Raw genomic sequence first — 113,430 nt, forward strand, 5'->3', positions numbered from 1 at the left:
CCTTTCATGTGGGTGATTGGGGTTTGAATCTGCATGAAAGGTACTACCTCTAATACGGGTCCTTAGGCAAGACCTCCTTACGCTACCTGCCTACATGAGTGTAAGTCGATTTGGATAAAAGCGTCTGCCATAAACATAGGATGCTGCCAACATCTCTTTTCTATCTAAATTATACTTTTTTTTTTTTACATAAAGTCTATTTTTGCTACATTGTCACCGATATTGCATTCGACTCAGATACCTTGGTTTCCAGGGAAGAAGAAGATTAAAAGGTTTGATGACCAAAAATGCTGACAAACTTATTCCAAAACCTATGGAAACCCATTTAGTCAGATGGAAAAAGTTTCTCAAAATAATAACAAAAATAACAAATGGCTAAAACATGCCTCCATACAGCATGTCTGAGTCTGAAAAACATTAGCTAGATTTCAGTTTCTCTAACAATGGCTCCAGAAGTTACTTAAACCTTGTAAAATATTAGTCAGAAGCTCATCTTTATTATTAATGTTAAATATTTTTTTGTGCTGCCAAGGTGGACTGACAAAAATGATATAAATATCAACAAATGCATACACTAGCAAAGTAGGACCACAATAACTGCATCAAAAATACCAGACACATTTTCCTGAGATTGAAAAACAGGCAATAAAGATTAAATGTGTTGTATCAAACTGCCTTGATTTCTGTAGAAACCCTGAAAATACTGACTGAAGAAAGGTTACATCCTTTTGTGTGATTTATTAAAATATTCTCTTTCAACCATACTACATAACACACAAAAATACTAGCCTGATTACAAAAATACACTCACCCCAACTAGAATTTTAACGAGGTAGCAGGTCAAGAAATAAGTCATTTTATCCATTCATAAACGTCCTCGGAGTCTGACCAGTAACAGTGCATCATATTCTTTTTTTTTTTTTTCTTTAGAGAGGCCTTTGGTTTTATGGGTTCAACCCAAGTCTGCGGCAATTGAGTGAATCTAGTTGAGTTTCCTACAAAAATGTAGAGGTTTAAAGTTAACCAAGACGTCGATCTAAATGTCAAAATGTGCTAAATAAATGGAGAGAACCCAGAATCATCATTACTCATCATCGTTTATTAGCATAAATACTTCTGTACATTCTCAACATCTTCATGGAAATTATCGATATTGCAGTGGACAGAGTCTGAAGATCCAACAGTTACAACACAATACTCAACATTTCAGCTTGGACAACTTAATATAAAAAAAAGAAAGAAAGAAAACAGTGGGATTTGCATGGAGGTATGAGGAGAGAGTGACGAGTGTTTATTCCTCTGCTGCCGCCTGGCCTTTGGCAGCTCTCTCCTTCAGCTTGTCTGCATAAAACTTAAAGGACTCCTGGAAAGAGAGGGAAAAGAGAAACGTTTCAGTAACAATAATATTCCAGACAAACTAAACATGCCAGTGAGTCTGAATGGTGTGTGAGTGCGTGTCTATCTTGCATCTTTCCAAAAGTAAGCAGCACGGGGGCCCCTCCTGGGTCGGTCTAAATAGTCTCCAGTCTCCAACCAGGTTGTCTCGTTTCATCTTTAAATCCCCATTAATACAGAAATAAGGGATTTGTAGCACATTCCCAAAACACACACTTCCGTTCTTTGCCTCTGTTCCTGCTTAATTAATCAGTGTTTTGATCCCGACAAAGTGTTGTGTTGGGTGTTTTTGGGGGGGAGAAGGTGAGAGCTTTTCTGCAGATTACGCCAGCTCTTTACATTGTGCGTTTGCTTATTAATGTCGTAATTAATGCCGATAAATGACTGCAGAGCGCCAGAGAGATCCTGGCACAGTTTCATACAGTTTCAAAGGGTCAGCTCACCCTAATTACAAAACCTTGTTTTCTCAGCAGATTTGTTCAGTTGTTTTATTGGTCTGGATTTCTCAACAAAACTCAAAGCAACTGGAAATCACATTTTCTACAAATGACACCATTTCTCTCCAGAAGCAGGAGCTCGCACACTGCTGTGGGAACAGCAACCACATGGAAAGAGCGGAGTACGGCAAAGAGAAGAGGCTTACAACCCATTTGTAGAAACTTGTGAACAACATGACTATCCACCTTTCCCTCTGCTTGCAACTCTTCTTCTCTCCTCTGCCTGTAAAACCCAGCACTCCCTTAGCTACCCTGACACTCAGTGAATAATGCAGGAGCTTCTCTACCTTCATCCCTCTTTCTCCTTCTATCTTCGTCCTGCAGGTGAGTGGTGGGAAGGTAAGAGTTGGGCTGCGGTCTACACCTGCCTCGAGGGGACAGAGCATCAAAGTGCTACTGCTGAGAGGCCCATGTGTGTGTGTTTACGCGTGTGTCCTCCGCCAAAAATAGAGCTACATCAGCATACAAAATGCTCAATGTGCCGAAATGCTCAAAAACACTTTGAAGCCCGAAAAGGAGAAAGGCTATTGCAGTGACACCATCTCGCTTACACAATACACTGTGTGTCCTCTGTGTCCTGGGGGTGTAATTTCTGACACACACACTCAGAGTAACAACCAGAGGATGCTGGCTGCGGGCCTGTGCAGCTCTGCTCCTTCACATTACGGCACAAAGGAACGCATTAGGACACAGGCCGGACAAGTGCCAGCACTCGTTAGGGCCTTTGGGGTCTGTGCACTTGTGCAGTCCTGTTCCCAATATGTTGTTTATGTATGCACAGATGTAACGATATGGACAGGTGCGTGCTTGTTTAATGCAGGTAATTCAGTTAGACGTTCAGTGGAATTATAAAACACAGAGGTATGAATTCCTGCTGTAATTAAAAGCGTCAATGAGGAGCTCCAACGCACATTTCAACATGCTTGTAACCAGTGGATTAGCCAGCAATTCTAATTGTTTATAAGCTTGCCAAACACCACCCCCACCACATTTGGGTTATCAACTATGGGAATTTGAATTGTACAGTTATTATTCTTCTTTTCCTTTTCAACCTTTATCTAAGCAGTAAATAAAACTCTTGACATTTAAAATCTCTTTTCCAAAAGTGTGTTGGCCAAGATAATCTTCACATTTTGATTGAACAAGTGATTTGATTGTTTAAAGCTGTAGGAATAAGTGGCGCATTTCACCATTTTATCAAACAAATGACTTAGTAAGTAAACAATCAGGAAATTACAAGATAACAAAAAAAAGCATATAGTCCTGGAGCTGTGTGAGACGAGTGAAGCCTGGATGAATCCAAAAACAGCCAAAGAAGAAAAGTGTGGCAGTCATCCGCGCAGTTACACAACAAGGCCTCATGTTGCTCAGTTTGATCAGCTTTTTACTGACAGCTTTTAATGCATTTAAATAAACTGAAGAAGCAGATCCAGGGATGTGTTGTTCAATTGACAGCATCTCTCTGGTTTTGCAGCATCGTTACCTACAGTAAATGATTTGAACTTTCCTCCTTGAACTCCAAACCTTCAGATATTCTTTCCAGTTGGAAACTTCAAGTTAGACAACAATATCCAGTAAAGTTTTCCAAAACATTTTTCAAAGGCATTGGCGGACTTGCCCTTTAGGTGCCCGCGGGCACATCAAAAGCGCACGAGTGACAGGAGAGTTTGACTGTTGAGTCGGACTGAGACGATAACGGTCAAATCTTTCTAGAATAACTTGGAGATTGGTCATTTTTGGGGATGTTTTCTTTCATTTGATCAAACATCTTTACATATTCTGCAGAGTTCTGGTGTACATCACCTCCGGTTTGTGTTTGTGTGCGTGTTTATGTGACTCACAGGGGGCTCGGTGAAGGGTACCGTCTCTTGTGCTTCGCGGTAAAGCCCAGCCAACCGTTTGAGTGACAGCTCGTCGACAGCGAGCCCATCCTTCTGCATCTGCTCATACAAAGCCTTCGCTGACGTAAAGTCCTTATCCAGAACTGCCAGATGACAGGGAGAGAGATGAAAAAATGAGACATAAAACATGACAATTACTATTTCAATGTAGATATTTAGAGGAAAAACTGAGTATGAGCAAATGACAGTGAATATGTGTGGATGACAATTGTGCCAATTCACACTGCTTCACACTGAAGTCCAACTACAAACTGGCCAGTCTTTGTATTCATCCTTTCTTTTGCCAGAATAATACTTTATTATCTAATTATTCTAAGAAGACACTGGCTGTGTGCTGTAAAGGGAAAAGTAGAACTTAAGTTAATTTCATCCAAATTGTGGTCGAATGATGATGAAGATTGAAAATAGAGTCATTTGCAAGAGATAAGGGAAACTTAGCTGGATACTAAAATAATCTTTAAACACATTTTAAAAACTTGATCCATACAAAATTATAAAGCTGCAGTCTCACTTTTTCTTGTTTTTCCAAATCTGACATTATGAGTGAATAAATCATTTGTAAACCTGTAACAAATGTGTTGAGTTATATGTATCAAAGAGATAAAATAAGGCACTCTTGTCAAACAGGCTAAAGAAAAAGTCAAAAGCTGGTGCAGAGAATAGAGATGGCTACAACATTACTCATTTCTTCCCCTCTGGTTGCCCTGATTGATCAACTCGCTATTTAAGGAGTCGTGTTTCACATCAGTGGTGCGGCGGGGAACCAGAACGGAGCGGCGGTGAAGTGAAAGCAAAAAAAAAAAGGGGGGAAGCACTGGGAAAGGAAATGTAGGCAGGAGTAAAAAGGTGGAGAGGAAAAGAAGTAATGAAGACAGGAGGGAAAAATGTGTGAGGTAAAATGCTGAGTGGTGGAACGTGTTGAGATTAGCACGCTAGGGTAGCCAGGACAGCCAACTCATTAGAGACCATGTGTTCTTCTAACCCCTGACATCTGCCTCTCACACGCAGCCACGCACTCTCCTTGACCTGATGCATTGTTAATGCATTCGTTAATGTTGACTTAGCTACAGGCCAGTGAACCGCCACAGTTCCAGCCTCGACAGAGCGCACGTCCATGCGGTCTTACCGTGACACTTTATCAGGTACGCGTGCACCACCTCTTTCTCGGCAAAGTCTGGAATCAGGCTCAGCAGACTCTTAATCTTTCCAATCTGTGCACACAAACAATTCACAAATGAGAGAATTATTTGCCAAGGTGGAGATTTGTTGTGATTTCAATCATGCAGGTTCTTCTGCCTTGATAACTTCACTCAAATCAAAATGAGCTTTTCTTGCAAAGTTTGTATCACAGCAGCATGCCCATGTTTCGGATACAGAAACTGAAGGAAGGATGCTTTGAAACAATAATGCCACGAATGGTTTTCCATCATAGAAGCTACAGTTTGCTCAGCTTCAACAGGTTTTAGCAAAAATGGTAATTTTATTGTTTTTTCACTGTGTAAATCCCTAAATATGCAGGTGGGATATTCCGTAGCAATTCAGCCAGTTATTCAGTTCTGTATTCCTAAAATTATTCTTAAACTTTTCCCCCACAGACACCAGGTGAATCTGGTGTGAGGAGCTGTTAGACAGCGTCAATCAGCACGTCTACATGCAGTTGAACCAGAGTTGGGTTAGAGTTGAACTTGGTCATTTAAATGGACAGCTGTTCTTCTGTGTGCGACCCTCCGACCGCGTGCACTGTAAGAGCAAAGCTGCAAAACTTTGAGCCGCTTCTCTCTTTTTCTGTGGGAGATCATCGTACATGTAGTGTAAAGGAACTCACTGCACAGACGTCTTTACGTCACTTGAATGTGGATTTTGTCAGATGCTTCTTCTAAAACCGGAATATTATTAGAACAGAATGACAGTCTGGAAATGCTTTAAATGACCACAAGTGGACGTGTATCCTTAACGGGCTGCTTTTCAGTCACAATTTCTGACTTGTTTAGTCGTCTGACTGAAGAAACAAAATGTGTGAATGAGAGCGGCTTTATTTGGAATTCAGCTGTGTCAACATACACTTACAGTTTACCGTTTTTACTAAAAGATGCAAAAAGTTGAAACTTTAGCTGAACGCATACGAGTGATTTGAACCCCCCACCACATAATTTGGGTGCGTCTCCAGCTTTGAGAAGCTCGATTTAACATGATTTCTGTCAGACAAACAGCTTTTTTTAAAAAGTCTTGAAGTTTGGCAGTCCTTCAAAAAGGAAAAACTCTGGCTTCTATAAAGGTGAGTGTAGATGCTGCATTATCATCAGTTATGGACCTGGTCACTTCTGCACAGTGAGACTTATCAATTCACATCGCACGGAAAGGAAAAGCTGCAATCTGCCTGTTCAAAACAAGCAGATCCTGAGGAAAATAATCCTGTCATGTGACCTTACCTGTCCAGGACTCTGAGCCTTTTGAGACACAAAGGACAGCAACACCTCCTTCTGTTCGGCCACGGCGTTACAGCGCTGCATCGAGACAAACCATAGGACAAAAAAGTGTGAGAAAGAGAGAAAACACTGATTCCTTTTAACTTTTCTTTTTTTTTTTTTGAGGTCAAGAAGACTCTCCAACCTCTGCTCTTCACGCAGGTGCAGTATATAAACTCACATGCACTCCAGCACACCCACGCATTCACACAAATACACGTACACACAGGGTCACACTCAGGTTAAAGGATAATTATGGATCTAATAACTACTCGTTTCTTTGTGAATTTAAATTCACAGCACTTTTCTCATCAGAAAGCATAATTATCATCACTTAGTCACACTAAAGACCATTTCTACAACTCAGTGGGAATGTAAGTATGGGCAAAGCCTGAGCTGTTCGTCTGCCGTACAGTTTTAAGGCTTAAAGATCCACTTCCATCGTTATTTCATTTACAAATATACATATTACTGTGGTCACCACTATGATTGAATGCATTGTGCATCGTTTCTGTCAAAAATATCGTCCTTGTCTCCTTGTTTCAAGCTGTTTTGTGTGAGCTAGAATTGGCCTGTGTGGCAAACGACTGGCTTTTCCGGTTTTCCTCATGAATATCTGCGACGTGACAATAAGGCACCTCTGGTTTCTAAAAAAAAAAAAAAAAAAAAAAAAAAAAAAAGTCACAGGGCACACCCCCTAGACCCCAGTTGAGCTGTGCCACTGCCAGCCCGCAGCGCGCTATGTTTGAACTGTGCCCGGAGTTTCTTGCTGCACTGCAACAATTGGCAATCATTGTTGTGGATTTGTGAAAGTTGGTGGATAAAATCATGTCTTCATGTATTCGCACCGCCTTACTCGCGCGAGTATTGCCGCGAGTGTAAATTGAATTTACTCTCCTTATTCGCGAGAGAAAGAAAGCCATGGCTGATATAAGTACCATCGCGTCCTTGTACCTGCTGTGGCAGTCCGAGATTCGTCTGAAACGCACACGCCGTCGTGTCTGGGTCAGTGACATCATCCGGTGGTGCATTCAGCTCGGATAATTTCACCGCCTTCTCCAGGAGTTGCGTCTGGATGACGGCCGCTTCCAGCAGTATTTCAGGCTCACCAGGACCCAGTTTGATGACCTGCTCGGGAGGATCGGTGCCGTGATCTCTCGGCAGGACACCAACTACAGGCGCTCCGCAGCTGAAATGGAGCTACGGTTCCTTGATCACCTGAAATCGGTGCGGTGATTTCAGGTTTATTTTTTTTATTTTATTTAGTCAGGGACCATGTGCAAAGTACATTAATTACAAAGTAAAGAGATGACCTGCACCAGATTGTAGTTTGGAAGCTAATTTCCATCTGCAGTCCCATCTGCATGTCACAGACACGACTCCATTTCAGCTGCGGAGCGCCTGTCCATCAGATTAGCTGTGGCCATGCCATACAAGGCTATGGGCGAGGCTTACGACCGAGTGACGAATCAAAGTTTCGCCTTCTCTCACGCGCTCATTTGTCTGTGTCTCCAAGTGGGTTGACCCTTCAATGACCAGTGCAGCCCAAGTAGATCGAATTACACTTTGGCGCGGCGCATACTCATATGACTTGTGACCTACCACATTTTAAAATGAGTGACACAAAAGTGGTTTCCAGCAAAAGTTGGCCTTTAAATCAGGAGACAGCAGGATAAAAAGATGAGTATCAAACAGAGAAGTAAAGAAGGAACAACTTCAAGGCTTGAGTGTAATTATCTCACATAAACTGGCACATTTCCCATACAGCAAACACTGTTTTTGTTTATTAAATTTGGAGTTTGAGAAACAGATGAAGCTCTTTGCATCCAACGCTTACGGCACTGAGCACTTAGCTTTGATTCCAGCACGCACTGGACGTAGCACCGTTTCAATAAGTTTAAGCACGGCCGCAAAATTGATCTACACCCAGAGTAGGATTCAGCTTGCACCAGGATTTTGTATTAACTGAAAGAGTTGGACTGTTGCGTAAAGTCTTCTCCAGCACATGGAAAATATTCTCACTGGGGTCAAGGTCTGGACTGTGGTGGAAAAGAAAGAAAAACAATCTATTGATTAACAAACCTGGTCAATTAGTTTATTTCGGTAGTAAACGGACCTCATCTTTAAAGCACATACAGAAACAAAGCTGAATCGAGGCCTGACCGACTGAAGCAGCTTTAGGCCACTTTCTGAGTCAACTCCTTCCAGTGAACAATACAAGCAAATGCTAAAGGAATGTAGACACTTGTGTACAGTCCAATCAGATAGCTGACTGCTTATGATGGAAACACGGACACGCAAAATAATGTGTGCGTGTTTGTGCAGGAGGAGCATTAACTTTGCTGTATTCTGAGAGAGTGGTTGTGTCCTCTTGGCTGAGCAGCAGTGAGGTCCGATTACAAGCCAGTCGTAAACTAACGTGTTTCACTCCTCCGCCGCCTCGTACAGAATTAAAAGCGGGTGGCCTGTAAGGCTTTTAACAGCACCACACGCACACATACACACGGCGAGCAGCAGTCCTGGAGCCACTAAGTGGCAGGATGACTTTAGTACAATCAGGCAATTAGACCAACACTACGCCATTTCACTCTTTGAAGCAACTTTGCTCCATGCTCTCACACTCCCTCTCTCTATTTTTTCCACTCCCTTGCCGCATCAAGCACTCCCAACGGCGACACCACAACCGAGCGGGCCCAGCATCTCCCCTGCTCCTCACACACACTGCTTAAAAGCTCTGCGTACCCAGGGAATGCTTCCTACTTTTCCTCAACGACCCATCCCAGCGCACACACACGCCATAGATGAGTCCGTTAGGCGCTCGCCTCGCCACCGTTTCTCTTCTTAATGACTTGACTTCATCCCTCTCACTCCCCACCGAGGTCACCTCCTTCTCTCTTGATAGCCTTGTCATGATTATAGTCTGCTTGGCTACTTAAAAGCTTTTCAGAGTTTTGGTGCAGCTTCACTTATGGTGGGATGGAGGAGCTGGACCGCTACCCTCCAGTGACCCTGGAGCAGCTCGGAGGAGGGGGGGGGAGTCAGGAAGATGTCAGCAAACCAACAATAAAGTTTAAACTCAAACTTTAACTATAAAAGACAAACGGGAGAACATGTCTGAGAATGGTCTTTACTGCCAGGTGTCTTTGTACTTTTATTTCCTGACAGCCAAACGTCCTGAAGTCTCGTCAAGTGTTTACATTCTCGCACCTTAAGTTTGTCATTTCAAATGTTGCATCAAATGTTTACATTTACAGATGTTCAATTACTTCCTTGTTTACATTATTTCAATAATCTGTACACTACGCAGAGACAAAACTCAGATAACTCCAATTATTACTGTCTTTAATGAGACTTTGAACCTTGTTATATCATGTGTCCATTCACTGCTTTCATTCTAAAAGAAAATTTACAAATTGTTTTCTATTCTTTTAAAAGTTGAAATATTTTTCATTTCAAATTAAATCTTGTAACCAGTTGAGGTGGAGCTCATCCTAATTAGGTTGATTGGTTCTAAAATCAATCATCTCAACTATTCGTTACTCTGCCGGTGTCTTCATGATCAATCCATCTATTGATTCATTGGTAAAATGTCAGAAATGAGCAAGAAAATGGCTTTTATCTACCTCAGATTCCATTAATATTAAATTCAGATTCCTTCTTTCCTACAATCTACAAATCTCAAAGTGAATCAGTTTACTGTAAATTCTGATGAGAGCAGTTAATTGTCACATTTGACTAGTTGAAAGCGTTAAATATCTTAATTCCACATCCTGTTCTAAAGTTTCTCAGTTCAGTTTATCAACTCATTTGCAAACTAAGTAATAGTTACTGGTTTCGATTGAATGAAGTGAAGTGGAATGTTTCCCTCAGTATTAAGTGTTTTGAATTGGAAAACAGTGAAATCCATACGTCTCAGATTTGTAAATTTGACTTGATTAAAGGCATTTTTATTTTATTTTTTTACATTTCATCAGTGATAACAGTGGGCACCAACAAGATATGTCAACTGATGAGGAATGGCATTATTGATGAAGCATTTTTACCTTTATTTGGCCTAAAATGAAACCTGAAAAGGACATTTCTAATATTATTCTTCCCTCATTTTCTTCTTACTATCGAGAGACAGTCTGCATGGTGGGCATATTATAGCTTTAAAATCATGTAAACCGAGTTGATGTTTAAATAATAATAAAGACGGGAGTAGTAAGTAATGTATCTGCTCATTAACATGCATGTTAGTCAGACATCCCTGTTAAAAGATTGAGAGGGACAATCACTCAGGATGTCGGGCAGATATGAGGGACAGACGGATGGCGGCTGTCTTTGTACATTCCAGTTTCACTCTGTCCAGGGGAGTCCAGGCATTATGAAAAAAAACACAAAGTTTTTGTAATTGACCGAACTGTTAAATTTGGCCAAATTAGGCTGTTTTCTGTATTTTACAACAAGTTGGTGTGAAATGCTACAAATGTACTGCTCTTGGGTTGCACATGCAGTGCCAGATTTGGTTAGAGTAGCAGCTCTTTGTACTTTAAAAAAATGATTATTTTTATTTATTTTTTTTATAGCTGATGATTTCAATCTCATTTCAAAATGCTAAGATGGTATGATGAGGAACATGCAATGACCTGTCTAGGGTTCATGTTATAAAAGTTCTTCATCTAATAAAGTCATATTCCTTACCTGTGTAAGTGTGCACTCTGGTGCATCTGAATGACTGAGTGGGGTAATCGCTAAAGTGAAAGAAAGTACACAGAGAGCAACATCCATCGTCCCTCCCATCTCTCACCCATCTAATTGCAACATATTCATGTCCCCAGGCTTAATGCAAAGTCATTGAGCTGTAATGTATGAACTGTGTTCAATAAGTGAAGTAGTAGACGGGCCAATTTCAGACCACCAGACTCAGTGGGTGGAATGTGGGTGAGCGTTTTCTGACAGGAAAATGTGCAGCGGGATAAATAAGTCAACAACTGTGGTGGAAGAGTAGCTCTAGCATCACTGCGGTCTGACAGCTGGACGAAAGCAACTGGGAGATGTGATGGACTAAATTCATCATTAGGTCCCATGTTGATGCCCCATGTTTTTTTTTTTTAACTTTTATTGAAGGATCAGATTTTAAATGCTTTGATACAATTTAAAATGTAGCCACATGCAGGGCAGTCAAATTGAGGAGTGTGCTCTGGATAAAATTGCTCCAGATAATTAAAAAACAAAACAAAAAACAGACTACTAATCAAAACTCCGCACGGCAGGAGGAATCTGCACTTGACCACCTGAGACTGGGAAATACACAAGCTTTTTACACTACAAAATGGAGATTAACCCGTGGCTCTATAATGAGAAGAGAGCCATGTATTCCTCGACTTCCTGTTTAAATCGTGATAAGGGGAGGTGATAAAGTGCTGTGAGAAAAGCATCCGTCTCCATTTACATTGTCGCTAGTTGATATCCCTCTAATATTATGTCTCATCCTGGTTTCTGTGGACTACAAACAAAAAGTATTCTGAAAGTCACACAAATTCACACTGAAGATTAACCAGATCTCACACACAAGAACACAAAGCTATTTAAAAACCACATTTAAATGTTAACATGTAACTTTTAACAACATAACGGCAACAGATATGTCAGGGATACACACAGAAATGTTTTGGCTCTCACACAGATACTCACAGCCAGCATGAATTTGGCGTCCTCGACTTTGTCCATTTCCAGCAGCTGGAGGAAGAGATCCGAGGCTGGTCTGTAGCAGGCGAAGTGGTTGGCTAACCGCTCTGCCATAATACTCACTGCAACAGCACATGCACATACTGGTCAATTTTCAGTTTGTATCACTGATAGACTGGATTTTAAATAAGTCCATTTGGCACCTTTCTTTCTATACACTGAGTCTTTTTGTGTCTTACATTTGTCCAAGACTTTGTCGTTGCCAGATTCCAGGACCTTTCTGAAGACAAAGGACATACTGGGATTTGTGTTGCTTGGACTTGTGTACAGTCCATCAAACAGCTCTACTGCCGAGTCCACGTCACCACTGAAGAGAGAAGGTTTGTTTGTTTAGTCATGACTGCCTGTACAGGTGTGAAAACAGCTATATTAGGACCCCCAATTCCAAAAAACTGTGACGTGTGAAATGTAAATAAAAACAAAAACATAAATCAGAATGTTTAATCCGCAATAGGACACAGAAAACGGATCAAAGACTGAAATTAAGACATTTTACTATCTTATAAGAAATATTCTGAATTTGATGGCAGCAACGTGTCTTAGAAAAGGTTCCATGTTTACCACTGTGCAGAATCCTCTCTTCTTTTAGCAACAGTCTGTAAAAATCGGTCCAGCAACTGGACCTTCTACTTTGAAGTCATGTGGTTATAATAGATGCAGTATGTGGTTTAGCATTGCTGAAATATGCAAAGCCTTCCCTGAAAAATACATCTTGTGGATGAGAGCTCTAAGACCTGTATATACACCTTTCAGAATGGCAGCTCACACATCTGCTGCCAGTTCCACAGGCACTTCTACACCTCCACACAGTCAGAGATGCAGGCTTTTGAACAGTGTTGATGACTTGCCAGATGGTCTCTCTCATGCCAAATGTTGCTACCATCAAATTCAAGAATAGCTAGGATTCTTCATGAAATAGAAAAATATTTTACACAATATTCCAACTTTTTTTTTTCATGGCCAGTTTCCAAGTCCAGTGTGTAAGTGCAGCAAATGTGGTTTGGCTTTGTTTGGTCAAAGACTGCCGATTTTGTCCTTGAAAGCTGAATGAGTTAAAGGCTATACACCACCCAACCCCCTTACCTCCTTACACCTTTCTTACACACACAGCAGAAAGCAAAAGAACTGAGATTTTAGAGAATTCTTTAGAGATAAAGGGCTTTGGGCTGGTAAGGAACACATGCAGAGAATATACTGTACTAAAGAACAACAAAGGAGCTCCCCGGGGCGGTTCTAAGACTTTGAAAACATAACAAAAATCCCACAAAACATGATATTAGTTGAATCTTTTTGTCCTTTACAACCTCCCGCTTGGTGCAGACCAGCTCATTGTCCCACTCATAGTGTGAAATGTTTTTCTGCTGAGGTTCCCACCACCCGACAAAAGCCTGCACACCAATGCGCAACCAAACTAAAACAACTCAATCTGGCAACCCAAGCTCACTACAAACACTTTACGCCCGTTCCCCGCCGTCAGTCATAATGAATATTTAACAAAGAGGGTGGGCGTTCTTCACTGTGTACGTACATGTGTGAGAGTCCAGAGGTAGGGGAACATATCTACGCTGATTGTTGCGACTGGGACCGTCTGAATAATTCAGCAAAGGGCCCCTCTAAATGTGGTGCTCCGCTTTCCGGACCTACTCGCTTTTCCACCGCAGCTCTTAACCAGTCAGCTTGACTCAGATACAAGGCGGAGGCACGTGTCAGAGAGACTCAGCGCGCAGCTCCCAGAGGTCAGGGTTCAAGCTGACAGGCCCGAGCTGCGATGGCCAATCAGGCGTGAGACTGCCTAGCTATTTTTCACTTCCTGCTGTCCCTCCAAGTTGACACGGGGACGCTGCTGTTCGAGCTGGGCGACTGCGCTAATGCAGAAAGTGGCACAATAAAACTTTTATGCACGATATGTTTTATCATTTTGTCCTTCGCTATTAGAGAGGCAACAAAGCAGTGGTGGAGGATGGGTGTTTTCATGACATTAAAAGGACTCCATGAATAATCCTATTATGCCTGTATTTCCTATTTGTTCTTGGCGCCTCACTCACCCTGTAAGCTTTTACTTTAAGAGCGTGTCAGTCTGGATCTCGTCACACTGCTGGTATTGCATTAAATTGTTATGTCTGTCTAAAAGTGTTTACACAATAGAGTAAAACATTCACATTGGACTGCAGTGAAATGCTATTTGTAACCTACGACCGTGCCCATTTGCAATTGTTTATTTCGCTGTTTGGTTTGTGTTTGTACCACATTTGACTCAATATAGCCAATCAAAATCCTGTTGGTTGTTATCATTCTTTGTTCATAGAAAAATCAGACAATCCTAAAGTCACACCAGTCAGAAATCTTTCAAATATCTTTGGCAAAATATCAACCCGACGGCCTTACTTATTGATGTGTGCCAGGGCTGTGTTGTTAATAAACACCATGCTGGACAGGTTGGAGGTTGTGCCGAGGCTCTTAACTAGAGACTCCACTTCTTGGATGCCTGCGACATCGCCACGGTTACCCAGGGCCTGAACCAATCTGGTGATGGCAAGGTTCGAGGGCACGTGATCCACCTGAAGCATAGACTTCAGTTTTGCAAGAGCATCTGTTGAGGAGCACAAGAGGTGAGTGCTTGTTTGTACACAACATGACAACATGTGTGCATTTAGTGCACGTGGCTGATGCTTACCGTTGACCTGCCCTTTCTTGCTGTATGAGATGATGAGCAAACTGCTGGCGATGTCACTCAGCTTGAAGCCTGGCACACGTGTCTCAGCACTGAGGGAGGAATAAAATATGTTCTAGGTTATTACCTTTGAAAAAGATGCTCCTTTCTGTAAACCTGTTGAAAATAAGTTTTAACATGCGAGGACAAACAAAGCAACCATAGAACAGTATTAATAGTGGCTGGAGCTTTCTGTGTATCAGCATTTGTGGGCAGAACTTCAAATCAATGTGTCGAAATCTTTCATGTTAGTACCGACTGTGGAAGATTTTTGCATAAATATCCTGCTGCAGGACAATTTCTCAAGTATCTAATTCACTGAACTGAGTCAAAAACAGACAAACATGTTTTTATCTGAATGCTTTTTGACCGTGTTTCCAGGAAAAACACAATTTCACTGCCAGATAATCTGGAAAACTAATGGAAAATAAGAAAGGCTTGTCTGTTTTTGCACATGTTACCCGTTTGTGGCTGCAGGTTTTTATTTGTGTATCATGTAATCCAGTGTGGCGTGGGCTGTTTCTGTTAAAATGAAAAAAAATGATCTATTTATATTGTGATATCTTGATATTAGATCATGTACATCCTGTCTTAGTGATGCCAGAAAAAGTCCATTATTTCTAACTTTAAAGCTGATACTGTTGTGTTCCATTAAGAGGAAATCTTTATAATCTGCGATGACTGAACTATCTATGTGGCATCTTAAGCTTTGAATTCTGTGACATTATGAGGCATCACATTTAGGAAAGCATTAGACTCTACAGAGACGGAGGGGATAAACACGAGCTGAAACATATAAGACAAAGAAGACAATAGAAACAAATCTGATTGGCAGCAAGTCTGAGCCTCTCGTAAAGCGCCTGCTGTGACCTGAAAATAATACAGACATCAAGCAGTTGATTGATGTCGCCATATATGGGATGTTTCCTCCTGCTGAGTTCCCTTATGTGTTTTGTACATCTGCACGTTGAGGATTGAAGTTGAATGCTTGTGTTTTGAGGCCTGCTCCTGATCACCTCCTCCTTCCCTCGCTTGGTACATATTTGCCATCCCTTTCAGCCCTCCTTCTTTTCATTTCTTTGCCACTAAAACCTCAATCAAACTTGCCTCTTGCCTTTTCTTTATTTTTTTTAATTCATTATTATAGCCCTGCAACCAGATTAATCCCTTCGCTCAATTGAGCATCAGGCAGGCAATCCTTATCACTACAGCGACACCAGGCCAAGCAGCATCCGGCAGCTGCTGTGACAGGGTCATGCCAAAGATTGGAGCAGTAACAGGGTCGGCGAATGATTGCCGTTGAGACCGAGCAGCGGGGGACTGGGGTCAGAATTATTCTTATCAAGTGGGAGAAAATCTCTCGAGGCTGTCTCACTCACCTTTTCCCAATACACCCCACCGCTCTCATCCTTCGAGGCGTTTTAGCCAATGAATTCCTCTTCCACCTCTTCCTCTCTCTCATCATCTTCACTCTCTCCCTCAATCCCTTAATCTCACCATAAGCACCCCACTGCTCAATTCTGTACAGATTACCCAAAAAACAAACACACACCCACATGCACTGGGAATTAATGCCTATAGCGCCTTCATTATCCCCATACGTGATTAAATCTAGCCCTCCTCTTCTCGTTCACTCTTTTTTTTTTCCTCTTTAGCCCTTTTTTATCTCCATCCTTTCCTTTCCTTTCCTTCCCATTTCCATCTTTCTCCTCTCAGCTCATTTCACTTCTCATTAAGAGCGCAGATAAACTAAGCTTTTATCCAGGCGGGGATGCCATAAACCAATTCAAACAGAGACTGGAGATGGGTTATCGCCGGCATTGCCTTGTGTTCGTTGAAACACGGCTCCAAAATTGATATGATTATTCTCATCACAAAAAAAAAGAATGAACCATGTCGAGAGCAGAAAACAGGGAAGAGACTGATAGTGTAATAGATGTTTTTACATGTTTTTTTCTTCTGTTCAATTTAGTCACTGCAGCTCTTCTCTCAGTGCATGTCATTATGTCATTATCTCTTTGCTTTGGTGTTTTTCTCTGCAGTATGAAAGTGATATAAAGAAAGGGACAAAAGGAGATAAAGAAAAAGTAGGAGATTACCTAAAAAGACAAACATCAGAGAAGATCCGCTCTGTACTAAGCTCAAATCTGTAATACCTCTGTCTGTACATCCATTTGTCTCCAGGCTCAAGTCCTGATCTGGCCCCAGTATCACAATAACACATGATACATTCCTAATTGGAAGAAGATTGATGTTTCTACACAAAGTCACCCTCTTCCCAGAAAACCAAAACTAATCTGAACATCAAGTGTGTGTATCTTGTGGCTTAGTATGAACTATTGTTCATATCTAGCAGGGTTGAGTATGTTAACACACAATCAGTTTATAATCCTCATGTCTACTGAGGAGCTGCAGCTTTAGCCTGATGTGACCTCAGTTGAAACCAACTGCAGATCACACGGAAAGTAGCAAAGCATTACTACACTACATGCTGAATTTGGTATTTTTCATGATGAGGATCAAAACACAGTGACATCTGCCTCACCTGACACTTAACATTTCACATATATTAACGGATTGGACAACCTACAAAAGCAGTAAAGTGGATAAGCTGTAGGCATTTAGCTGCTGTTAAATACGAGTAAGATGGACTAATACAGATAGATCCAAGCAATAAGCATGAGGCCTGAGAGAAGTGGCTCATATTTCTGCAGGAAGCCACATCTGATGGTCATATGGCTTGCAAAAACTTCTCCTTCCACGTCTTCTATTATTCGATTAGGAGGGGCTGCCAAACCTGCCAATCTTGAAAAAATTCTTAGAGTATATCTGTAACATTGGGCTAACATTAAGGCCATTTACAATCTTAATATTTGCGAAGAAGTTCAAGAACAGTCCTGACCTTGAGGAACAAACGAGGAGAAATGATGTAACTGAGGTCAAAAGCATTGCTGTGATTTTGCAGATTCCCGCTACTGCCTCGTGAAATCATGTCAAGCATGTGTCAATCCTCCCTATTTGAGAATATTTGGTGGAGCAAATTCAGCACCCAGACAGGGCCAAACACTGTCAGTCTGTTTGTGTTTTTTAGCAGGACAGACGCTCGGTGCTGCTCAAACATACAGGCATCACATGCTTTTTTTGTGACTTTCTCCACCTTTGTTAACCCTCTCCTCTATAACAGCTGGCTTCTACCTCTGCTTTTGAGAGCAGCCTCAAAGACCGTTAACATGCCCTGACATTTGTTACGGAATGATTTGTCGAGACACCTACATTCCCTTGACAACAAATGCGTCCTCGATGGCTCCCTCTGCCAACAGTGCACGGATCAGTTGGTCATAAGGGGAGGGGTTAAAAGCCACACCCTTTTTATCTGCTTCCTTCAGCATCCCAAGTGCTTCTGCAGAAAGAGAGAAGAAGAAAAATTAGATTACAAGATTAAGAATTTCAGATTATCCTCATATTAAAGGATTATAAAAAAAAAATAAAAAAATAAAAAAAAAAAAAAAATCGAAAGGCGCAGCAGTGGAAACAATGCACATGTGTTCTTCTCAGACAGGTGCTACCTTAAGCGTGCTAAATAGAAGCCTTTTTTAAAGCTCCATCACTAATGGTCAAACAGCTAATGAACACCTTTTATTGCACATCTTCCTTACTTTAGAACAAGCGATAAGTCTGAAAATGATGTTGCTTTAACATGCAATGTACAATGCACATGTTGCTTCAACACATACATTGTGCTTTATTACACAAGACCGTAAAGCACTTAAACCCTTCCCATTCTTTGAAAATTTCCCAGTAATTCTAGTTTGATGCAATATGAAGCTGTTTGACGGTTAGAAAAAAAAAAACTGTATTGCTGCTGAAATGTTGGAAACCTATATGATGAACTCCTGAGGTAAAAAAAAAATTCTTCCAGTAGTTTTAAATTCATTATTTCAACCAAATGGAAGTGTAAAATCTACTATTTAAAACCAGCTTCTTTTTAATTCAGCTTTGTGTCATGTAGGACAAAATGACAAAAACATGGGACCTCCTGCTGCTTACCTTTTGCTTTGCCCTTCTTACAGAGGGCCAACAGACGGCCCTGGTAATCAGCACCTTCTGCTGTCGGGGGGGTTGATGGTGACTTGACCTGCTGTGTGGTGGGAGCTTGTTCGTACCACGTCTGTAAATGACACACACAGAAAACAAAGCTAAAACTCGGTGTGATGTTTCCATCAAAACACAGCTAAGTCCAGCCTGAAAACACGTTCGGCTGGCGATGAGCTGGTGTGTGTGCATTTGTGTATATATGATGGTGCAATAACGCTGGGCAGCCAGGGCAGGGTCCTGTAATGCTCGGTCACCCATGAAGCAGCAAGGGGAGGGGGTTAAGCTGTATTGGCTGGGGGCAAATTAGGTCTGGCACCCCAGGGGCAAAGGAACAGTGTGTGTGTTAGAGATTGCGTGTGTTGGAGAGGGGGGGGTGTCAACTGAAGAGCCCCTGGGGTCACCAAGTTCATCGCTTCAGGCTACAGCAATCACTTCCTGTCTCATCATGCTTTGCGCTGTTGGAGCATGCAAACCAAAGACGAGGACAGAAGCAGCGAGGACGAATGGTTTAGCAAAAAGTAAAGCGAAATGAATGCAAGACTCCCCTTTGTCTTTACAGCAATTACACTGGAGAGGAAAAAAACAAACATCCGATTCTCACTTAATTTTGGTCCAGCTGAGCATCAAGCAACAGCCATATGTTGGCATTTAGCTGCTGGCTAAATTAGTCGGGCATTACAGATTTATAGACAGATCAAGCTGTAATTCCTTTCACCAGCCAGCCAGTCTGATTGACTACACTTCAGATCAGAGCCTCAATCCTGTTTGCTCTGCATGTAATGAACAGAGGCTTAAAGTGGAGCGCAGTGGGGGGCTTTGTGGAGAGCAGCTGATAAAGAGTTTGCTGAGGTTTTTTTTTTTTTGGGGGGGGGGGGGTCGCCCTGAGAATCAGAGGCCAGGGTCAACTTGCTCTTTGGTTAATCTATTCAGAGAGCAACAGTTTTTAACTCAGACAAAAAAATAAAATAATTGTAGTATCACAAGAGTAAAAATAAGTGGCGATAAGACCACTATACTATGAGAGGTGGAGAGCAGCTTCAGTTTTTATTTGGTTGTACTCAGTGCTCATTGAAATATTGATGTCAATCATGAATGTGTCCTTGTGATTATAATTTTCCATCGCCAATTCATAAAATACTCTATTTCATCAACCTTTGTTGGAAAAATATTTTTATCCCTAGAGCAAGGGGGGCAGCTTACTTCTTAAAACTGAGGAGTAGGCCCAAGTGAAAGGGCTAAGGGGAGAAACTGGGACTGGACCATAATTTCTCCATAATTTGTCCTGAGTCTATATCCGAAACACCTCCCCTGGTCTGGAAGACATACCGACCAGATGTCCAAACACCCTCAGCTGGCTCCTTTCAATGAAGCAGGGCAGCGACTCTGATCTATGCCAAAGTATACCAAGGTTTCAGGAGCAACAATGCAGTTTTTGTTTGCCAAACCAGTTTTCATGCATTTTGTAGATCTGGAGGCTTACGATCGTTTCTCTAATGTAGGTGGTGTTTTGGCAGTGTGGAGTATCAAGGTCTTTGTTGGTTCCGGTACAGCCCAAGTGCATAGGAAGACTGCATCCAGTTCAATTATCTTAGGACTGCATCTTTGCTTTTTGCAGATTATGTGGTCCTTTGACCATAAAAAGGTGAAATAGCAAACATTAGCAGCCGAAATAAGCTTTTCCGAAAAATGGTTGGGCTCATCTTAGGCGACAGACAGAGGAGCTCAGTGAACAAACTTGCAGTTTACATCACAATCATATATTTTTCTCTTCTTTTTTTCCCCATTATAGAAAATGTAATTTAATGAGAACTGCATGCTTACATGGAGATCGTATTACTATTAATCCATCATTAATGGTGGAGGTGGGCCCATGTTGCAGAATAACTTATATAAATGCTGAGTTCAGTGTATCAGCAACAGCAATAAAGTCCCAGTAGGTAAAAAGCTACGTCGTCTCCGTCTCTGCAGAATTTGCCCACACTGTAAAAGCAAGTCATCAACTACGAGCCAGGCTATAGTGAAGAATCCTTAAAATGGTTGAGAGCAAGGGATTTACAGAAAGATTACAGTGCAGAAATGTATTTACAATCATGCTGTGTTATGATTCATCAGCTTTGCAGCATTGCTGTGCATTATGTTAGACCTTGGACACTTTTTACACTACAGAGCTGCGTCTCCTGGCCTTTACTCTCAAATTTACCAGCTCTGCTTTTTCTCATCCTTAGGAACCTCCTGGCAGTTATTAATCGAAACAAAAAGGTCCATCTCATTAAGAAGGACGCCTTATAAAGCTGGATTTTTACCTCCGGGACCTCAAAGGGCACGTTCTGGCCATTACTCTTCAGAATATCTGCCAGCAAAAACAGGGTCCTCTCCCTGGGAATGACATTCTCTTCCTGCATCTTTGTCCAAATGGCTTCTGCCTTCTTCCAGTCATTTGTCTCCTCTGAAAGCAGAAACAAATCAGTTAGGATGAGAAAAGGTTTGTAGTTTGTTATTAAGCCATGGAACACAGACCTTTGTGCTGAACACTCAGCTCACCACCAAGCCTGCACGAAAGCGCAATTTCTGACAAAGCACTCCATGCTGAGAGAAGGCAATCAAAGCTCTAATCTGATCAACTGACCGACCCTAAAATATGCTGTAATTTATCAAACGCACCAACTAGTGCGTGCGTGTCGGCAGGGAAGTGGAGGTAATGGGCGGACAATCAGCTTTAACACTCCAATCACAATTGTTATCAGTTCGCTCAGCAGCAATCAAAACATGTCTTCTTCTTCTACCTTCTGACTGATCCCACACCGTCACACACAGAAGCGCAGGCAAAGGTAAGAGGTCACAAGAGCAAAGAACACCGAGGGTCAGCAGGACAAACACAAACAAAATAAGAGCAAACAGACAAATGAAGGGAAGATGCTTACTGCATAACCTGAGGATGTAAGTGTACATCTCATCTCTGTCGCACTCAAAAAGCTTGGCTGTCATGTCCACCATCTGCTCCAAGGCCTCCATCTAGACACACAATATACAATTCAATTTAAAAAAAATTACATTTTCTTTGGCCTTAATTCTTTGTTCTTTCTAGTCATGCTTATTTTTGCCTGCTTGTGTGTGTGTGTGTGTGTGTGTGTGTGTGAGAATGTGTGTTACCTGCTTAGTAAAAATGCATTTGTCTGCATACCACTGCAGGCGTCCAGGCTTTGCCCTCAGCCCAGGGGTCTGCAAAAAGGATAACAGACAAAGCTTCATAATAAAGACAGTATTTACAAAAAGAGCTTTTTTTCCCCCTTTAAAGTAGGTGCAGCCACGGGCGGATTATGAAATGACGGTCCCCTTTGACATCAGATGTGTCAAAGAACCGGCCCCATTTGTCCCATCAAGGTCCAAGAGATCTAGACTGAAAGATGAACACAGAACCGCCATAAACCAAGCAAATACAATCTGTGGGGGTTTCCTGTTTCCAATTGTGCTTCTTGCAGATGTTCGGCAGCGTTGCACGTCTCTGTTTTGATTCTCACTTTGTGCCACTGATGATTTAGCATCCAGTTTGGGTCGCTTAATGTCTCAATTAGTCTTAAATACAGGACCAGTTCCCATATTGAGTGTCATTCCAAAGCTTCTGCGTGAATGTCGTGATAATCTGATGTCTCATTCTGCAGCACTCTGAGGTCGTTCTCTTTCTTCTTTTTTTTTTTTTTTTCCTCTCTTGAAAGCGGTTACAGTTGTTAATGCTTCCATAAGATTGTTCTGCAAATGTTTGTTAGAATTTTGAATCTTTTTTTTTATTTCCCACTTTTTTTTCCACATTTTTCTGGTTGTTTTTTGTGATGCGTGTAAAAGCCTGTTGAGACTGTCCTCGACTAGTTATCTGTACAAGAGTGCAGCAGTTTGATAGATTTCCAGTAGTTTTTACTGTAAACCGGAGGGAGAAATCAAAAGATGACGTTTGTTTGGCCTTGAGTGGTTCGGCAGCAAATCCATACAAAAAAAAGCTTTTAAAAAAATCCTTCACATCCCCAGATAACAGAACTGATACAAAGTAAAACATGCTAATGTTTGCATCAGAGCTGGATCAGAGTAGATTATTCCATAACAAAGTACAGCGCTGCTTTTAAAAAAAAAAACAACCTTGTTTAATGAATGTTATGGTAGATGTTAATCTCCATCACCTTAAATTGCTTGTTTTGTTCAATCTAAAACCCACATTTGAAATTAATTATAAAACACGATCCCAAACCTACAGCCGGCATTACAAAACACTCCCTTCAACAAAAAGAACAAGAAATTCTGTTACTGGCAGGATAAGCATCCCTGCATCATGCAGTCAGTTTAAGATTGCAAGAGGAGGCGAACCACGAGACAATCTGAGTCAATCTTTACTAAAATTAATTTAAAAGGTTTAAATGTACTTTAAAGGCTAGAGCCAGCTAAAGTCTCAACTTCTTGCAAAATAAAGCACAATATTCTGCGTTTTTCAACCTTTCAAGCTCGCTGTGAAAACACAAATCACATTTTCAAGACACACACAAACATTTAGATTTTTACAAAAAGAAATACTGATAAACATGAGGGCAAATTCAAGACGTTTATACAACAAAAAGAAAAGAAAAAGAGCCTTAGATCCATCAAGGTTAAAGAATGAACCGAGTATCAACAATCCTGCCAATAATTTGCCTGTCCTGATACTAATCCATTATCCATCTGCTCATTTCAAAACGAGTGCTCCTTCACTGAGTTGTGTGTGAACTGACAGCCTTAGAACGGAGGTCAACTCCAATGTTGAAGAGAAAGACTTGCATCTTTCATTATAAATATGAAAATGTTTGAGTATCCTCTTCAAGTGCTTTGCTACAGTGAAATGAAACCTTTGAGTGTTTTGACAAAGCCCGCGACCGACCTCAGGTAAGCAGAAGACAGTGGACGGATGGATGGAGGGTGAACAAATTCTGTCTACACCAGAACAAAGGTTACTGTAAACTGCATAGGTATTGACAAGTACATACATTATTGCTCAAACAGGAAGATTACCTTGAATATCATTGTTAAACTGAGCTTTCCAAGACATTTGCTGTTGGTCTGACACATCAAAAAATGCTTTTGAGACTACAAGGAGAAAGAATTGAAGCATTTCTTTCAGACTGCATTTTGTTCCACTGACATTGAGAAACAGTACATGGGACCAATGGGACTGCAAAAATAAAGAAAATGACACATGCCAAGACAAAAAAAAAAAAGAAAAAAAAAAGAGCTTTAAAATGCTCTGACCGCAGCTGTAGTCTTCCATTTTCCAGAGATTTGTTTTTACTTTTAGGGCACCAATGATATGCAGATAAGCAGAGTATTTGTGCGGTCAATAAGGGCTGACATAGATTGATCTGCAGGCTCATGTAGCCGTGATTTAGCCTGATATGTGCAGTGCCGAGATGATTATTATCAGGGAAAAGCAGTGATCAGGATTTTATCTCTCTCCCGGGGCTTTAACACAATCTGAATAAGACTAGGGTTGAGAAATTTCACTCTCCTCTTTGTGGTAATCTGGCTAAGAAAAAAAAAAAAGGGACATAAAATGATCTGACTGGAGATTAATCTGAACGAGGATCAACAGCACTCAATCCTCGCTGGCCTCTTTGATGGGTGCCCGTCATACTGTGAGAAGGAGAACATAATAAAAAAGAAAAAAAGAAAAGAAAAGCTTCATCCCTTTCTCTAAGCATCCCTCACTGTCGTCATCCTTTCGTTTTTCAATCCCCACATCTTCCAATCCCTCCCTCTTCCTCCAAATCTCCCCTGCTCCTCCTCGGTCTTTTCCCCTGCCTCTTATCCCTCTAGCTGTCCCAGGCAAAGGCATTATGTTCTTACCCAACCAGCCAAAGGGACAAATTAAAATGTGTAGCACTCGCTCTCTCTCTCTCCCTCTCTCTCTCTCAGTCTGTCTAATCTTCTTAGAGACTAAGGCCCGGTGCAAGTGCTCCATCTTTTTTTGCCTCCGATTTCTTTTTACTTGGAAAAGTCTTGAGGGCTCAAAGCTGCACAACTACTCACAGGCACACACTCGCACAAATGTGTTTGGGTTTTTTGGATCTGTCAAGACAAATCTCCCTAATCTGGGCCAAAAAACCCCAAAATCCTCAAAAATAAGAAGGCACATGACTCACACATGCACACGCAGATCCAAAGAATTCAAAGCAGAAACAAGTAAAGCACAAAAATCTAATTTCAGGGAAAGATAATAAAAAAAAAAAAATGTCAAGCGGGTCAGATAATCAGAACAATCCTCAAAGACACACACGCGCAGCAGGTTATTACAGTCCAGCCCGCTGCCTGTTTAAGAGTCTTGTTTGACCTTTAGGTGCTAAAACATCTTTACACGTTTCTCTCTCATCCTTACATACATGTTCAGAAAAAGAAATAGCTAAAGCTGACCCCGTCTCACCTCCACTTAACAAACCCTCTCCATCTCAATTCCTAATGTTTCAACTCCACTAATCATCTGGCCACTTAGCCCCCCACCCCAACACACACAGCCAAACCCCTCTCCCTAACACAAAAACACATAATGGCTCACCACTCTTTAGCAATACTGCCTAACCTTGACCATCACACACACGCACACACATGCGCCTCAATAATAAGCCTGGCCACCTGACAATCCCCTACCTAACGATGACCATTTAGCTCAAAATTGGCCACCTTTCTCTATCATTACATTTAATTAGCTGTGATTAATCAGCTGCCAATTATACCAAACAGAGCCTAAAGAGAGACACCACTCTGGACCGCCACTTGACGCTCTCGCAGGGAAAAAAGTATTTGTGCGTCTGAGTGAGAGTGTAAGTATGCATATTTATGCAATGAGAGATATGATTCTATTGTAGTCGTCTGCGCACGACTTCCATCAGGTTGTAAGTATGATAACAGACAGTTCAGAAGTGAACTTTCTATTAAGAGACTTTTCAAAAAATCTATGCGGGTTAAGTGAGAAGCAGCTTTTGAATAGTATTTTTTATTTTGTTTTTGGTCTGATGACACTTTAAAAAAAAAAAAAAAAAAAAAAGAGGAAAACTCTCAAAACTGAAAACTAAGTGAAGTTCACATCAATCTTTTGTTTATACATCATAGCTGCATCGCTGAAGAATAGATTTGAAAAGCGTGGTGAACACTGCTGAAAGAGATAAACTGAACTTTTCACTTCCCCTCTGTTAAAAGGAAGCCTTTTTAGCACATTTCACCTCATTATTTTGGTTTCATGGTTCACAAATTTACAAGTTCAGTCGAAAAGCGCTGAAAGCAGTATGTATACGATTTTCTTTAGCAATGAGCTTCCTTCTCTTATTGATATTAAAATTAAGCAGTTGTAGCACAGCCCAATAACTTGGAGGAAGCAATATGGAGTTAAAGAAGCCAATAACCGGTATAAGTTACATAAAATGGATAAAAATGTACAACTGAATAGTTAAGTGCAACGATTTGCATTTCATTTAATTGTAAAGAACAACTTTAGAATAGTTTTACAACATTTCAATGGGATCGAAATCCGAGCTTTTAGTACCTTGACCGGATCAGCAGTACAACAAGTCTATTTACACGGCATCGACAATCTCACACATCACTGGCATGTAGATGACCGTTATAAGTAGGATAACAGCCATACAATCTAGCAGGAAGGGAATGAGAGCCACAATAACAACATGTTGATAATATTTAAGAGGTTTAGAATCCTCGTGAGGGACAAATCCCTCTTTAAGTGCACACCAGGACAGGAGATGGAGTAATGTCAGAGCAAGGGAGTTCAGATATTCTTTCTTGTGTTTTGTTCTCATCCTGATCAGACAACATAGTGGCCTCGTCTTCCCTCCTCCAATGTTGGGCTCATTCCTCTTTTCATCTGTTCATCAGCCTCTCTCAGTGCTGCCGATTCTGGTTTTATCCATGTGAAAATCGCTTCTTAACTGCCCGCTCTACTTCTCCCTTTTTTCTCACACTAATCTACAGAGCTTATAGCAGGACTTATGATGACAAAGATATAAATAAATAAATAAATATTCAGGAAATATTCAGGTCAGATGATATACAATAACAAAAAGAGGATGGCAATTCCATCCGGTGTGTCCTCCACAAGCCTCAGAGAAAGGCTGATGACAGTCGTGCAGATGGCAGAGCTTTTCCCCCCCCATCAGGTGGATTCAAAAAGAACGAGAAACTCGTTTCTATACGACGTTTCAGTCAAACAAACAAAAAACCTTCAAATAAAGAATCATGAAGAGGGACCTGAATGGAAGCTTCTGCAACACACTCTGCTCAAGCCTCGAGGACGGAAAATAAAGAATACTTTTCCGTCATCCTGGGAACATGAATACTTATGATTTAAGTGCATTTACCAGTCATCCTTTTGCTTTGTATCTTATCTTTATTTGTAAAACTGGCTGTCAAACCAAAAAGGGAAAACATATAATGTACTTTCATACGAATGTAGTTTATGATGTGAAACATCTTACCATAGTTAAAATGTGACCGAGCTTTCAGTCACAATAGCAGTCGGTACTTTATATTCTTACATGCAGGCAGTATATCCCCAGCAGACCAGATTTCTGGATCCATCTGCCCAATTCTTTCTTCTACTTTCTTTTCCCCCCCAAGTAGGATATGTTAGTTCAAGAAAGAAGCAGTATGAAACGAGAATCTGGGTGCATGTGCACGTGAGCTTACCTCGATGATCTTTCGAGCTTCACGGTAACGGCCTGTCTGCAGGAACGCGAAGAACAGATCATACAGCATAGTCATCTCTCCCCTCTCCTGACTAACAAAGTCCATAGCTGAGGAGAAACAGAGCAGAGAGAGGTCACGAATAAAATGCCTGCGAAGTAATCAAACACACTTCATCCTTTCCCTCAGATTCCATTATTTGGCATATTGTCCCAGGCACAAAGCAGCCGTATCAAGTCTGCTCCCAAACAAACACACACGAGTCCCGAATGAAAGCCTAAGCTCTCCTGGTAAACTTGCTAAAGCGCTCGGCTCAGCGTTACGGACTATCTCTGTCCAGCAGCTTCAGGACAGGTACCACACACACACACACACACACACACACACACACCAAACTTTCAGTTATCCAAATGGACCTGCATATTCAGCAAAGCCCAGAACAAAAAAAGAAATCCCTCTCCCTTTACCTCCTCTGTCTGAAGACGGAACAATGTGATACTTTTTGGACTTAAATCTCTCAGAAATTAATTCATAGTCTAAATTTAACATGTACAGGTTGGCAGGTGAGTCTCCACAGTTGGACTTGAAACCATGGTTCAATTTAAAGTAGAAGACATTTTCAGATTAAAGTTTTGTTTTTCTTCTGTCCTCCTCTCAAAGTAGCTCAGAGGTTGCGATGGCCTCCCGAGCTTCACAAAACACTTCAAAAACCATCATTTTAGTTTTTGCGTCGATCCTTGAAAACCAAAGTTGGAGCAGTCAGTAGAGATCCTTTGACAATCCATGTCATGCTTTTATGCATTTTTGGATTGCTGAAGGCCAGTTTTCTTGAAGTGTGTGATTTCACTTCTTTTCTCTATTTGAAAAGGTTGGTTATCAGACTGTCCCACAGCATTATGGGCGCACGGGAGCAAGCCAATCTGCAGCAGGCTGTGGCACTCGGCATACCTCAGATTCAGTGTTCATGTCAGAAGTCATTGCTCACTCACTTTAAACAATGACGTGGGAGAAAGAATAAATTGCGTGTTTGGAAAGTTGCTGGTTAATACGCTGGTCTCTGCCTAAAAAAAAATCTGAAACTTACTTTGTTTTTTAAGGGGTGGCAACTAACTGGGGCTTTGTCACCTTTTGGGATGTGTGGGGATGACAGGGGGGGCGAAGGAGGTGAAGAGGTGCTCCACTGCACGGCTTCAGCCTTCACACACTCAGAGCCACTTGACCCGGCGGCGCATTGAACTTAACCTTTTAACAGCACCGCTGTCGAGATGCAGGGAGGCCGCTCTAAATGTGACTGGCTGACGGGCTTCAATGCGACCCTGGTCGTACCGCTTTTGACCCTCGGATACTTTTATGCACTCTTGAAATTGCTGGCACTTGTTACGTGTGCGTTTAATGCAAACAATGAAAGGGCATTTGAGCGCACACACTCAGAAAGGAATGATAAAAGGTTAGAGTCAATCAGGAGAAACAAAGTTGGTTCAGGCTGAATTAGAGAGAAGAACAAAGCTGTTAGAAACAGTGACAGAGGACACTGCCGTTCCAAACTTTAATGAGGCTATTTGGATGTCACAAGCCTGTAACGGAGTGAAATATTTGTCCATTAAAGAAAAACAAACATGAATTTGAGAGTTCTAGTTGCATAAAAGCCATGATCTTGAACCTCAAAGATCTGTTTCTCCATCTCATAAAAAAATACGTATAAATTCCCATAAACAAACATTCCACGGTGCTAGCGGGGGGGTACAAGAATACACAATGTTGAAAAGAAGATTATCTTCAATATATTTAAAACCCTTTTTTACACTGGTCAAAAAAAAACATTAACATCTGGCTTTTGAGTGCAATTCCGAAGCGATCGTTCTGCATTCAGCCCATCATCAATTTTCTGGGTTTCACCTCTGATCACAACACACAGGTGCACAATCTAAATCTCACTGAGGGTGATGCACTAAAGGCCACAAAGTGGATACAGCACACTTCGTCTTTTTCAGAAACACATGTTTACGGACCGCAGAGTCCCACGCGGAAGATCTGGAACAAGAGAGATTGAAGGGATTGATTGAGCAATTTCACCTGACTGCAGGTAAAACTGTGATCACTCTCAGCCGCGCTGTGAGGCTAATGTCCATGGTCCAATCAAAAATAATAAACTAGTCTAACCATCTCTGAATCCAGCTTATCAGAAAATGTCCAATACAGCCTGCAATCACATATGTCCTTCTGCCTGAAACACTCAGTTTGTCGCTACGTGTCCCCCAATTCTCCAGAACCCCCCAATCTGCATGGAATAAGCATGCGTTGCATGGAGATGTTAACTAAAAAGCCTGGATTACAAAAAAGGGGCTCAGACAGTTCAGAAGTAGTGTGAGTGGAGTGGAATGGACTAACTTTTTGTTTTGCAGACCTTTTATGTGCACAGAAGTGATAACAACAGACTGAGGGAAAGGGAGATATCTCAAAAAAGCATAATATGTCCTCTTTAACGGCACTATAAACTGCAAATGTATCAGATATCATTTGCATGATAAGTACATTTAGTCTATGAGAAGTGAGTTATCTCTTTAAACTGGGTAAGTTGTAGATCCAAAGATATCCTATTAACACCGATGTAAATCCAAAGGGAAAATGCATAAAGCTTGGTTTCTGTAAGGCTTGGCTTCTGTAAGGCTGTGTGTGTGTGTTTGTGTGTGTGTGTGTGTGTGTGTGTGTGTGTGTGTGTGTGTGTGTTTAATGAAACGGTTCATTAGTGTTCTGTTGACGTAGTGATTGTTAGACTGATCTGAAACCTGGATAGCGAGACTAAAGTCTAACCTTTTTGCAGTAAGTCGGTGTCTCCCTTCTCCACCAGGGCAACAATGATGTCATGGATGCGCGGCAGTTGGTTGTAGAGCTTCTGACACTCCAGTGCTGCTTCGAGAGCTCCGGACACGTCCTGGCTACAGATATGCCGTCAAACGCACAAATAGAACGAGAAGGAAAGAAATCACAGTTAGATGCCGGTCCGTCAGTCTCGTACAGGATTGTGTCAGTGGAGAATAAAGAGTATCATAGGTTGTTAACCTTGTGGCCTCCAATTCAAGCGCCACGACCCACCTCAACAATACGGGCCTTTGAATTCATGACAGCACATCTGTGGCTGATGATGCCTTTTGGCCCCAATACATCATTCTCATACAACCAGGCACACTCTCACACACCTGGCTGTGAGGGGCTAATGACTCACTGGACAGGCTTTTAGAGGCAAAGCAATACAGCAGATAAATGGACTCACCTGATCTTTACCCTCTCTGCTCTGTCTTTTCATCTCTTTTGTCCACTTCAAACCTCTTTAACCTTCTTTCATTTCCTCGTCTCTCATTTCCCTTTTCTCCAGATCTCCCCACTTCCCTTTCCCACCTCACCATCTTCTTTTTGATTCCATGCTGTCAGCTCTTCCTACCCTCCGATGACCTCGCCACCCAGCTGAGCAATTTCACACAAAGTTGGCAACAACGTTAGAGAGAGACCCCCCCCCACGTCCCCCCGGACACACGCACACAATTGACGCCCTTCTTCTCATGTCAACCTATTAGCACCGTATATCTTCCTATCCTCCCTCGCAACAAACAACAGCATTCTGAAGAAGGATTTTGGGCCTGATGGAGTGATAACAAGTGAAGAGAGATGGATAGAGGAAACAAGTGAGTGAGCATGAGAGACCACTTCAATCCCCTTATTGTGACAGCGCTGTCATCAATCTGTTGATTGGGTAATTACCATGTCAATCACACAGAGGTCAAAGCAGATAGAGCACCCATGGGGGAGGCAGTGGGATGAGTGGGTGAATGAGAACAGTGTTAGAGACTGAGTGAACAGGTATAATCCCTTAAGTGTTTTCTCCTCTAAACAATTAGACAAGCGGATATATATATATATATATATATATATATATAAAAAAGAATAAATAAAAATATTCCCACAATGACCAACTACTTGGAAAATAAAAAACATTTGACCTTGGCTTTGGCGAGGCAGGAGCAGAAGAGAGTGACGGAGGGAGGAGGAACAAAGTGATTAGGGCTGGGAGGCAAAGAGGTCCCCTAATTGAAATGAAGAGGGACAACATTATTCAGCAGCGCCAGTCAAGAGGCTGTTCAACTGCACAACAGTCTGATTGAACAACACATAAGAGACACTAAGAGATTTTTGAAAATGAGAGAAAGAGCGCCGAGACTGAATGAGACCAGGGAAGGTGACGTTGGGATGCAGTTTACTCAAAGTGATGAGAGAAAAAAAAAAGCCCAACGCTGTTTATGGTTGAAGTAATTACTGATATAAGATGCATTAAATTAATTCCTGCAGTGTGTTGCACATGGAGTCATTTCATGTTGCTGGATGTTTCCTCACTCTGCTTTCTGTCCACTATATTCTTCTCTCCATCAAACACAGACTTATAATCCCTTCTTCCTAATGAGACGTCTTTGGAAAAAAAAGAAAAACTCTCTAGGCAAAAAAAAAAAAAAAAAAAAAAAAAGGGCCTGGCGTTGCAATTAGACCCCGTCTCTCCGCCTGCTGATCCACCCCCTAAAAAGAGCTAAAGATGTCGAAAGATGGATAATTTCCCCTAGGTACAATTTAACTGTCACTTTGCGTTGCCATTTACTGCAGCGCACAGCCCTGTTAATGTCCCCAACTTTGCATGTCAGCCACTTTCCAGCCAATTAAGCCCTGAAAAAACATAACGAGCGCTTTGCTCGATGGAAACCTGAAGGATTAGACAAGGAAGCTCATTTTGACTCATGCCCCCCCCCCATTTTTTCCCCTCTCTGTCCCACTCACTTTTGTTCAGGCGAGATGGGCAGGCCTGTTATCAAGCCACTGTCCTCGTGTGGGGGAGAACAAGGTGTCTGTGTCTCGAAACGCAAATGAAACTGTGATCACGACACCACGAGCCCGCTGTTACATGAGTGTAAGAATGGCACTTCGCTGGCATGATTCACACCCCCAACAGGTGACTGTGAGTAAAAAGGTCTTAAAGTTGAATTCATTCTTAACACTTTGGCCAAACATAACTTTTCAGTTTGATATGCAAGTGAAATCATGTCAACTAAAAATACAGAGTTAGCCTTACCACTCGCTCATTTTTCACAGGATTGGGCTAAGATTTGTTGTAGCCAGTCTATTTTTTAAAACAATCCACGTTTCACCTCTGGTGTAGACTTTTCAAGCGTAATAAATTCTAAACTAATAAATTCATACCTATAGGATTCATTTCCAAAAATATCTCCACTCATTTTCACTTCCTTGAACAAACTATCATAACATATTCTGTCGAATTAATATCTTTATTATGTTCCGTAATAATGTATCAAGATCTTATTTGGTCTTTCTGAATACAAGGCGTTACTACTATTCCAATATTTTTTGAGAGCGGATTCTTTTTCACACTTTTCACAGTCTTTAATAATACACTGAGTGACTTCATTTCTAAAGAAGGCATTTGTGCTTTGTGAATTCATAGGGACAGTTTTTAAGATGTCTAGGCTCGGCTGTAAATACTGATGAAACATTCACATTTAGCTGAGATTTCACCAGGAAATCCCAGCAAGTGGGACTTGAACTCGAGACTCTGACTAACGCCTCATATCAACATGGGGAACCAGAGCTGTGTGACTTGACTGATTCAGGCGGACAGCGCTTCTGTAGCTTAGTTGAACTTGTTATTCCTAAATCATAAACATGTCATATGTCACATCAAAAGTCCTTAAAATATGTCTTTGTGTTGATCACATTTCATCTTCCAGTGAAATTTGAGTGAGGAAAATAGCTTCATGTCAACATGGTTTCTCTTACAGCTCACTACTGAGGAAAGTGATTGCATGTTTTTAGCACATATGAAATAACTACATTTTCAGTGACTGAAAAGTGGGTGAAAACAGTTCTTAGATGTTCAAATCATGTTCATTCTCTACCAAGACTCAGCGTTTGGGCTCTCTCTGGTTTTATCACAATTTACAGACTTCAATTTTAGCCGTTTGTGTGATATGTAAATGAGGTAATGATAAGGACTCACCTGCTTGGGCTAAAGTGGTCTAAATCTGGTCTAAATCTAGTCCCAATGTGTGTTTATCATAATTGAGAGTAACATCTTTAACACAATCACTGTTGACACATATTGATAACCGTGGCTTTGAGAGTACAAGCTGGAAACATCAGGAAGAGTTAATTGCGCCTTTCAACATATTTCTCTGCATTGTTCATCCATCTTTTCATCTAACTCTAATCTAATTTATTTCGAATTTTAAAATCACGCCGCTTTATTCATCTCAGCAGGATTTTCATTTAATCTTTCAGGAGTGAATGAGACATTTTCCTTTGAGCCACTCATCTCCTTTGAGTTCTGTGGCCGCCTCCTCATATTCCATCATCGTGCTGCTGCCTTATCACACATGTCCTGCCAGCTCTTCATTTTGTTGGACTCATTAGCATTTACTGTCGCTAATCACTTCCTCAAGGATGGCAATCTGAGCTAGCTGCCAGCTAGCTCGATGGCAGGTTAGCACACACAATACAGAGCGGACGGGCATGAAGGCTAACGGGGCGGCGCATATGATGGGCTGTCAAGGGCTAATCTGGTGGAGAAGTGTTCATTAAGTCATTAGCGCTGACGCAGCGATGAGATGGGTGCAGGCGGGAGTGATGCCTGCTTTGTCCTCTTTTATCGCTTCCCTCCATCTCCCCCCAAACTATCTGTTTGTCCGCTGACTGATGGAATGAGGAGGTGGAGGCGAAGGGATGAAGATAAATAGAGAAAAGAGCAAGGAGACAGATTCAGCTGGAGAGGAAAAAGTCAAGTGTTGTGGCCCTGAAGCTTAGTCTGAACCGCTGCTCGAACTACAAACAGACACTGCTTAACATCCCTGAAGGTTTCACACTTTCAATCTACATTAACAACAAGGATTTTGCAACTAACCTAAGAGCACAACAGGCTTTTATAAAAGAACTAACGATGATGAGGAAAGGCACCGACTGCTGATTAGCTGCAGCATCTTGATCAGGATGAGCTCCGTCTTCTAAAAGGGGGTACAGCGGTTGTAAGAATGTGAGACTTCTTGAAAGATGAGCTTTAATTGATTCTAAGGCTTTTTAGAGCTCCCATCGGTTATCCAAGGTAGATGAAATCTGGTTACAACTTAAAGAGTTGCTGCTGTTCATTGTTTAAAAGAGGTAAACAACAAACAAGTTTTATCTGCACAGTAGGCTTGTTGACCAAGCATTGGCAGGTAAAAAAATACACAATCATAACACTGACAAACATGAGAGAGGATGTCAGAATACCAGCAGCTAACTTGTTCTCATGTGTTCATTAGTATATGCTCACTGCAATGTCAGTTGGAGGAAGTACAATTGGCACTTGATTTGTGAGCAGGGCTGCTGAAAGCTGCTGTGTGCGTTTGTGTTTTGGCTGCTGTGGATGACCCAGGAGTAAATTAGCCTGCTAATCTCACAGAAGCAGTGATTAACGAGTGAACCTGGAAACTCTGTGCCAGAGACCAGACTTAAAGCAACACAAACAACAGCAGGGGAGCGTGTTTGTGCAAGCATCATTTGCAAAGGTCTACCTCTTGAGCAGCACGTACCATTGCGTGTCTATGGTAAATCCAGCAATTAGTGCTCTGTACATAATTAATATGCTAATGAGCTGATCTAGTTAAAAGCTCCTCTGACAAGAGGAAGACACACACGTAAACTGAATAACATACACATGCTGAATAAGAGTTTAAAGGTGGGGCAACACCCGTGACCTCACGGCGTATGTTTGCTAACGTTCATTTGCATAGATGCATTATGGGAAGAAGCATCAGTGGCCGTCTCTCACCACTAATACGCACGCACACACTTTTAAAGGATTGCAGTGGGTGTTTCGGGAGATCAGGGGTGGGGGGCTCATGGAAGAGGTTGCAGCTGGCGCATCCTCAAACAAACAAAACCTGCTTCTAACGCACAAACACGCACACACACCAACATAAATTAGCAATTTCCACATCCTCTCTCTGTCTGAATCGCTGACCCAGAATATAACCTCAGCTATGATCATTGGGAGGGATGAGTGACTCATTGACACACACACACACACACACACACACACACACACACACACACACACACACACACACACACACACACACACACACACACACACACACGCGCACACACACCTGGCAACAAGCTTTGGCAGATGAGGACACAAATCTGAAAACAAAAGTGAGCCGTTTGGCTGCTTCGTGGAGAACTTGAGCCATAAAAATGAAACGTACCGCAACAAAAATACATGTTTTAACATTAGATCCGGCCAACGGAATTGTTTTGGTATTTTTTACGATCCAAGTTTGGCGATCTCTAACGCAGCTGCCAGTTTTGTTTTTGTTTTACCTTTCCAGGTATGCAGTAATCACAGGCGAGCAGAGATTGGCGGTGGGCTTGGCCAGTCCCAGGGTGAAGATGGTGTCCTGCAGCCGTCGGACGGCAGAGACGCCACCGTTGGCAGCTACAGCGTTGAGCATGTGAAAGATGGAGGTGATTTGTACGTCGTTCAGCGCAACGTCCTTCTCCTTCATCTCCTTGAGGATGTCCACTGCCTCTGTTACAGAGGGGAAGAAAGATAAGTGTGTGATGCTTCTGTCAGGAGAGCGGGCGACTTGAAAGCAGTGATTTAAAGGTAAAGAAAAATGACAAATACAATTTACAAAAGAGAGCGAAAGAGAGATAACGATAAGAGACATGAGGGGAGATGGAAAGCAAGAGGAGGGCAGAACTTGGCTGGGAGAAGAGAAGGGTGTGCGAATATGATAAAAAGGCCCCTTTAGCTAATTCCATGTGGGGAAAACAAACCCATATTAAAACAGAATTTTGCACCCAGCGGGGATGCAAATCCAACCCCGTATAATGCCAACTCTGTGCTAATTGCTACTTGCGGTTTTCTAAACGAGACTACAATTACCGGACCCCTACAATGGAGGCCAGCTTTTTGCGGTGGCCACGTGGAAAGCACTTGGGGGGCTAAATTATAGGTATGTGACGACAAGGGCCCGTCGCGCCCCCAACGATACCTCAGTAAGCGGGCTGAGGGGTGGATCGGCTTGGTCAAGTCCAGCCGGTAATGGAGGGCTTTTTACTGGGCCAAGCGCCCATCTGGCCAACACTAAGGGCTAAATGGTGAAAAGGGAGTGTAGTATGTGTGTGTATATGTTCAGTATCAGCATAAAGTAATTAAGATGTGTTTACTGTCTATTTAGACAGCTGCTAATGGGTTGTCAGTGATATATCCGCTATCCACCACAGATACTAATCTATACAGCATGACCAGGAAGAGGGCAGTAGATTGAGAGCTACAGAGACACTTAATACAATTGAATGATTTACATATAATATTTGCATCTTGCTAAACATTCACTCAACAAAAGAATCGTTGCGTGTAAAGTTGAGCAAAACCGATATAAAAATGAAAGAGAAAAACACCTTTAAGCGAAAAGATGTGGGTGTAATTTTGCACCTACATAGCTGTTAACACAACAAAACCCCTCAAACAAGAGTGTCACTCTATGCTGGGAACCCACATTCATAACTACTTGGGGGCTGAGAAACAGGGCCACTGGTGAGTGCTTTGGCATCCTAATTTTAGTCTGTCTCTCCATCAGTCCACCTCCCTGTGCCAGTTGTTATGGCAATGGGAACCAAAGGCTGTCACAGATTTAATGGGACAGGGGAAAACAGAGGGAGAAGGGTGGATAAGGGGCGACTTGTTCAGAAGGAGACCCTGCAAAACAGGAAGGAGGTTAAAAACATGACAATAAGAGAGGGATGAACCTTGTCCGAGGGGTTAAGGTTTATTAGCTGAATGAGGGTTTAACGTCAGCCGTGAAGAATGAAAAAGGACAAATCTTGGTGTTACTGGGTTTTCCACCATTAGCCTGCTGTTGTATTGTACTTTCTTCACAATGAAAACATCACAAAGGGATGCAAGGAGAGACTTCCAGTTCCTTTTCTTCCTCAGCCCCGAGGATGCTAAAGAGTGTTTCCAGTGGCCTGCTCTGTAGCATGTGGGGAGAAATTCTCATGACATTTATGTGCATAGTACAGAGTCAAGAAAAGATTTTATGCCAATATGGGGCTCTCCAAGAAAACGAAATCAAGTAGTCAATCTCATCAGGAAAGCAAGATTTGAGAATTACCACTAAAAGCGTTTTGTTTTTTTTAACGATTATTTTTGCTGACCAGTTGGGCCTTCATTGTACTACTTAATGTTAATGTTTATTTTATTTCGAGCACTTTCAATTCAAACAAGACTAGTGTTCCATAAAGACCAGCTCTTTATGTGCCATCAATAAGAGTATAAACTTATTCGCCTTTTATCACAACCACAATGTTTAACTTGGCACTAAATCAAAGCACAACTTAGGCTTATGGGTATTTGAGCAGTTTTAATATATTTTGTCACTGATGAGACCATTTAAGGGGGAGAAGAGGTTGGCCTTATAAATCTGTCATGGCAGGGTATGTAGGTCACCATTACATTCCTAAAAGTATCATTCTGATATGCCCCAACAGCGAAGAGCAGAGCCACTATAAATAGGCCACGTTTGCCATTTCAGTAAGATTAGACAATAAATCCGGTCAGGTACAACATGTCACAGGAATCTTTGGACAAGCACACGGTGAAAATATTGTTTTGTTGCATTCAGATAAACAGAAAGGAATGCATGTTTGAAAAGTGCTGATGATGGTATTGTATGGGATGAAAAGTCATGAGTAGGACGTAAAAGCACCGCATTTCATAGAAATCCATCTATGCGGGATATTGTGCTCAAAATCACAAATGTCAACCTCATGTTAGCACAAACAAAAACAGTGAAGGGATCATCGCATTCATCGTCTGCGTGCTACAGATGTCTGGAAAATATTTTACGACAAAAAAAAAAATCTAGTTGCTGCAAAGCATGCACTGTGTTGGGCGCAGATAAGATGGGTACAGCAGGTTTGTCCGATAATTCGGTTTATTTACATCAAAAAGCAGCAAAAAGACCAAATAAAGCTAAAGTGGAAATTACAGAGAGCAAAAGTATCACTGGAGAAAAAACAACACCACCGCTTTGTCAGATCAAATTGCGGTCTAAACCCAGAATTTCAGGAGAAGCAAGCTGCTCGCAGATTTGCCATCAGCATAAACAATATATCTATAATAATTTGACCTGCTGTCAAATCTGGACTGCTAATCATTTCAGATGCAACATATTCTCCCTCTCCCACTCCACCTCTCTTCTCTCCTAGCCTCCCTCTGCCCCCCCGTACCTCTCTCCATCACTTCATGACAGACCCGTTAATCACTGAGACCAATGGCTTGGAGCTGATCTGCCCAAATGGAGCTACACTAGCTAACATCCCTTCATCCGCCATCCAAACCTCCCCCATGGCGTTCTCCCTTCATCTTCCCCTTTATCCGTCCGTTGAGCCAGTATGCATATCCATTAGCTCAGCCGAGCATCATGGCCAGCGCAGCGAGCCAGACCCCGCACACATACACACATCGAGAGATGGGGAGGTAGACAGGCCAGGTAAACAAACATCACACAGCCCAATGGTTCATCTAATGTCCATGACTTGACTGCTAGCGATGTCTCTTTCCGGAAACACACGCAGCACTAAAGGAAAGTCCAGATCGACCTAAAGCCAGAGCAAGATGTGTTTACTAAAGTGGGAGGTTGGACAGATTGAGGAAGAGGGGCAAGGGCAGGTCAAAGAGATGTCTGGTGATAGAGAATCGTGAAGTTAATAAAGCAAAAGGAGAAAAGGAAAGGTAGGAGGTGAAAGCTGTGTTTAACATCTTGAACTTATTGCTGATGTGTAGCAGCTTCAGTGAGTCATATGACGGAAAGATTAGCCACTCTGATATGAGATATAGATGAGCAACAATGAGCATGTTTACATGATACACACAAAAAAATAATTTAAGGGGGAGAAAAGAATTATTGTGTTGATCTGACCAAAACCGGACTTTTAAAATGTAAACTTGTTAGTTAGACGAAATCAAAGCTCTCAAAGCCGTATTATCACACCCAGATAATGAGGCTGGGGATCAAACAACTCCTACATGAATACACTCAACTAGGCCTCGTCTCAAAAAGGGCCACGTCGCTCCACACATGCTCCTCAGTTCCCGTCCAGTACACAGAGGAAAAAGAAGCTGTTATTAACAAAGAATAACCCCAATGGACTGTTTCCTTAAAAAGGAAAAAACAGAAAGGCGTAATTATATATCAAAACTGTCCAATTCCCAATAAGGCTGCTCTGATTCACAGATTTTTCCTTGCCCTCTTCTGTCCAATGGCTAAGTCTGACATTTTTGATTGAAATGCAGTATTAAGACTCGTGGTCACTTAAAGTATCTTGTTGGGATGCTCTAATAAAATCCTTCTCATCCACGATCAGACAAAATCCCAATTCATTTGATTTAAAGAGCGTCTGTGCAGTGATCTTGGCTGTACTTATTTAGCTCCCACAGAGAAAGTTAGAAACCTTTTCTCACAGTCCGCAGCGTTGCAGCATCAGACATACTGAGTCACATACTGAGCGAAACAACTTAATCACTAAATTGATTAACTTTGGTATGAATGGCTACAGTGATTGCTCCAAATGATGTCAATTTAAGTAAGGATCATGAAATTAAAGGGCCTGAATGAAGGAAGCTGTATATGCTTCACATAAGGTAATGTGTGTGGGGTGACAAGTTCAAGAGTACAATAAGTAACTCAGTTTAAGTTTCATGTACTGTTTGTGTTAATAAAGTTACATTTACGTTTCGACCAATGTGAAGAATGCAAGTTGAATCAATTTTATGCAAATATAGAGGATAAACGCAATCCTATTGTTGTAATCTTTCAGAGGAAAATAGCACACAAGTAAGGAGATAATGGCTAGAAACATGGGTGCATGGACAAATGTGAAGGTTAAAGGTTCACGATGTAGATGAGGAGAGAGCAGCCGAGGAAAATTAATTGGTGGAGGAGGAGGAATTCATTATGAAGAAGAGTCACAGAGATCGATGGTGAAAAGACCAGAATGAAGTCAAAAGTATGAAGCAAGACAAAAACAAAGTTGCCTGTAGAGGTGGGACAGCAGACTTTGAACAAAAACAATTAAGCTATTATAGCGGGTAAGACCTAAAACAAGATGCCAAGGGACATGATCCTCAGCTGGGCCTGGTGAGTGCTGGGAGCCAGGCGGACCTGTGCCTGAGTGGGGACAGGCTAACATCAAGGTTAGCCATGTGTGCTAATGTGGCTGACAAGCGTTGCCTTCATATGCACACTCTGGCTAATGGGAAATGCGTTTGCACTGCCTATACACACACCAACTCACACGTACACAGATGAAGGCACCAACTGCCGTGCCACCAAATGCCTTTTGCTTGGATTCACATGCAAATTTGTATGTCTGCGTGTGTGTGTGTGTGTGTGTGTGTGTGTGTGTGTGTAATGCTCAAGCACTCCGGTGGACATGATCTGCCATTAGCATCAAGGCGGATTTCAATAATTCTGGAAAAATACACACAGTCCTGTAATTTTCCCCCCTCTCTCATTTCGCACTGACGTGTGTGTATGTGTGTGTGTTGGGCGGGAGAATGGCATGCTTTGCGGCTGACGGGGAGAGAGGGTCAGATAGAGACGGAGACAGAAACGGAGAGCGAGAACGAAGGGGAGGAGAGGAAAGACGAGGACAGACAAGGGAAACATTTTTCCTGTCACTGAATGCAAAAAGCAGAGCAGCAAAACTGATGGGAATTGGGTCTTCGATGGGCTGAAGGAAACCCACCGTAGAATTCTGAAAATGGCCGGCTAATGTGGTTTGAGGGAGGGAGAAAGACTGTGACAGAGTTGATTCACACACGAGCTGAGCCACACACATTCCGACATAATAAACTTGATCTATTGCCAAAGAAAAATGAGAGAAACTAAGTGTGAGTGGGAATAGAATACAAAATACAATTTTGATAAGTGATTCATCATTATAGTTTAAATGCTTCTTTTTGGACAAAACAAGTAGTTTGGAGGTTTTTACATGGGTGCGAAAGTGCGATGTGCAATCTTAGTATTTCTCTAACAAGAAGGGTGAACAGGCTGAAGGGTTAATCCAAGAAATTGCTCTCCTTGTGGTCCATTTCCACTGCATGTGACGAATAACGTTATAACTCCTTTTGCCACCATACAAAAAGTATTATGAAAAATGCACTTGACTATCAGTTTCACAGCACAACAAACAGATCCCGACTTTACACAATGTTTCACGACATAAAATTTATTTGCAGAATGTTGTGTTTTATATTGAAAACTGAAAAGAAAAGAAAAGATAAGATGGGCACAGCCAGCATGATACCGCCCACTGGTTTGTTGACAGCTGTTTTGAACGATAAACACACATTGAAAGGTTGAAAACTGCAGTTCTTTGAACATTTTGCTCCAAATTCAAGACAATTCTCATAGACTCCCGAGTTAAAACTCCCATTTTCACAGCCGAAATAAACATGGTACAAAAACAGATTTTGGTTTGAAATTGAGTTATAAGTTATTATCAGCGGGGCCACTTTGAGCGACAGGCGAGTCATACAGTGCGCATTGTGTCGCAGGGTTCTCACTCAGTTCCAGCCCTTAAGTGTCACTTCTGGCAGCAAAAACCCCACATGACAACAGCAGTCCACAAACCAGTGAGTGACATCACAGTGGCTACATCAGTATTTTGTATACAGTCTCTAATTTGCCATTTGACTGGTGCCATTATAGGCTTTTGGAACCAGAGGTGACATACGTGGTGTCAAGAGGTCACACTCTGAAGTATGCATGTAAGACTGTAACGTGTTTATGTCTGTAAAGTTGCGGAGTTTAACATAGGGTCAGTACAACTGACCTACTTTTCTGGATTGCGAGTTTTAGCACTTCTACTTTGGCTTCATATGTAGTTTATTTTGATTGGCTATTCATCATTTTAGTGATCTCATCTGTTCTGCTTTCACCAATGACAAGTCACTGATGCCGCCTGACATTCTAACCTGAGTGTGTACAATGGCAACAGTCTTATTAGCTGCTGCAGTTCTTCGTCAGTGATTATAGACGATCGATCGCGTGTGCAGTGAGAACGGGCCGTAAACATGCTGAATAGAAGAATAAATGAAGGGAACTTACCCTCCACTCTGTCATTTACAGACAGGAGCTTAACCAGCGCGATGTATTTACTTGCATCAAGCGCTACTGATGAGTCCTTTCGATTCCTGAAAGCAGACACAGTGAGAGTCAGACTTGATTAATGTATTCCATTTACGGTAGTGCAGCTCATCTATTATATGTTCTCAGCGTTCAGTCTGATGCTGGAACCAGGTGGTGAGTGAGGAGGAGGAGGAAACAGGGGAGGAAGAAGGGAGAGTTTCCTGTGTTTCAGTTCCTGAGCAGAGCGGCTGGACCCTGCATTAGCGTCTCCCCTAATACCACTCAAGTTAAACTTTAATGGCCTGCAACTGGCCGCAGTGCAGCCGTACGTGTGTGTGTGTGTGTGTGTGTGTGTGTGTGTACTCCACTCACATCTCCCTCTTCAGGTTGAGCGCCTCCTCCACATTCTTGTGGCGGCAGCACAGGTTGATGAGGGTCGCGTAGCCGCCGGCTGTCATCTCCTCTTCATGCTGCTGCTTCAGCTCAAGGGCACGCGGCAGGTTCTGATCAGACAATAAAGCTCTCAGAAAAATAACGTGCAGACAAAGCAACTAATCTTAAGCAACAGACAAAGTAGGTCTTTTATTTAAAAAAAAAAAAAAAAAAAAAGTCATACCTCCTCGGCAGCCAAGGTTTGGATGACTTGTTTGAGAATGGTGCCTAACGGTTTGTTTTCTGCTATATATTCAGCCAATTTATTCTCAAGTGCCAACACCTTTCCTTCAAGTCCCTGAAGGAGACAAAGATGTTAAGACAGATGTACAGGATCGAGACACAAGACACAAAGGTCATCCGTGTAACCGTGGTGCTTCAATCATTTTTAAACATTGTGAGAGCTTTCTTCACTCCGTCTTACTCACAGTGAACCGAGGAGTAGCTCCTGAAGAGCCATTTGACAATCTTTCTTTGGGGTCCAACAAAGTCATCACATCCTGGCACAAAAGCACGCACAGTTAATATTACACATCTACAAACCCACTATTATGATGTGAAGAAATATCTGCATCATTAGCAAAACTCTAGCAACAGTACAGAAAGCATAGGCATCCTCACTTAAATCATATTGTGCCTTTCGCTGCGGTGATTGTCTACTTAACTAAAGCTTTTTTTCATGTGACTATCAGTTATGTGGAGATTATATGATGAGCAGTCACAATGCTACATTTTGAACTACATTCAACAGTCTAAGACTGAAGGTCAGGCTCTATACCTTGATGAGCTCGGGCACCCCGTGAGACTCCAGAAGATTCTTAATTCCTCTGTAGAGGTTTAGAGAAATTGTAACATTCTGCAGAGAAATAAAAGAAGGAAAATGATCATCAGCAAAAGAACATTCAACCTTACAACAGGAGCAGAAGTGCTGTCCAAAACTGAGTTTAAACTGTAGCTAAACACTTAATGTATCGTTATATTTCACTTAGTCCTAAGAAAATCTTCTAAATGAAATACAAATTTAAGTGCATTTCTGTCCACTAGTGTCATATTATAATGAAAGCTTAATTCATAGAAATATTTAGTATTTAGGGGGGGGGGGGGGTTCAAGCCAGCTGCTTTTAAATTCAAAATGCAAATAAAAATGTAAACAAAGTCAGATGTTCACTTTGGTAAACTGGCTTTAAGAACTCCTTTAAAGCAAGAAGGTGATGAACCAAACAGTGTAAGTGTGCGATTAGTGTGGGTTTGTTTTCATTAATCTCATCAGTGTGTGTGTACCTGAGCGTGTAGCTGATTAAAGAAAGTCCTCAGCTTGCCTTCCTGTGCCTGCAGCTGCCCTTCTGACATGCCGTCGATCAGATTGTACAGGAAGTAGGCTGTATCGTCTGGAAGACACGCATACACACCAACAGTGAGCTGTCGTTTTGGGAGTAAATTTCACTTGCCACCATGTCAGTCACGGCATCCATTTGTGCATTCATACTATTTTTCTGTAACCTCTGCAGAGTGTGAGGCTGTGCATCTTTTCTGCTGACAGAAGCTGCTTTTGGGCTGGAGTTTGAGTGAACGTATGACGGCTGATGGTGACAGCTTACTCTTACTTGTGCGCTCACACAAATACGCACACATGTTTGCAGATGTCATCTAACGGGATGCGACATGGATAACGGTCTCCATCGCTCCCACCAGCACACACATCCGTTTCAACACTTGGGACTCTCTGACACCGAGCGACGTTAACACTCCACAAACACACACAGCAAAAGCAAAGAGGCGACTCAACACTGGAACACACATGTACTCTTTATCTACTCAGCACTGTGTCAGCAACCAGGCTCCATTTCCTCCACTGGAGAGAGCAGGTATTTCACTTAGATGCTGACAAACACACACACACACACACACACACACAGAGAAAGGCTACATGATGAGAAGTGGGCCAGGCAGCAGTCCATTGCTACCGAGAATCAACGTCAACACAAATATGCACATTATTTGTCATCTGGATTATACTTGGATGTTGACAGCCTGCAACTCTGAATACTGATATTCAGTATGACACACAAACAAGCTCTTCATCTTCTTCTCACCAACTCAGACACGCATCTCGCACTCAAGGACATGCAAAAACGATTTTGTACGTATGTCTTTGTATACAAGATATGAATGTGAACCCGTGTGAATAGAAATGTTTTCTTACCAGCAGGCTTACCGCTTCCTTTGGAGAAGCGCTCATCTCTGTATAAGAGCACAGTAATCTGAAAAAAAAAAAAAAAAGATAAGCACACACACACACAAACACACACACACACACACACACACACACACACACACACACACACACACACACACACACACACACACAGTGTGTCACTGTGAAAACTAAAAGAGGATCCCTAAATAGTATGTAGAAGGGAGAAGACGCACATTGAACGGGGTTGTCTTGCAGTTGTACCCTTTCATATTAATCCATGAGTATTAATCTTTCCCTAAATTGTGCAGCTGTTACACTTCACCGCATTTAAAGGAAGTCTGTGTTTGCAGGGCTTTAAAAACACCATCTCATATGACAAATGTTACCTTTAACTCAAAGTATTTTAAGGGCTGACTTTCAGCTCAGAACATTTTGCAAAGTGCAAATGTAAGCGTTTATTTTTTTAGGGATTAAGCTCCATCATATAAGCAGCTGAAGCTTTATCAAATATCTCGAACCTAAAAATACAGACCAGCTTTAATGTTATTTCTCCTGTGTCAATTTTAGTTGCCGACTATGTTAATATATCTAAAATACTCTCAGTCTGGATTCATAGATCATTGTTTGCATCCACATACACAGAATAGGCATGTCTTACCTTCACCATGCTCTCCACATCAGTAGACCTGCAGGGGGCAGTAGAGGACAAGATATGACATCAGATCAACCAGATTTATGTGTTGATAATGCGTAATTTGGTTGCTTTGCTTTTAGGTCAGAAAACACAGCATCTTCATGTCTGTGTTTCACTTTTTTTAAAAATATGATACAATGGTTGTAGTATAAAGTTCTGACAGATTAACTCGTGGATGCCTAAAAATCTTGAAGCTTTAGATAAAAGCAAAAGGTGAAAAATAGGATGTGAATATTGTTTTAAACCTATAAAAATACATTCTACTTGCATATGCTTTCAAGCTCTATAAACACTGCACATTACTCCCCCCGTAATTTAAAAAAAATCCTGTTTTCTATAAAAGTCATCTGAACACTGACAGTGTCATGTTGTCATAGCTACTGAACTGACAGCAACAACACTACACACCAAAAAAAAAAAAAGAGCGACAGATTTTCCGGGTTGACACTCTCCATCCCACAGTACAAGAGGAGAGACAGCGGTACAAAAGTCTGGGAAACCACAAAAGACTCAAAGTCGCGCGCACACACACACACGGAGGCTAAATGATGACAATGTGTGACATTTCTGCCGTTGTCAGCTAGTCGGTAGAAAGGAGGAGAGAGGGGGAGATGAGAGGAGAGAAGAAGAGGTCTTTAATGATTAAATTATCCCCTGACCTTGTCTTTGACAGGAGCAGGTCCCGCAACGCGATGACACAGCGCTCGCAAACACACAGCTACACACTCCCCAAGTGACAAGCCCAATTATGACCCTGTCAGGCAACCTAACCATCAGAAGAGTGTGTGTGTGTGTGTGTGTGTGTGTGTGTGTGTGTGTGTGTGTGTGTGCTATGAGAGCAAAGCAGACGGAGGAAAGGAAGTTGATCCAGACACAAAAAAGGACATAAAAATGAGTGGATATTGTGACTTAGAATATTTTGTCAGAAAAGGACACACAAAGGCGCATCCACATTTCTGCAAGAAAAACTCGCAACTTATAAGGAATAAAAAGATCTTACATCACTCTACTTAAATCATCTTACCCGTTTTCACTAAGAAGTATAAACATATGCTGCAAAGAACAGAAATGTGTGTGTGTGCCTTGCATTAGTGGGAAGAAACTACGCCATCATCGCTTTAAATAGAGAGTTTGTTAAATTAGGAAGCTGGGGATGATTAACAATGAGCCCCAACAAAAAAAATGTACAGGCTGAATTGAGAGCTCAAAGTTAAGTTCAACCAAGCTTGTTGTAGCTCAGCAAAATAAATAACTTTAGTCCCTGCAGGCAAGTCAACACTTTAATCTATGACTCCCCTCCAGTGCCACTCAGGGGCCAGAGTGTTTTTTTGTAAGACTGTGTAGTGCTAAACTGTAAATATTCATAAACACCCCTTTCAAAAAAAGCCCAGGGGTCAGACCCTGTTCCTAAGGCTAACCTTAGGAAGTGTGTGTGTGTGTGTGTGTGTGTGTGTGTGTGTGTGTGTGTGTCTCTCTCAGAGTGTGAGAGAGACTGCAACCAGTACGGGGTTCTAGATATGAAGTCTAGTGGTGGGCATCTGCTTATTTCCATATCTCCCACGGTGCTTTGGGGCGAGAGCAGAGGGATGACGGCCTCCATATGCATGAGGCATCCATGTATATCTGTGTACATGAGATGGAGTGTTTCTCCCTGCAGCTGCCCACACACACAGATGCAGTAGATGGTGTGATAGGCTGCACATGTTATATTCACAGCATATGCCACAGTGACCTCCATAAAGCTACAGGCCTCTCCAACTGCCATCCAAGAGGTTTGAGGCCAAATATGTGGAAATATGGAATGTAAAATGATTCTGAACGTGGAAAGACAGATAAACAGATAAGAGGCTAATTTACTCACTTTCTGAAGCCTGTGATGAGGCTGCTGCGGAAAGCACTGAGGTCCAGCGAGGGGAAAGAGGGATCGGACACTGGAATGTGAAGGAGGCAGAAAGAAAAGCCATTACAAGAAAAAAAAAGAAGAAGAAAAAAGGACATTGTGGTTCTCGGTGGGAAATATTTTGTTAGTGGACAGATATCCAACTTCTTGAAAAAGATTATTAAAGTATTATTTAGCACATTTTCAGTAAAGTCCGAATCGGCTTCACATGTCTAATGCTGGCTACTTAAATTATTATCTCAAGACAAACAGATGGAGCACAATGCTTTCCCTAAAATCACATGAAAAGCTATTTGCTTTTAGTCAGTAGTTGCAGGCAGGTAGTCAGCTGTCAGAGTGCTCTCAGTTTGAAGAAACTTTAAGCAATTATGACAATTATGGGGAGCTTAGCCAGAGCTTCTAAGCTAGAACGGAGCCAAAAAACACAAAATTTTCCAAAATTGAAACGACTCGAATCACAAAAAAGGTTCAAGGGATATATTGGGATTTCTACTTCAAATCAATTTCTCATCCGAAAGTTATTTACTTATTATTCACACAATTTCCTCAACTGAAAGCGTTCCTGCTGCTCTGTTAGGCTGCGTGCGCAGTGGCTGCCCAGCATATCCTGCCGCCGATCAGCTGGGACTTACAGTTCTGCTGGTTTAAGTCCAAAATGCCAATTACAAGATTATTCTCAGCAGTGGGCTATTCAACAAGTCAGACATAACTCCCGATGGACTCTGCTGACGTGGAGCGGCACAGTTCGGTTTGAGGTTTAAGTTGTTTTAGATGAATGGCCCCATGCAGATTAGCTCTTAGCTTAGCTCCCCTTCGACTGTCATCTACTGCAGGTAAGTCTTTACACAACCCCACTAAACAAGAACAACGGAACATTCCTATAAAATTGTTTAGGAATTGACCATAACATGTACAATCATAAAAAACAAGGGGAAAAAAGGTAAGGTCCAGCATTTGTCAGAAAAACACTTTGGTGAGTTTGTGGGGATGCCGCATATTTACAAAATAGAGCACAAAGTATGAAACGCTCGAGAAAACTGAAAACAGTTTCACGAGCCGAAAAGAAAACACTGTCGTGAAATACTCAGAATAAACAGAGTCACGAATACTCCAGTGAGTGGTTTAATGTTTGAGACTAAAAAGAGACGGGAGACGGAAAACAGGAAGAGTTATCCATTATTCAACAGCCCTCTCTATCCCGTCCCTCTGCAAGTTGAGGAGCTTCTCGTTCTCGCTTTTTACATATTCACACAGACTAATCTCTTAAAAGGCCTGATGAGCACCGAGGAGTACGAGGCCGAATGTGTGTGTATGTGGTCGTGTGTGCGAGTGTTAAAGCGGGGCCAATTAGCCCGCAGGCGAAGCAGCGATTTGTTAGGTGATGGATGCTCAGGATGCAGCAGAGGTTTTTTAGACTTTGCTGGAGTGTGTGCGAGTGTGTGTGAGTGTGTGTGAGTGTGTGTGAGTGTGTGCGAGTGTGTGCGAGTGTGTGCTTACACAGGGTGTACAATTTGGCCAGGTTGTTCCCAGCCACTACGCGAACCTCTGAGCACAAGAAGCCCTCTGAATCCATAGAGATGCCAGCATCCTGAAGAAAGACAAGAAAGTATAATTTTTTGGCAACAAAACATTTTGATGAACACCAGCCACACACCCCCCCTTTATAGATTACCATGAGGGCCTTTCGAGCTTCCTCGATGCTGGAGAAGGCTGGAAGGATGTAGTTGGATAAAGTCTCAGTATCAGGGGACACGCCAAGCTTCTGCATGCCTTTTGCCACCTCCACCACACCTATAATACAAACAAAAAAAAGTTACATTTTTGTCCCTGAAAATGCCTTTTATTTGATAAATGAGCTGTCTAGGTATGAAAAAGCCATAAAATAAGTGAAAAATGGCTCTAATGAATGTCAAAATCCAATTTTGTATCTTCAATTAATCATTCGGTCACATACCTAACTTTTGGAGACACACACTCTTTCCTGCACTCACACTCTGCCCTGGTAAATATGTGTGTAAAAACACACACTTGGCCTAAAGTAGACTCTTGCACTCTGCTCTCCAGTAGAACCCTGAGGTCCTGCCTTGGGGAAGGAGGCCAGGAGAGCCACATGCATATGGAACAGCCGCACAAACACACAGAGACTTGCAGGCATCTTGAGCATGCGAGAGGAGGCAGCACTTTGCATATGCCTGGGAGCTTGTCCAGAAAGAGGGAGGCCTAAAAGGCCAGACACATGACCCCATGTGTGTGTCTGCTGTTAAACTGCGGTACAATAGAAGTAACCAATGTATGAACATATCAAGTGTACCAATACACTTTGCTCTTAGGGTAGTGAACTACCCTAAAGTGCTTCCATAAGTTGACAAACCTCAAAATGTTGCATGGATTTACAGTCCACTAAGGTTCTGAAACACACACATATATATATAAATATATCTGTGCTTGTACTTCCTCTTGGGACGTACGTGTTTACCTGGCAGCCTCGCTCTTTAGCTGAATAAAAGATGAGCCCTGAGCTTTTATATGCCATTAAAACCCATGACTGGGCAGCATTATCTCAGGTAGAGCTACCTGAACCACTCCATCCATCGAGCCTTCTCCTCCCTCCACATCTCTCATTCATCTGCCCCTCTCACTATCCATCTACCCAGCTTTCAAGAATGGGTAAACAGGCGATCTTCCCCTTTCTTCTCAATGGAGGATCCATCCACTCTGCCTTCCATCGGTTCATTCTTACCCTCTAATCGCTTTCATCCAACCTTTTTTTATGAAAGAAGAGAGGGGGCACCTGTTTTCCTCCTGAATAATCCATAATCAATTTCACGGTGAGTCAGACAGACAGAAAACAAGTGAATGGAGAGCTGGAGATATAAATGCATAAGGTGGGTGTTTCTCATGTGCTTTTTACCGGCCTCCGGACATGACCTCTCAGGATCGTCAGCACTTTTCAATTGTGCTTTTTACTTGTTGTGTCTGTGACCAAGAAGGTTTTAACCTTTTAAACCAAAGACTGGTTTTGCTCAGTTTTCCATTCTAACAATTACAGACTTAAAGGAAAATTCAGGGGATTTTAAACCATGGGCTCAATTTTCCATGACACTGGAGTGTAAAATGTTCACAGGCGCAAAAATCTTTGCAATGAGAGCCATATTGGAAACAACCACTAAGTGGCGAAACTTTAAAAATAATGGAGTACCATCCGCATACTTACAAGCTTTGATTGTTAGAAGTGTGTTAGAATCTCTTCTGAAACCGCACAGAGTGAAAGTTGCAGGAAGAAGGCGAGTTGTTGGGAAGATGCCTCAGGTTTGCTTAAAATTTCAAGCCACACTTTAAAGCAATCACAGACTACCTTTGGAGGACTCACATGTTTAAGTTGTAACTATCTGAGCAGTAAGGTAAGCTGTGTCAATGGGAAACTAAATCTACTGAACCTATCAGCAGATAGGTTTATATTTAGTTTATATTGTTTGAGAAAACCCAAAGCAGAAACACACATGGTGGTTCTGCATAAGGTCGTTTGCTGAGTGTTAGGCCAGGTACAGCAGCTTGATGGATTTCCTGGTTGTTGTGAAAACAAAAATAAAGGACAAGACTTTATGAAGGACATAAAGAGAAAAACTGAGTGTTACAGGTCTGACAGGTCTCTACCATCTTATTTGCCTTGCCTTTGCTATGATGAGGACGAAAAATGGTAAGATTTATACCAAAGATTGCCTCATTTTGGTCTGACATCCACCTGGATTAAATGATCCGTACAAAAAAAAACTATGGATACTGAATGCAATGCAAGCTAAGATGACATTAAGTGGTCAAACATGAAAAGAAGAGACCTACACAAAAAAGGTTCATTACAAATGAGAAAAAGTGGAGAAACCCAGAAATATTAGGTAATATTCTGAGGGGTCATTTGTACTGCTTTTCCTCACAGTCTTCTACCTTTTCCCTCCATAATCCTCACGTATGAATAACTCTTTCTGCTGTCTCCCTGTCTGAACAGTTTGCAAACAGATTTGGCACAGAGGAGAGCTAAGAAGAGTAGAGACCTCTCCGGGTTGGTCAGCATAAAAGCTGACATACCATCCAGGCACGAAGTATCAAAGTAGTGAGTTAAGCACGGCAGTGGTCACAAGATATCATCATCATATTCATGTCTTCAGGTTAACTGTCACAGACAAGAAGTGAGGACGGAGAAATAAGAGGAAAAGAGGAGTGGAGTGAACCGGTCGCTGTCATCTCCTACTGTCCTTGGACATGAGTACCTGTCACTTCTCCTTTCGCTTCTCCTCTAACACCATCTGTCTCTCCATCTCTGCTCATCTATGACTCTTAAGGTAGACTTTGTTGCTGCAAGGCAACAGAGGAATGAAATACAGAAATAGGTACGTGAAAATGTCCAGACATGGTGCTATTCCATCTTTGTTTCCCATCATTTTTTTTTCTTCTAATCAAGGTAATGACTTTCTGCCAATGGCCGTGGATGAGCTTTATTAATGCCGTTCTCTGTATCGGAGTGGCATTCAGGGGAAAAAAAAGTGAGAGACTTTTTTTTTTTTTTTTTTTAAGGGGCCCTCCTAGAAGAAAAACTGACCAGACAAGGGAGTGTTTACGTTATCCGTCATCACCAACAACAATAAAGGCCGGAAATGCTCTCCCCTTCTCCCGTGCTCCTTTCCTCTCCCTCCCTTTTTTTCTGGCTCCACTATGTCACAAGTGATAAGACCATGTTGCATCGCGAGGAATGACAAGCATTGACTAGCTGGCGGCAGGTGGCAAGTACGACCAAGCATATGCTTTTGCTAAACCCGCCAAATCCACACCTCATCAAAATGTAAAAGCGAACCCCACTCCCCTTCCCTCCCTCCCTCCTTTCCTTATTCCTCCCCATCCCTCCCCCACAGCAGCCCCCAATTCCACAACTCTGGCCTCTCTGCCCGCTAGTGACACCTGTGGACAAAAAGTGACACGGCGCTTAATATTTCATGGGCCGTGCACAGTGGGGCGCGTAATCCAAAGTGAATTCCCTCAGAGCGCTTGCATTTACATGAAATCAAGTCACTCTGCATCAGTCACATCACCTGCACTGGCCGCCGAAAGCCCCCCCCCCCTCCCTCCCTCCTCACACACAAACCTCCTACAGCCAATGAATGCAAGAGAGACCAGAAGGGAGAAAAGGAAAAAAAAAAAAAAAGGGAGGCTGCATCATTCATGAGAGTTAAGGCAAACACCATCAGAGACAAGGAAGTGTAAGGGAAAGAGAAGTTTCTCCACTTTCCTTCCTTTCGACCTGCCTCCTGTTTGCACTGTGATACCTAAATGGATGCTGCCCTATGTGTGGCTTTCAGAATGCGCGGTTAGAGAGTCTGAGAGTGCTCACGTATGCGCGCGTTGTGACGCAGGTTATAGCTCATGTCTAGTCCTTCTCCTTCAGGCTTCCAAGTCAGCTGCTGAGAGATCCCACCATTCAAACTCTGAATCTGTCTCAACCACACGGCAGAGTCAGTCTGCAGCTGCACCGCACTGGTCTGACCACTTATCATCTCCCTGCCAGCTCAAATGCTGTCAATTGGCTGACAGGAGAAAAATACATCATTTATTAATTGCTCTAAAAAACCCCAAAGAGAGAACCAGAGCTCAGCATAAATAAAGCACTTAAAAACCAAGCTGCTGAACACATTTGACAGGGTATATCCACTAATGACTTGTGAATTCTGACAAGTCTCCCAATGTTGCCTATCTGTGACCGAGATGATTTTCCCCACAAGCTCATCTTGAATAACCTTTAAAAAGAAAATAATTTCCTTTACTGGAGGCAGGTTTTGGGGACAGAAGTAGTCATGTGAACTTCATCATCTGAGCTACTAAACTGTCTTAATAACTCACTGGAAAAGAAAAACCTTGAGACGGGAATGTAGATTCAACAGGGAGACAAATTAGAGGTGTCTTTTAAATATCACGTGGACAATAAACATAATAATATCGTGATATGATCTCAGCTGACAAAACGATATTGACTGTTTTTGTAGCAACATCTAAAGTTCAGAAAGTGAGTGTAATTCAATTAGGAAGAAAAGAACCTCTTTAATTTCATGTACTTTTCCAATTTATGACAGCCGCACATTGGGATGCATGCGCTGAATGTTTCAGAGTGAGGGACAATGAAAGGTCTGGATTCTCAAACTAGTTACGTTTGACAAGATTTGAACAAAGTCACTGAAGCAAAATGCCCTCTGACCCCATCAGCCTTAGGGATGTATGTGCATCCGTGTATGTGGGTGTGCATGCGTTTACAGCTGCCAAGCCACCCCTCATCCGCAGTTAGTGTCAACAACTTGATGTGCAGGAGATGCAACATTATAAAGGCAACTTTTAGATTTTTGTACAGTAATGACAAAGAGGGATCAGCAGCAATAACCTTCCTTTGAATCAATTCATCTGCATCATCTGAAAAACCAACGATTGCAAAAGAATAATTGGGCCTTTGATTGATACAGGAAAGCACCACTCATCACTGAGAACACACAACCACGAAGCTAAAAGGGCGAAGTGCTGAGAGATCAGGGAGAAAAATATGACTTTCATGTCTGAGTGCACTTTCTGAAAGTCAAAGTTGTCTTTCTGGTCCGAAGAAAATGGGAAAATTTCTCAGAAATTTGTGATCTATTCCAAGAGCTCTCCAGAGAGGCCCAAGTGTGTATTTGGAAGAGTTTATGTACGTGTTTGTTTCATCTCCACCCACTCTAACCCTCTCACGCAGGGATCAGACCTCTTTGCCCTTCGTTGCCCCAGCCCAGTGAAATCTGTCCCAGCTGGACGACTCTCTGGGTCATTAATATTTGAGGGAAACTCTCCTTTAAAAGCTCTTTCTGGTACAGAGGATGTCATAATCCCCTCTACACCAAACTGAAAAAAAAAGAAAAATGCTAAAAAACTAGTAATATCATGCTCACTAAAGAACCCCGTTCCAGTGCCGGTTATGAACAGCGATAGGTACATTTTTCTCAGTCTTGGGACTCCATTGCACCCATTAGGGTTCTCACATCGGCATGAGACTGTTCACATGGGGCTTAAGTGGTTCTAGGATCCTGCTACAAACTCACTTTTAAGATCTGCTACTGCCTTTCAAGAGATAAGTGAAAAAACAGAGGACACATAGGTTGGATGCTACATTGCAGAGTCATTTTAACAGGATAACCTCTTCCTCGCTGAAGCTATTAGAGAACACCGATATGGATGTTCTCTTTGGAGCGTTCTCTCGCTATCTCACCAGGGGAATATACAGCCTCTTGTATTGCTCTGTAAACACCACCTCGCCTCTATTGGAGTGGCCGTGTAAACAAAGGGAGGTCTGGAGTCCCTTACGAACTTATGGCATTTTAATAAGCTCAGAGCTGCAAGTGGAATATACATGACTTGGATATGGATTGACCTGTAAATGGCCATGCCTGTGAAACAAACAACTGCCCTAACTTCCTTAAGCCCTTAGTCCTGTTCATATAGATGCACAGAGGACAAATGGGACAGAAACAAAGCTGAGTTTAACTCTACGATGACATTATAGATTCATAGGATCTGCCTGATCTAAGCATTCAAAGTGTCAGGGACAATGTATTAGAGAACTTAGAACTTTGCCATGAAAAAAAATATATATACTCAACCCCTGGCCGTATCAATCAGACACCCTTTATAAAATGGAAAACTGAGGGTTGGTTCATTGCTACATAACAGGTGGATAGATTTTGAGTTTGTACAACTGAAGCAGACTGTCTGGTTTTACTGTGGCAGTGCCAGCACTCCAAGGAACACTGTCGGGGTGGAGCGACACATTTCAACAGACTTAAATTGCCTGATATACCTCAAACCCAGTGCTGAAATAATCCTTTAGCTCCTGGGTGCCGTTAGTCCAAACACGCCAAGAAGGAAGAAAAAAAACAAAAAAAAAACACAAAAATTTGATCTGTGGTAGCGTCTTTGTAAGTCATTTTCAGTTGGAGGTACAGGCTAATAAAGAGGTAATGCCAGCATAGCTATTTCAGTCTATTTGCAGATTGATAAGGCAAGCATCAAGGTATGAGGTGACTGTGAGTAAAAGCTTTCTGTATGAAAGAAGAATTCTTCTGCAAACCAGTCTCTACCTTAAATTTATATGTACCTCCTCTGGACATCAGGGTGCCAGGGAAATGTGTCTGGTGTCAAAAAGCTGTGAGTGTTTGTGCGTGCCCGGCTATCTTTGTGAGGACCAGTTCAGCTGGACCCATTTATTTTGATCATGTAAGAGAGTCAAAAACTTTGACTGGTAATGTATGTGTGTTTTTGTACCAGCTACGTTGTTCTCTTTTGCAGGCTGTATGAGAAGAGGCCAGAAGTAATGAGGCCTTATGGGTAAGTTCTGCTCCTTATACAACTTCATCAGCTCTAAGGATGTGCCTAGAAAAAAGAAACAAGAGAAAACAGCAATTATTCAGAGAAGTTGCTCCTTCAGTTTCCCATTACTACAGTAAATGAATAAATATGGCAACATGTGTGTGGGTGTGTCACGAAAATAGAAGCATGTGTGTTACCAATCTTCTTGGCCTCCAGGGCACATGCTAGAGTAAAGGTGAGAGGCGCAGTGTGCAGATTATTCTCCTGAAGCTCTTTGCAGTAATGCACGATCTTCTCCACTGACTGAGTCAAAAATGACAATAGAGGAAACACTAAAATGAAGACTCAACATTCACTGCATCTGTGAGTGCAAAGGTTCATGTCGGTTAACAAATGCATGCTGACGGGTAGCAACTATCTGCTTGAAATACTTAAATCAAATCAAATCATCTTCTCATGTACCGTGTCCACGTTGACGCAGTGCCTGAGGAAGAAGTTGCCGAGGTTGGAGGACTCGCTGCTTTCAGACTGCAGGATGGGGAACGTCTTCAGGATGCTAAAAGCTGTGTCCTCCTGCCCCTGAGTGATGAGGCTCAGACACAAGTTCATGGCATCTAGAAGAGCAACAAATGCAGATTTTGCTCAGCCTCATATCACCAAATATCACCGGTAAATACTTTAATAGGTCACCTAATCTGAGATTTTTTGGCACTCATTTCCAATTTGTGGAAAGTGATGTGACAAAATTTCTAGAACTGCTGATAAAAACTGCAGCTAACAACACGTGCACAAAGCTGTTTTCTCAACAATCTGCTGTACATTGTAATAATCAATTACTGAAGAACACAACCATAGAGCTGCTAATCATAGCAAAGGCACAAATAGTTTCGAGCAGCAGTTCACTTTCTCTCCCAGATCAGAACGTAACAGATTTACGTTGTGATTGGGATTAGCATAACAGCTGACTGTCTTTTACAAGCATCACACTTAATTTCTGTGACTAAGCATCTTATTGACGTGTATCAATCTTGCTGTTACAGACCACAGTAACTGACTACTGTAGGATAACATGATACTGTGCTTGTGTATATGTGTACCTGGTACATAACCCCTTTCATGCCTCAGGCGTTCAACCATCTCTGGTAAGAGGTGCTGATGTCCGGCCTTGGCCAAAGTGAAGATGACCTGCATGATGTCCCTGTCCATCATACTGCAGTCTGCACCCTCTGCTTCTTCCAGAGTCTGGAAAAATTCAAGAGTAAAATAAGGATGAAGGAAAGAAAGGAAATAACGAGTTTGGGAGGTAGAGAAACAGAAAAGAGGGGATATACAAGTGTGGGAAGAAATTAAAGAGAAAACACGTTTTGCACCCATCTGCAAGTGAATTTAGCATCAATTTTTACATTTTAGCTCAGCTCAGCTACATAAACCAACGTGGAGTGAGGTCATTCTTAGAATTTACATATAGAAACAGATAGTGATTGATAGGGATTGACACAACTCTCAGATAAGTATCTCCGTTAGGCTACATGTAAGAAAGCTCCACGTGGAAGCTGTGAAGGATCAAAATAACTCTGCTTCAGTGGATAAACAGAAGCCAACATACTAACAAATTTAGGTTAAATGTAGTTCACAACAAATGCTACTCGTGTCATTTTTAAACTGGATTGTGAGCTGAGCAATGTTTCCGCCACGTTTTTACATGACAGCGATGTGAAGTACTGCTGCACTTTGTCACACAACAATGCCTGACCACGGATCGGAATAAATAAGAACAGAATTCTGGGAAAATCAGCTTCATGCACCTGACTTCTACTGCAGATTAAGAATGGGATGAAAGGCTCCAATATTATGCATCTCAAAGAATACTCTCCAGTGTGACATCCCATGCCCTTTCCCTATACACACCTTTTTCATATTGGCCAGATCCCCCTTCTCAGCATAGGCATTAAGCAGTGACACATAGGTGTCAGGACTCGGTTCAATTCCTGCTCCACGCATCACAGGCAGGATGTTTGCAGCGCTTTCGATGTCGCTGGAAAGTAACAAAGCCAACAGCTGGTTTCCAATCAAACTACTCTCCTACCAACACTTGCTTTGTGCCGTTAAAGGCAGAATATCAAAAGATCGAAAGCTATTACACTCACCCAGCACGGGCGTGGCCTGTGACCAGAGAGCTGAACACAGCTTCAGTGATGGGTAAATCTTTGCTCTTCATGAAACCCAAGATGGTGCTTTATGAGGAGGGAAGTTAAAATAGGCAAACAAGTGTCATCGATAATATCAATGTAAACTTAACTCGTGTGGTATTCTTCAATAACATAAAGCCCTAAAAATGCTAAGTCACACATCTCAGAACATGACAGAAAAACCATATGCAGAGAGTATTACTGGCATAGTTACAGTTAATTAGAAGACAGGTTTGGAGAAATTATATGAAATGTGTTACAAAGTCCGACCAACGAATTAAGTGGGTATCGAAAATGGATGGATGGATGGGTGTTACAAAGTTGGCAAGCCTGATAAACTCCCAGTGACCGACAAAGGGACTGACACACAATATGATGACAGGGCTGACATTTTACTTTTAAGGTGCCAAGAAAGTATCTAGTATCTATTCTAAAACTTAAAGTGAGCCAGAACAAATCTAAATCCAGAGACATTTTAAGTTAGTCTTAAGTATTTGAGTTACAGCTACCAACAGCAAGAGGAAAAAAGAAAACAGGAAAGAAATGTAGATTTGTGAAGATATGAAACCCCTCTCAGGTGAGAGGTCAGAGGTCACAGACCACACTGCAAACATGGACTTTTTGTGACGCACAAAGTAGGTCCTGTGGAAACGACACACTGATTCTGGACAACAATGCCACACCTGAATTCTAGGAAAATGTCTTTTTAACTTTCAACAGTAAGTTTGCTCACCTGGCGCCCTCAATATCTCCATTTTGGCAGTAAGCAGCTATCAGTCTCTGGTAGGTGACCTGTGCACAGCAACATTACAAAATCAAATGGAACTGTTTAAGTAAATATTCAAACACCAGAATGCTGCTGGAAAACCTGGAAGGAAAAGTATGATCATTTCAAAGACCTGAACAATGAAATTGCCTAAACAAATCCCACAATCTGTGCCTATCGAATAGAATATTAATATGTATGTGCGTTTGTCTTCTACTGGCCCCCTGTGCTTGACGGGATCAGCAAATAATAATCTAACTTTTGTGCTTTCCTTGCCATTACATTGTAGCACTTACTCTGTTGGGATGCACATTAGCCGCCTCCATCTTGGCCAGGAAGTCCGTGGGGGAAAACTTAAACTCATTCTGCAGGTAAACCTTCAGCAAGGCGTTGTAGTGACTAACATCATACTGTGCACCTGGAACAGATAATGTTCAGTCAGCATAACCGCATTAAAGAGTTCAATGCAACCATCACAGTTTCAAGGGTTTAAACGAAGGACGCATTATATATTTAATCTTTATCATCATCGAGATATCAACAGGCACAATATCATTATAGCAAAAGATTGTTTGGTATGCAATAAACGGTAGGCTATTTACCTTTTTTATAGTAGATATTCTGACATGAAACAGTAGCGCAAACTTGTTGCTTAAACATGTTTTAATGAGGTCTGCATTCAACTTGCATGTTCTAAAACTAACTGGCAGGCATAGGTTGTTAAGTGGAATGTATCACTCATTAATATACCTGAGCTTAATACCATATCCTAAAATATTTGCTTATAAATCGTGAATCAAAAAGTCATTGTAATATTCAAGAACATGGCCATATTGACTGTTTTCCTCATATGATGCAGCCCTTGTTTAAATCCCTACAAATCCCTGATGTATCCAATTTAAGACCAAATACCCGATGATGTCAAAAAGCATCCTTTTTTAATATAACCCTCCACCAATCAGGCCCAGTCTATTAAGATGTGCCAACAACCCCTCACACACAACTCGGTGGAAAAAGAGTTGTTCATCCTGTTAACCACTTTCTATCAGAGCGCTTTCACAGTTCCCACTGAAACATGGCTTCGTTTCACCATGTACTATGTTAATGGCTGAAATGACAATAAAACCTCCTTGACCTGACTGAATTCAGATGCTTTTTAGTTTGATTGGACCTTTCAGGTGACCAGCCACAGATTTATCTCATTCTGTGTCGGGCAAATTTGAAAAAAAAAAAAAAAAAAAACGCACAGTGGCTCACACAAACACAGTGACATGTCTTCAGCATTTAAGTTCTTCTACAAGATAGAAGACAGAAAAACGCTCACAACTCTTCAACTGTAAGGCCGAAATAAGCATGAAAGAAAATGCCTCGAAAATGTGCTCATTATTGTAGCATGGCAACGCGAGCCTTTGGTTCTTCTCTTTCTGTAACATTTCGAAAGTGTAATAAATAAGCCTAAATGTCGCCACATGACGTCTTCACTTGGCATGTTCAGAAGCACAGTTAGACTTGTTCGAACAACATGAAAGTGAAGTTACTGTCACCGGTGCGACCCTCACCCAGCTCCAGCAGCCTCTCCCACACACGGTGTGCCAGCTCAGTGCGTTCCACCAGAGGCACTTCAGGCAGCAGTGACCCACAACTACGCAGCAGCAACAAGGCCTGGTTACCGCTGGGATAACCTGCAGGCGGGGAGACAGATGGCTCAGATGGATATAGACAAGGATAGAAAGGAAAACTAACTAATAAACACTGTAATAGAGCTTATCCAGTTTCATATACAGGGAAAAGAAATGCAGTTAAAAGCACAAGTTTGAAGTTTTCAACTTGCGGCCAGCGCAAACTGGTTACAGTTCTACCTGCCAGTTTGATTACACCGTCTTGTGACCTGCCCACCTACCTGCCCTGCAGATATCATGGAAGATGCGGAGCAGCAAGGTCTTTGTGATGCGACCGGTCCTCCTCACAGAGTTGTCCAGTTTGGTCAGGGCCCAGTCAAACTGCTGCGCCTGCTTGGTCTGCACCGCAGCGCTGGCTTCATCCTTCTGCTCTGTGGCCACAGCGTAGTGACGCACACACCCCGCTGCGTACGGCCACACACGGCTGCGTTGGGTTACAGACAGAAGGAGTTAACAGGATCATAAAGGAGTGGGATCATTCAAAAGGGGGGGAGGATGATGAAGGAAACAGGACAGACAGGGGAAACAGATAAATATAACACTTGTGTGGGTTTTGGTGAGAAAAAAATAGGTTAGCTAGCATTGTGCATTTTGATTGCATTAGACTCTCTTAGTACAGGATGCGCTGAGAGTAAAATAATAGTGTTGCTGTTCCACTACCTGCTCAGAGGCTGTATGCAGTTCAGTAAAGAGCTGTGACCTTGAGGAAAACAAGTTGAACTAAAGTAACTAACCGCTGCCTCCAATACATCATTCTGGCATCAACTGGGGCCATTTCCTCTTGCATTTCATGATAAAATAAAATATATTAGCTTTTAGATCAATTCAACAGCCCTCATCAAATTGGCTAAAGCGTTACAACACAGATTGATAGGCTGACTGCTAAAAGCTAGCATTCTAAAAATAAAATGACTTGGATTAAGACAATGAAAGGAAAAAAACGATTGCTATAAGTTACGGTATCATAATGATGTCTACAAATGTATCTGGCGTAATTGTGTGTTATCAAACAGTCTGTCAGCACCACAAGTTACACAACGTCTCATCATCACCTTGCATAAAACGGGAGCCATGTTTACGGTAACCGAGCAGCTGACAGCTTACGCTGCATTTTATTCGCACATAATACAACATAAATTAAGATTCCACATTTAGCATTGCAGGCTGCAATCGTCCAAACACACGTGCGTCTTTGGCTGTCATTGAACCCCAATGACATATCTGCTTCACGCATGGATCCCAGCTACATCAGCTAACGTGTTGTTCCATACCTGGACACATTGTCAGAGACAGGGCTGATCTGTCGGGAGCAAACTCCGGTCCTTCTGCCTCCGACTGCCCCGCTGTAGAGCCGACCGAGCGGCGGCCCGTTCCTTTTGGTTCCGGTGATCTGAAGCAGACCCGAAGGCGAAAACTTCAGTAACCGGGCTGATCTCAAGAGCGCAGCCATGTTTTCTGTCAGAGCGTGGAGGAACAACCGCACCACGTGACTGTCGGAGAAAACATCGCGAGATAACGATTCTGGGTTTTTGTTTTTTTGTTGATATAGTTCCTTTCAAATCACACAACTGTAATCAAACGTCAAGAATATTTTTGATATCATGTTTTTAAGGGCCTAATACGTCATGGATGTGCTCTACAGGAAGAAAAATACTAAATGTATGTCAATGCACTGATCATCATCCAGTCCATGTATTTAAGCTCTATTCTCTTATACGCTATGTATGCATTTGGCCAGACATCTCAAATTAAACAGCAATTAAATAAAATATATTTCTACCTATGTGCAGGAGAGGTTTGTATAAGGGAGCCCCTCCTTGCCACCATAGGACGAGACATTTAGCCAGTCTCTTACAGAATAATAGCATCTTAACTAAAAATTTAGTTAGTACTAGAATATTTTTTAAGTTTTATTCTCAATTCATTAATTTTCATTTCATCTAAACCTTTGCTTTTCCTCATTATGTGAAATACTCATCCTACTTTTACTCGCTGAACTTGTAATCTATAATTCTAATAAACAAAACAATATAAATCTAAATTAAACTTTTTTTTAGGCTTTTTTTAAGTGTCAAAAAAAAAAAAAAAAACAACATTTAAGTTTCCATGTATTTTATTACAATGTGAACTGAAACAAACATCAATATCTTACAAACAGTTCCTTAGCTCAATTCCTCAATCAGCTTACTATTCTCTTTCTTCTTCCCTTTCTTTAAATTCTCCTCGACCACAGTCTTTGCTTTCGCCATGCTGTTCCTCACGCTCTCTCTTCTACTATGTTCACTCCACAAATCAATAGCCAGTCGATGAATCTGGTGTGTATTGTCCAACACCCAGGCTTGAAAGAATTCACATTTCTTGCTCGCTCTGAAGTACTTCTGTCTCCTCGCGCCTTCCTCTCCCTCCTTAGAAAGGGCCGTTCTGGCCTTGGAGAGCGCCGAGCGAAGCTGACTCAAAGCTGCCATGCAGTATCCGGTAGCATCCTGTCTGTCTCTTCCAGTCATGATGTGAGCCACTGCTTCCACAGCCCTGGCTGGAGCAAGAGGATCTTCCCTGTCGAGATAGCCCTCACCCAGAATGAGAGTTTCTCCACAGTCCAAGGCCTCCCGGACAGAGCTGAACACCCTGCTTGAGTTCAGCGCCTCAGACAGAGCAAGTGTCATGTCACAGAAGTCAAACATGAGTGAATCAGTGTCACCGTTAAGCAGGCACAAGGCAAAGGCGTAGCCATAAAGTGCATTGACTAAACCATAACAAACCAGAGAAGATGGATTTGCACATATAGAACTCAAGTTTGGAATTTTAGCAGAAATTGGGGGGACTCTTTCCACTGCTAAACTTCCTTTACTCTCACTTGTTTTCTTTTTGGTTTTTCCTTTAACATTTTTCATGTTTGTGGCTGATTTGCCCAGTTTCTGTTCCTCTTCTTGTGATGTATTGACTTGATCATCATTATCCTGCTCATTTATAACTGCTGAAGTTTCTCTCGCCAGTTTGCCCACTTCTTCCTCAAGCACCTCCACAAGTGCTCTCCCTCCCTCCTCATGCTCCTCCCACCAGGGCTTCCACAGGGGAACCAGCCCACCAAGAGCTCCACCCTTCATCAGACCCACAAACGTCTCTTTCTCCTTGCTGTTGAGAAGTTCCCACAGCTCCTCCTCTGAAAGTTTATCAATGTCCAGCCCTGACAGCCGGTCAGCCAAATCCAGCTCCTCTTCTGCACTTTCATGATCCTCACTAGTGTCTCCAGACAGTGGTTCCCCTCTTCCAATATCCTCAAGTTTCCTCAAAATAGCCTCAATTTCTGCTGTGTTCCCATCTTCAGACTGCTGAAGCTCAGCTAACCTGGACAAGAGCTCCACAACCTGCACCTTGTCTGTTACCCCTCCTTCCCCCTCAACTGTGACATCATCCAAAAAACCAACTTCTTTTAAAAAACTCTCCATGCCCCCGTGTGTCCTCTCTGCTTTTCGTCCGAGTCCCAACAGAATCTCTTGCATTTTCTCTCTACCCTCACTTTCTGTTTTTCCCATCTCTTTCAACTCCTGAAGAACTGACTCCTTGTAAAACTCCTCTGAACACACTGAGTGCTCTGGACTCTGGTAGCAACCCAAGCCGCAATAATGGAGATTACACCGGGGACAAGTGTAGCAAGAAGGTTTACGTTTACACAACATGCATAGTGCACTCCTTCTGGTATCACTCCCAGCCTCTGTAGCCTTTTCCTCTTGGGTCTTTGCGGGAGAGAGAAACTCCTCTTGTTCATCTGCAGCTCCTCTGGACGGGAGCACAATCCCATCTCTGCTCACCGTCTCGAGCTCTTCATCGATCCATTCCTCGTTCTTTGGACCGATGTCTGTCAGGAGACTCCTCACTGACGGAGGAAGTCTCCGTCTAATTACCGGATTCATGAGCTGCAGAACTGAAACGAAACACGATGTTGAGGCGAAGCAGGAGAGAGAGTGCTCTCTTAAGTAATGACCTAAAATAGAAAAAACAAAAGCATCTTAGCTAACCGTCTGTAGGGTTAAATTGGTTTGAAAGTTCAGCGTGTTAACACAGTTTTTGTGAAGCGCTACAATCAGAAACCGCTTTTTAAGATTTATTTTAGTGTTGCCAAAAGGCTCTCCGACAACGCTAAATGTAATTTTTAACAAACTCTCTTTACAAATATTAACTTGAAGAACGTGTTTTACTTACTTTACACCATTTCAATTGACACCAACGTTTCACGTATGTTGTCCCAACGAAGCCGACGCGTGTCGCGGCTAGATGACGTAATATTGAGCATTTCCTGGTTTTCTTCTTCTTCTTCTTCTTCTTCTTCTTCTTCTTCTTCTTCTTCTTCTTCTTCTTCTTCTTCTTCTTCTTCTTCTTCTTCTTCTTCTTCTTCTTCTTCTTCTTCTTCTTCTTCTTCTTCTTCTTCTTCTTTTATTCTTCTTATTTTTTTCACCGCAGCGTTTTTGAGGTGGGGGATCTTTGGAATCGCTATTGTACACACTTAGAAAAGATAAACATAACCAAATAACTATCTCGTTCGTACAGTGAACCCATAAGAGGTACCACTAACAATTTGAGAAACACTTTTTTTCCAATTATCATTATTGATTAACAGAAATGTTCAAATTTAGAAAAAAATAAGACCAAAAGGTCTTAATATCAATCCCAGTTTCAGTTTGATGAAACCCATGATTTTAATATTTTTTTTCTTTTCTAATTGATTTATTTTTATGTATTTGTTCGTTTGCTTTAAAATTTGGATTTAAAATGTGTACTTTTTTTCTAGGTTACAATTCTTATTAAATTAGGATATTTATTTGTCCCTCATTTTCCTTTTTTTTTTTTTTTAGTTATTCATATATTTTTCAGACAGCTCCCCTATATCTTGTTTTTTTTTCTGAATAAATATTAGGAAAAAAAAACAACCTGTAGCACCAATTATAATAGTTGTAATAATAAGAATGATAATAATAAGAATATTCCATACATTTTTTTCAACTTCAAATCAATCATTTAACATAATAGTTTGGACAGATAATGAATACAGCTAATAATCTACAGTTTATGATACCAGTCCACATACACAATCCAAGTCAACACAATACAAAAAGGCTTGCTTTCTTTTTTCCCCACTTTGCTGTAAGGAATATCAGGGTTTTTCTGTCCAAAAAATGGAAACAATTGCTTTTTATTTATATTTAGACCTTGACTAATTACGGGCCACCGACTCTGCAAATGTCATTAATTTATTGCCACATCTATTCAATTGTCCAAAAAGGTGAAACCGGTGAAGTGTTAACTGACTGATTTACAAATATTCAATATCTGGAATACTAACTAACTTAAATATCATATTTGTATCACAAGGTGCAAAGCCCACACACCTGAATGGTTTAGTCCAACATTAAGATAAACTATTTTAAATTTAGATATTTCTCATATGCTTTGTGTCCAGTAAATGTCTGAAAACACTGTTTTCATAATAAAAAGCTGTAATGTTGTTTAAGCAATAGTTCCTCTGTTTACGCAAACAACACATACAGATCTAACTGAAACATCACAAGCTTGTATTCATGTAATAATCTGACTAACAGCACCCACATCTGTCTGCCAATTTGTGTGAGTATTGTGCAGGCTTGTGTTTGTGTGTTTATGTGCCCTCCTGTGTGAGCTGTGTGTCTGCATCACCTGTAGGTCTGTTTGCTATGAGGTGATTGTCTCCTGTAGGGGGTCAAGCATGGTAAAGGTCATGCAGGTGGGGAGTTGTCAGATGGCCGTCCACCCCTCACTGGGCCAAGGGGCTCTCGTGCCGCCTGTCAGAGCCTGTGGGGAAAGAGGGAGGAGAAGGAGTGTCTGAGGACGACATGTGCCATGCTGTCTTGGCCCCGCCCCTGGCAGCTGGACCAGCTGTCCTGGGTGGGCAGCTGCCTTCTCTTATCTCCCTTCTCCTTCTCTGGCATGCCCTGTGACATGTTGGTACCCTACACAATATCTTACTGACTGCCACACAGATGATATGCAGCCAAAAAAAAAAAAAACATAGTCTATGTTAGGACCGTTCTCTAAAGGCTTTATTTGGTATTTTGATTTGATCAGTGTAATATTTCCCAAAAGGATAGATTAAAAAAAAAACAAGAACAAAAAGGAGTATTATCTGTAACAACAAGGTGACGTTGGACCTTTGCTTCACTGGGATACAAGAACAATCTGATGAGGCCATTTAAATATTGGCTGCAATATAATAACTGTAATATAATTAAAGTTCAACACCTGAAAACACAAAGTAACTATTGTTTACTTTATAAAGACGTATAGCAAAATTATCAGCTGCAGTTTAAAATGATACCGGATATATAAAAGATAAGATCAACGGGGAATAGCTTAATTGCACCTGACTGATCTTTTTCACAGGAACATCCTGTGATTGCAGCAATGCACACAAAACTGGAGAACTTAGATACATAAACGGAAGAGAATAACAAATCATCTGATCTAGCAGAACAGTGCAAGTAAGGACTTATATATATAAAAAAAAGGTCTAAATCTCAGAACTGTCCTCACAAAGATAGATGCTGCGGTACACACGTGCAAACACATTCGCTTCCTGCTGCCTGCCACCAGCTGATAGGTGACAGTAAACAGGCTCTGCCTTTTGGGCATGTCCAGCCGCAGCATGTCTAGAGCTGTCCACAGTACAACAGCAGGGTGTGTGTGGATGCGTGTTTCACAGTGAGCGCATATGTGTGTGTCTCTGCAGTTAAAGCGAGTAGACCCATGTTGATGTGGACTGTGCTGTCACCTGTCAGCTCAGAAGGATCTGGCATTTCAAGAAAATCTGTGTGTGTCCGTGTGTGTGTGATGGATTGTAGAGTCCCGCCTGCATCAATGTCCAGTTTGGATGTGAGCAACTGTCATGGTCTATGCTTTTTGTAATGTTTCGGTTGTTTTAGTGTTAATCCGTCTTTCTGATTTCTGTTTTTATGTTCTCTGTTTTCTTTGCTTGCCATTGTTATGCTCACATTTTGCTTTCTGTTTGATTTACTTTTGTTTCATGTCCTGTGTTCTTGTTTAGTTTTCCTTGTTTTTCCCAGTTAGTGGGGCCCCACTGAATAGTCTTTTCTGCTTGTGAAGGTTTCTAACTGGATGAAGCGACCCTGAAGCATCTAAGAAGCAGCCACAATAGGAGCTGTTTGAATTCTTTGAATACCAAGGAAAGAACTTCAGTGCTTCCTTCATTATCTTCTTTAACATAGTAAACACTGAACCATAACTTGCAAAAGGAAGGAGATCATTCTGTCCCACAATTCCTTGCCGAAGCAACTTTCAAGGCTACTCCCTATTACATCTGTCCAGTCTAATTGTGATTTTCTTGGAAAAGAAATATAAGGAGGATGAGTGTGAGCAGCCTGTGACAATATCAATCATGTGCCATTTTCTTCCTTTATTAGATACAAACCATGATAGCAAAGTAAAACCTTATATTATATCTTTTTATATTAATATGATATATGTATGATTTTTTTAACCTCACAGTAAAGTGAAAGAAAAGAGCAAACAATAGAACAAACAATAGTAGGTCCTTTTTCTGACTCTTCGACCAAGCTCCAGGTTTTGGAGCACACACTACTTCACCATAATGTGAAAAGAAAAACTTATTTAATTAAAAAAATATTTAAAAAAAATAATATGAATTGCATGTAAAAAAAAACGTCATTTAGACTACCATATGATATATGAAGATAATGTGTTCTTTGAGTGTAGAAACTCAGCCTAGTTTACAATGAGAAATTTCATCAAAATGAAGTTCAGATTAAATGCAAGCAGAAAAACAACGAGAGTGAGATGATCAGTAAACGTGCCTGAAACCAGGCATGGCAACAGCATCATTTTTTCTCCTCACTCTCCTTTCATCATTCCACAATTCCTTTTTTCATGAATGAACCCCAGAATGTCAGCTCAGCTCTCGCAGCATAAAAGCATCAATGTACTCCCTCAATAATTCAACTCAACAATATCTTTTTTACTTTCTCACAAGAAGGCTACACTGAGCTGCACAGAGCCCTCCTCCTCCTCCTCCTTCCTTAGTCCTTTCTCCTTTCCTTTAATTGACCACCTTTGCCGGGTCACTCGCTCCACAAAAACAAATCCCTGTTTCCTGTATGCCTCCTTGATCTTTCTCAACCAATGAACTCTCACTGGCTGAGTGTGTGTAGAAGTGTGTGTGCTGAATGCAGTGCGGCGTGTGATGTGCTAAAACACAGGTAGATGCAGCGGTAGCCTCTCAGTGACCTAAAGTGACTGCTGACAGCAGTAGCAGCAGAAACAAGCAGAGACACTGAAAAAGAAACCTCACACCACTCTAAAAGTCAACTTCCTCTTTTGCTCCTTTTTTCTTTTCTTTTCTTTTTTTTTTTTTACCAAAGTTGGAAATAGACGGTCCTGTGTATCACAGTAGCCTACACCAGCAGTTTCATACTTCTGTCTTCACACTAGCGGCTTTATTTACCATTGTTTAAGAACATCTTCTGATGCTCGTACATGCAGTCAGTCAGCCTCTGGTTATCTCGTGTTTCTTGCTCACATCAATTTTTTTCCTCTTTCCCTTTCTTGATGTGTTTTATCTTAAAAGCTTTTGAAAAGTCTTGTTGTGATTATCTATGAGAGTGCTATTTAGATAGAGCTCTCTGACAGTCAGTCACAGCTGCCGACAATAAACTAACAGCCTCATTCAGCTTAGATGAACCTAATTTAGCTTCACTGTTTTGGTTGTTTGGAGATGAGAAGTTTTATTCTGAAACATTGCAAGAAATGATTTCCGTAGTGTTATTTTCTATCTGATTTGTGGAATATTGTTGGGATCTGGTTTATGCTTTTTTCCTCTGTTATCTGCTGCTGATGATGTTCATTTGTTCAAAACACCCCTCAAGAAGAAACTTGGATTTTTTTTTAAGTATGTTTGCATGACAAGTAAAAGTTGAATTAACAAATATCTCCATGTTGAACACTTACTAAAATATGTTAGAATAAAAAAGTCAAAATTCATTCTTTAGGTGATAGAAATTGACTTGAATCATATTTAAAGACCATATGACCATATATTGCTTTTTATAAGAAATTCTTCATCTATTAAATCTAAAAGTAACAGTAATTATTTAAAATAAAATAAAATATATATATATATATATATATATTATTTTTTATTTCAAATGATTACTGTTACTTTTAGATTTAATAAATTAAGAATTAATTTATAAATCATTATTTATTTATAAACTGGCATATAGCCTAATGATTGCTCCAAAATTAAAAGTCTGATATGATAAACATACAATATATATTGTTTATACCAGATTAGACCACATGTGACCTTGAAACTGAACAAATACTCTTAAAAGTTTATCATAAGGTAGAGGATAAATATTAGCTGGATAACTTTGATACTAAAATAACTGATTTAGATCATTTACAAAGCATCCCCTCTAACTTTATACTCTTGTTTTAACCTGCAGAACAAAAATTCTGATGACATGTGCCAAACTCCTGCTTTAGTAACTGTTGTCTCATAGGTCTAATATTTGTGATTTCTAACCAGATATGAGTAGACCAAAAATTTCAAGTGGGAACTCTTGATTGAGTTGACATGGCTTGACCCTTTGGCTTTGAGGAATAGTTGAAGCAAGCTTTTTTTTTTCCAAGCTGGACCTCTCTGTGTTTTCTCATGACTTGAGGAGAAAAATCCTCAGTGACACTTTCATGTTTTTGCCTTCTCCCTCTCCTTCTCCATCACACCATTCCCACAGGAGCAAACCTGAGACTGACTTTATATCAGTGTACCACCCGCCTCCATCTGCCTAACCTTCAGCCCCGCCTCCCTCCGTCCCCATGAGAGGAAGCAGAGGATCAAGAAAAGGGGAGAGAGCAGAGACAGAAGCGAGGGAGTGAAGAAAAGAAGTGTGTCTGTGTCCCAAAGGATGGGTCTCTGTCTGTCTAAATCAGGAAGTGAAAATGTGACGGCAGGAGAGACACAGGCACAGGCATCCTTTTAGTGTGTGTGTCTGTGTGTTTTTGTGTGCACCTTGTTGAGCCGAGGTGTCATATATGTGAAGATCACAGCTTCACGCTACTGGCGACCGGGGATGACGCTCTAAATCACTGAAATGCCAGAAACATCTGTGCTGTGATATGTGGTGTATCCGTGTGTTTTTGTGTGTGTGAACGTCTTTTGGGACACTTGATGGAGATTAATACCACTTTTAGAGTCTGAAAGTGCAAATGTTATCAAGTATGTCACCTTAGAAAAAAACAGAGTGTCACATAGTCTCATCTGGGCCCTGATTCACTCACACATGTGCACACAGTCAAGATCAAAGCAGGTTCCCAACCAGTTTTTTTTGTCTGGTTTATCCCCACGGCCTTGTGGAACCCAAGCGTTTTTATTTATCAGCAGAAAGCCCCAAAATATTCACACTGATTCAATCCTTAGGTTCAAAGATAGAAATTGGTGCAAGGGTGTCAGCACTAAGAAAAGACAGACAACAAGTGAATGAGAAAAAAACAACAAAAAGCTTATCATTCACAATATTTGGATTAAAAAACACAGACATAAGATGTTGGACACAATCATTGACTCCCTTTCAATGAATAGTAATTAGTCCCTCTAAATAAAGCCTGTCATGCTTAATTTCCAGAGTTTACATGACCTCAGTAGATAAATGAAGTCATTTATCATTCAGACAAAGGAGCTGGATGTTCACAGTTATTTCAACAATACGTAATTCATCAAGTCTCACGTTCATAAATTTGTTAGTATGTGGACATGAAACTAAGATATACCATAATAAAAACTGAGAGAGTCGGTACAGGCAGTGAAAGAAACCAACAGGCCCCTGACCTGGAACAATCTTTGCTAGTGGTTTTACTCTGAACCAGATGCTGCACTCTGAACCAACTGTGCGCAAAGGCCAAGAAGGACACCACAAATAACAGGCCCAAAAAGTCAGGACTCATGCTTGCAAAACCTCTAAAAACCTCTATGATCTGCCTGTGGACAGAGGAAACCAAAGAAGTGCTGTTTGAGAATGTAGTCTGTCTTTAAGAAGCAAAATAAAACTTAGGTACAAAAGGACACCAAACATGGATGCCAGAAGGTCAGTGGTTCAATCCCAGCTTCCTCCGATCACAGTCAAAGTGTCCTTGGGCAAGACGCTGAACCCCACATTGCCTCCGATGCGTCCATTGATGTGTGAATGTGTGTGATGGAGACTGTAGCACTGTATAGACGAAGAAGTGCTGTATGAGTGTGTGAATGTGGCTTGTTGTGTAAAAGTGCTTTGAGTGGTCAACCAGACAAGAAAAGTGTTGTATAAACACGGTCCATTTACCATTTAACTGGCGAGGCGAATATATGTCGGCTGAAGCCTGATCACAGCTATCCTGCTTCGAGTCCCACACTTATCTGCATGTCATGGCCTCTTTCATTACCGAATGAAGGCCACCTGTGCCATGAAGAAAAGACAACTAGGTACAATAAAACATGGTGGAGGTTCTATCATACTGAGGGGATGCTACGTTGCTTCTCAGACCAAAAGATCACCAAGGAATGAAATGTGTTACTTAGTGTCAAAAAAATAGATTTGAGGGAAAATTGTTATGGTTGCACTGGTTGTATGTTTTTGGGGTGTTTTTTTCCTGAACCGTTGGTTGGGTTGGGCAGGATTGCATGTTCCTTCTCCTAGATGCAGTGTGGGCTGCTCTCCTGTTGCCCCACCTGCATCTCGTCAGCCTCATCACTGGACCTGTTCATAAGGACCAGTGGGTGCACCCAGTCTCCAACAGATTGCCTGCCTCCTAAGCGTGGTAATCGGGCCGATCCTTGACACCCTTTTAAGTAATGTTTCTATAATCCTCCTTCTCCTGTGCTCCCCAATTTGGTCCTCAAGTTGCTGGAGAGGTTTTGACCTCAGTGCCAATCTCCTTGGTGTAAACCAGTTCTCCTGAATACTTACCTGTGGATTACTCACTCGAACAACCTACCTGCCAGCCCAGCTTCCTGCGGCTCCAGCACTCAAGGACAGGACAAGAATCAGTGGCTCCCCTAAAGATCTCCCTGAAAACACAAGAGAGTAAGACAAACAATCACTTTCCCTTAACAGTGCTTGAATTAATCTTGAAGAAACCATCAGAATCTATTCCCAGAAATAACCGACCTTTCTTTTTCTCCTGAGACTCATACCGCGTGTCTGGACCAGACCTTGAACCTTCTGTCATCGTCACTCCTCTCACAATTCCTGCCTCCACTGTTGTCTGCTTCAGAGTCCACACTTAATTGGTTTTCCAAACCGTAACAAATAATACTGGATCTTTCAGCAGGACAACAATCCCAACAACAGTGCAAAAGGTTTCAAAGGAAACCAGGAATGTAAACTGGCCAGCGATGAGTTCTGACATTACTGACTTGAAAACTAATAAATAGAATTGGAAGATTGTAGGAAACTATTAGCATACAAGTAAGAGCTTCTATAGCTACAAAAATATGTTGATTCTCTCATTCTTTTTTTGTGTTATTTAATCATTATTACTATTGTCTTTGTTTAATTACCGTGGTGTGGACATTGGTGAACAATGAACTGTCAATGAGCAGTAATGAACAACTTTTGCAACAGTTTCTAAAGATGTTCTGAAATGTCTACTTGAAATTCAGGGGGTGCCCGTAATTGGTAGGTGCCTCTTGAACTTTTGAAGATTATGTGTCAGTTTCCAAAAAACATGCGCTTTCTCTCTGTGGATAAATAATAGGATAGACACGGGGACATCTTCTTGTCTCTACGCCCCCTTACGCATTCAGCTACATGAGAATATAGGCCAACACGCTGTCGGCTTCACGTCCATCCCAACGCAGTCAAAACAACACACTGTCGTTGTCTCCCCTTGTTAATCATACTCCACCTATCTCTTATAACCTCAATCTATCTTTAACTCTCTCTTTCCTGAGGTCTGAGTCACGAGAAATTGTCTCACAGATCAACGACACAACTGTTCTTGAGATCGGGCAACGCACACACTGCCGCACGCTGGCGCTGATGCATTCATGGTCACATCATTATATCTGTATTAACAGTGAAAACCTTCACGCTCCAACACCTATATGCCTTCACTGCACCCCATCTGCACTGCTCTGTCTTGACAGATTACACTCAAAACCTATAAGTAACATAATATGTTTATCAAATGCATTCCTATTTATTATTTATTCTGTGGGTAGCGCAATACTTAAGATTCAGTAGATATTTTTAAGTCGGGGAGAATGATTATTGAATTAAGTGTATTGAGGTAAACAGGTCAATTGTGGGGCACATTCTTTGCCAGATCAAAGCCATGTTTTTCAATTTTAAAGCTGTTTTCAATCCGCACCTAAATTAAATGATTTCTTATCTTTGTCACACTCCACTTCTCAATTAACTTTCAAGGGATTTGACTCAGTATTTTTTTTTTATCTTGCTGACAGACAGAAAACGAGACAAACAAAAGAATAGAAGTTTGCACGAACGATAGTTTGTGCTTTTTCAGCACGGTCTCAGATACCATACATAACCTTTATCTAACCAGAAAAAAAATCATTGAGTTCAAAGATCTAGGCCAAGAAAGCAGCATCACCAAAGTTAGCACCAATTACACATGAAAGCATTCAACAAATTAATTTAATTCTTTCAAAATGAGATTAGGCATAAAATGATAATGCACCAATAAATCTTAAAATCACAAGACAAAGATCCCAAACCAGAGATAGCCAGGGCATCGACATATCAAAGTTTTTGCCTCTAAGTCACATAAAATTTGTTTTGCATGTATTCATGTAGCCAGTTGAGGGGAATAAATCTTGAGAGCTATGGCAATAATTTCCCAAGCTTCATATACTCCTCCACCTTTTTGTCAATCTCTCATTTTTAACATTTGGCTCAAATATGAAAGAAATGGTGGAGTCTTGGATACATTGTGAAGTAAATGTAAATTATCACAAGGTAAACTGCTCTCTGGCTACTTTTTGTGTCCAAAGATTTGATCATTTGTGTTACATTATTTACCCTCTGAGCTTCACTCTAACATCATGCTGCCCACTCACAGCCTGTACTGTAAAACTTAGTCTGCAATCTTAAACCATGGTTTTACATAAGAATGAATGATCACAAACCCCAAAGCGTGAAGCAGCTAAATACAAAGAGAATTAATCCTGCTGCATAATTAACTTGAGACACTTTGGTTGTAAATATGACTGAACAGTGAAGTAGAAAATGGCAAAATTGCATCAACTAAATGTTTAGCTGAAAACCAATTATTGTGAAGATCACATATGGACACACAAGCACACAAACATACTCTTAAGTTGCATGTGCATGTTTACCTCGGGCAAGTTAAGGCAGCACATGTGCAGAAGTACTGAGAAGGGACAAGGGAGCATTTTGAACACGCACATGATCACACACTCTTACTATGTTAGCGTTAGCCCGAAAAGGTTGTGTGTTAGTGTGTTTGACAGTCCTCCGACTCTGGCTGCGATGTTGACATTAGTGGACCAGGACACATCACCTCTGCTTTGGGAAAAGGCCGACGGTGAGCATGCCCTCAAGCACAGCACAGGGTTCTCTATGTGTAGTTTTTGCACCTATTTATGTTCATTGTTAAAGTAAAAAAAGCTCCACGGATATCAACAACGTTTTAAGACCTTTAAGAGATCTTTCATGCAAGTTTTCCTGTTTCTCTGTGGCGTTTCCAGTAAATGCTGGTTTGATGTATTATTGTTACTGTTGGACTCAGGATAAAACGTGAAAACTAAATTCCAGTAATACTCACCAGGACTTCAGCTTGCAGGCTGGAAATAAATTAGTTTTCTTTCCTTCTCAAAGTTATGATTTTCACATTGTAAAAGCCTCTTATCAAGTTTTATATCTCACTAATTCTTATGAGTTTATCTCGGGAAGATTGACTGAATGGAAGAGGACAGCGAGACACAAAACAAACAAGCATGTAGATGAATAACACAATGCTGATGTCAAGAACATGCCTGTCATCGGCAGCAAAGACACAGGCTCTCTCAACCATGACATGAAATTGTTACACAGGAGAAGGAAAGATCAACAAAATCAGAAAGAGCAAAATAATGAGCTGAAAAAAAGTCCACAATCTGCTTCAACCTTTCCGTCCTTTGTCTGTCTTACTGTCTACTTATCCCATTTGTGTATGCTTTATATGTGTTTGTATCTGCAAATACGTGTGAAGTCGGGTGCTGCCTCTGTGTTTCATGTTGTGTGGAATGTCAGGCATGTCTCGTCACATTAGGGAGCAGTCGTCCTAATGAATGCAGCTGGACAATGGATATTACAACCCTTCAGCTTCAACAACACCCTAAGCCATTCACCCTTATAAGTTAGAGTGTATGCCCTCAGGGGGGCAGTTAAGGGACTGCCTATGGAAAAACAGGGAGATTTTAGGAGAAAACTACTTTTTGAGAACTGATGAAGCCCATCAGAGCAAACGGTTTTGTTTTGAAGGTGATGATGATGAGAAATCTTCTCTGTGGCAGCTTTTAGTATGTTGTTGCTCATCGTTGTTGCTTTGTGTTTCAACTAAGGTTGATCTCTCTGGTCTGCAGCCTCAGCACTACCCAGGACTCTTTGGTTGACCAATATTTTTTCTCATCGATGTTTATCTTTTCCCTTTGTACTTTTGTCTTTCATACCTTAAAAACTCAAATACTATTCCTTCCATTTTTCCTTTTCCGCCCTCTTCTAGCCCCCACCCCTCTATCCATCCATCCATCCATCCATCCATCCATCCATCCATCCATCCACCCACTAGCCTTTGCTACCTTGTCCCTCCATGTATCTGTCTCCCATCTGGCCTCGGGTAGCACTAATTCTACCCTCATAACTTATACCCAACCCTTCTACCTCTCTCTCCTTGGGCCTGTTGGCTGCAGGTGAATGTAGCAGGTCTGTCACAGGGTGGCAAATCTGTCATTCGCTGTGCATGTGCATGAATCTTATGTGTGCGATTGTGTGTTGTGTGTTGAGGGGGCGTGAAACCAGCTGTCACGCTGTCTCAGGATCATATGCTGGCTGTCGGACATGCTAGAAAGTAACTGACATCCACCCCACAGAACAAACACCAACAACACACACACATATCCAGATTGTGTGAGAGAATCTACCTTGACTTGAAGTGTTCAATGAATCTAAAATAAATTTTTATTTTCGAATTACGCCAAAATTTGAATCATGTTTGTGTTAAAAAAAAACTGAGCCAAACATTACTTCAGATACCATTTAACGATTCATCAAAAATGTTTTAACTGAAGTATTTGAGTATTATTTTAATAACATTCTGAAACATCCCATAGTTAAGCTGCTATAGGCCCAGCCTGCTGGGGGGCCTCATCTGTCACACCTTTCTTCACTTTACTCTCTTTTTCCCCTGTTTAATTTCTCAAATGATATTATGTACATGTGACATTATTGTGGTCATTAACTCGTGTTTCCCTGTTCCAACAGATATCCTTGGAATGGTGTTACAGTGTTTTTTTCCCCCTTCTTTTCTGTCTTCTCAAACCCCAGCTGGTCGAGGCGGATGGCCACCCTTCCCTAGTCTGGTTCTGCCAGAGGTTTCTTCCTGTTAAAAGGGAGTCGTTCCTTTCCACAGTCGCCTCAGGCACGCTCAGGACGGGAGATTGGACTGAAGACAAGTTTCAGTACAATCTGTTGGTTTCCTTAGCTAGGAAATTGTTTTTATATTGGCTCTATGTGAATGAATTGGATTATTTTGAAAATAATTGTGATTACAATGAATTGAATTCCAATTGGCTTGAATTGGACTATACTATTTAAGTGCCTTGAGATGACATTTGTTGTATTTGGCGCTATATAAATAAACTGAATAATATAGCAAATTGTTTTTTTAACAAAATAAGCAATGCATCTTATGTGCTAAGGTGTCCCTGAGCAAGACTCTGACACCCATTCAGGGATAATGACCCCCACTCTCTGACATCTGTTGACTCAAGTCAAGTGGAGAGAGGAGCTCACTTTATCATTCATAATTGTCCTAACTTAGAGCTGTGTGTGTATTGTTCTTCATTCATTCATTTTCAATACAGTATGTGGATGTGTGGGAATATATAATTGGGGTTTTGTGTGTATATGCATGCATGTGTGTCAGTGTTGGTGTGTGTGCTGTGGGATCTCTAAGGAGAAGGTGAATGATTCATCTTTTTGCTCCCCATCCTGTCCAGGTAAATAACGCATTCACACACCAGTAGACACACCATCGCCCTCCCCTCCACCCACGTCAACCTCCTTCTCTTGTACACCATTGATCCTCCACACTCGTCTCTTCATCCTGAAATGCCTGCACAGCTCCCTGGTGTTGTGTGCATTTCTTTCTGATGTCCAGCGAGACTAGGGAGGCTGGCAGGTCTCCACTGGCCGCAGTGCAGCTGTCGTTTCAGGTTAGTGCAGGCGAGAAGTGGCTGAGGAGGAGGTGGAGAGGGATGAATAAGTCAAGAGGCTGCAGACTGGACTCATGTTAAATGTAGAAAGGCTAACGGACCAGACTGCTGTTGAGCTGTGTGTGTATGTGTGTTTGTCTGAGAGACAGAAAGAGCCACAGAGAGAAAGACTGAATATGATTTTACATGTGCGCATGTACACTACAGAGGACCTGCTACCCGTCCCGCTGAGCTCCCAATTAGCACACACCACTAGAGCAGGACGCATTCACACAGACACACTTACACAAACACACACACACACACACACACACACACACACACACAAACACACAGGACCCTAGAGAGAGGCCTGGAACCTGCCTGTCAGCTGCTGTTAGATCACACTGCACTTGCCTGACACCACAAAACACACAGTCACACACACTTAGATACAAAGTTTTATTGTGATTAGAATTCAGTTACAAAATTTGCAAGAACTAATGGCTAATCTGTTTTATTGATTCTTCACGCTGTAAAATAATTTCCCTCATTTGGATTAATAAAGTACTTTTCAGTTAAATTTCAATGAAATTCAATTAAGCTAAACTTTTGGTAAATTAAAATTTCTGCCCTCTTGTCATTAACAATTTCTGAATTGCTCACAAAGACACAGCATTGTAACCCTCCACACATCACCTATTTTGTCCTTGTGCATATTTTAATGACATCATCAATAATGAATATGTAGCCATTGAGTGGAAGAGCAAGCTGGTGCATTGCAGTGCTGCCACAAACAGAACTGTGGAACATTAGGGTACTTTCTGCCAGTGAGCCGTGCTTTCTTTGACTGTCCTCTGGACAGTGTTGCCGCACTACCAAACGTATCACTGAACACTCAACCCAATTATCTGAACCAACTTCTGAGAACCCATTTGTAAATCAAACTCTCTTTCAACAAAAACTACTGACAACTTTCATTAATTTCCACACTATTTGCAAATCTCATCAACTGTTTTTGCAGAACATTTTGAGGCACATTTTTTCACAATGATGGACATGTAATCCAACAGATTGAATTGATAGAAGTAAAACACAACAAGAGCAGGTGTTACAGATTGTTGTTAATTATGTGATGAAACTAAGATGTGGTGTAAGAGAGGGGGAGTAAGGTGGAAGAGGAAGAGCATTGTTTTTTGTTTCTGAATTATGTTTCCTTTGTCAGAATTGTAAGACTGTCACATGAGGGTGGAAGGACTCCTGTGTTCTCCCAATAGCAACAGGAGAAGCCAATAGCTCAAAACCTTGATGTTTCCATGAAATACAGAAACAACTTCTTCAAGAAATACAAACTGTAGAAGAAATACACAGTGTCAGTCTTTCAATAACGGACCGAGTCCTCTAAGGGGAGAGGAGCACTGTGAATGAACTAAACTTTAACTGGTGGCTAAGTCAATCTTTTACTTTCAAAGTTTTCACACATTTTACCACCTTAGATCATTTATAGTTTGACTGTTTGTGTTTAACTTTGCTGACGTACGTGTACTAACATTAATTACACCATGTTCTACACCATTCTTATGTGTCTACCGAATTGTATGACTTGGAATTGATTGCAGTATGAATTTTCTTGTGATTCTCCAAGCAAAGTCATAAGAAAGTATAAAGGTACAAAGTATAAGAATCAGAGACCTCAAGTAGCGACAAATTTATCGTGTTTGCAAAAGAACACTTCGATGGGATAAATGCTTCTTCCTGACATGAAGCATAGAGATGACACAAGTCATAATCAGGGATAACAAATAATTCCAAATTTAATGTCACCACATCAATACACTTACTCATTACTTTGGGCGTCCTTTTTATTGTCTTCAAAACACACGACCAACCCCCTCCTTGAACCCGCCATCTCAAGAGTGCCTTTCCATAAAGTCAAAACAAAACCACTTTGGTATGTTCCCTTGGGTGCGATTGATGTGACACCAAAAGCTCAAGGCCGAGCAGAAATGCAGAGAGAGGAAGGGCTCACGCAGATGATGAGGACGAAGAAGATGCAGATACAGAAGCGGTGGCCTTTCCTCTGACTGCTCAGGGAGAAGATCGTCCTTGCTTTGTTAAATGATTTCTTCCAGCTGAACTCTTCCCCCAATATCAGTCAAAAAGAGATCACTGAGAGATCACAGAGAGAAAAACGAAGATTGCATGTATAGTTCCCTGAGTCACCTTGGCATACAGCTCACACAGTAAATCAATCCCTTTATTGCCATTTGAATAACCATTCAGGTTATTCTTGTCACAAGGTGCTGTGCAGAGGCCAAGTTGAAGTCAGAACTCCCACAGAGTATTCTTGATATTTTTCTAGATGTGAATTTTTAATGACTTTAGTAGAAAAATGAACAGATCAGTCCATTTCAAAGTATAGAAAGACATTATCCTGACTGATCACCGAGAGGACTGCAAAGACCATGTAAAAAGAAAATCCTCAAATTGAGAGTTCTAGTGAAGAGGAAATCTGTGTACACAAACATATGATAAATGGTAATTGGACTGCATTTATATTGTCCTTTTGATCACTTTTACAATACAAACTGATGGATTACAAGATGGATTTTAAGATTTAGAAGTCTTGGCTCTCTTTGTGGTTATGATGGATTTTATTGTGGTTTGTAGCTTTTTGTGTCTCTTTTTGTAATATTTTGTGGTATTTCTATGTCTTTTATGATCATTTTGCAACTCTTAATAATTTGTGATTTTTTTTGGGGTTGACTTTGTATTTCTATGTAGTCCCTTTGTATATCTTTGTGTTCATGTTGTGTCTCTATGTTATCATTTTGCATTATTTTTGTGCCAATTGTATATCTCTTTGTATTGATTTTGTTCCTTCATGTGGTCATTGATTGACTTCCCAACTATGTGTGTATGCGTGCGTCTGTGTGTGTGTGTTTGTGTGTGTGTGTGTGTGTGTGTGTGCGTGTGTGTGTTCAGTGGACCAGTTCTGTTATCCCTTCTTGCCTAAACACTGTTGCTGACATGTTTCCACTTCAACAAGGGACAAATTATGGAACTTTACCCAGAACATAGTGTAATACTTATTTACTGGTGGCACCATAGAAAAATCCACAGGAGGATGAACTTTCTCAAAAATTTTGAGGCCATCACTTTCAAAAATAGTTTCAGAAACAGATCCAAAATCTCACGTTTGGGAGTTGTACCTCTCTTTACCACTAGATGGAGGTGTGATACTGCCACAACAGCCATTTTATTTCTGACCCAGCACAGTGGTTGCATTGAGACAGGGCTTTAATTTGCAAACTGAGGCCAGCTGCGAGTTTAACAGCTCTAAAATTACACTGATTCTGTATCCATTAAGGTCTTTTGGCCAGTCCAACCTGAAGAGTGGGAGATGTCGGTTCAGCTCCTGACGAGCAGCCTAAATGTTGACAGAAAAGTGGAGTAGCTTGGCATTACTTCATTACCTACCTTTGAGAGGCCACTGAGCCCAACATCATGATCAACCCTCTCTAGTCTAGCTGCTCACTGGTCATCACATATGTCAACTCTAAGTTCACAGATTTAACTCCACCTTGTCAACATTGTGATGAGTTTTTAATCCGTGAGAGATACTGAGGCCAACTTTATCACAAGAGAGAAACAAACAGAGGCTATTTCATTGTGACATTCAATGTTCATCTCATCTGTTTGTTGTTGTTGTTGGAAGAGAGAAAGGAATAGAAAAAGAAAGGGCGGGTCAACTGTATCTTGGTGATGACTGGCGACATATGGCCGCAGCACAGGCCCCCCTCACACTAACATACCGGCCATGTGAACACATGTTCCTGTGACACACTAAAAGTGCTGGGTGTGTCACAGCATATGTCTGCTACTGGAAGTTACCGACATGTGATCTGAGCAGTGTGTGTCTTGCGTTCTCTGTACATGCGTTTGTGTATGCGTGAGAGAAATTCATAGTAAAACATATGTTTAGAAAATACATGTATCAGCAAGTGTTGAGCATGCATGTGAATGACAGATGTCCATTCAAAGCCTAGACAGCTTACATGTACTGATTTCTCTGAGATTGCATATGTGTGTGAATTTGCACATGGAGTGCAGGCCTGTGTGTGGTAGTAATCCGTACTGGGCAGCTGTGCTCATTTGTATTCAGCCCCCAGGCACTTCCAGGTCGTCTTGCTGATTAGGGATCAGACGTAGGGAAAGAGTGAATTGTGGACAGTGAGGAAGAGAGAAAGTGGGAGACAAAGACAGAGTTGGAGATAAAGCCAGAGAGAGAGGTCCCCATTTGGTAAACAGTTTGTTAATGTCTTTAATCCCATTAAGCAGAGGGAGCAACCTGCCCCTTCATATAACATGCATTAATATGGGGTTGCAGTGTACATTGCCTTCTTTATCCCTCACACACACAAACACACACTCCAGTACACCGAGGAAATGAAATTGATTTGCCCTCATAAACATTTGATGAAGCTCTAATGTAACATTGTGAGCAGTCAAGGAGGCCTGAAGAGTGGACTCATGAGAATGACATGTAAATCAAATGAGCGTTGTATATTTTTAGGCGCAATTTGCCAACAATTATTGTTTTGACCTGGCTTCTCAGTTGACAAAAGAAACCTGCTCCCTCTGAGGAGCAGGAAATCAGCTTTTCAAGTGCTCTTGTGTTTGAAGAGCGGAGAGCAAGGCAAGGCGTGATTGCTTCCCTCTGCAGAGAGGATCAGACATGGGTATGGGTGATTTCATTCAAGAGAAAACGCAGTCACAGGCCAAGGCTTCTTTACTGCTTTGCCCTCACATATGATACACAAATAGGCAGCACTTAACTCAATCTTTATTTATCTTACTTGTACTGATTTGAATGGAAAAAGTAAAGATTTCATCTCATTTATATGATAGCAATGTGGAACATGATACAAGTGCCTAGCACTGTAACTGTTAACCCATCCATTTTCAGAATTTGAATATTTATGGCAATACAAGAAGACAAATAATTTAAAGTAGACACAAGCAAAGATATGGGAGCTATTTGTAGGGATAACTGATGCCAACTCACCAAACCTTCAGTGTTTATATCAATGCTTTATTAAAATCTACTACTACAGATAAACTTCAGTGAAGGTCATGTAATTTTGGACAGATCCAGAGATCTGGGTCAAAAACAAAAGTCTTTTAGAAACAACCTTCTTTAGATTGAGTCAGTCTTTCTAAGGTTAACCAACAGTTTATCTTTCACTGGATTTGGTCAAAATTCGAACATCCACAAATCTTTAACTTAATTTGAAACTGAACTGTAGTTGAGGAATGTTTGACAGTAATGAGACTGGCAATAACCATCTTCCATAACTTTCAACCATCAATAATTTTCTACCCCAAAAACAATTCTCCATTTCAACTAGTTTTCAGTTTCTTGCCAGTCTAATTTTGATTCTGTGTAGTTAAGTCATATTTATAAGCTATTTGATCCTGCATTAAAAACAAACAAACAAACAAAAAATACATACCTTTGCTAAATGTGCCTCCAGAGATGGAAAATCAAATCTTTTGAATATTTTTTTACCTTTTCCCCCAGAGAATTGTATTTTAAAAAGTTTTAATCTTTTTAAAGTTTGTACTTTTATTTGATTAATAAAATCCATAATACACCTCATGATAACAGGAGATGAACCCATAAAGAGATGCTTGTATTGGTGAAACAGTCCTCTGATCTGTATTCCAATGTCAACCTTGGCAGAAGAGAGAAATGTGGACAGGGTGTTTAAAAGCTCTGCTTTAAGCTTTTTGTTCAAAAAAGAACAGTTACAGACACTTTATAAAGCCGTCTGGACACCATAGATAAAACCCATCAATGTTCCTGAATTACATTCGAAGAGATGGTATTCACTCTCCCCTTATGAGTAAGGGGCACTGCAGCCGTTAGTACAGTGTGTCCTGGGGATGGAAATTGGGCAACGTCGAGCAGCCACCACTCACAGCTAAATGAATATTGACTTTAATAGAAGTCTCTGCCCTTTAATCTAAAGTTGTTCACCTCTAAACTGGAATAGGTTTTATGAGTTGCAGCTCATCAAGAGGAAAATAGTTTTTCAAGGAACCATGTTTTGTTAAATTGACTCAAAAGCTGTTTAATTGTGTGGGCTAATTGTTGCTATGAAGCAATGGCACGTGGTCTAAGAAGCTCTCAATGCAAGGGTAAGAAAATATCCATATGAGAACAAGAAAGTCTGTCATTGTCAGAGATATTGCATAAGCAATATCAATGGCCAAATCAACAGTTTGGTGCAACATAAATAAAAACCTTTAAGTCCAAAAAAGATGATGGTGTCAGGACCAAAAGAAGACTGAAAAAGCCTGTGATATTTTAAAGAAAGGGCTGAGCAGAAAAATTCAGAACTTAAGAAAGGCTCAGCAATCTACAAAATACTGCATATACTTATCGTGAAACAAATTCAGAATAATGTTCCTCAACTTTACCAGCTACAGTGCATAATATCATCAAAAGATTTAGAAAATGTGGTGACACCTCTGTGCACAAGGCATACAATCAAAAGTCAATACTGGATGCTTGTGATCTTCGGAAATTACTGCCTGGGCTTAGGAACACTTCCAGAAATCATTTTCTGTGAACACAGTTCACCGCACCATCCACAAATGCAGATTAAAGCTCTACCATGCAAAGAAGAAGCCATATGAGCCATATGAGTTCCCCGTTATTGTTCACACTATACACAAACGAATACAGAAACCACCACACAAACAATTACATAATCAAGTTTTCAGATGACACAGTCATTCTTAGTCTACTGACACACGACTCTGATTCTTCTAGCTATCAGTCAGAAATAGATAGAGCTTTGTTGTGGTGTGAACTAAACAATCTGGTGTTAAATGTAAGCAAAACAAAAGAAATGGTCTTTGACCCCAGGTCAAAAGTTAACCATGAGGTGGTGACTGTGAATGGGGAGGCAGTGGAGCAGGTCTCCACATACAAATACTTAGGTGTGGTATTTGATTCCCAATTAAAATGGGGCCAGCATATTGAATTTTTAAATGCAAGAATCAGCCAGCGTCTACATTTTTTGAGGAGGCTGAGAGTGTTTGGCATTGAGAAAGAAATAATGTTGGCCTTTTACAGGGCTTCCATTGAATCCATTATTAGATATGGGATTATTGTATGGTTTGGGAACCTGTCTATTAAATTGAAAGGTGAACTCCAAACTCTCATCAAGAGAGCGGGGAAAATAATGGGCATGCCCTCTCCCACATCTTTGCAAGCGTTATTTGATGAAACAGTGAAAAGGCAGAGTCTGAAAATCTTAGAGGATGGTGAACACATTTTGCATGGTGAATATGAGATACTGCCCTCAGGAAGAAGATACAGGGTCCCGAAATGTAAAACGAATAGGTTCAAATTTTCAATGGTCCCTTGGTCAATTAGGCTACTAAATAATATGTCTTAATGGTTGTGTGTGTGTGTGTGGTGGTGGGGGTGGGGGGGTGCATGTGTCAGGTTCTTTATTGTAATCTTAGGTAGTGTTTTTATGTGCGTGTGTGTGTGGGGGGGGGTTGTATTTTTATTTTAGCATCATATGTATAATTATTATTATTATTATTTTTTTTTATCATTATTATTTTTTTTTAATACATTTAGGAGGTATGTGCAATGGATGTCCAAATGGGGTAGAATTACTGATGATGGGATGATAGGATCAAGAGGGAGGGTTGTGTGCACTAAATGGTTGTCTGCTGCGGGGGCTATGGCTGTAGGCAAACTAGGCTACAGTGTATCTATGTTTACATGGTTCCTTGTTTAGCATATATTGTATGTTTTTTGTGTGTTCCCTCTGTGGTACCTAAGTCGTGTCTAAGTCTTGTTCGTTCATTGTAAATCACACCTTCTCATGCCCACGCAAAATTTCTCTCCTGAAGAGACAATAAAGGCGAATCTTATCTTATCTTATCTTATCTTATCTTATCTTATCTTATGTGAACGTGATCCAGGAACGCGGCTGTCTTCTTTGACCAAAGCTCGTTAAAATGGACTGAGACAAAGTGGAAAACTATTCTGTGGTCAGTCAATCAAAATGTGTTATTTCCTTTAGAAATCATAGGCGTTGTATCCTCTGAAAAAAAAAGGAGAACCATCCAGATTGTTATCCATGCTCAGTTCAAAAGTCTGCATCTCTGATGGCATGAGGGTGCATTAGTGCTAGCATCAAATTTAAGATAAGTGATCATTTTTTTCATGAAACAGCAACATGTTTCACACTCAGTGTTTGGTATGTTTTCTCTGTTCTATTGTGAGCAAAAAATATTGGTTTAGGAGATCTGCAAATCCCTACATTCTGTTTTTATTTACATTTTACACAGTGTCTGGACGAGCGTGGATGGTTGTGTATCTCTGTGTGGCTCTGTGATGGTGACATGTCCAGGGTGCACCCTGCCTCTCACCCAATGACAGCTGGGATAGCCCCCCCCCAAAAAAACCCTAAATTGGATTAAGCAGGTATAGAAAATGGATGGATGGATGAACATAGTCTCCACTCTTTCGGGTTTGTACAACCTTACTGGAATAAACTGAATTAAAAAAAGAAATGATCATTGTAAAAAAAAAAAACAAGATAACAGCAGAAATAACATAAGCAAAAGGGGGGAACTGAAATGTCATATTGCAGCATGATGAGTTGGGTGAATCAAACTGCAAAAATCTTGATGCTGGTAAAAAGAAAGACTTTCTTCTTTAATATGATGTGATGATACTATAACAAAAACATGATTAAATTAATGTAATGAAAATAAATAATTGTATAAATCACAGTAAAAGGTACTTACAAGAATCTTTCAAGCAATCTCAACAGTTTCTGAACTTAGAGGCACAAGGATACTACCACATGGCACCGTGTTCATCCAAATGAGTTGGACGTTTGATATCTTAACTCGGAAATGGATACTACATTGAGGTCCAGATGAAAGAGAAAAAAAGGAAAAATGTCTCCACCTTTGTAACTCCTCCTGACTGCAACTGAACATAACATTCAAAATCATTAGATTGACAGATTTCACAGTTTTAAACAATTTTCCACTGCAACTGAGACCGATAATCCGGTGAATTATATTGAAAGTTAACCTTAATTGTAGACACGCCAATGAGGGTTTAAACTTTATAAAAGGCAAGTAGTTGGTTAACCTGTCCTCAACAAAAGTGGAAGGCATCAGAAGAAGAACCCTTATTTACCACAGAGCTATTGGCAACGTATCAGGGCCATCAAACAATTTGGGGCCATGTTGACTTGAGTCTTTACAGTACTGCCCTCATTCTTGTAGAATACACAATAATCCAAACCATATTGAATATTTTTTTCTCAAAATGGCAAAGAGTAGTTTTCAATCTCCAGCCCTATGTCTCCATTAAATGGTTGGAAAAGGCATTGACCTGGCAGGAAGATGATTTGGATTTTCAAATTAGATATCTTTAGTGACAGTTAGGAGATGAAATGATAAAGAAGAAGGAGAGGAAGGTGGATGAGATGTACTATTATCTGTGGCATATAAAAAGAGGAGCTGGAATTTTATTTGCTTGTTTTAATATATTAGTTGCCCTTGAGCTTTCTGAAAGGTGCTCAAAAATAAAAGGTGATGCAGCATCTGTAAAAGGATGGATTCAACATTTAAGAATGTTCTTCTTGCCAATGATAATACAGCCTGCAACATCGATGAGGTCCTGTAGCCAGATACAGCAAAGCAAAGAGGCAATAGTTTTTTTTCTATTTTATTGTAATGAACAAAGTAATTATGCGGGGCTGCAAGGTGGTGTGGTGGTTAGCACCATCACTTCACAGCAAGAGGGTTCCAGGTTCAATTCTCAGCTGGGGCCTTTCTGTGTGGAGTTTGCATGTTCACCCTGTGCATGTGTGGGTTCTCTCCAGGTACTCTGGCTTCCTCCCACCCCCCAAAACAAGCATTTTAGGTTAATTGGTGACACAAAATTGTCTCAGAGTGTGAGCACCCAGCCACTGGGAAGCACAAGCCAATGTATTTCTAGTGCCAGCCCCAAGCCCAGATAAGATTAAGATCAAGATCTAATTTATTGGTCATGCATACATGCATACACACGAAATTTGTCCTCCGCTTTTAACCCATCCAGGTTGGCACCTGTTGACACACACATGCACAGGGTCACACACTCAGAGACAGATGCCAACCTGGAGCGGTGGGCAGCCATGAAGCGCCCGGGGAGCATGGGGGGTACGGTGCCTTGCTCAAGGGCACCTCAGCCGTGACAAGAAGGTGGACTGACACCCCTCCAGCTATCAGTTCCACCAATCTTTTTTGAGTGGCGAGACCTATAACCGGTTATTGGACGACCGACTCTAACCACTGAGCCACGGCCGGATAAATGGTGAGGGTTGCGTCAGGAAGGGCATCCGGCATAAAACATGTGCCAAACTGACGATACAAGATTGACACGCCGTGGCGACCCCTGATAAAGGGAAAGGCCAAAAGAAAAATAAAGTAATTATGCTTTTGTCTCACCAACTGTGTTCACAAAGCTTACACTACTGTTCTGAATGTTTTTTTTCTGATGGTCAACATTGACTATCTTCAGCATATGGAAAGAAATACAGTAAATAAATAATATCATCTTTTTGCAAAACTAGTCACGTGTTGTGTTTTGTGAGACTATTTTTGTACTTTCTCCGTGTACTTGAATCATTAGGACAGTAGAAAGGCTTGATGGACCTGGACGGGTCTACAGATCGGATTTAAGAGCTTGCAAAAAATCTAGCTGAAGGAGGATTTCTCACTGTCTGGCAACCCAAAAATTGTTATGGCTAATGGCTTAATCTATCAATGAATTATAGATTAAATAGTTTAAGATCATAATCTTATTAGATGATTCATAAGAAGATTAAGATACACAGCCTTGATAGAATTGGTCCAATTGGAGCAAACTCAGAACTTTTAAACACTTTTAGCTCAAGAAAAAAAAATGAACATTTCACTTTATAGCCCAAATCCAAACAGACATTGTATAAAAATCCTTTGAGCTGTGAACCACAGTGGATAAAATTAAAATATTTGGTGTCACACATTTAAGTTTTAATCTTAGTGCGAGGTAACTCTTGAAATGACAAGAGTGCTTGTAAAGGAATAAATTGGAGTAGAGCAGTGTGTTGTAAAGGTGCCCTACCCTTTAATTACGACCATATATAGTCTGATGGATGACAAAGTCCGATCTTCTTCTTGTTTGTCGTGAGCAATGCCATGAGGAAGACAACTTTCTCAGGAGAATAGAAGCATGAAGGTGTAAAAGGCTGAAAAGACAGTTTCTTGAGACCCTAGTTCACAATAAAAACCAACCATTAAGAATAAGGAGACTATTGCTACTCTCCCTCAGAGTGGTCTTGTTGCAAAGGGGGTGTCTCGTAAAGATAACACCAAGAAAAAACCCTAAAGGTAACAGAAAAAACAGCTGCACAAACTGGCAAAAAAGTACAAGAAAAAAACTCTCAAGTTTGCATGTTGAAGACAAGTGAAAAAAAAAGGATGAAAATGAATAAATAACTTTAGATAAAAAAATCCTCTCCACCACTTTTCAGCTGATTTCCTAGAACACGGGAACAAAAGCACCAGCTTTGCTGAAAAGAAAATAAGAAAGGAAACAACAATAAATGTCACATGAAAATAATAGAAAATAGATGTAATCAAAGAAATTATATGGGAAGATGTAGCTTAAAAAGAAATACATAAAATGGACGAATAAATTAACATGAAAATGCAAATCGTTCTTTTAAACTTTGTTAGCTGTGTTTATATTTCTAAATTTTCTGTTCTTAGATTTACTCCCACATTTTGTATGTACATAGCTATTATTCAATATACTCATCTACATATTTTCACATCTAATATCTAAAAAAAGAATATGTTAAGCTGTTGTTGTTTGTGGCATTCACATGATTCCGTAGATGGCAGGCAATGCATTCGCCAATATAATAATTTAGATAGTGATTTGAAAAAGTCACACTCACGTACCTACTTTTACAAACAGCAAATAATGGAAAACGTTTTGATTCTTATCACTCTGTTTCTTAAATTTTACAGCCTGTCTACCAAATTTGATGTCTGTTGACTCATTATTTGACCAATCAAATCTCAGCACTAAACTAGTTTTTATCCAATCGTAACAGTGAACAATAGTCTGGCCCCTCCCTCATATTGGATGCTGAAAAGGTACGTCATCTGCCTCGTACGTTTAGCTTTAGCCAAAAAATTAGCTTGGTGTCAATATCATAGATATAGTCGGCGTAAACGAATATTTTCTCTTTTCAACCGACAGACTTAGTAAGAGTTAACCATTTGCTGCTCCCTGTGTTTAAAGATGCAAACATGTATATAAAAGCCTTATTCCGATGCAGAGACATGCTGAAAGGAGAACTTATCGTGTGAAATGCTTGCTAGCTTAATCAAAGCTAGCTGACGAGCAGGGGCCGAGAATCGAAAGCGGCTAACGGCAACCAGGGTTAAGCCTGAAACGACAAGTCTGTGCTTTACCATACCCTTAACACCAGAAGGAGGACAGATTGAGACGGTTCCTTTCCTACAACGTAAGTAACGCCTGATACTTCAAACAAATAACGTGTCGGCACTGACTAGTCAACCGTTAATATGTAACGTTGGACAACACTTTGACAACTGAACTTCGCTAGCTGGTTATCATGTAGTGTAAAATGCCTCAGTTTTAGTTAAGGACAGTAGAGTCTTAACGAAACATTCATTATGAATCAAAATTATAAAGTGTAGCCATTTGTAGTAGTGATTATGATATGGGGTCGTGCTAATGTAACACTCGTTGTTAACACGCCCGAGTCCCACTTGGTTAAACGATTTGACGTTAGACGTTGTTTTCAAATATGTTATCAGCATCTGTCTGCCAGGCTACGACTGCTTGCATGGTAAGTTTACTTGAACATCAATTTTATTTGACAAATACTAAGTCTGTTATGGAGTTTTTGAATATGTGCACTCTTCAGTTTATCAAAGAATTTTTTAGTATTTATTTTTCTTACGGCAGGTTTTTTTCACCCTTTTTTTATTTTTTTATTTTTATTTTTTTATTTTATTTTTTTTTATTACTATTGTTTTTTCAAATCTGGTTTACGAGTGTTTGCAACAGGTGTGATTCACGTGGAGCTGGTTAATTTACCCTGATTGCTGTTTGTTCAGAGTACAGTTTCCCCACCAAAGGCCAATAAAAACGACTTTAATGCTCCCCTACTCTGTACGACTATGAGTAATTAACAATGATGAAATACGTTTGCACTGCCAATGGACATAGCGGATTCTTCCTTCACTAAACGCTAAGGTGCTTGTCTTTGCTTTATTCCATTTTTATTTTTTTGCATATGTACCACCAGCACAGGACTTAACTTGTTTTATTGCCATGTTGTGGGTAGTTTTATTGGGTTGTTGGTGTGTGTGTGGCTGCGCAATTGGCAATGTTTTTGTGTGACAGTGTGTTCCAGAAATGGCAGCATAATCAGTGGCATGTTTGTGTTGGCACCTTCATGTGAAATCCTGTATTAGCCATGCCGTTTAGTCTGTGACTACCGTGATTCTAGAGGCTTATCCAAAGACATTTATCTTCACTCTTTTTGTTGTGTCTGTTTTTACTGAATCACATTCAGATGTATGCTCAGTTGCACAGTTAACTGCAACACTCAAAGATTATTTTGTGTCAAGAGGGCTAGATGGATGAATTATAGGTTTGGATGACGATGAAAAAAGATGAGGCAGAATTGCAAATATGTTTTCTGATAACCTGATTTATTGTTTTAGAATTGGGTTATTATGCAAACACTTTGCATGTGCTTTTACAGTTTATCCCACAGGAATTTAAGTTGCTCCTAAACCATTTTTCACATGGTAAAAAAAACTCTTCACTACATCTCGTTGGATCTCAACTTTTGATGCCTGAAAGACAAATTAATGGCAGGCAGACTTCTGGACTGTGAAAGCAGGTATATATAAGTACACATGCTCTTTTTGTTGCCAAGAAACCACTCACAGTCTAGTATAACATGACACATTTACTTTCCTTCTCTTTGGCCATGGTCTGATAGACTCCAGTCTGGTCAAGTAACGGCCCCAGAGTCCCAGACGCCACTACAGTGAACGATTGCCCTGCTGATTGTGTTCAAAAGGCTCTAGTTCCAGGAAATTGACAGCTTTTTAAAATGATTTAAGTGATGAGTCATCGAATAGTGTTTCACCTCTCCAGTCAGTAAAAGGCAAGAGTCTCCTTGTTTGGTCTAACTGATTCAGTCACAATCTTTATCATGACTGTGAACACCAGCTCTTTTTAAGTCTTACTCTTACTTCATCAAAAGTGGATGTGCATAATGGATGCTTAATCAGCAGAAAGTTGATCCGTTGCCTAAAAGGCATAAGCACATTAGAAGAAATTGATTGTTTTAGCATTTACCCATAGAGGATGTCATTAAGGTTCAAACATGAAATGATTTGCGTTTGTTTTTGTAGTTCTGGCAAATGTTCCTTGAAAATCTTCTCATTGTTGTTTGATAACTGATGGAGTAACAGACGACCCACTGTAGGTACATTTTACTTCATGTTTTGATATTTTAAGGATCCTGCATGAATTTGTATCGTTGTAAATTATGGGAAATCGCCTCTATTCTGAATATAACGTACAATGTCCTCAGTCTGTCCAGTGTCCTATGTCTTGTATAGTTAATTCATTTAGTGAAGTTAATTAAACAGGCTAGGATTTTTATGGGCACTCTTGAATTAAGTGTTGAAGTAGGAGTATCTTTACAAATAAGTGCAAATGATTAACTTTAAAACCAAAAACAATATTTTGATTAAAATGGACAAGGTTCCAGAGCAAAGGGAGGAAAACAACCTGTAACTTGGAAAGAATATGATAAGAGTATTGACCCCAAACAATTCAAGTTTTAATAATTAAGAGTGTTAATGTCACCATCTCTCCATGAAAGAGGCATAATTGATTCCCATTTACCTCAGAGAAGCCACAGTATGGTTATTTGGAAGAAGGTTGTTGGTCTCTGGGCTCTTCTTATTGTGGTGCCTGAAGACACTTCTGTATTCTCAGATAAAGTTTTGATGTAGGTGTTTTGGACCACAGTTGGATGCATTACCATCTTGCTCTCTCTTCTTTTAAATTACTTAATTATTTATGTATACTCAATGCAGGATCTGCAGACGATCATGGGTCATAGAGTAGAGACTGTAACGTCTTTTTTTTTTTTTTTTTTTTTTTTTTTTTTTCCTACTCCCCCAAGAATAAGAAGACGCTTCTGAGAAATAACTGTACGGTGATTGGTCCATAAGATTGAAATGTACAGTGATAGCTTCACACAGAGGAATGCATTGTTAAGCCCATGGTTTACTTAGCCTGTATGCGGCAAAGGATTTATGTGATTTTTGTCTACCAACTGCTAGCTGGCTAATACTTCACCTCAGCGTTTGTATGTGTGGTTTGAATACACGCATAAAGGTATGTTGATAAAATGATAAAGAGTCCGGCTCAGGACTGTTTTCTTATTCCTGCTCCAGCCGCTGGTTTTCTCACCATATGTGTGTTAAAGTAAGTATGTAAGTAAAAATGTATTTATATAGCACCTTTCTCAGACCAATGTTACAAAAAATAAATCCAATAAATGCACAACAACATAAAGTTCAAAACACAAGAACCCAAGTTTAACTAAAAACTTCTTGGAATAAAAATTTATTCAGCTGCTTCTTAAAAGTATCCAGAGTCCAAACTGCGTAACAACAAAGGCAGTGCATTCCACTGTCTGGGTGCTACTGCTTTGAAAGCTTGGTCTCCTCCAGTCCTGAAGCGAGTGTGAGGGACCATTAAAAGATTCTGAGTGGATGACCTCATCCTGAGGAAGCGTATTGAATCAAGTCGGCAATGTAAGGAGGAGCCTGTCCGTGTAGAGCTCTGAAGTTTAAAATTCATATTAAAATATCGGTCTTAAACTGATTGGTGACCAGTGAAGTGACTTTAAAACGGGTTATACGAGTCCTTCTGTTTGTGCTATTCAGAAGTCTTTCATCAGAGTTCTGGACTACCTGAAGATGAACTATCTCCTCCTTACTAAGACAAGGGAACAGACCATTACAGTAGACAAAAGCATGAATTATCATCTGTAGTTCACTCATTGATCTGAGTTTTGAGATGTTCTTCAAATGAAAAAAGCAGTTTCGTGTTGATTGTTTTGAGTGATGTTTCAAGGACAAAGCTTTGCCAAAAATGACACCTAAATTTCTGAGTTCTGATAGATTTGAAAATTTCAACATGATCAGTAACCGCGCAATTGGTTTTGTGCCTTCTCCCGCTTTCCATTTATTGTATTAAACGTGTTAAACAGCAGAGAACAGACATCTGATGATTTATTCACACCTCAGCTTCTTTTGTTGACCCGTTGTGATTAAAGCTACATAAGATCCAGAACTGGTGTTTTCAGTTTTCTCTCCTGCCCGCAGCCCTCTACTATGACCAACAGGATACCCATACTTTTTCCAAATGTTTTCTATGTATCCCTGCACATATGCATGTGTGTATTGTATGTTATTTTCACTTGTAGTGTACATCGTTTAACCAGCTGAGCAATTGGTGTTTAACTAATTAAAATGTGCCAGTATTTTGTTTGACTTGTATTTTAAGATTTATTTTTTTTTTCTTAATTTTTCAGTGCAAGTAATGCCTTTCTGTCTTTGCACTTTAATTTTGGAAGTTTTCTTGAAATATTCTGATAAAGCCAAATCAATTGATTTTGTATTATGTCTGAAGAAATCTGCATGTATTCTAACCAGGACTGGATAAGAACATATGTTGCATTGCTTAATTTTTATATTGTACGGTAACTATTTTGGCTTCTGAATAATCCAGTTCAATCTGGAGATGATTCAGGACTGTCCTTAACATGCACCAGAATCCCAGTCTGTATTTTAGTATTTTTCTTTTGGCAACAATGTGTGAGTGACCTTTATATTCCTCTGTGAACGGGTTACACCACCTGTCTGTATTGCTCATCATTTTTATTTCATACGTTAATCATATCAACTAAATTCAGTCCATTATTAAGTTCTGACATTTTCCCACAAAAATTGGACTAGTCTAAGGTAATGGAATATCTACTATAACCATGATATTAAATACTGTAAATTTCACATCACCAAGCAAGAGTCATGAGAGCTTTTTTTTTTGTCACTGGTAGTTCACTGACATTTGCAGAGTATGGGCTGTGTTTGACAGGCTAATCTGGACCTGTGTGGATCCCATCAGCAGCTGAATGTTAAATTGAGTTAGCTTGTTAATGCTGTCCTGCTTGTCTTAAGTCTGAGAATAGGGGTTGTTCTGAGCTGGTCTGTTGGCCTGCTTTCAATCCTGACTCTCAAACAGAATGAGGGGAATGAATTTTGGAGTAAGGTCAGTTTCACCACCTTTGGGCCTTAAAGGTAAAATGCATAAGCACTACGTAAATGGCCACATGATTCTCTGCAAACACACACGGCTGTAGAATCCTCTTTTCACATGTTGTTTGTTGCTATGACAGCCACTGAGCTGCCAGATGTGTTTCCACACAGTGGTTACTCTTTGTGATGTAACTTTGAAAGTTATATATGCCGGTATTTACTTTTTCTGTAAGACCAATGGCGTATTCATCATACTGTAGTTGTCTGTTACTGTGGTCTTTTCATGAGCTGTAAAGCATCCTTGTCCGTGTAAGTTGAAGCAGCACAACTGAAAGGACAAATGATTTTCTTTTGTGATTAAGCAAGCTGCTTTGATATTTGCTCAATAATAAGTTGTACGCAGGGTGTGAATACATTTGTTTTCCATGTAATTATTTCGGTGCTTTGGATTACTGATGCTTCTCGACCCTTTGCTGTTGACAAATGTGTGTGCGTGCGTGCTACTCACCTGGGGCCCATTCTTTGTATATTGCCTAAAAGGTCAACAATCCTACTGGTTGGTCATGGTTACATAAATGCACTTTGCGGAGTTCTCTGAACACACTGGCGAATGTGTCTGAATATATAGAGAATAGGATTAAAGTACAAATTTAGAAAGGAAAAAAAGTGAACAGGTTTGAAGGTGTTCCCTACTAGCCTATGACATAATAGATTCATTTTTGTGTAATGTTTTCTGTCCTTGCATAGGGACAGACTTGACCCCAACTAAATAGTTATTTATCCACAAGACTGTTGCTTTGTTTTAGAAATTTGTGCAATGTGGGCAACATTTAACCTATAATTATCTGTTCAAATTAAAAGGTTAGCACAGCAGACTGCCTATATTGATTTGTTTTGGATTCCAGCTGAGATGGATCTAGAAATGTACTACCAGTTCTAGCTATTATCTACAAACTTTAATTAGTTTTTTTTCAAATGTCAATGTAATTCAGAATTTTATTTTTATTTTTTTTTCCTTTTTGATTAAAAAAAAAAAGAGGAAATCACCTTAATGTAGATGGAACAGAAGCAGGGACTTAAGTCTCTGGCTGAAATGCTCCTCTCATTACTTCTGCACCAATTGTAGCCTTAGTTGGATGGATCTCATGAAGTGATGCTGCTGATGTCTGTCATCTAATCTTTTTGTATAAACCTATTCCTGGTGAGGTTCGACAGCTGGGACAACCAATCTAGTAACCGTTTTAAAATAACCTAGATATCCAGGATCACGCTAAATTGTCAACAGTTTGATCCAGTTAAAATGTTTATCCACGTAAGGAGAGGCCTCTATTGTATTTAATCTCAGTTGCAAGGCTGAAAGTAGATGACTATTTTGGAAGTGGGATACTGCGGGACCCCATGCAATTTTGGCAGGAATGGGCTGTTTTAATGTCACGGCAGGTGGGAGTTGGTGGTCCAAAAATAAACAAGCTTCAGTACTTGACTACCTTTACCTACAGTGATGGAGTCAACAAAAGTAGTTGAGGGAAAAAAAAAGAGCTTTATATCACAAAAGTGAATCAAGGCCAGTCTTCCATCTGGATAAATTTCTCTATTATTTTTACCACACCAAAAGGAAGATGGCAGAAGGCACAAAATCAATGGAAGTGTTGCTTTAACAGTCTCTGCAGGAGCAGGTGGTGATGGGCAGAAATCCAGCTTCAGTGGGTGGGAGAAGAGTGCACAAACAAAAAGAGCTCTATGAAGACAATTGCCCTGCCCAGGCCTCTAAACTGAAAGTTATGCTGTTGGTCTACAGTCCACTGAAGGCAAACAAAATCAAAATCAAATGTTTTTATTAATGTATTTAACTGATGGAAAAAAGATGTTTCATGCACCTCTTAAAGTTTTCAGTGACTTTAAGTTTGTACATCACACTTTAGTAAGTTGTTCACCAGACCAGGTTAGGCTTCTAGTCTATTAGTGAGATCACAAGGACTGAGATCAAATAAAATGTTCCTCTTTCAACAGATGGTTCTGAAAATAATCTTTGTGTGGTTTGAGTATTGAATCAAATAGGAGATGGTTGGATGCAAAATGTTAGTCCGTTCCATTGGTTTAGTTTTGTTGCCCTATTTTTTATTTTTATTTTATTTTTTTTTACCACTTTCTTACTTGTTTACTTTTGATACTTAGTTCTCTGATACAGATGTTTTGGTTTGTCTGTTCTTCTAGGCTTGGTTGGTTTGATTTACGCCCTAAGGAATTTTTACGTGAACGACAAACATTATGGGTCATAAAGTTTTTTTTTTTTTTTTTTTTTTTTTTTTTTTAAGTTTATACATTAAATTATATTCCATTGGCAATTGTGTGTTTTCACGTGTTTATTTGATGAGTCGAGGTCATACCCCATTTCTATTTAAAATTGTCGTAGTGTCAAGTCATAAACTTATGTTGCAAAGCAAAAGCTGCATATCGGCAGGAAGCACCTCAAACCACTTTCCCCATGATGCTGCAATTGTTTGGCTGCAGTATGGCTGATACTACCAAGTGATTTTACAGTCCTCCCTGTGCAGCATAATGTACATGCCTGCAAACATCTGAAGACATTTCTGGTCAGTTATGCAAACAAAGTATAAATGAGGTGCAGTCAGTCTTGTGGTAGGTGTTGGGCGAATATAGAGCACAGCCTAAATACTTGATATCTAGGTCAGAATGACCCACTAGCTTTGTCGTGTTGCTTGTTCAAGTTGCAACAATTTTCCCTTGGTTGTGCATCAACATTTAGTTCTAGATACAGATGCTGTTGTCACTACTTTGATTCCATTACTTGTTTAAAACCATGCATCAGTAGAGTACAATCGACCAGTATGAATAAGCAAAAGTTGTATAAGTGAAGTGCCTTTGTGTTGCGATAAAGCACGACAGCTTTGTAGACTGGGCTAGTGGTTCACTTCCCTTTTGTTACTTGATAGTATTATTTTCTATCTTTTCGTCGATTTGAATCCAAATCATATTTTAAGCTTTCGCTTTAAATCAAGGATTCACAGAAAAATGACATGTGAGAAGCTGGGCATTCCTCATCTTTAAAAAAGTATTACTTTAAGTCTTTTTAGATATATCCTCTTGTATATTAAGAAACCGGATCCTTGAGTATACCCACAGTGTGCTTTTAGGTAGCATTTAATGACCTTTTTCAGAAGTAATGTACTTGTTAAGAGTGTAATTTCCTTTGCTACGATGCTACTAAGTGGTGTGACAGTCATTAAGACTGTATATGTTCTCACATTAAGTAAGCAATCAATGTAGAGTTAATATAGAATTACTCTCTTATCAAACAGCCTGATGTTACTGTTTGTTTAGCTAATGCAGGATCAGTTATTGCGAGATAACACATCTTCTTGAACACTCTGTGGAGTTTGTTAATGCTTTTAGTTGGCAGTTCTGGCTGGCCAAAGAAGCTTTTAAGCTTTCTCCTCCATCTTTATAAGCATAAACTAAAGTGGCTGTGCTATTTCTGGGTATGTTGAGCAGTGATCACCTCTAAGTTTAATCTTTTCTTTAGCCCTGTTAAGAAAACATAAAGAAAGAAACACACACTGGTAAGAAAGAAAAAGTAGCAATCCAAGTCTCTTACCAAATTGTATTGCCTTAATACTGGTAATACTAATATAATACTGTACGTCTGTGAATTCTTAAGGAAAGTCAACGTTAGGGTCAATGATGGCCAATAGAATATCCTCAGATTATCCATATTTGGGTTTAATCACAGCAGTGTACTCTGACCTTCCTGGCAGAGATTTTTTTTTTTTTTTTTTTTTTTAGAGGTAGACTGTTGCAATCTCTCTCTATAGAGTTGGAAGACGTCCTGCATGGTTTGAACCCTCCGGTCAAGCTCCTCCCTTAGGGTTGAGGTCAGTTGACTGAGGTTGCCGTGACATGCTATCTGTCTCTTTCTTGTCCAAGTAGTTTTTGCACAGTTAACAGCAGTGCTTGGGGTTGTTTCCTTGCTGAATTTGGAAGTATCGAACAAGTTTCTGACGGTATCGCATGACTGTGCGTGATGGCGTGAAATCTATCGATATCGAACGTAAATATGCTGCCTCTTAGGCACTGTAGTACAAGAAACGAGAGTTTGTAGAATTGTAAACTTACTTAAATGAAGCTCTGCATCCTTGAGCTTTGCAGTGCCTCCATGTGCTGCTAGAATTTTTTGGTAATTTGCAAACATGTCTGTTACACTTTGAACCAAAGTCCTTGAACTTATTTGTCCATTAGATTTGGTATTGAATACCTATGAAATGTGTATCAGCTTTTGATGGATGTGCTCCCAGAGTCTGTGCTTTTCAAACCACATTCAGAATTGTGAACGCTTATATACACACATGATGAATGCAAGTAGACTAAAGATGCATAAGCATCAAGAAACAGAACTGATAAAACATGGCTATATGAACATATTGCAGAAGACCACCATTGTCCACCTTTTAAAAGCTATGAGACTATTCTATATCAGTACAGTTAATTATTTAAAAATGTCCTCAAATTCCTCAGATTTTTAGTCCTGTTGATTCAGTTTTGTTAAGAGGTGAATTGTGATGGAGATGGCCCCAGTTGGATTGCACAATTAATTCATTAAAGAATCACCATCTTGATTCATGCATACATGTGAACTAATTTCTGATTCACTTGCTTACGTTTCCCTGCATTCACATGCTCACTTATATACTTTACAGGAATCCCAAATAACAGTCATATTTATGCACACTCACACATTGTAAAGGAAAACACTATAAATTCACCAATCGGGCCAGGGAATTGGAAAATTATTCAGTCATACAACTGGATCATGTATGTCTTCCTCATTTACGACATTCCACTATCACTAATGTGACCTATAACGCAGACCTAAACAAAATGGCTAGTTTACTTGACGGAGTTGGAAATAAGACAAAAGATCAAATTAGCTCCAATGCAGAAAACACTCAACAATGATAACAGAACTTTATTGGTGCCAAAAAAGGAGCACATTTCCCCATGTGGAACTTTTTCTGATTTAAAACTGATGATGATGAACAAAGGTTCCTTTTCTGTGAGCCGTGCCTTCAGCGTCATTGCAGCACTGTAGGATAAAAACCCAATTTCTACAACCACCTCAAATCTCACCAAAAAAATAATATATAAGGATAAAAAAGCCACTAATGGAACTGGAAAAAAACATCCACAAATCAACTTTTCTGGCCTTACAACCTGGAATTAGAATGGATATTTGCCCCTCCAAAGTCCATACTTTGTAGTCATCAGTTTTAGCTGCAAGTCTCTTGGGGTATGTCTCTATGAGCTTGCCACATCTAGCCACTGGGATTCTTCAAAGCAAAACTGCTCCTTCGTTGGATGGGTTCTGCTTGTGCAAAGCAATCTTTTAAGTCATGCCACAGACTATCAATAGGTTCATTTCCACAGCATGATTCTGTCACCACCATGCTTTACTATGGGGATGGTGTTCTTGGGGTGTTGTGAGGAGTTTGTGCCAGACAGTTTTTCCTTGGCCAAAAAATAATAATTTTTTTTTCCCATCTGACCAGAGGACAGTAGACATTTTATTTATTTTTCTTTAATGAAAATGCACTTCATTGTCTGACATTTCAATTTTTGTCTCTTGTGTCTTTTTCTGCCCCTTCCACAGGTAATAGTGAGTCCGTCTAGGGCAGAGCCATGGGGGCTTTTTTGGACAAGCCCAAGACGGAGAAGCACAACTCACATGGTGAGGGTAACGGTCTACGCTATGGACTGAGCTCCATGCAGGGGTGGCGAGTGGAGATGGAGGATGCTCACACAGCTGTGTTGGGGCTTCAAACTCCTGGTATGAGTGACTGGTCCTTTTTTGCTGTGTACGATGGGCACGCTGGTTCAAGGGTTGCCAACTATTGCTCTAAGCACCTTTTGGAACACATACTCACTGCTAGCTTAGGAGCTGGATGCTCACAAGGCACTCAGGTTGTATCCGACAGCTCCACCAGTGACTCTCCAGCACCACTTCCTCCTGCAGTGGAGGCTATTAAAACCGGGATCCGGACAGGCTTCCTGAGGATTGATGAGCACATGCGCAGCTTCTCTGACCTTCGAAATGGCATGGATCGCAGTGGCTCCACAGCAGTAGGAATTCTTCTGTCACCTGAACATTTCTTCTTCATCAACTGTGGGGATTCTCGAGCTGTTCTGTGCCGCAATTCACAGGTGTGCTTCTCCACTCTTGACCACAAGCCTTGCAACCCACGAGAGAGGGAGCGCATCCAGAATGCTGGAGGCTCAGTGATGATTCAGAGGGTTAATGGCTCACTGGCTGTATCGAGAGCTTTGGGCGACTATGATTATAAGTGTGTAGATGGGAAGGGTCCCACAGAGCAGCTGGTTAGCCCTGAACCAGAAGTGTTTGTGATGGTTCGGGCACCAGAACAGGATCAGTTTGTGATTCTGGCTTGTGATGGTATCTGGGATGTCATGTCCAATGAAGAGTTGTGCGAGTTTGTTAAGTCTAGACTTGAGGTGTGCGACGACCTGGAGAGAGTCTGTAATGAAGTGGTGGACACCTGCCTGCACAAGGTATGTCAACGTTTGGTTTTTAACGTAATTTAGCATCCGTTGATTAAACTGGATTCAAATAATGAGGTGTTTACATGGAAAATGGCATTGCACATGTATGTTTTTTTTTTTACATATTGCAATTTAACAATCCATATCGCTACAATCTCTTATTAATGAGCTTTTTGTCACTTTAACCCACAAAATCATCTGCTGCTTTTTTTCTTGAGCAATACACGTTAACTCTTTTTGCTCCTTCTTTTACCATCCATCTCAGGGAAGTCGGGATAACATGAGTATTGTGTTGGTGTGTTTGCCCAATGCTCCTAAAGTATCGGAGGAAGCAGTGAGAAAAGAAGCTGCGCTCAACAAGTACCTGGAGACTCGAGTGGAAGGTAAGAATAGACGAATGACGGAAATCTTTTACATCAAAAGCTTTCATTTACTTTTTTGTAATCTCTCATTTCTCCTGAAAAAAACCCAGCTCTGGATTAATTTTGGGGAGTTTGATTTAGGTAGACTCTTTGAGGGGAAAAATACACTATGAATAAAAGTGAGATGATATGCTGTGGAAATATTCCATGTGCTTTATCAGGCATTGTATCTCTAATGATTTGTCTCAGTGCCTTTTAAAAATGTTGCAGTTATAGCTATAATTCTTTAGTTTAGTTTAGCAAGGAGACGTGTCCTTTTATCACAAGTTTACACAATTTCCAGAGTCTTGATGAAATGTGTTTCAGACAGGATATCCTCTCAAATAAAATTTTTTATCATATCTATACGTGTACTTTCTCAACTGAGTTAGCCTGCCACTCTATTGTCTAACCTCCAGTCAAGTTAGCTCAGAGCAGAAGAGCGACACTATCATGACCTCCTTTTCCATTTCACTGAGCATCCTCCCTCTCTTTTCCCCTTTTGTTTGGATGGATTCCCCACTCTGTTCCTGTTCTTTCTGCTGTTTTTAAATTTTGTCTTGTTTTTTTTTTTCTTCTGGATGCCTCTGATAGACACAGAGCAGCATTTTCTAGTCAACCTTACCACCTGGTTACTATTGTTTCGTACAAAACCAGGGCCAGTTAGCTGTTTCAAATCATTTTCTTTTTTTAAATTGTTGCATTATAAGACTTTAAAATGCAGATAGTGACACAAAGAGGTAATTGGTGGGTGAAATACATCAAATTTATATTTGCTGAGAAGCACTCCAAAGTGAGAAATGAAAAAGTTTTGTTTTGATCAGGTATAATAGATTTTTGCCTAAGGTATAATCTAATGCTGGAAGACAGAAAAAATGAATTTCTTTTTTTTTTGTTTTAGAAGAAAGGAGGACAGAGTGAAAGGAATGCTCTGGCTGAACATTTGCCTGGCCTCATGCCACGCTCAGCTCAGCTGCAGACCTCTTGCTCTGGCCATATCTCTGTCTGACACACTAATTTCGACAAATTTACTTGTGTGGTTTCCAACCCAACTTTCTCTTTCTCCACTTTTAATGTTTATTTTTTCCCTCCTCTCCTCTTTGCGATGTTCCTTATCTTTCCACAGATGCTCTTTGACATCATCAGTCTATCCCTAACTCTATTAATACTGAGTTTTGTAATAACATGCCTGCTGCTGTTTTTAGAGATGCTGTCTCGGCCAGGAGAGGAGGGGTTTCCAGACCTGGTAACGGTGATGAGGAACCTGTCTACAGACAGTGGAATGCCAACTCTGCCACCAGGGGGTGGTCTTGCTAGCAAGTAAGGAGCACCATCTTCTAAAGGAGAAATGTTATACCCTCTTTTTCACAAGGTGACGGGATTTTCTGAAGTCTTAATGAAATTATCTGTGACATGGTTTGGTGAAAACACCAAAGTTACTTCACAACAGCTCTCTTCTCAGCCATGTATTTACACCTCTGTTTAAAGCGGTCATTTTTAGGGGGTGGAATGAGCCACTCCACCCCCCTCTTTCGCAGGATGTGCCTCATTTGAGATCAATGCACAGCTTTGTACTACCATGCAAAGGCTGATTTGGACAGAAATGACTGTCATTGACCACCAAAGCCAAAGCATGTTATTACGAGGCAAACAGTACCTACCTGAGAGCTCACACTTGCACACACAGCAAACTGTGCTCACAGTACCACACACCAAACTGATAGAAAATTACTTAAGTGGCTATTTTATTCCCAAATTCTTAAATTTTCCTTATCTGCTGCTCTGCTACATACGCCTGCAAATGATCTCTGTTTAATCGCGTCCTTGTTTTAATTGATTTGTTGAACCAGGTTGGTTGTTGAAACACAGTGTCACTGTAGATGGGACGCCAAGAGGTCAGATTTCTTTTTCGAGATCTAAAAAAATGAGACATTGTACTAGGGCTGGGCGATATATCGATATTTAAGATATATCGATAGATTTTTAAATAAGATATGGAATTAGACCATATCGCATATATCGATATAGTTCAAATTTGCGCTGTAATACTTGCTTCAGGCAAGCCGTTGATCAGAGCTCTCTGCACTGCTTCCCTCGCTCCGGCTCCGCCCCTCCGCTTTCATGCACAGAGGGGGGAGGGGGAGGGACACTCCGGCACTCTTAAACAAACATGGAGAAGGCAACAATGTCTGCGGAGCGTATGGAGGAGAGCCCCTTGGTTGGTAAAAGAAAAAGCAGTGGCTCAATCATTTGGAGATAGTTCGGATACAAATTGTCAGACGAGCAACAAAACCAAGCTATATGTAGGGAGTGCCATAAGCACATTGCAGCCAGTGCTGGAAGCACTACGAATATTTTTTTATCACTTAAAAACGTAGCACAAAGTGCAATATGAAGAGTGTGTGAAACTGCGTGCTGCAGCAGCCACAGGCAGAAGCCGTCCCCAACCTGGCAAAGCTCCAGCCCCAAAACAAAGCTCACTGCAAGCTTCATTTTCCCGCTGTGTGCCGTATGAGAAGAAAAGCGACAAGTGTCCTTTCACATTGCCAAAGACATGGTCCCTGTTGCAACAGTGGAACAGGTCGGGTTCAAATAGCTAATTAAAAAGCTGGGCCCGAGATACGAGCTTCCCAGTCGCAACTATTTTGCACGAGAAGCACTGCCGCAAATGTATAGTGAAGTCAGACAGACCGTTGTGGGCCGGCTCGCTAACGTCACCCATTTTGCGTTGACTAGCGAAATGTGGTCAAGCAGAACCTGTGCGAACCTTATATGAGCGTGACAGTTCACTTCATGCAAGACTGGGAGATGAAAACAGCTTGGCAACTGGTTGAGACTGTTCAGATAAGCTATTAAATTAACAAAAATAAACAGGTAATCTCAAGCTGATGTTTAAAAATGTTTTTCTTAAACTGAGCACTTTATTTTGTTATCTCTTTATATATAAATGCTGCCCTCAGAAAAAGATTTACCTATTTTATTTTATAGGCTAATTTTATTTAAGATATTTTTTTATTTAAATGTGCACCTTACGGAGCTTTGTTATACAGTGTTTATATTTACATTTTATAGTGAGTTTTCAATAAAACTACTCGTATTTGGCTTTGACTTTGATTGAGCATTTCATATCACAGCTCTCACTTTGCGGAAAAAAATATCGGGATATATATCGTATATCGATATTCAACCTAAATATATTGAGATATGACTTTTGGTCCATATCGCCCAGCCCTACATTGTACTGATAGAGCATTATCAGCTCTTTATTTCTAAAGTGAACTCAAGTATTTCACCTAACTGCTGATGGAAACTTCCTTTAAAAAGCAAAGTAAAGTTTCAGCTTCAACACCGAATGCAGTATGCTTTGATGTTGTGGGTTGGGATCATAGGTGGAAATAAAGATGTCAAGGATGATTAGTTGGTAAATCTTCCCCTGGAAATTGGAAAGGCCCACAGAATGAGATATTTTAAGATTAAGACAGTCTCGTGGCAGGATTCAGGGTCCTCAAATACAGAAAAACTACTTTTATTTCCATATGTCCTCCTTGAAGGGGCATATACTGTTTACTACTGTATTGCAACATAATATTTGTAAATTTTTAATAAATGTCAATAAAGAGCATAGTAAAACAATAGCAAACCTCTACTGTGCAGTGTCTTTAAAAAAAAAACAACTTGTACTGTTTAACTGAACTCTGTATTTATGTTCTCCCTCTAGGCGCAGTGTTATTGAAGCGGTTTACAGCCGTCTGAACCCGTACAAGGAGGAAGATGGAGTAAGTATCATATGTGATGAATTTGGGCTTTGTCCTTTGACCCATTTACACAACACAAACTAATCCTATGCTGAAATTTTGAGGCTACATTACATATTTGATGTTTGTCAGTGATCTCAGAAAACCTCTTGCCCTTCAGTGAATTTGTGCATATTGTGTGCAAAACCACAGTTGAAAATACAAATTTTTGAGATGGCCTTCAGCCCGTCAGACCTTTCCAGGCTTTTTTTTCTGCCAATAATGCATGCTGCACTCTGGCATCTGTCATAATAGGGTTTGCATGCATTACAACATAGTTTTGTTTTGGAAATGAGAAGTTTCAGATTTGAGCATTATTTTCTAATAAGATGCTGAAATAACTAAATTGGGCAGTGTCAAAGACGTGTTTGATCACTTTAATTGCTTGCTGTGCCTTCTGAGTTTACTGTCTTAACACAAGGCAGCTTCAGTACATTCTTAAACACTGTGGTACAAGGAAAGGATAGATTTTATAGAATTGTAAACTTGTTATACTAAAGGCCAGTTAAGGCTCTTAATCCTCCTGCTTTGTTCCGCCTTTATGTGCTATCATATGCCACTTTTAAGATATCCATAACTTTACAGACACATTCAAGATAAAGTAGCGGCAAAAAATTTATAGTTGATAAATTCATTCAATCTAAGTACCAACAATGTTTCCTTTTTCCCAAATGTCCAGGGATGCATCTCTTGTTACAATATCCTTTTCTTTACTATTATTCTATTTTTTTGTGAATAATTCAGTTAGTAGCTATAAGCTACTGTTTATTCTGAACAACAAAGGTGTAATTATACCTATAAAATGGGAACTACAAAAACAATGTTCTGTATTTTGCCTTGCATAAATATTTTGCTACAGATCTAGCTCTATTTCATAAGGGAAATAAAACCTGTGGCTTCTTCAGAATTTCTAAACAAAACAGTAGGTTGTGTCAGAAGATGCATACCTCTGTGATCCTGATACCTTCTGTCTACACGAAATGAATGGTTACAGTGACTACACTCAGCCATAACACAATAACCACCTGTGTTATTTTGTGCCAGTAACACGGCACTGCGTTATTGGATCATGAGGGGTGTCGTGTAACGAATGGCAACTAGATGTTTGCGCTGGATCCTTTTGGTCCTGAGGTTGGTGTAGGTGATGCACGCTTCTTTCACATTGAGATCTGGAGAGTTCCTGATCACATTGTCCTGACAGAGGATGCTGCTGTCATTGTTACCGTGGGGAGTGACTTCTAACAAACTTTATGTGGTGTTTTTCAGAACAACACTGTATTATAAAGAGATAATACAATGTTATTCACTTTACCAGTCAGGGGTAGTGAGTGTTTATGTACTTCTGAAGGATGGATCAGATGTGTATTTGGTGGAGTTTACAGTTAGATTTTTTTTTCTGAATCGGTAGATTTGCATTGTAGATGTCTGTCCACTTTTTAATAAGCTGTTCTGTCAGGTGTGTTGTGTGTGCGTGTCTGTCTGTCTGCTTGTGATTGGAGTGATAAAAGTCTCAAGTCTCTGTGTTTTGTAGCTTGAAACAGGTGATGATTGTTGTCTTGGTTGTCTTTGAGGATTTGGAGATATTGTAATTGCTTGCTTTTATTAAATGATTAAATAAAAGATATTGTGTCACAGCACCTCATAAGATGCTGGTTCTGCTTTACACAGTTCAACACATTCTTATTTTCTAAATGGTGTGTAGTAAAAAGCACACTCCTACACTCATATACACACACACACACATTGATAAGGGTTGTATCGATATGTCTAACTGTGTGTTCACCCTCTGATTAACGCAGCCCTCCTGTTTTATTTGGTAAGTGACCACATATATAACTGTTACACCCCCACCCCCTTCTTCCAACTTGTCATGCATACAACCACACATGAGCTGTTTTCACACATGAACACTGGAGATGTTGAGGACAAGGTCGGGACAATTTGATCCGGTCTTTCTCTGCAGTTGCTGTTCACACGAGCACATCACAACAGGAGACTTTCTGCTGGAGACGCGCTCTCCCGACTGGAAACGTGAGGAAGGGGGCGCATGGGGAATGGGTGTCTTGAGCGCACGAGACACAGAAATTACACTGTCCTCTTTACACAAGTATCTGTGTGTAACTGTATGTATTCACAATCGCGGGGAGCGAGCAGAAAGCGCCATGGACGCACGCTCAATCAGACAGCGAAGATTTTTATTTTTTTTTATTATTTTTTTTTAAATGGTCTCACCCGCTGATGTTGTAGAGATTTACTTTGGGGGGGAATACGTGGAAAATTTCCCCAAGAAGTCCAAAATGTTGCTAACATTTACGTTCTCGCATATCTAATACATGTCAGGACTCCAGTGCATGTGTGAAAACGGCTTCATAAACGCACACACACACTCGCACATATTCCTACAGGCATGTAAGTGGTGACCTGCAAAGCATATTCCCCGTCATCATTCTCTACGCCCTGCTCTGGTCTACTCTTTAGCACGTGAAGCTCCATTTGGAGTTTAACCTCCTGAGACCCGGGCTTTTGTTTGATGTGCATTTTTTATGTCTCCTTACTATTTGGGATTAGTAGGACCTAATTTTAGTTGAAATTAAATTTTAGCTTTCTATGTGCTCTTGAACTATGTCAAAATCAATGCCCTCATATGAGGACAATGGGTCTGTTTTTGCATATACATTTTTTCCTTGCTATTTGGGATCAGAAGGACCCAATTAGCCTAAAAATGAAATTTTAGCTTTCTACAATAAGTGGTTATCTCAAAAATCAATGTCCTCGTATGAGGACAATGGGTCGATCTTGGTATATGACAGACATAGACACCATTGGTTAAAAAGTACAAAACTGTTTATTTTAATAGGTAAATATCAATATGTATCACATCAAATGGAAACAGCTATTCATTTAAAGCCCTTAACATGGCTTTACAAAAATAAAATCGTATAGTCATGCGAATCAGAACCACAAAACACTTAACAGTAGAATTAATTTCAAGTTTCCAACAAACTGTATGTATCCAAACTTTGAGTGATTACTAAACTTTTAGTGAACGTCCTAGCATCATCCATGTTTCAAGAGAGCTGAAAAAAGCCAGTGTGAAAAGCTGCAAAGCAGTTGCGTTCACTCGTCAAACAGAGGTAAACATTATGTCATGCATTGCACACAGGATTTCCCAGTGCAGCCTTTCATTCTGCACCGCATTGGGTTTTTCAGAGGAACCATGTCTGGAAGATGGGCAGCAGTGGATGGCACTGAGACATGGGGGATTGGAGCAACACAAGATTTTTTCTCAGGTGGTGGAAGGAGATTTTCATTTCCCACGTCACACTTGCTGAGGAATACCTGAGCCACTACCATGCGAAACTCCAGAAACTGCATGGTCGCTTTCCTTGGTGTGCCACTTTCTTTGCGATCCTTGCGGTACAGGATCCGGCTGTTGGCCAGTGCCAGGTCGGTGAAGTGCATTAGCATGAGAAGAGTCCACTTCTTTGTTCGGACACTCATTCTGTAGTAGCTGATCATTCTGTCTGACATGTCAACACCTCCCATATTTGTATTGTATTCGCGCACAACACTCGGCCTTGTGACAGTGACATATTTTTTGTCCTTCTTGGACCACTGCCGGCATTTGTCTTCTGGCTGCTCTGCATAGACAGTGGAGAGCATCATCACTGGCTTATTGTCGTACCACTTCACCACACACACTTTCCCATCTTCCCTGGTTACTGCAGCAGAGGTACCTCTTCCTTGGATTTTCAAGGTTTTGTCATCTGGTAGCTTTCTCACTGCTTGTGGGACACGGTTCTTCATCACAGTGCCAGTAAGATAGATGTCATCCTTCAGCAGAGTATCCACCGCTGCAGTGGAGGTGAAGAAGCGATCACAGTACACTTTTGTGCCGGCAGTCAGGGTTTCAGACAGACGTTTGATGACGAGCGATGCTAGACCCAATCCATCAGAGTCCGGAACCTGCAATGCCAGTGCCTGTGAGCCTTGGTACACCTCAAAGTCTAGCACAAGACCTCGAGGATTTTTTCAGTAATGGCAGGGATTCGTAGAGCATTGGACCAAAACATTCTCATCTGTGGATAAGGCACGCAAGACATCAAGATTGCTGCTCCAAAGAAGTGATACATCTCATCCACTGATGTGTTGAGAAATTTCCCAGTGTTAACGAGTGACATGGCATTTGTGCAGTCAGCGACTAGTTTCATCAACTCTGAGTCGATGTACTGCTCCACATAATTCAGTGGCTGCCAACTTGCCTGATCATCTTTCACAGTGTCATCTTCAGCTTCGAAGTGGACTAAGTTTGGTTTAAATGGAGTATATCTCCAGCGCTGTCCACGTCCAGCAATCCTAGATTTCGGCCTGGGCTGCCCATGTCCGTGCTCTTCCAAATCCAGCTCTAATAAGAAAGACAGAACACAGTTTATTTATTATGCAGTCGGGATTGTTAACGTTAAAGTGGCTGATTGAGTTGAGAGATTGTGATGATAATAAGAAGAACAACAATAATAATAATAATAATTATAAATATTTTTTAGCTCACCATCATTCTCAATACGTTTATGGCCATGTTCATTCTCAGAGTCTTCGGCTGCATTAGGTGCATCAGGTATGTATTCTTCATCTGAATCATCTCCAGGTGCTGGATCATCAGAGTCAGACTGCTGTTCTTCCATTAGCTCAGCTACATGCATATCAACTTCATCTTCATCATCTTACAGTTCCTCAACGTCAGAATTCTCTACAATTGCCATGAGCAATTCTTCTGCCCTTGACAATGACAGCTTTCCTATAATAACAGCATGACAGAATAAAGTCCAAATCAAAATCTGTACCAGACATAGAGGATGCAAGTATACATGTATGATGCAGACTAGCTATCTAGCTTGCTTGCTAGCTCTAACTGTAGAACTGTAGCTAACTGTGGCTAATAGCTAACTGTATTGCAACTGCAAACTATGAAATTGTGAAGTAGGCATATAGGAAACCTTTATGTTAGCAAATGTGCCACTTAAATTAACTAAATAACAATAACAACTTATTTACAACTGTAATCTCTTCTGAATCTTCCCAACTTTAGCTAACCACATGGTGAAATAATATAATGGTGCAATTGATCGTGATCATCCCAATGTCCTCATATGGGGACGTGGCATTTATTGAGTCTCTAGCCTGCTATTTTTAATAAAATGTGTAAAATTTTCATATCATATGAAACTAGAGATATTATTCTACACAAATACATGGAATTCATTTATGAAATATAAATATAACATTACCTTTCTGCTGTTTCTTTCGGGAGCTGCTATAAAAGTCTTTCGGCGATATCCCAACCATTTTGTGTTGTACTGAAATAGGTGTAATGTTGTAATAACACCACAAGGTGGCGCGGGCAGTGTCCCTGAATGTGGTCAACAGGTCAATGTTAAAAAAAAAGAGTATTGTGTTCCTGAGAGGCAAAAATGTAATGTCCTCATATGAGGACGCAGGGTCTCAGGAGGTTAAGGTGTGTGTGTGTGTGTGTGTGTGTGTGTGTGTGTGTGTGTGCAAGTGATTTTGATGAGGACGAATGTTAAGGTGTTTCTGGTCCTGTCCGTCCCTTTTCGTCACAGGCACACAAACACGCATGCACTGGCCCAACACGCATGCATCGCTGTCTTACTCAGTCTTTATGCAGCTGCACGCAAGCATACACCAGTGTCTGTTTCTGTGTCACTCCTTGAAATTCGGCAGTAGGCCATGAAATCATGTTGGCGTGTCATTGTAGAAAGAATCTACAAAGTGAGGTTGAAAGTGTGCCCTGGCTTATGTTGCTGTTGTCACTCCTTTGTAACTTTATATTTTTTGTTGTGTTTGTAGGAAAGCCTGGCCTTGAAGTCCAGGTTGGGGAAGAATCAATGAAAGTGACTATAAAGTTTCCTCATTTTATAACCGTTTCCTTTTCTTCTTTTTTTTTTTCCTACTCTGTCACCCCGCTCTCCCCCTCTTGTCTCGTTTTTTATTTTATATATCTCTTGCTCTTATTTCTTCTATCCCTCCCTGTCACTTTCTGCCACTCTATTCTCTTTTCCTCCCTGTTTTTCTTATTCTCTCCTTCCTCTCTCATGTCTTTCCTCTTGCAGAGCGGAGCAGATTTGGAGTGCCACTGGTAGCTGCACAGCACAACTGCCTGATTCCAAAAGAAAAAAAAGGACCACTATTCCACATGAGATCACATTCATACTCGTCTTTTAACTTCACTGGGATTTTTTTTTTTTTTTTTTTTTTTTTTTTTTCTTTCAACACTGAGGACTAAATCAAAACGGAAACCCTGGTTTTAAGATTGCACCTATTGTGGAGGACTGCAAACCTGATTTTGTTGGTTATTTTTATGAACAAATTGAGGAGAGTAAAACTGCACTACAGAACAACATATACAATACAGAATGAAGCGAGACACAAATAAGCACAGTTCCTCTTGCCCTTTGTTTTCTTTGTGGTGGTTGTTTTCTTTGTTATGGATTGATGGAGACATAAGAGCATCGCCGCTCTGTAAGCTTTGAGACTATGGTGCTCAGACCTGAGAGAGAAGGGAAGACCACACAAGTCAACAGCCAGCCAGCTAGTCGGTGCTGACAACCAGCCACTCGCAGATGTTTCAAAGAAACTGAAAAAAACAGAAGTTGTTTGTGGCATTATTTGTTCTGAAGTTCAAACTTTCTTGCATCTGACTTGGAGTTGATGGACCACACGAGCCTGCAACTTCCACATAA

The 113,430-nt window shown here is 40.8% G+C and overlaps 3 protein-coding genes across 7 annotated transcripts; 1 reads left to right on the top strand and 2 right to left on the bottom strand.

The window, feature by feature from the left end:
- Positions 1–1,078: 1,078 nt before the first annotated feature.
- Positions 1,079–62,426, bottom strand: lrpprc (leucine-rich pentatricopeptide repeat containing). The gene is made up of 38 exons (XM_075479263.1): positions 62,225–62,426; positions 61,175–61,377; positions 60,834–60,956; positions 59,571–59,692; positions 59,242–59,300; positions 58,467–58,553; positions 58,228–58,354; positions 57,417–57,561; positions 56,782–56,933; positions 56,517–56,622; positions 56,275–56,382; positions 49,625–49,743; positions 49,450–49,540; positions 47,914–47,983; positions 46,017–46,044; positions 45,365–45,422; positions 44,443–44,549; positions 43,940–44,017; positions 43,590–43,661; positions 43,346–43,459; positions 43,102–43,232; positions 42,709–42,794; positions 35,909–36,116; positions 30,308–30,432; positions 27,500–27,606; positions 21,944–22,012; positions 21,715–21,805; positions 21,097–21,239; positions 18,746–18,866; positions 17,972–18,098; positions 14,663–14,751; positions 14,374–14,578; positions 12,168–12,295; positions 11,935–12,050; positions 6,223–6,297; positions 4,920–5,004; positions 3,734–3,876; positions 1,079–1,363 (listed from the first exon to the last, which is right to left on the bottom strand). The coding sequence occupies exons 1-38, from the start codon at positions 62,401–62,403 to the stop codon at positions 1,292–1,294; spliced, it is 4,269 nt and encodes a 1,422-aa protein (XP_075335378.1). The 5' UTR covers positions 62,404–62,426; the 3' UTR covers positions 1,079–1,291.
- Positions 62,427–63,061: 635 nt separating this feature from the next.
- On the bottom strand, positions 63,062–65,362 carry znhit2 (zinc finger, HIT-type containing 2). 2 transcript variants are annotated; one of them, XM_075484984.1, is made up of 2 exons: positions 65,154–65,362; positions 63,062–64,875 (listed from the first exon to the last, which is right to left on the bottom strand). In XM_075484984.1, the coding sequence occupies exon 2, from the start codon at positions 64,862–64,864 to the stop codon at positions 63,116–63,118; it is 1,749 nt and encodes a 582-aa protein (XP_075341099.1). In that variant the 5' UTR covers positions 64,865–64,875; positions 65,154–65,362; the 3' UTR covers positions 63,062–63,115. The 2 variants fall into 2 exon arrangements, with proteins under 2 accessions (XP_075341099.1, XP_075341091.1); XM_075484976.1 differs by having other exon boundaries at positions 63,062–64,935.
- Positions 65,363–90,672: 25,310 nt separating this feature from the next.
- On the top strand, positions 90,673–112,956 carry ppm1ba (protein phosphatase, Mg2+/Mn2+ dependent, 1Ba). Of its 4 annotated transcripts, none has more exons than XM_075479304.1 (7): positions 90,673–91,046; positions 101,570–102,486; positions 102,743–102,860; positions 104,084–104,198; positions 106,597–106,654; positions 108,472–108,488; positions 112,801–112,956. In XM_075479304.1, coding segments are annotated over exons 2-7 (1,197 nt in total). In that variant the 5' UTR covers positions 90,673–91,046; positions 101,570–101,598; the 3' UTR covers positions 112,802–112,956. The 4 variants fall into 4 exon arrangements, with proteins under 4 accessions (XP_075335419.1, XP_075335401.1, XP_075335410.1 ...); XM_075479286.1 differs by lacking the exon at positions 112,801–112,956 and adding an exon at positions 112,538–112,792; XM_075479295.1 differs by lacking the exon at positions 108,472–108,488.
- The last annotated feature ends 474 nt before the right edge of the window (positions 112,957–113,430 follow it).

The sequence above is a fragment of the Odontesthes bonariensis genome, chromosome 2, assembly GCF_027942865.1.
Source record: "Odontesthes bonariensis isolate fOdoBon6 chromosome 2, fOdoBon6.hap1, whole genome shotgun sequence".
NCBI classification, from domain to species: Eukaryota; Metazoa; Chordata; class Actinopteri; order Atheriniformes; family Atherinopsidae; genus Odontesthes; species Odontesthes bonariensis.

What these genes read in the sequence shown, in the direction of transcription:
- lrpprc (XM_075479263.1), bottom strand. Translation starts at nt 62,403, where the DNA reads ATGGCTGCGCTCTTGAGATCAGCCCGGTTACTGAAGTTTTCGCCTTCG. An exon ending in CCATGATATCTGCAGGGCAG is followed by an intron (nt 60,957 to 61,174) that starts GTAGGTGGGCAG and finishes CCCCGCCTGCAG; the next exon opens with GTTATCCCAGCGGTAACCAG. An exon ending in AAAAGAGAACAACGTAGCTG is followed by an intron (nt 49,744 to 56,274) that starts GTACAAAAACAC and finishes TTTGTATTATAG; the next exon opens with GTGTGGTGGAGGTGGCAAAA.
- znhit2 (XM_075484984.1), bottom strand. Translation starts at nt 64,864, where the DNA reads ATGAATCCGGTAATTAGACGGAGACTTCCTCCGTCAGTGAGGAGTCTC.
- ppm1ba (XM_075479278.1), top strand. Translation starts at nt 101,599, where the DNA reads ATGGGGGCTTTTTTGGACAAGCCCAAGACGGAGAAGCACAACTCACAT. An exon ending in TGGACACCTGCCTGCACAAG is followed by an intron (nt 102,487 to 102,742) that starts GTATGTCAACGT and finishes CATCCATCTCAG; the next exon opens with GGAAGTCGGGATAACATGAG. An exon ending in CGTACAAGGAGGAAGATGGA is followed by an intron (nt 106,655 to 112,537) that starts GTAAGTATCATA and finishes TTGTGTTTGTAG; the next exon opens with GAAAGCCTGGCCTTGAAGTC.